Consider the following 112834-nt stretch of genomic DNA (forward strand, 5'->3'; position numbering starts at 1 on the left):
TCCCAGGTTCTCCTGACTGTGCAGCTCAGATCCCCCTCTGCTGTAGTGGGGCCTCAGACATCCACCTGGTGTGGTGCCAGAGATGTCTGAGGAGTTAAATCCAGGTGTCCTCTTGGTAAGGAGGGCTGCAGGGCTGACAAGGGCTGACCTTGCAGCCTCAGGTGATCCTGTGCCTTCTTAGATGGCTTCCACCCTTGCAGAAGTGAGATTAATTCGTTGCAAAGAGGAGAAACATCAGAACAGAGGCTGCAGAAGCAGAGAGCTGCCTTGCACAGGAGTGCTTCCTCCTACTCTGTGTTTAAGGGTGGCACTGGGGAGCAAGGATTAAATTATTAAATCAAATCAATTAACTAATTACTGCAAAGCAGTAAGCTGGATAAGGTGATTTGGGTTTGCTTTATGGTGTTGCAAGGCCAATTCCCTGCCCAGCTTCACACAGGAGGCAGGAAAGGCTCTGCTGGAATGGGGCTTGGCCAGGGGAGCCATGCAGAGGATCAGAGCCAGGAGCAGCAGGCAGAGACAGTGACACCTCAGACAGAGTGCAGCAGCATTCCCAGACAGCTCTGCCAAATCCACTGATTTATTTTAATGATTTTTTTTTAGGCTCTGAATGATACTTTGTGTGAATGGAGGTAACCTGCCCAAGCTAGCAGGCTGCAGGAGACTGAGGCCATGTTTTGATTAGCACTGAGATCTCTACAAGCCTAAATCAATTCATTGTGCAACAGTAGGAGAGCCAAAAAAAGTGGTCCTGAGAATTAGTGCTGTTGGGTCAGCCCCCCTGTAGCCAGCTAGGAGCAGAGGAGTGTGGTGCCCTTCAGCCCCTCTGCAGCCAGCTGGGAGCAGAGGAGTGTGGTGCCCTTCAGCCCCTCTGCAGCCCTGCCAAGGGCAGTTCCAGCTTTGGCAGCTCTCTGCTGGGTCAGGCAGCTCAGTTTTTGTGTTGAGTGATTGTAAGGAAACTTCTCTCTCCTTTGGAAGAAGAAAAAGAAATGTTCTTTAGGACCTGGGATTGCCAAAAACCCTTTCCAAAGGCACAAGTCCAGAGCCTGTGAAGCCAAGAGATCAGCATCACCAACACAGCCTTCAGTATTTTTTAATACCATGGTTTGGGAACCAGCTTCTTGCTTTCTCTTGGGGGTGACTCAGACCTCTGTCACTGAAGGCTTGCTGCTGGCAGGAAGAGTCCTCTCCTTTTGCAGTGGCTCTCCTGACTCCTGCTCCTCAGTAGTTTGAACATCTCTGTCATTTTCACCCTCACTGGTCACTTTCCTTCCTTCCTGCTCCTGCTGAAGCAAGCATGAGTGTTACCAATACCTCCAGGATGGAGCCTGACAAATATCTTGGGGAGAACCTGAGCAAAGTCCTTTCACATGGCCCTGCCGTGCAGCATTCTCCAACCACTGTGCTCCTTTGTGGCTTCTCTGTGATGCAGCAGCAGCAGGAGAACCTTTGTCATGTCCTTTGTCATGTCTGGGATGGTGCATGGCAGCACAGGAGAGCTGAGGAGGTCGTCTAAGCTGATTAAATAAAACCAACAAGAGAGGCAGGAGGGCAGGGAGGAGGGGAATTGCTTGCCTGATAGGAGATGTTGGCAAGAGCTGCAGCCAGCCTCCACCAGTCAGGGGCTGGAGTCTCCACAGTGGACTGATGACCTTTGATGTGATAATTGCTGGCGTTCCTGGAACTCCAGATGAGAGCAGGGATAGTAGTGTTAGAGGGAAAAGGGATAAATATTAATGAAGCAGTGGATCTTCATTCAGGAACAGCAAGAGCCCAGCAGTTAAATGCTCCTTTTCAGCCCCTGAAGCAGGACAGCAGCTCAGATTCCTCTAGTATCTGGCCACAGATCCCTCTAGCATCTGCCACAGCTTTCCTACCTCACCCTCTGAGCAGCTGGGCAGTGCTGGATGTCTCTGTGAAGAAGGAATTACTCTCTTGTGGAGAAGTTTTCCTTCTGTGAGGTTTTCCTTCTTTTTGGCAGATAAAATCTGACTTTCACTGTCAAGTTCTGCCCACCCAGGGTAACACCCAGAGAGCTGCAAGGGCATTCATCCTCCATCTGGTGGCCTCAGGAGCTTCACGTCAGGCTGGGCAGGGTGCCACAGGGAAAGTGGAGTACTGTCCTTGTCTTGGTGTGATCCTTGGGAAAGCTCTACCTGGATCCAGGTGAAGCCCCAGTTGCTACTTTTCGCTGCCTTCTTGCACAGAGGTCACCACCATCTGTTTGGCCTTAGAAAAAGAGAGGGAATAAAATGTGCTACAGCTAGAAAATGAGAGGTGACTGTGCTCCAGGTAGTAAACTGCAGGTGACTGTGTGGTGGCTGCTGTGCAGTTCTCTTGCCCTTGCACAAGCTGGGTGAGAAGAAGCAGAACAGGGACAGCACACCCCATTGCTGACCTCTGAGACAACCTTTGCCTTCCTTGCCAAAGGGACTCAGTGTTTTATTGCCCTGGGGAAGTTCCTTTCTTCTGGAGGCAGTTGCAGCTTCATGTAGCAGTGAAAAGGTTTTCAGGAGCAATTGGAACTTCCTGACAGCACTAACCCCTGGCAGTTCCATTTGCTAATGCAAGAGCTGTGCCGTGGAGCATCTCAGCTGCCTGCGCTTCAGACTGAGCCATGAGGGACAAAAGGGATCCCTCTGGAGAAGGACTCCTTTAGCTGCTGATAAACGGCTCAGCTTCACTTGCTTATGTTGAAGGACAGCACACAGCCAGGCATTCACATCAGCTCCTGTGTGATGAGGGTGCAGCGTGAGCAGGGTGAAGCATTCACAGTCCCCAGCCCGTCAGAAACCAGTCGGATCGTTTGTCTTGGTCCAGCTGCACTCTTCACGTTTCCATGGGGCCAGGGGTAGAAGGGGTTTCAGACCTCTCTTCTCTCCTGTATGAGGCTGCATTTCTTTCCCAGCTCCTGGCTGTGTCACTGCCTCTGGTTTATTAACAAACAAGCCCCAAAGGCTGTCTCAATCCCTTTTCATGTCTGCTGGAGGGATGACCACTGCAATAAGAGGGAGGCTTCTCCCCAGGTCAGAGGACTTTGGGCAGCCTCTAAGTACAGCACACCCAGGGTTTTGGTTTTAAATTAACAATTTCTGGTCCTGAGATGAATACAAAAGGCTCAGAAATAATCAGGAATATAAAAATGATGCTTGCAGTCAATCCAGCTCTCTGAAACTCTTCAGCAACTCCTTCACTTTGTGAGGTGAATGCTGTGGAAGGCTTTTGTTTCCCTCAGCTCACTTCTCCCTCTATAAACAGCAACAAAACCTCAGCAAACAGACATTGATGTGTTTGACCTGGCACTGGCCAGCAGCTGACAGTGCTGGGTCCCCAATGTGGGTAAGACATCAATAACCTGATTTCATCTGGTGGGACCTGGCCATGCAGAGAGGAGTCACCCCAGGAACTCCCCCCAAGTGTTCACAGGTGTGTGCTTGGGTGGTGACTGTGGGCCATTAGAGGAGGAGGAGGAGGACAGGGAGATGGAAGGATGAGTGACACAGCAGGCACAAGCCCCCTGTGTTCCTGGGCTGGGGTTCTACCTTGTGCCCCCCCAGGTAATGCAGGGGTTCCAAAGCTGTGGGGATGAGGTGCTGAGGGCTATGGTTCAGTGGTGAGCTGGCAGTGCTGGGGTAAGGGTTGGGCAGGATGGCCTGAGAGGTGTCTTCAGCCAGGAGGGGTCTGTGACTCTGGGGGGGCAGGGGGGGAAAGCTTTCTCAGTTCTCTCAGAAGGAGCTGTGGCAAGCTGTGCCCTTGGGCAGTTCCTGGAGCTGCAAATTGTGCCACTGTTGGTCACCTCTGCCATGGGCTCTGCCAGCTCAGGACCGGTGCTGGGTCACTGAACTGCTGATGTTCTCCTAGTGCTGAGGTGAGCAGGGCAGCAAGGGCAGCTGGCTTAACCTGGAGCTTTGGCCCTCAGATTCCCCCAGACACAGAGCTTGCTCTTCCTATTGGCAAAGCACCTGGGCTCCCATCACTGCTGGGAGCTGTAAAGCCACTTTCTTTACACATTAAAAGCCTCTGCTATCAGCAGAGCCCTTTCAGAGCCTACTGAACATCTAATTATCTTTCTCAGTCTTAATTATTTAGCCAGTGCTAATAACCTGCACCTATCATGACACTCATGTCTAATAAGCATATAAATTTAATTGATTTTTCTCCCCCCTTCCTTTGAAGGCTAACAGGGAATTCTCTCAGGAGGCCAAGGGCATTACAGCTTCCCATGTAGCATCAGGTTTTAATAAGGCTCCTGTTTGGGGCACACATGTGCTTAGGGCTGCCTGGAAACCAAACCAGCCCAGCAAAGGGATTACTTCAGATTACTCTGAAACGTGCATTGTTTGAGATGGCCTCTGGTGACCAGCTTGCATGAATGGCTGCTGCTCCTGGTGGGGCACTCAGCTGGCTCCATTGTACCCAACTCTTTTGTAGGACAAGTACCCTTCTTGGCTGGGCTGCAGAATGGGATCCTAAAGCAGAGTGAATCAGGTGGGGAGAAAGAGCTCTAATGCCAAGCTACTGGGGGCTGTGGCAGCAGCAGGCAGCCCTCTGGCTGGAAAATCCAGGGGAATTTTCTTTTAGAGCTGCCACAGATTTGAAGTTACTATAAAAATACAACTTTTTATTTTCCTCGGTGTTTTTTTTAAACTATATTACAAGCATTAAAATCCAAGCCACAGTTCCCTTTCCTCCCAGACAGACTGGTTCTGATGCTGGGGGAGTCTTTTTAAGGGGTAATTGGAGAGTTTTGCTTCACTCCCATATGGGGTGTTGGAAACTTTTACCCACTAAAAGATCCTTTAGCCTGGGAGGGTTCTAAGGCAGGTTAGAAGATGTGCATCCCACCAGCAGCTCACTGCAGGCTTTGTCCTTCCCTTGTCTGTAACTGCAAACCCTCACATCAGGCTCTGCTGCTCCCTGCCTGCAGATCCCTTCCCTTGTCCTTTGGGCACACCTGGCTGCAGGCACATCCCTGATTGTCTTGAGCAGATGCCTGCAGGTCTGAAGTGTGCTGGAACCCCACCTGGTCCCAGACTGCAGAACCAGATAGGAGTTGCATTCCCTCTGCTCCCTGTAAATCCTCTCCTTTACAGCTGGGATTAGAGGATTAACCTTTAGGAAGAGACGGCAGCTCCTGCTTTCTCCTGACTTGAGCCTGCAGGCTCAACATTCCCACAGGAATCTGCTCTGTGGATTTGGGTGGCTGTGCCTGGAGCTTGAGGCTACAGCACTCACCTGTGCCCCAGGAGAGCTGAGATGACAGAAGAGCAGTGAGGTCCTGGGGGTCTGAGGTGAGCAGGGGAAGGTGCTGGGGGTCTGAGGTGAGCAAGGGAAGGTGCTGAGGGTCTGAGGGGAGCAAGGGAAGCTCATTTCCTCCTGGTGATGGTATCTGAGGGTTGCTTGGTCTGATGGAGGTTTACCCATTTGTTACCAAACAAACCTGTAAGAAGACATTACCCTAGCTGATCCCTGCTGAAGGCAGTCAGACAGCTTCTCTCTTACAAAGCCTTCTGCTTTCTCCCTGTGCTTCTGAGGTATTTTTGTGCCAGTTCCTAGCACTTGTCAGCAAACCTCAAAGATGCAGCAAAGTGTTGGTTTGTGAACTACATCTTAATGATGTAGAACTGTGTCAGGCTTTGGAGGCAGGGAAATCTGAGTGCAGAGAAGGAATCAGGCAGATACTGGCTCAGAAGCAGGAACAGAACAAGTTGCCACTGTAATTACCTGCTTCTTGGCTTAGGGGATAAAAATGGCGCCAGAGAAGAATCTCTTCATGCTCATCCCCCTAGGAAAGCCTTGCCTCAGGTGGCCCTAGCTTGGCAGGGCAAAAGGGTTTCTTAGGACTAACTAATACAGCCCAAAGAGGGTGAAGTTAAGAAGCTGTGTTCATGCTGGAGAACAGGGCTGGGGAGTAGCAGCTGAGGGACCTGGGGCTGTTTAGTGTGGAGAAGAGGAGGCTGAGGGGAGACCTCTTTACTCTCTACAGCTCCCTGAAAGGAGGCTGCAGGGAGGTGAGACTTTTCCCTAGTCTGAGGTGATAGAAGTAGAGGAAGTGACCTCCTGTTGCAGTAGGGGAGGGTTAGGTTGGAGATTAGGGAACATTTCTTTGTTGCAAGAGTGGTCAGGGACTGACACAGGCTGCCCAGGGAGGTGGTGGAGTCCCCATCCTTAGAGGTGTTCAAGAAACCTGTGGCCATGGCACTTGGGACCATGGTTTGGTGGCCATGTGGTGGTGCTGGGTTGATGTTGGACTGGATGATCTCAGAGATCTTTCCCAAACCAAGCAGCTCTGTGGTTCTGTGTTCCTTTGGGTGAGTGCAAGTCCTGCCAGCAGTGGCAGTTTGGAGCTGCTGGGGTTACTCAAAACCCTTGGGCTGCTGTTTGCCCAGCGTGAGCTGCCCTGGGTCAGCAGGAGGTTTGCTGAGCAGCACAGCTGAGGTAGGAAACCAAACACTGAGGCTGACTGCACCCAGCCTTTCACGCTGGGTGAGGTGAGTCAAAGTTTAGCTATTTAAAGATTGGGCATTTAGAGAAATTTTTGTTTCTGCTCTTGCACCAGGAGCTGTGGTGTCTGGCGTCCCTCGGGAGGAGGCTGCCTCCTCCTGTAAGCCCAGTCCTGGGGCTTTTGTCAGCCTTTGTTTGATTTAGAACAAATAGATGGAAGTGGAACTATTTTTAAAAGTCAGTGCAGACTTCCAGCCCCCGTAGCCGAGTGTTGCGTAATCACCAAAACGGCTCTTAACGCCCAGCACCAGCCCCAAGCTGGCGGCAGGAGCAGGGGGCTGCGCTCCTGGGCGCAGAGACAATGACAGACAAGTTCTGCCTGTAGCAGGCACTTGAGCTTTCCTTTTAAAGATGTTCACACTCTGCTGGTGTCATTGCAGCCTGCCAGAGCGAGGAGCAGGAAACTGTGGAGCTCGCAGAGCTTAAAATAAAAGGTGTGTGTGAAAACAGGAGCAGCAGCCTTCTCCTAGCAGGCCAGCACCCAGCCCCAGCCCTCCCTCTCCCCATGGCTTCTTCCCCAGAGAATCAGAGCACTCTGCTCTTACTTCAGCTTGGGCTGGCTGATGGGGCCCTTCTTGTCTTCTGCCTTCTGGCTCGTGCTGCTGGGCTGGCTCTGAGGTGCCAGGTGTGGGTGCAGAGGGCTCCTCCTGAAGGAAGCTACAGCCTCCTTACACCCTGAGCATCCTAGTCCCCATTCAGGCTTCCCCTGGGGCTCATCTCTTGAATGCTCTTGGGCTCTGGGTGCCTTTGTGGTGGCGTTTCACTGGCTGATGTCATCCTGCTTCATTCCCAGTCCCAGAGTAAATCCAGGCAGAGCATGGGTGGCAGGTCAGTGCCCTGCAGGGAGCAGGCATGGCTCTGTGGTTTCATTCCCACCCCTTCTTCCTTGCTCCCAGATTTGCCCTCCCTTCCCTCAGCCGTCAGGGTGGCTTTGCAGAGCCTGATGCCCAAGAAGTTGCAGAGGCAGCCACTGCCCATCACTACCCACCCCTGGCTGCCTATTCCCCCAAGCCAGGGGGGTAGTTTTCAGGGCAGACTGGGCTCTGCAGCACGGGAGCTCAGGCTGTGCGCTGGCACAGGTCCTGCCCAAGCAGGGCTGTGAGTGGCAGGCATGCAGCCGAGGCTCCGGGAGCACCGAGCAAGGCTGGAAGCAAGCAGGGAGCGGTGCCAGGGGTGCTGTGCATTATGGATGAGGCTCTTGGGGCTGGTGCTGAGTGATGGAGGGACAGTGATGCTCTTCACAGTGCTGGGTAAGATCATCTGGGCTGTCAGTCACTGTGACCTGGGCGTGGGATAATGACTTTCCACACAGGGCTCTCGGGTGGATTGCAGTAGCAGCCACGCTCTGCCCTCTGCCTCCCAAGGTTTGGTCCCCCGGGCAGGGCAGTTGCCCTGAAAGAGCTGCACTCTGGCCAGGTGCCATAGGCTGGGATTTGCTCCTGTGCTCAGCATCTCAGACTCACCGTAAATCTGGGAGAAGCACCTGCAGCTCATGGTGAGGGAGCTCTGTCCTTCAGCTGCCGAGGTGCCACCTGGCCCCGCGTGGGCATGGCACTAAATTAAGCAGGGGAGATGAGGGGAATGCAAATTTGTTTTTCTCCTCTTTTCTTTCAGGGCAAAGGAAGAGGATGCAGCATGCAGCTCAGGAGCCACAGGCACAGCACTGAGGTCTCTGACTGACAAGGATTCTGCTTTCTCCTTCTTGCAGGGCTCCTCCTACAGATGTCCTGAGCACGTCTGCAGCCCAGCAACTTCTTCCTGCACCCAGGTAGGGAACGTGGGGAGCAAGCTGCACAAAGAGAAGCGTGGGGTGGAGAGGAGGGAGCACAGGAGGGGAGTATCCGAAGCTGTGCCTCTACAGAAGGCAGGCAGTGGCAGGACTGGCAGCAGAGCTGACTGCAGGCAGTGTGGCTGCTGAGTGACCGAGTTCCTTCTGAGCCAGCAAGAGAGGAAATCTGGCACCCAGCAACACAGCTTTTTCCCCGTGCTAGGTGGTACCTGACTGACCCCCAGAGCTTCAGCCTCTCACTGTGTGACAGGAAGTTCAGTTACTGATTGAGCAGGATTTCTTTTCCTCCCTACAGGTCTTGAAAGCTGCAGCTCAGGTGCTTCTGAATCAGCCTTTTCCCCGACCTATTGCACCTACTATGAAGTCTGCTTGGTTCGCACTGGTGCTGGCCGTGCTGGGTGCCGAGCTGCTCACCAGCCACTGCTCCACCATCAAGTCCCCAAGGTTCAGAGGACGTGTGCAGCAGGAGAGGAAAAACATCAGACCAAACATCATCCTGGTGCTGACAGACGACCAGGATGTGGAGCTGGGTGAGGAGTTGCTGCCATCTGCTTGTGTCCCCGTGGGGCCCTCGGGGCTGGGAAGGGCTCTGAGTGCAGAGGGGGAGCTGGTCCTGGGGCTGTGTCAGAGTATGGGGCAGGTCTGGAGGTAACAGGAGTCATTCAGCAGCATTTGGCACCTTCAGTCACAGGCTGCGGGAGATGCATGCAGGCTGTAATCCTCACCAGAAAAGGGTTCAGGAGCAGACAGAGACAGAACTGGCATCAGAAGCCCTTTGTCACTTTGTGACTTTCTGTGGCACTTGCAGATCTGAGCCTCATGAGGGGAACCTTCCCCTAGGTGTTGTGTAGGCAGATAGCTGCCACATGCAGCTGTCTCACCTGACATGCCCCTGCTCACCACCTGCTCTCGTTTCAGGGCATGGGCTGGGCATTTCCGTGGGTCACCAGAGTCTTCGCAGCCCCTCTGCTGGAAAGCTCTGCTAGAGGTGCAAAAATAGGCTCCTTTTGCTTGCAGGAGCACACAAAGTTTCTGAACACAACCTGGCCACAGCAGCCAGCAGGGATTTTCACATATTTTTTCTCAGGGTGGAAAAAGTTGAAATGCTTGGATGATGTTCCAGGAGGCCTTGGAATGTTTTCCATTAAGTCAGTTAGAAGGATATTAATGGTAGTTATGTATAGAACTGATTTTTTGGGTCACTGGCCAAAGTGAGAATTCAAGGAGAGAAAGAGAATCATTTTAGGTTCCCCCCCTAGCAAATAGTTGAGTTTTCAGGGGTGGGAGGTAAGATCAAAAAGGTGAAAAATTGACAAATCTATTGAAATGCAATCTTGCATTCTTAGTGTCGGGTGCTTTGTGTTCTGTTGTTTGATGAAAGACATGGGTTTGATAAAGGGGTAGTGAATTTCTAAACAAAATGTCATAGGACCCTGAGAAATCAAAATGCTCCTAACAGGACAGCCCAGCAGGTCTGCAGTCACAAGCCTTCAGCCAGGAGGCTAGAGGCAAGCAGTGGAGGAGATCTAAAAGCAGCTCTCTATTTGCTGCTGGCCTTGTTTGCCCTGCTGCAATGATTCACAGCCCTCCAGTCAGAACAGGGCTGACAAGGCAGATCTGGGGGCTGAGAGCTGGGGAGGGGGCTGTGCAGCAGAGCTCCAATCAGGCTGTTGGATCTGAGCACATCTTGGCTCTCCTGTTCCTCACTGGCCAGCCCCTGCTCTCTTTAGCCCTGCTTTGCCCGGTTCTGGCTCTGCCCTCACTGCAGCACTCCCGGCAGGAATCTGCTGCTTCCTGATGGAGATATCCCGACAAGCCCCCCGAGAGGGTAGGGTTGTGTCCTCCTTTCTGTGCTCCTGCTTTCCACGGGGCACCGGGGAAAACAGGTCAGCAGGGCTCTGAACAACGTCGCCAACCTTCTGTCTGCGGTCTTGTGAGTGGTGAAAGAGGAGGAAGGATGTGGTGAGCTGCTTTGTCCCCGTGGAGGGGCTCCTTTCTTTGGGAGCTGCTCAGGATGCTCCTGGTAGGAGGCAGCTGAGCCGTGGCTGGGGCGTTGCATTCCCCCAGGCTGAGTGAAGATGCAGGTTTCCCTTTTCCATAGATCATCCCACAGGAAACAGGAGCCAGCCCCACGGCTCCCTGCTCTCTGTTATTCACACTTCTGCTAATCAATCACGCTGCGGTTTGAAAAGCAAAACCAAACTGCTCTCCATGTGTGAATCAGCCCTTGGCCCTCCAGCCATGCCTGATTAAAGTCTGGAGTTTCCCAAAGGCCAGGGGAAGCTTTGCTCCCTGCCACCAACAGCACAGCTTGGGCTCTGCCACCCCGGGCTGCCAAAGTGCAGTCCCTCAGTGTGGTCTCTTTGCTGTTGTGTCCCCAGCACGAGTGCCTGTGAAAGCTGTTCTGAACAAGTGCTTTGACATATAAGCTTCCAGAGCACCTCAAATCCTGCAGGCTGGTAGGATTTGTCTCCAGAGCATGTAGGAGCACTGACCCAAAGTGCTCAGCTGCAGATGTTGTGCAGTCACCCAAGGGGAAGCTCCAGCAGCCCAGGAGCAGTGGAGTTGGTGCCCAGAGCATGCACCTCATCCTGTCAACCTGCTCTGTCTCTGAGCTCTGCAGGCAGCAGACAGGAGATCAGCAGAGCTGCTGCCTCATCCCACTCCCCAGAGAAAGCTCACAAATTGCTCCACAGCTCCAGCCAGCTCTCAGAACTGCTGTGCTCCTGCATGGGGACAACAGAGAATCACACAACTCTTGTGGGTGGAAGAGACCTTTCAGATAATCCAGTCCAGACCCCAACCCAGCTCTGCCAGGTCACCACCAAACCATGGCCCTCAGCACCAGATCTCCACAGCTTTGGAACCCTTCCAGGCATGGGGACTCCAGCACTGCCCTGGGCAGGCTGGGCCAGGCCTTGGTGACCCTTTGTGGGAAGAAACTGTCCTCATGTCCAACGTAAATATCTATGGGAAAGACACATCAGAGAGAATTCCATTTTTCTGTGCCCTTGTCCCCAGCCTGAGCCAGTGAAATGCAGATCAGGCACCCACTGAGCACAGCACTGGGCAAAGAGGTAAGAGCAACAGCTGGATATGTCCCAGCAGGCACAGCGGGCACAGCTGGCCTGGCTTCCGTCCTCACCATGACTGAAAGCATGGGGGGCTGTGATGAGATCTGAGGGAGTCCATGGCCTTCCTGGGGCTGTGTGTAGTTCAGATGGAGACATAGTGGCTCTAGCTGCCCCCTTCTAGAGATGGCCTCCTGTGGTGCACCTGCATGGAGTCCATGGCAACTCTGAGATGTGCTGTGAACCCTTGGCTACCAAACCTATGCCTGTGTGGGAACAGACTGACAAGGGACGCTGAGTTTCTTGCCTGGCTAAACTTGATAACTTCTGTGCCCAAAGTGGCTGTTCCTGGCTGCTGGGTTCCCCTCAGGTGCTCCCCAGTTGGCTGTGCAGAGTGAGTATCCTGCTGCCAGGCAGCCCCAGCTCTGTGCCCTGCAGACTGTGTGCCAGATGGCAGAGCTGAGGCTGTGAGCAGAGCTAACAGCAAAGCATTAGAACTTCACTCAGCAGGTTTTATCTCCTGCTTGTGTTTTGTTTTCCAAATGAGGAAGTCCCACCTGCTTTGAAGTGCTTATTTCAGGATTTCCAGAGGGGCTAAATCCATTACTGGGGTCAGTAAGTGCATAGCTGGGGGGAGGATCCTGAGCAGCAGGTTTGCAGGAGGAAACAGAGCAGAGAAAGGCTCCAGCAGCTTGTGGTGTGTGAAGCACAGAGGTAGGAAGGCTCACACCAGCTCTGCTGCATCCGTGGACCTTTCTTTAACCAAACAATATTGATGCCAAAGGTTTCATCTTCAGCACTGACTGCCTAGCCCCAAAGCGAAGCATTAGTAGCTGTAACTGTGAGGTCTCAGTGCTCAGAGCTGAAGCTGAGGCTCCTTGGCAGGTGTGTGGGTCACAGCCTTGTGCCCATTGGGTTCATTCATTTATTTTTTTCTTAACTGGTTTTCCAGTGACCCAAACGAGCCCAGGACAATCTCTCAGTGTATCAGCAGCAACAGGGGGTTCAGATTCAGAGCCCTGACTGGAGATGAGGAGGCTCAGGGGAGACCTTATTGCTCTCTACAACTGCCTGAAGGGAGGTTGTAGCCAGGTGGGGGGTTGGTCTCTTCTCCCACGCAACAAGCAGCAGAACAAGAGGACAGTCTCAAGCTGTGCAGGGGGAAGTTTAGGCTTGATCTTAGAAAGAAGTTCTTCAGAGAAAGAGAGGTTGGCCATTGGGATGTGCTGCCCAGGGACGTGGTGGTGCCAACATCCCTAGAGGTGTTTAAGAAAAGCCTGGATGAGGCACTTAGTGCCATGGTCTGGTTGATTAGATAGGGTTGGGTGATTGGTTGGATTTGATGATCTTGGAGGTCTCTTCCAACCTGGTTGATTCTCTGATTCTGCCAGCCGTGCAAAGCTGATTGTGGAAGGAGAAAAAAAAAAAAAAAAGAGAGAGAACTAGAACTGCAGCCCCCTTTGTGCCCCCAGGCTGGGCGAGCAGCAGCACTGACAGGCTGGTTTCTGGGGCTCCTCTGGCAGGGTCCCTGCAGGTGATGAACAAGACCAGGCGGCTGATGGAGGGCGGAGGAGCCTCCTTCGTCAATGCCTTCGTGACGACGCCCATGTGCTGCCCCTCGCGCTCCTCCATGCTGACCGGCAAGTACGTGCACAACCACAACACCTACACCAACAACGAGAACTGCTCCTCCCCGTCCTGGCAGGCCGCCCACGAGCCGCGCACCTTCGCCGTCTACCTCAACAACACCGGCTACAGGACCGGTAAGGGGCATGCGGGGAAGGGGCACCCAGCAGCTCTCCCACATCTCCATTGGAGCTCGCTCGCTGGGCGGCAGGGCTTGGATAGGACCTCTGGAGGTTGTCCAGACCTACGAAGGTCCCTTCCATTCCTGACCATTCCTTTATTCTCTGATTCTACAGCTGACACTCAACAGTGGGTCTCAAACTGCTGCCTAAAATGAAGCCTGGGGTTTGTGCCAGGGGATGCTGAGGTTGGAGATCAGGAAAAACATTTTCTTTTTCAGTCATTGGAACAGGCTGCCCAGGGTGGTGGTGGAGTCACCATCCCTGGAGGGGTTCAAGAAACTTGTGGCCTTGGCACCTGGGGACATGGTTTGATGGCCATGGCAGTGCTGGGTTGACAGTTGGACTGGATGATCTTGGAGGGCTTTTCCAACCCAAACGATTCCATGATTTTATATACACTTGCCCCAAACTGGGTTTGCAGAGCAGAGTTTTGGTGTTGTGGACAGGGAGGGTACTACTGCCTGCTGGTCCCAGTCTAATGGCCATGGAAAGAAGCTCACCGGTATCTGAGAAGAGTGTCTTCACCTTCAGATGTCCCAGGTGGGCCATAAGCTGTTGGGCAGTTACACCTAGTGCAAACCAGGAGCATTTTAGTGGCATTGTGGGTCTGGACTGGCAGTTGCAGCCGTGGTTACGGTCAGCATTACGACCTGCTTGTGGACAGTTATGGAAGAAGATGCCAGGACCAGGCTGGGGATTGGTGCCAGAGACCTCACAGGAGAGAGGTGCCCATGCTGGGAGAGAGCAGGGGTGAATGGTACAATTGAAGGTCTGCCACAGGGCCAGATCCCATTTGCATTTTCTGCAAAGGAGCAGAAAGTTGCCTTTAGGAAGGATTGTTCTGCTGGGCACCAATAAGACCTGATAGTTTCCTTGTAAATTCCCAGTGGTTTTCCATAGTCAGGAGATCTCTTTCCTGTTTACAAAGAGCTCTTCTTATTCCCCTCGCCCATGCCTCAGCCCCATGTGAAACCCAATTCATCCCTCCATCACCTAGCCCACAAGGTCCAGCCCAGAGACACCTTAGGCTCCAGCCTGGCTTCCCCTGCTCGAGGTCCAGGAGTTGTGTGAGGTCATCAGGGGCCAACTGGTGCAAAAGCATCCTTCAGCCACAAAGAGTCCTCTTGACTGGTGTGTCAGTGTGAGCTGAAATTCCCCCCCCACCAACAAGTAACCAGGCTAGCTCAGTCTGGAAGCAAATGAAGGCTGTATTTACAAGCAGAGTCTAAAATCTACAATGAAATGCAATGAATATGTACAAATATACAAAATTCACAACATTCACAAATATATACAATCAACAGAAAAAGCACAACCAATCTCCCTTTGCTTCCCCCCAAGGGGACCCTCCCAAAGGGGCCTCTCTCTCTCCCAGGAGCTTCCCCCCAGACCCCCCTGGACAGAGAAGCAGAGTTAGTTAAGCAGAAAGTTGTTAACTTAGCTGCCAAGGTCAGTGTGTTATCTTCAGCCAGAAGAGAAGAAGAAACAGCAGCCAGACAGCCCAGCAACTGCCCCCACTGCCGAACGCAGAATGTGCAGAGTGCCCACTTTGTTTTGGGTAATAGTTCTTAAACATTTCTATCTATCCAATGGAAGTGTTTAGAACAATCAGTATTTTGCTTTTTTACACCCAATAGTGACTTATTTACATTCTTTCACTTTCTCTGTTCTGAACTTTGCAAGGAAAAAAAAAAAAGACAGTTTCAAACCATCACAACTGGGCCACGAGGCACAGAGCCCCGTGCCAGCCTGCTCCCCATGCTGTCACCAGCAGCAGAGGGGTTGGTGTCTGTCAGCAGCTGAGGCACAGGAACAAGCTGCTCTCAAAGCAGAGCAGGAGAGAGCCTCCACTCTGGTTGTCCTGCTGCTCTCCATGCTGCTGGATCCAACAGCTTGCACTTTGCCTGGCTGCGATCTCCTCCTCTCCACATAGGGAGCTCCCTCACTCCTTTGCCTTCTCTACCTGCATCTGTGGCTCTAGGGAGCTTCTGCATCTTAAGAAAATCCAGGCAAATATTGAATTTCTGTGGGCCTGGGACTGGCTCTGAAACAGGCACCTGGAAGCTCAGTCTCTGCTAAGCTGGGGTCAGAGGGGTTTCTGAGCTCAACGCTGATAAGCCTGAATTAAGGGTCAGCAGCAAGGCTTTGGGGAGAGAGACAGGGAGAGAATTGACCATCACTGCTAGAAAAGGTGCTGAATTCACCCCAAAGCAGGACCTTTGTCTAGTGGCTCAGGAGTTCTTCCTGCTTGATCTATGGCTGCTTCACCTGTTCTTGAAGTGTTCAGTATCATCTTGGTGTGGAGCACAAAAGGGCCCTGTCCCCAGCCCTCACTGCCCTCTGCTCTGGGTCTGTCTGCTCACTGCCTGCTGCTCAGGAGGCACAGGGAGTGTGCAGACTCAGCCCTATGAAGTGGAAGGGGAAAAGACATCAAAAGAAAAAGGAAAGGAAAAATATCCCTGCCCAAAAGCAGACAGAGAGAGCCTCAGTCCTAAAGCTATCAGGGGCAAGAAGGGGGAAAAGGGACTGGAAATGACTGAAAATGCTGGCATGGAGCTGATTCTGACCAGGGCACGTTGTCTGACCCTGCAATAACACAGCCCCCAGGAACTGATCCCTGTAGGGTGAAGCTACCCTCTAATTACTCACGGTTATTTTTCCAAGTGGCAGCCCAGCTAACAGCAGATCCTGTAGCATGTTTTTCAAGGACACTGTTGCCTCATTAATAAGTCACCAAAGGTCCCCTGACCAACTCCTAATCTGCACTTCACAGCTAGAAACTGAGATGACTCCCAAAATCCTGGGAGCCAAGAACAGCTGGGAGTGAAAAGGGGGAGGGACTGGTGAGACACTGGCACAGGCTGCCCAGATTGGTGGTGGAGTCCCCATCCCTGGAGGTGTTTAAAGGACGCATGGCTGTGGTGCTAGGGATGTAGTTTGGGGGCAGTGGCTCAGCAGTGGAGGGGCTGTGAGCTCTGGATGAGCTGTTGGGCTTGATGATCTCAAAGGTCTCTCCAGCCACAACAGTTCCACAGTTCTGCATCTACTAAGTCTGATGCTAAATCATGTCCCTTAGATGCCAGGGTCAGAGATTTTAACTGGTCCTTGGCTGGTTGTTGTCTGTCCTTTCACTCATCCCTGGGGTACTGCTGATGTGGGGTGGGCAGGCAATGTGCTTCCTCTGGAGACTAAGCCCAAGGGTATCTTGGGCACAGCACCAGAGGACAGCTCACTGCCATCACACACTGCTTGTGATCTGCAGCACTCCACTGACCTCATTTGTGTCCTGCCTCATGCACCCTTGACAAACAGGGAAGGTGACAGGGCAGGGTCCAGGGCTGGGAAGCAGTGAGCAGGGAAGGGGTGGTGGTTTCCAGAGTGCTTTCACAGAAAGTGAGGAGCCCAAGCATCCAGGTTCTTCTTTACCTGGTGTAAAAGGGACTGGAGCATCAAAGGTAGCTTAAGAATTTTAGGTAGTTGAAACTATGCCTTGCTCTTCGGAAGCCAGCTGCACTTGCAGTCAGACTAAGAACTGTATAAATAAAAGTGAAAGATTCTGAATGTATTCAGATGTCCCACAAAAAGAGAAATGTAGAAGAGGGAGAGGGCTGCAGAGGGTAGCAGGCAGGATTTGCTAGTTCTGTGGTGTCATGTGAAGTGAGACTTTGCTTTGGTTCCCAGCCAGGCCCTCATCAAAACCCACAGCATGTTTGCCTACTTGTGCTTAAAACAGAAATCTGTGCTATTAAACATCATAGAAACCCTGCTCCAGAGCCTTTTAGCAAGTTCACACATCCCAGTGCTCCAGTTAGGCAAATCTGGGCAGAACTTTCTCTCTGCTGCTATTTCATCCCTCCTGTGCTTGTGGCCAAGAGATGATTTGTACCTCCAGAGCAGCATCCTGATTTTGGAGGGTGAACTGCCCTGGTTTCAGAAGATAGCAGTTCTGTCACGTGGCACATGCCAGCCCCTGCAGCAGCAAGGATGGGGGTCCTGGATCCCCTCTGCAGAGCTCCTGTGCTCCTAAGCTGTGTCCTGAATGTCACACAGCTGCTGCCCAGCTCCTGGCAGCGCTTTGCTGGCTGGGGTAGAGGATGTGGGCTGGCTGCTGCAGGCTCCTGTCTGGGCCACGGTGACTAAAGCTTCCTGCAGCACCTCCTTAGACAGGTTTGGGGTTGGTTTGAATCGCATCAACAAGTGATGAGAATGCAGAACAGCCTTTGATCCAGGGAGAGCAGAGATGTCCCAGCAGTAGATGTAGGCAAATCCATTCCTGGTGACAGGAGTTGGGGCCTCGTTCCATGGGGCAGTGGTTGTAAATGTGGGCCACAGATGGTTGTAGAAAATACTGAGGGGGAAGCACTGGGAGTTGTGGGAATCTGAGTCACTTTCAGCTATTTGTATTTACATGTTCCACAGCACTTTAACAGATCACAATCCTCTGCTTAATGAACCTAAGCAAGACACCCACTGTGATGCCCTGCTGGTCCCTACTGGCCCCATGGCCACCACTGTGCTTTCCTTTCACCCTGTTATTTGAGAGAGAGTTATTTGGGTTGGAATATCCCTCCAAGATCATCCAGTCCAACCAGCAACCCAGCACCGCCATGGCCACTAAACCATGTCCCCAGGTGCCATGGCCACACAATTCTTTGACGCCTCCAGGGATGGGGATTCCACCACCTCCCTGGGCAGCCTGTTCCAATCCCTGACCACTCTTGCAGTGAAGAAATTGTTCAGAGTCTCCAACCTAACCTTCCCCTGTCTCCGTTCAGAGATTGAAGACTCCACTGCTGGTGCTGGGCTCTAGTTCTGACTCACTTGCCCCATCCTGGACTCAGTGGTGCTCAGAAAACGCCAGGCTGAAAGGGCTGACCCCTGGTGTTTCCCTCCCTCTGCCTAACTGCTCACATCCTCCTGAGCCCCTGACCAGCAGACACTGGTGGCTGAAGCAGTCTGGTTAATGGGATCCATTATGAGAACTCCCACCACCTCTGGGACCCCTGACATAGGAGCTGCTTTCCTCTGCAGCAGGGAAACTCCTGTTCCTGCAGACTGTCACTCAGGGAGCTGCTCAGACCCTGACAGCTCCCAGATGGCTGTGATGATAAAACTCTAACTCACTGCAGCATAGAACTGAACAGTTCAGGCTGTCACTCTGCAGCCTCATCACATGCACCAAAAGGTGAGGTTCAGGGGGCCAAAGGGGAGCCAACATAACATTATTGAAGCTGGGAAATTAAATCACCTACAGCAAGGAAATTCCAGGTTGGATTGGCCCCTGCCAGCTCCAAACCTCCCTTTCCTGTCCTCAATGCAGTTTTATCTGCTCTGGTTCCTGTGCCCCAGGTCATTTCATCTCTGCTTTTGCTGTGATGCCCTTCTCTCAGCAGGGTCTGGCAGTCAGGAGAGGAGAAGGGGAGGCAAGGCTGAAACTGGGAGGTTCTCAGGTCCATAAAGGGGCACCCCATAGGAACATGAAACTGAGGAGCTGTAGCAAGTTCTCCTGTTCATCTATGCCACAGGTTTTCAGATCTTGGCTGTTCTGAGGCAGGGTTTCACAGCCACCTCTGGGCTTTGCAAGGGCACCACATTAAAACCCAGAGACACCAGAGCTGCTGAGGGAGAAGTTCACCCACGGGTTTGAAATGGGCAAAGCCCTTCTTTTCCCCTGGCTTTTTCCTTGGCAATGCTGCAGCCTGAGCCAGCTGGGATGGAAACTCAGCAGCAGTGCCTGAAGCTTGGCCGGGCTGCACTCGGCAGAGGCCAGGTCTCAGCATTAGTCCTGACTGTGGCTGGGGCCATCAAACCACCCTGTCTGATACCTTGTTCTGTGCCATTCACAGCTCAAGGGGCTCTGATCTTTGTGAGAGGCAGGCTGGCAGCAGAATCCTGCAGAGCACCTGGAGGTGTCCCTTGGCCATGCAGTAGCAGCTGCTGGTGGGTGTGGGGTGGCATTGCAGGCTGACCTTGGGGCTCCCCTGCAGCCACAGCCTGTCCTTGGTTTCGCCTGGCTCAGCTCTGCTTCCTCTCCCTCATCGCTTTCCCATCTTCTCTTCTGTTGTTTCTCCCTGACTTCTCCTCTCCTTGGCTTCCCTTCCCTTCCCTCCACTCCCCTCCAGCTTTTACCTTTGCACTTTCCCTGGCCAGCTGAGAGTTAAACCCAGTCTGGCTGCCTCAGAGGAGCAAACTGGTTTCTCTTCCAGGATGCAATGGTGCTGGGCTCTTTCCCTCCTACGGTCACCCTCTTCACCCCAACATTCTTGACTTTTGGTTGGCCTCAGGAGACAAAAGGAGAGAGGCTAGGCTGGTTTCTTGGTGGCTGTGGGAGGATGAGCTGGAATCCTGGCCTGCTGGCTGTAGGACTTGGTTGTGTGTCACATTCCATGTGGTGCAGGGCAGTAACATGATCTGTGCCTGCAGCCTCTGGGTACTGACATGTGGCCATTCTGGCATCGATTGCACCATGGTTACCTTGCCTCAAGCAAGTCTTAATTATCAACATTGGGATTTTTCCACTGGTTTTCCCAGGAAGTTCACCATGCCCACATCAGTCAGACCTGAACTATTTCAGCCCTTCCCCAAATGTACTTCCTTGGTCAGCCTGAACGTGTCTAGGTTGAGTGTGAGGTTCTTCAGAGTGACTTCATCTCCTCCCAGAAAACAAGGACAGAGGTTTGCCCTCTGTCCTGAAGCCCAGCTGGAGAAGCAATGGTGGGCAGCAGGTGTCCTTGCCTCCTCCTCAGGGTGCCTCTCTGTCTGAGTACCAGCACTGCTCTGGCTGCTGGGGACAGGGCTGGCAGAGCTGCTGCCACAAGTGACCTTCAGGAGCTTGTAAACCTCAAGAAGTGAACTCCAACCATGGAGTTACTCAAACACCCCAGTAGCTTACTGGGACTGAGCTGGAGCTGATAAACCCTTACAGCCCCCCAGCTGCAGGCCAGGTCAGATGTTTGCCAGGTGGTGGAAAAGCAGGGCAGAGTCATCCCAGTGGGCTGCTGATCAAAGCCAAAGCCATACACAACAGCTAAACAGCTTCCATACCCATCTGGGCCTGGAAGCAGCAGGGCTGTGTGTGCCAGGAGACCATGCCAGCACTAATCCTCCTCCCCAAGCCAGCTGGCAGGGTTTTGGTGTCTGTAGCTTTGGCACAAGCAATCCACAGTTCCAGGGAGCTGGGAGCTCACTGCCCTGTGGGATGGTTTTGCCTTTCACTTCCTTCCAGAAGAACTGGCAGCAGCACCTGCAAACCCTCCTGGGCTGGCTGGCAAAGGCTGAAAGTTCCATCAGTGGGTCCTGATTTGTCACCTGGACCCTTGCTCTGGCAGGCCAGGCAGAGCTGCCAGACCTTCAGGTCGAGTTGTGCCTTTGAGATCTCGTGGCAGCAAAGCAGGGTGGGGATCCCACTTGCTCTACACAGCCAGTGAGATGCAGATCTGGGCTTTCCACAGTGCTTATTGAACCAGCAAAACAACAACCAGCTTGCAAGTCCAAACTTTGAAAAGCCAAAGCTTTGCCATGCTCCAAAACATCACAGGGCTTGCTGAAGGCAAAGGAGCTTCTCAGGTGTCTCCTAGGCACTGATTTTTTTATTCCATCTCCAAGTGCAAACCAGGAGGAGCAAACTCCTTCTATCTAAACAAACCCCTAACAATATTTCATGTGAGCAATGGATTTCAAAAGATTAAGAAGAAAACCTGAAGTCGGAAAGGCTTCCAGCTCTGACAGAACCTCTGGAAGCAGCTCCTTTGTGCTGCAAACCCCTCAGAGGGGTCTCAGAGGAGCATTGGGCAAGGCAGCTCCGGCTCACTCGGACGCTTTTTTCTCCATCCATGCCTGCTTTTGGCTAAGACCGCAGGCTTGGCTTGCAGAGCCTCCTGCGTGTGTGATTTTTGTTGTTGTTTTTTTCCTTGACAGCTTTCTTTGGGAAATACCTCAATGAGTACAACGGCAGCTACATCCCCCCCGGGTGGAGGGAGTGGGTGGGGCTGGTGAAGAACTCTCGCTTCTACAACTACACCATTTCCCGCAACGGCCACAAGGAGAAGCACGGCTTCGACTATGCCAAGGTATGCCCCAGGCACACCAGTGCCACCTCAGTAAGCCAGACGCAGATTAGCTTCTGGTTAACCAGAGAAGTAAGTAATTAACCCACTGGAGCTCAGAAACTGAGATGTCATTTTCCCTCCAGGGCACTGCAGAGTAGTTTCCACGGGGGGAGTATTAATGGTGTGATGGAATAAAGCTCCCTCAGCGGAGCCTGGTGATTCCTCCCTCCCTCTCTGCTAGAAAGTGGTGGGTTGGTGGCAGAAGCAAGCAGTAATGAAAGGCTTTTCCCCTTGCTCTGCTGAGCTTGGAAGCTAGCTGGGTGTTGTTGGGTGTTACCCACAGAGGAAGCCTGGTGCTGTGTCCCAGTGCACACACAGTGCTGTGTGCCGCTGGGGTCAGGCTCCCGTCATGACCATGAGGACAAGCAGAACAGGGTCCTTGAGGAGCTTCAGGGCTCCTGGCAAAGTTGGGACAGTGTGCCAAGGTGACCTGCCCACCATAATGAGGGTTCTGGAGAAGGCTGAGACAGGGCTCAGGGCTCAGACAGAAGGCAGGATCTGGCATTTCCTCCGCCCATGGCTCACAGATGATACAGATGTTGCAGCTGTGGTTGCTGACCCTTGTAATGAGATTTTGCTGGAAGCTCAGGCTGCCTGTTTCTGATTTCCCCACCAGCAGAAATTACACAAAGCTGCTTGTGTATTTATCTAGGGGAAAAACAAAGGAAATCAGGAATATTGGTTATTGTGCATTCCTTACCCATCCTGCCTGTGCAGCTGCAGCAAAGAGGGCACTGGGGGGAGTGCAGTTGCTCTGGGACTGCAGCCATGCAGGCATTCCACCTGAACAGCCACAAACCCAGGAATTCTCCCAGTCCTGGTGCCCTGTGCTCCCTTTGGAGCCCAAAGCATTACTTGCTGTCTCTTCCATGCCTTGCAGGGACTGCAGCAGCCAGGCTGTGCTGTGAGCTCTGGGTGTGCTGTAGGAGAGGGGACAGGAGCAGGCAAGCACAGAGGTCACAGCTGGTTGCCTTGTCCCAGCACTGACATGCAGCACAGACCTTGTCCCTCAGGCTCTGCTTTTGCAGCTGTCCAGGGCCTTCTGCCCACAACATATGATTAGTCATGCCTGGAAGTGCCTGAAATGCCAAACTTTGTCTGGGTGCTCGCAGTGAAGCTCTCCCCAGACCTCCAGGCCAGCAGGGAGCCCTCCAAGAGGTGGCAGGTGGTTTAATTTAAGTGTTCTTTTTTTTTTTTTTTTTTTTTTTTTTTTAATCTTATCTTTCTCTGGGTTCCATTTCCTCCCTTCCCCTTGTAGCTTCCAACTGCCACCTTGGCTGTGGGTTCAGCCAGGTTGTTAGTGAGTCACAGCCTTCACCTCAGCAGCTGCACTGCTTAAAGTTGCACAATGAAAGGAGCGGAGCCTGCAGGAATTCTACTGCTCCCTGCCTTCCTTTGCAGCTCCTCTAATAAAGGAGTTTGCACCCTGCTACTTCTGGCAGCTTCCTTCACTTTGTTCAGGTACCATAGCATGGTCTAAACAAAGAGCATGCAGGAAAGGTTATAGCAAACAGAAACCCCATGGAAGAGGCTGAGTCCTGGCAGCAAGGAGCAAGTGCTTACCGGTGAGATCAGGACAGTCTGTGTCTGACATCTTACTTAGCAACCCTGCTGCAGACCCTGGTATTCACCTTTGCTGCATCTCCTGTTGTCTCTGGTTTGCAAAATGCTGTCTCCTGTCGTGTGGCATCACTTGCTTCAGCAGGTGATTCCTGCTGGGTCTGCTGCTCTGAGCCCCCAACCCCTTGGGGGTGAGATTTCCCTTCCTTTAGCGTGAGGGCTTGCCAGCAGCATCATGACAGGGTGGGGGGTGATCTAATTAATTAATCATGCACTTTCTAACTTCTGCTTTGTCTTAATCATATATTCCAGGACTACTTCACAGACTTAATCACTAATGAGAGCATTAATTACTTCAGGATGTCTAAGAAGATATACCCCCACAGACCCATCATGATGGTCATCAGCCACGCTGCGCCCCACGGCCCTGAGGACTCAGCCCCACAGTTCTCCCAGCTCTACCCCAATGCTTCCCAGCACATGTAAGTCAGACCCCACCCTGCCAGAGCTGCTCCTCCAGCTGCTGCTTGGGGCAGTTTGTCTGCAGATGTTGCAGGAGCAGAGAACTCAAGTGGAAGAAGCTCACAGTGAGTGGTGAACATTTGCTTGTTAGTCTCGGTGTGGAGAAGAGCAGCCTGAGGGGGATCTGAACAATGCTGATCGATACTCACAGAGTGGGTGTCAGGAGGATGGGGCCAGGCTTTGTTCAATGGTGCTCAGTGACAGGACAAGGGGTGAGAAGCACAAACTGGAACATCAGAAGCTCCATCTGAACATGAGGAGGAACTTCTGTAATTTAAAGGTGCTGGAGCCCTGGAGCAGGCTGCCTAGATAGGTGATGGAGTCTCCATCTTTGTAGACATTCCAGACCCACCTGGATGTATTCCTGTGTGACCTTCTTCGGCTGCTTCTGCCTTGGCAGGTGGGGGGGACCTCTCCAGAGGTCCCTTCCAACCCCTGCCATTCTGTGATTCTGTCTTTCTTTGGCCATGCTTGCTCCTTTTGGAGGAGAGAATGACATCTGTGACCATGACTAAAGCAGGGAAGCTCTTTTCTTCCTGGGAAGTTGTGGGAGATTAAAAGGTCAGCATTTGGCTGTGTAAGGGCAGCTCCTGACAATACCCTGAAAATATGTAGGCATAGGTCAGGATCTGCAGGCAGGGTATTGCTTCCTTGCCTGCCTCTCAGCAAAGAGCTTCCTGGGCTTCAAGCAGCGGAGGACACTGAGAGCAGACCCAGCCTCCTGGGGCTTGTGAGGGCTCCAGGTCTGTTCAGGTACAGGCAGAGTCCCCAGGCTGCCACCAGACTGCATTTCTAAACAGGCTTCCTCTTTACAACAAACCCCAGAGTCCTGCATTCTGTCCTAGAACTGAAACCAGCTCCAGATGAAAATCTGAGAAGTCCTGGGTTCCACACCTGACTCAACCTTGACTATTCAGGGCCCTGTCCCTCAAAGGGAGGTGTGATGGAAGCTTTCTCTTGCCCTTCTGTCTGCCACAGACACCTAGGCCACTCTTCATTTCTGCTTGCACAAAGCCTTTGCAGCTCTTTCCACAGGGAACACACCTTAATGAAATATTTTTCCTGGGTTGTTCATTGATCTGGCCTCTGAAAATGAGGAGGGATCAGCTCCATCACACAGCAGGAAAGCTCCTTGGGCTCCAGATTGCATCTTGGGCACTGCAGCAGCCCCCAGGCAGGGATGCTCAGTGCAGTTAGGTTAAGTGCAAGGAGTAGCAGTTACTGCATAAACTGATCCCTAGCTGGGGCCAGCCAGAGATTCACTGCTCCTGGCACATGGTTAAACATTAGTGAGTTGGTACTCAGCTGAGCCTCTGCTTGTCTTCTGGTGGTGTTGGATCCTTGGCAACCTTCTTGCACAGAGTTTTCTCTCCAGTGACCTCAAGAGCTCCTGGCTGGGTTGTTGTGGTTCCTTTTGCACTCACTGACTGCATGTGTTAGAGTTCAGTCTGCAGACTGAGGAATGAGACAAGCTGAAGATAAACTGCCAATTTGGGTGGCTGAGGCCTCCAAACAACTGATTTCTCCAGCAACACGCTCCACAAGATAGCAGAGGTTGGGTTCCCACAGCAATATTTGGCGCCCCCAACGAAAACAGCACAAGAACAATAAACCCTCTCCTGCCAAGAGCTGTGTAACTTGAATGTTTAACCCTTAGGTTTTCTTCCTTGGTGGTCAAGGCCCATTTGACTCTCCTCCTTCCTGACCTTGGGTGACAGCCACCTGACCTTGGGTTCTGTTTTTAGAGATGTAGTTGCTGGATCAAGTTTCTGTGACGCCTGCCTCCAACAGCCATGGGAAATGGGGTCAGGAGCTGCTTGCTGGCTTTACAAACCCAGCTGCAAGGTTATGCCTACAAACCAGGGATTAGGAGAGCCTGTCAGCCACATGTGAGGAGAAGCTGGGGCTGAAAGGACAACAGCTGAAGCTGACCTTACCTTGTTTGATGTTTCCTTGCTGCCACTTGACTGAAATATCACCTTCAGAAATTTAAGCAACCCAGGAACCAAAAGTTTGTGCAGAAGAGTTTTATCCACTTGCATTTAGGAAGAGGAGAGCAGCTAAGGCAGGAGATGCTCCAGCCCAGGGAGAGTCCTGCCCCCAGATGTGCTGCTGCTTGATCTCATTTCCCCAGTTCTCAATGTGGAAAGAAGAAAATCAAAGCAATGCAGACCCAAAGTCCCTAAGATTTATGACAATCCCAAAGGAAGCTGAGGAACCATCGCTGGCTCAGCCCTGTGCTCAGCACAGACCTGCAGCAAGGGCAGGAGGAGCCTTAAGGGACAAGGAGGGTGAGGATGTGATCAGTGGTTAATGGTTAGTTGGCAGTAACCCTCCCACCCGCTCCAGCTGAAGGCATCACACAGACCATATGGGAGCAGCTGACACTTTATTGGGTTTAAGTGTCCCTTCTCCCTCCCACTCTCCCACCTCTCCTCTCCTGGCAACCTATCCTGATCCTGGCACACGAACCTATTTCTGGGAGTTTATGCTGGCTTTGTCCCCATCAAGAGTGATCTGTTCCCTGCAAACAAACCATCCTGGGTCATGTCTCCATCTGTGCCATGGCAGGGAATGGGGCTGGAGAGAATGTGCTGGATGAAAACAGTGGCCAGGTGAAGGACATCCCTTGCTGGGGAGCAGGGCTGCTGGAGCTTTGGATGTGCTGGTGTTACATGTGGAGCTATGGCACATGTGGGCATGGCTCTCTAGGTGTCCCTGGCAGCTGTTGCAGAAGAATCTTATTCCATCAGACAGCTGAGCAGGAAAAGTGACTCCAAGAAGGCAGTGTTCACCCCAGAATTCAGCTCTGTTTCACTAGTTTGGGGAGTTTTTAACCCAGGAAGAGGGCAGATGGATGTGAGGGCAGCAGCAGGTCCCTAGCCTGGCAAGCAGTGGCACTCTCCTGGCTTCTGTGAGGCACAGCACAGAGGTTACTCAGGGAGCACAGGCAGGCTGTCACTCCTCCTCTGCTCCACATTCCTCCATCAGCCCCTGGCACTGCATTTGTCACAGAAGGTCCTGCTCCCTGAATTGCCTAGGTGGAGAACTGTGCTCACTTCCTGCCTGCTGCATTTCTCACCCCCAAAAATTCAAAGTGCATTTGGAAAGTGTCGGTGAAAGGCTTCAACCTCTCTGCTCAAGCCCTGAGTGCTGCTCTCAGTGGTGATCAGTTATGTGGAGGAGGCTTCTGAGAGTGGCCTGGGAAGAGGGGAGTGGAGCCTGCCCCAGCAGCTGGCTCTCCTTCCTGGCACAGGGGCAGCCTGTCACAACCACCCCAGCCTTCCATGCTGGGGGCATCTGGGAGCCTGCTGGAGCAAGGCTGGGAAAATGCTGCTCAGCCAAAGCCCAGCTCCTCATGGGGAAGCTTCCTGCCTGACAGACTTGCCAAGGAAACAGAGGGAGGCTTGCACTGGACATGTCCTTCTCTGACAACCTGCCCAGTGCCTGATAGGTGACCAGAACTCCTCAGAGCTATTCCCTCAAGGTTCAGGGCTCCCTTGATCCACCTGTCAGATCTGCTGGCCAGCCAACAACCATCAGGACTGTGCTCCTGGGCTCAATTCTGCTCTTTCTAGGCAAAGCCTGGATTCTGGAAGCCTTCGAGAAGGATCCTGCTCATATGTAGCTGAAACCAATGTGGGACAGGGGTTTTGCCTGGCTTCCCTTCCCTACCTGCTTGTCATGTCTCCTGGGTGTGAGCAGAGGATGGATGGACAGCTGCTGCACCCTGCATGGCTCTGGCCTCCCTCATCTCCCTGCTTGTCTGTGGGGGCTGCACCTTTCAGATGAGCAGTTTCAGTGATCATTTTGTGGCATGTTCCAAGTATCATGCCGGGTCTGGCAGTGGTCTTTGGGCTGATTAGAAAGCTCAGAGAGCAAGTTAAAAAGTGTTGAGGATGGGATGTGCCAAGCAATGAAGCTTGGAAACCACTGAAAGTGATGCCTGTTGGCATTAGAAACAGCAGTGAGCTGGGATTTGACTTCTGGCTGGTCCTGTCTCAGGGGAGTCTCCTTCCTCTGATGCCTGTGGTGTGACTTTTCAGACTCTTGCTCTTCCTCTCAGCACTCCCAGCTATAACTATGCCCCCAACATGGACAAGCACTGGATCATGCAGTACACGGGGCCCATGCTGCCCATCCACATGGAGTTCACAAACGTCCTGCAGCGCAAGCGGCTCCAGACTCTGATGTCTGTGGATGACTCCATGGAGAGGGTGAGTTCAAGAAGCTGCTGTGGTTATCATCATAACAAAATTAGCTACACCGAATTAATTGCTCCTTTGCCTTCACCAGCCACAGCCCAGGGACAGCCCAGGGCTACAGAGAGTGACTCAGCACATCCCCAGCAGAAATGAGTTCTGGCTCCTTGCTTGCTCCTGTGAGCCACTGAGGGAATCAGCTGCTGGGCCTGCCCCAAAGCCTGGCACTGGCAGGAGCTGCATCACCTGCAGGCACACATGGGCAGCACAGGTGCACACACCACAGCCCCTCAGGTGTCAGCCTGCTGGTGTCTGCAGAGCTTGGCCCTGCAGCCTCAGCTCATGAGGGTAACCTGAGCCATGAGCTGGGAGGTGCACTTTGCATGGCTTTTTATTCCAGAATCAGGCAGCATGACCAAAGATCTTCCCCCAGAGAGACTTCTTTAAACTTTAATAAAAATTTACAGCCTTTTCCCAAGGCCATGGCTGCAAGCAATGAGAAAGCTGTGGCCTAACACAGTAAATCAAAGCTGAGCACCACTTGCCCCAGAGCTGCAGCTTCCTTCCCAAGCTGCATTTGGGTGCACGCTGGACATCCTAGTTCAGCAACAGCAGTGCTACCAAGCTGTCCTGTTCCAGTTTTCTGCACCTATTTAATTCTTCTCCTATCTGTCAAATCTGAAACTGAATGTGTTGATTGTTTTAGCAGCATAGTAAAGACAAGATGTGAAGATGTCCATCCCCAGAGCAGCCTCACTGAGGTCCTCTTGAGTTCTGTGGCTGGCAGGGGGTGAAATGTTGGCTCCCTGTGGCTGTGCACAAAGCTCCTTTTCCTGCCTTTCAGTGTGGGTGTTCTCCTCTGCTGTGTTGCAGTTACACCAGATGCTTGCAGAGATGGGAGAGCTGGACAACACCTACATCATTTACACTGCTGACCATGGCTACCACATCGGGCAGTTCGGGCTGGTCAAGGGCAAGTCCATGCCCTATGACTTCGATATTCGAGTGCCCTTCTTCATCCGTGGCCCCAGCGTGGAGCCAGGATCAGTGTGAGTCCCCCCTGGCTCTGGCACAGCGGCTGGACCTAAACTAGAACATTTCCAAGAGCATGCAATGGTCACCTTGTCCAGCTTCATGCAATAATAGATTCATAGAATGGTTTGGGTTGGAAAAACCCTCTGAGATCGGAGTCCCATCAACCCAACACCACCATGGCCACCAAACCATGTCCCCAGGTGCCATGGTTTCTTGTACACCTCCAGGGATGGGGACTCCACTAGCTCCCTGGGCAGCCTGTTCATCTCAGAGAGGCTGCCCCATTATTGCAGAGCCATGAGTCTTACCAAGAGCTTTCTTTTTCCATGCCATGAGTTATAGTGCAGATGAAGGAACTGTACAGCCTGTAGTCCTGCAGGGTAGAGCTTTGGAATTTGATTTTAAAATGGGGGTGCTCACCTTCTGGTTGAGCAGGATGGATGGGGTCATGTCAGTGAGATAAGGGCAGTGTGGCTACTGCAGCTCCTTGTTTCGTTGTGCCCAGCCCTCGGTGGTGACAATCCCCAGTGCTGGCCTGCTGGTCCCAGCTGGAGACTTCAAAGGGCATTTTCTAAACTTAGCACTCGTGTGGAGCTTTCCATCTTCAAAGCCCTGACAACCATCAATTGCCACTCCATTCCCAAGAGAATGTGGAGACCTCCACATGGAGCACATGACAACTGTGACCTTTTCTGTTGTATTGCAGAGTGCCTCAGATAGTTCTCAACATTGACCTTGCTCCAACAATTCTGGATATAGCAGGGCTTGACACACCCCCAGATATGGATGGCAAATCTGTCCTGAAGCTTCTGGACTTGGAGAGACCAGGGAACAGGTGGGTCCCTGCATGGTGGGGGGGTTAGGCAGTTCAGAAGCAAGCAGTAAATGAACACCTGAGCAGGAAAAGAGATCCTGAGAGGGGAGTGGTGCTGTACCAATGAGCACAGCATGGGTGTGGGAGGAGGCTCTGCATGAGGTGTGCTGGGGTAGAGCTGCTTGCTAAGGGGTGAACTGGAAGGAGCAGCAGTGCTGCAGAGGGGCCTGCAGTGACTCTGGCTGCTCTGCTTTCAGGTTCCGCACAAACAAGAAGCCCAAAGTCTGGCGCGACACATTTCTGGTGGAGAGAGGGTAAGTGCCAGAGGGAAGCCTGGGCAGAGCCTGCCTGCTGGGCACCTGGGACATGCTTTCCTCCCTGCTGCCTCCCCTTGCTTGCTATGGTCAGCAAAGCAGTACATTCTGCAAGCAAACCTGACTCCTGTCCCAGTTCCCCACCCCTGGCTCTACAGGCTGCTGTGCTCTGCAGACACCTGAGCGCCTGCTTTGGTGCTGACTCTTCAGGCCTGTGCCTCCCCTGGCTCCCACACTGCCCCTGTGCCCACCCATGACAGCCTCTGGCTCCTGTGCTTACCAGACCTCTGCTTCAGCCCCAGCCATGCACAGCTCTCTTGCCCACTGATGCTGTGCTTCCCATCACACACAGTTCCAGCTAAGTCTTGTGTGCACAGGAGATTGCTGCCTGGGGCTGCCCCACTGTCCCTGGCACCTCTTCACTCCCTCTCACCTTGCCAGTCACTGCTGTCAGCATTTTCTCTGGGTAAAGATTTTTCAGTAGGTTCCTCACAGCTCTTTACGGCTTGACAGAGCATGGGAACCTTGTGTGATGTAGGACACAAGGGTCCATGGGCAGCACAGCTGTAAGATCTGGGATGTCAGAAGATGTCAGATGATAGAAGACACAAGGTTAGGGAAGGTGACAGAATGCCAGGCTGAAAGGGACCTCAAAGATCATCAGGTCCAACCTTTCCTGGGAAAAGCACAGTCTGGATAAGAAGGCTCAGCACTCTGACCAGACCAATCTTTAAAGTGTCCAGGGTTGGGTTCTCCACCACTTCCCCGGGGAGATGATTTCAATGGCTGATTGTCCTCATTGGGAGAAATCTTCCCATGTCTAATCAGAATCTCCCCAGGGGTAGCTTGTGCCCAGTGCTCCTCACCTTGCCCATGAGCCTCTTTGTGAGGAGAGTCTCCACCTACTGGACCATGGTGAGAAGGTCTCCAAGCTATCACAGGAATTTTCTGGCCTCCTGATTGCCTAGGACATCAAATCTTCCAGCAGCTTTGCTTTTCCCATGAAATTCCTTATCTCCAGAGTTTAGCAGAATGTGTCTAAAATACTGAACTTTCATTTTTATACAGCAAGCTCTTACGCAAGAAGGAGGAGGGCAGCAAAAGCACTCAGCAGTCCAACCAGCTGCCAAAATACGAGAGGGTGAAAGAGCTGTGCCAACAAGCCAGGTACCAGACAGCCTGTGAGCAACCAGGACAGGTAAGCCACCAGCAGCCTGCTCAGAGCTGGCTTTGCCCTGCTCCTCTGGGGATGTGTTTAGTCTGGATGCTCCTGATTTATGGAACATTTCTGGCTGGGCTGTTGGGGGGTTTGTGCAGGTTTGCAGTGGTTTCATTCAGGCTCATGTCTGCCTGGCATGTGAGGGGTGTTGAGAAGAATGAGTGTGTTTAGCCCCTGAGATGTTTCCCCTCTCAGTTTGTTATGTAAGGGACTGATGAGTTTCTAAATCAATTTGCTTGCCTTGGTTCACAACCGAGCAGCAGGGGTGGGAACAGCTGCTGAGACACCTTTGCTTCTCTGGCTCTCAGAAGTGGCAGTGCACAGAGGATGCTTCTGGAAAGCTTCGAATCCACAAGTGCAAGGTGCCAGGGGACGTCCTGGCCATCAGGAAGAGGACCCGCAGCGTCCACTCGCGGGGCTACAGCAGCAAGGACAAGGACTGCAGCTGTGGGGACAGCGATTACCGCAGTAGCAGGGCCCAGAGGAAGAGCCAAAGACAGTTCCTGAAGAATCCCAGTGCTCAGAGTAAGTCACCACCCTCCTCAGGCAAGGAGCAGGGCAAGTGGCCAGCAGCGGGTCCACTAAGCACACCCCTAATCGGTTCCGCTTAATTGCCTCGGTAACAGCCCCACTGTGATAGCACAGGATACCCCGGTGAGCGGCAGGCAGGGTGAGGGGCAGGCTCTGTCCCAGAGCTGGTGCTCTGGCGATGCTCTGGTGACACCTACCGCGGTGCCCAGGCATGGCAAGGCGGTGGCACTGCTCTGGGCTGAGGTGGCCGGGATGGGGGCCTCTTGGCGAGGTGGACACGGATCTCACTGTCCGCTGATGGCCCGTGGACGGCCGGGGCAGGGGCTGCTCCCGGACCGAGCCTCTGCTCTGCTGGGACCCGGCCCGGGACAGCAAGGTGGCAGCGGCCTCTGGTGGGGCTGCAGGGGAGGCACCGGAGGGCTCGGGGCAGGTTTAGGGTTGTTCCTGCACTAGGATGCTGGTGTACTGCACTCTCTCAGGCACTTGATGAATGAGTGACAACACCAGAGGTGGTTAACATGCCAGGAACTGTGCCCCATCTGACCCTATAAATCTCCCTGCAGGATTTTGTTGAGGACTAATCTGGTTACAGAGCAGACAGCTGCTTTCAGCTGGGTTGCTCTTCAGGATGGATGTCTTCATGAACTGGACTGGGCAGCCCGTCTCCACCTGACAGCAGGCAGGCAATGGAAATTTCCTGCTACTCAGGACTGTGGGCCCTGGCGTACCAAAAAACATCACTAAATACTTCTCTATAAAGCCACAGGGAGAAATGAAGCTGGTTTTAGAGAGGACTCTTGCTCTTTGGGTGTGGTGTGTGGTGTTGCTGGCCATGTACTGATGTAGATGTACTGCAGCTGGCAGTGTTCCTTGCTCTGCCCAGGGTACAAGCCTCGCTTCGTGCACACACGCCAGACCCGCTCGCTGTCAGTGGAGTTCGAGGGGCAGATCTACGACATCAGCCTGGAGGAGGAAGAACTGCAGGTGCTGAGGGCCAGGAGCATCACCAAGCGTCACAGTGCGGCCAGGGATGGAGCAGAGGAAGCTGGGGGTGCTGCGGGTGACAGGATGGTGGCTGATGGCACCGAGGCTGTAGGTCACCCCAGCTCCGTCCGCGTGACACACAAGTACGGCTGCCTTGGCTGGGGGCTCCCTCCTTTCCTCACTGCAGTCTCCCTCTCCACCTTTCCAATGGCTCTGTAGTCCCTACGTGTCAGAACTCAAAGCCATCACTGCAAATTTCAGATGCTCCTGGGCTGTGTGTGTCAGTGAGCAGAATCCTCCCCTGTAGTGGGGTCAACTCCAATGGGCAATGTGGAGCTCTGGAATCTGGAGGGGGTTCCCTCTCAGTCACCTCCTTGGCCTTTTGCTGGGTGGTTTTTCCCTCTTGGTAGAGCCTTTTTCACACCCTGCTGTGAACAGCTTTGTCATTGCTCCTCTCTGTAACCAGCTGGCTTCTGTTCAACCATTTGTTTGAACTCTTTTCTCTTAGATTCTTACTGATCTTCACTGATTCCATTGATCTTTAGCCCATCAGCTGAATGTTCTGGTCTGCACTGGTTTCATACCTGGAAGCTGAGTTCCATTCCTGTTGGCAAGAGGAAGAGGTTTCTCAGCAGCTGGTGGTTAGATAAGAGATGGCAACTTTGGTTAACCAGAGCCTTTCTATTCTGAACAGATCTTTATTCCAGGGTCAGTTCCATTCCTGATTGGATTAAGGATCTCCAGGATGGCATTGCCAGGGCATTTCTGCTCAGCAGGCCCAGGTCATCTGTCATGGAGGAGAAGACCTTGTACATTAACAAAGAATTGATCAGCAATGTGTGAAGAAACAGATATGGGCAGGCAGCTGGGAAACCACTGACTTTGTTCTCCCTGTTTGTTAACCTCCTGGCTGCAGATGTTTTATCCTTCCCAACGACACCATCCACTGTGAGAGGGAGCTGTACCAGTCTGCCAGAGCCTGGAAGGACCACAAGGCTTACATCGACAAGGAGGTGAGAGGAAGCTGACCCCGACAGAAGCCTTTGCACCGCTGCCTTCTCAGAGAACCATTAATGCTTGGAAATGTTCTCTGCAGATTGAAGCTCTCCAGGACAAAATTAAGAACCTGAGGGAGGTTAGAGGACACCTCAAAAGGAGAAAACCAGACGAATGTGATTGCAGCAAGCAGAGGTAAGAGAAGTGGCACCCAGCCCAGACTGCTGCACACACTGTTGGGGCTTGCACGTTTCCTAAGGCCTTTTGAAATGGAGAAGAAAGACCAGAAGCTTTGCTGGTACTTCTGCCCACTGTGGGTACTCATTTCAGTCAGAACCCTTTGAAGAGTAGAAGCTTCTAGGAGCAGCAATATTCACCTTTTAAGATTGATTTGTTTGTATTTGACTAATATCTGCCCCAGCTGTGGTGTTGCCATCAGCCAGCACAGGGTCTCTCACAAATTCTTTCACTGCAGTGACCATTGCAGGTCATTCTCTGCGGTCCCTGAAGAAACCCTCACAGGTTGCATGTTTCTGCTTTGCTTCTGTGTTCAAAATAGTTTCATCAGATGCTAATTCCTCATCGTTTCCCCTGTAGCTACTACAACAAGGAGAAAGGTGTAAAGGCCCAAGAGAAGCTCAAGAGCCATCTTCATCCTTTCAAGTAAGATTGCTACTGTCCCCTCAGGCTCTCAGCTGGCTTTTTGGGGGCTGGAGGATTATACTCTTGGATGCCCAGGTGTTTTTTGTGGAGAGGGGAAGGGAGGAGGGGAGGGAAGCAAAAGATCCCATGGAACTGGCTCTGACAGGGAACTTCCAGCAGCTTTGGACAGGCTTGTGAAGCTTTATGGATAATAATTTTAAACCCATTGATAGACAATAGATTAAATGAATCGTTTCAGCAGCTGATTGATCTCATGATTGTTAAAATGCCCCAGGTGAACCTAAATGTAGGAGGACATCATTTCCCATGCTGGCTGGAAATGGGAAATGCCATTTCCATGCCCACCTTCTCCTGCCAGGTGGGGTGGGAGCTGAGCAAGCAGAAGGGCATCTTGGGGTCCCCTCCTCATCAGAATGGCAGAAACTGTGGAGATGCCAGTGCTGCTGTGAGCCCTGCCCAGCCCAGCCCCCTCTCTGAACAGGGAAGCAGCACAGGAGGTGGATGGCAAAGTGCAGCTGTTCAAGGAGAACCGCAGAAGGAAGAAGGAGAGGAAGGGGAAGAAGCGGCAGAAGAAGGGCGACGAGTGCAGCCTGCCTGGGCTGACCTGCTTCACCCACGACAACAACCACTGGCAGACAGCCCCCTTCTGGAACTGTGAGTTTTGTGCCCACCTGCTGTGCCACACAGCCCCAGGCCATGCCTTCAGAGCCTGGTGCTGAAGAGCTGGCCCCTGGTGCTGCTGGTGCTCTGCAGTGGGAAGGAGACCACCAGCTGAGAGCTGGGGATTGGTCCATAGCTTGTGCAGATGAAGTGACCCTGACAGGCTGAGTGCTAAACTCTGAAACCAGAGGGAACTGCCTCTGAAACAGGCTCTGGTAAACAGCCACTGAGACTCCTGCCAGCTCTTGGAGATGGCCAGAGAGGTGGCAGGGCTTTATACTGCGTTTCTGCTTCTAAAGGATGAGTTTCTTCTTCCAGCTGCCATGAGCTTTCTGGGGACTTGACCTTTGATGTTGTCAGGGACTTCAGCACATTGAAGGTCTATTTTAGCTATACCTTTTTGCTTTCAAATTTGTACCACCAATGACTTCCTGTGAAGAAATTGCAGACACTCCCTTACAAATTCTTGCCATTAGTCCCATTCTTTCCTCAGCTGTTGGTAAGCATCACCTTAACAGCATTTATTTTGTGTTAGATGAGACCCTAACACTTCAAATTGATTTTTACTTTTTAATTGATGCAAGTTTCAGCAGCAGAGACACACCTGCTGTTTTCCACTGCAACCCACAAGGCTGTTTCTCTGCTTGCAGTGGGCTCCTTCTGTGCCTGCACAAGCTCCAACAACAACACTTACTGGTGCCTGAGGACAGTCAACGACACCCACAACTTCCTTTTCTGTGAGTTTGCCACAGGCTTCTTGGAGTATTTTGACATGAACACTGATCCCTATCAGGTAAAGCCCCTTCCCTGCCACAGAATGCAGCTCACCACCCCCCAGGTGTCTTGCTGTCTGCTAACAGAAGCCCTTCTCCCCTGCCCAGCTGACCAACACGGTGCACACGGTGGAGCGTGGCATCCTGAACCAGCTGCACCTGCAGCTGATGGAGCTGAGGAGCTGCCAGGGTTACAAGCAGTGCAACCCCAGGCCCAAGGGACTGGAAACAGGTACAGCAAAAATACTCTTTCCATGTTATGTGGAGTTGATTTTTTTTTTTTTTCCAATCTGGGACAAGTCTGGAAGGATGCACAGCCACCAGCCTGCACACCACACAGCCAGGAAGCTTCTCCATCAGCTCACGCAGGTTGCTCTGGACAGAGCCCAATGGCAGACTGCAGGAAGGTGGCCCTGTGAGTGGCACTAAGCTGTCCCCAGCAGATGCAGATCTTCCACAGCCATCATCTTTTTCTCTTGCAGGGTTTATTGGGTTAGTTTTCACTCCTGGTAGCAGGGCAGGTGATAGATCTTGTGTTCATCCCCATTTCTGCCTGTCCACCTGGACAATCTCAGGCTCTGCACCACACTGAGACTGAATTTGCCAACTCTTACCCCTCTGGCTCCAAGCAAAGCTGTTTGGTTTCATCCTTGCAGCAGGCTCTGAGCAGAGAAACAGCTGCTGTTCATACTTCCTAACTCTGCAAGTCACTGCTTTTAAACTTGGTTGGTTGGAGATTGTCCTTTTTTTCACAGGAACTTTCCCTCCTGCATCATTTGTGGTGCTGCACCTCTGTGTCCCTGCTCAGCTACAGATGAGTCTCTCTTTCACCACCTCTGATGGGTTCACCCCTTTAGGAAAAGGGTGGGGTTCAGTTTCTTTGTGCAAGACCTGCAGGAGATCTCTGTTGGCCTACAGCTCTATCTTTATGTAACCCAGTCCATTTCTTTCTAGGAGTTAGCTGCTGTGCATGGAACACTTCATTGTGAATGATTTTGCCAGTTCTAAACACTAACAAAAGTTACTCTTTGTATTTTCCTATATCAGGAAATAAAGATGGAGGAAGCTATGACCCACACAGGTATCCACACTTTTTTATTCTCCTCAGCAGCGTCTTTCCAAATAATTGCATGACCCAGCCCTTTCCAACTAATGTCCATGTCCTGCCCTGCTGCCCACCTCACAGCTCTCCATGCATGCTCTAACACCTCAACACCAGCGTGGCCACTGGGGTTAGCTCCACCATCCTGCACTTAACGTAGTGAGGCCTCACACAGCTCATCCTCCATGCCTGTGTCTCTGAGATGTGCACACTGGGAAAGCCACACACAGAGTCACTGCTTCAGGATTGTTGTCCTGCTGTTGGGTTGATCTGGAACAGGCTGGCTTGGGCAGGGGGTTTTCTGGTTTCTTTAGGAAGTGTCTGCAGCTGCTTTTGAAACATGAACCAAATGTGCTCAGAGAGCTTCCTGAGGTATCCAGAGAGCCTAATCATGGAATGGTTTGGGCTGGAAGGGACCTTAAGGTTGTTCTAGGAAGAGCATCCCCTGCTGTGGGCAGGGAGACCTCCTGCTAGACCAGGTTGACTTTGACCACTGCCAGGCTTGGGGCCTCCACAGCTTCTCTGAGCAATCTGTTCCAGCACCTCACCACTTTGTGGGAAACAATTTCTCATTGAATCAGACCTATTTTGCTCTTTTTCACCCAGTGCAAGGATACAGCAGAAGGCAGGGAGGTTCTTGCCGTGTGCTGAGCAGGAGCTGTGAGCATCCCAGGGTCCCTGGTGTCACCAGAGGTGTGGTCAGCTCACCCTCTGGACCACGGTGCTGCCAAGTGAGCTGGAGGCTGCTCTGCTTTCCTCTGAAGCTGGCACTGACCACTGGGCCTTGTTCTGTCTCTCCACAGAGGACAGTTATGGGACGGATGGGAAGGTTAAGCTTCCCGGAGCCACCGGCAACAGGAACTGGCACGGCCTGGAGGCGTTGTACAGTGTGAACCGGAGCGGCCCCGGGCACAGCCCCGGGCACGGGCACAGGCCTAGCCTGGCTGCCTGGACTCATGACCTGAAGGATGTAGATAGGATGTTTGCACTGCTGCATGGTGACGACCAGAGAACCACCGCAGGAGAGGCCTCCTGGGAGATGACTTCTGCTGAGGGCCCAAGCGGGCAGCCCGCGGGGGAGCCTGGGATGCCAGCTGGACCCATGGGGCTGGCCTCCAGTGGGGGCACCTCCAGCCAGAGCAGGAAACTGGAACTGCACAACAATAGTGCTGAGAGCTATGGCATGGGAGCTGTGCTCTGGAGGGACAATCCCCACACTGGGACAGGGGCAGGGGAGCTGGACTGGGAACGCTTGCAGCTGGACTTCAGCGGGAACGGGCTGCTGGAGCTGGAGTCCCGGCACAGCTTCATGCTGCAACCCATCAGTGTTCCTCAGGACAGTGACACCTGGGGGGATGTATTTGAAGACCAAATGTATCTTCCTGTGAAGTCTGATGAAGCCCTTGTTCACCAGGCTGTGAACACTTCCATGAGGGATCCATCCCTCAGCACCCAGAAACCAGGAACCTTCTTGGCAGACAGAGAGCACAGTCCTGCAGGGGAAGCTTCCCAGATCTCACCTGCAGAAGGCAGCGCCTTGGCTCCGCTCTCCTTGGACTAGCTCAAGCTCTAAACCCTTCCATGTCTTCTCCTTTTGCTCCTTAGCAAGCTAACAAAGGTCCTGGTGATAGCTGGCATCCCATGTTCCTTGCAGCCAAGGTTTGAGCCCAGCTCAGGGTTCGGCTGTGTGCAGATGTTCTGTTCACACACAGAGCCCCTCCCCACTGGGCACCAAAGCTCCAGCCAGGAGTGGACTGGGACAGAAACTTCCACAGGTAGCAGCACAGGCTCTGAAACTCAGCTCTGCTTCCTTTGAGAGGCTGCTCAAACCATCCTAGCACCACTGAATGTCTCTTTCCACCCAATCCACCTGCAGAATGTCTTTTCCATAACTTATTTTAACCACTGGAAGTCCCCAATGCCAGGTGTGGGAGGAGAATGCACTTTTGAAGCCCAATAGCCCAGAGCTCACTGGTCGCTCTCACACCTTCAGTCCTCTGAGCCTGCTCACAGGCTCCTGTCACTGTGAAACCAGAGACTGGGAAGAGTTATCAGCCTGGAGTGTTGCGACAGACACATTGGGTGCTGTCTGAGCAAAACCATTGCATCTTTTGGTTGCTTTAATTGGTGCCCAATTAAAGGGTGTGACCAACAACCACAGGCTGTAGGAGCTCTTGAAGTTGGATCCTTTCCCTGCAATTGATATTTTCTGTAGCAAGAATCCAGCAGGGGTGTTGATGATCTTTCGTTTGCTCATGCAGGTAGAGAGATTCCCATCAGCAATGTTCTTCTCACCACAGCTGGGCTGTATCCCCAAGCCACACCTTGAAAGCATCATTATCATGCTGAAAGCCAAGCTCCCTCTGGACGGGCACTAAAGGGAATGACAAAATCCTGCCAGTGTTACCTTACTTTGGCTACAAAAGGCACCTGAAGTAAAACCCAGATCATTTTTGTTGTTGTATCAAAACTCTCTCTTCAATTTGCCCAGCCATTAACTGCTACAAGGTGTGATACAAAGATGACACTGAAAAATCTGTATTGCTCCACCTTCCTCCTCTTCCCTTACTGCTTGCTGAACCTCCAAACAGCTGCAGAGACAACCCCCCCACACCCCCCCCGAGACAGCTGCAACTCCAGTGCCCCACTCCTGGGGGATTCCTGCTGCCACAGGGCACTCAGTGCAGCATTTCTGGCTCCACAGGCACTGCAAGCTCAACTTCCAGCATGGAGGTTGTGCTTTAAGCTAAAATGTCTTTATAAAGGAGATTCTTTCAGTAGGAGTTTACTGATTTGGAGAAGCAGCCTCCTGCTGGACTCTCTACCTGTGCTGTAGGTCCTGGCTCTCTCTGTGTGCCAGGGGTGACTGACAGACAAGCCTATTTATGGGGGTGAGTGATGCTCTGTGTGCAGAGGGGTGCAGTCTCCAGGATACAAACTGTGTTTTTAAACCTTGTACAGTATTTCCCTGATACTTTTATAGAACAATTCTGGATTCAGGAAAGTCTAGAAGCAATATTTCTTGAAATAAAAAGTGTTTTACTCTACCTGCTTCAGAGCAGTGCAGACGACTCCTGTGTCCTGCTGCCGCCAGCAGTGGGCAATGGAACAGTGCCCTACCCGCTGCCAGGCCTGAATTGCCCCTGGGGATGCTCAGTAATACCTGGGCTTGAGCCACATGCTGACTTAACTCCCACTAATTAATTATTCTGATCCCCTCCCCCTGAAAGCTCCCCCATGGAGCTGCCAGGCACAAAGGCTGATGCAAGCCCCTGCTCAGCCTCTCTCCCTGCCCTCGGAGCTCTTCAGCAGCTCATTTCTGCGTGGTCCCATCAACCCCCAGTAGGATGCAGTGGTCACCAAGTCCAGGGCAAGGAGTTGGCTGTGCCAGCTCCAAGGCCCAAGCCCTCTTCTCGTGCTCCAGGCTGCAGAGCAGCCCCCTGCCCCCACTCTGTCCCCTCTTAGGAAGCACACAGCCAGGATATGCAATCACTTTATTTCCAAAGGTCAAGTATTCCAGAGTTGGCTTTGGGAACAGCTGCTCACCAGAGCTGCTGCCACCAGGCTCCATTCACTGAGGACTTACACAGCTGGAAAATTAGCCTGAGCTCTGCTGAGAAACAACCACCACTGAGAGTGTCCCACCCAGGAGCCTGCAGAGTGCAACAAGCAGGGCACAGCCCCACAGGGCTGCTGGCAGCATGGCACAGCCCCCCAGGCTGGCACACCCCACACCTTCACACTCTGCCCCTTTCTCATTAAGGAGGTTTGTAAGAGCTGCACCCTTGGGGGTGCCCTCACTGCTCACCCTGTTTGGGACAGATCTGCCTGCAGGCAAGGGCAAAACCTCCCCCCAGGGGGGCAGGAAGGGCTCTGAGGAGAGCCTCCACTCAGCCCTGGCCTAACTCCACAATTCCTTTTTTTTTTTTTTGAACAAAACTCAATTTAGGATCATTCTGCACATTTGTTTTGAACTTTCCCTTCATGTTTTCAAGTATGGAGTTTGTTGAAGAGGTAGAACTCCTGCCCTCCTTCTTGAGTTGGAGGTGGACCTCTTGGTGCTACTGAGGGCACAGACACCTCCTCTGCACGAGCAGTCCAGCCATAGCACAACCAGGAATTACCTTACAGAATCCAAAAGTTTTGTCTTCGTATTTCAAACCCAAACCCCTCTGTTTAAACCTAAACATTCCTATTTCAGATGTGAATCCTCAATTTCATTCCAAGACTGCCTGGTTAAGGTGTCCCAGAAGATAGCCTCATGTTTCTTGCCATTGACCCCCAACCTCTGGGGAGTCCAGAACTGTGCTACAGCAGGAGCAGATCTCTGTGGCCTGGGCCAAATCCTGCCCTGCCCCCTGGAAGGACTTTCCCTCAGCACAGCTTGGCAGGGAGTTGCCTGGCAGGACCTGCAAGCACTGTGCTGGAGCAGCCCAGGCTCTGAGCACAAAGCCAGCCCTGGCACACCTCCAGCACCTGGGGTATGCCATGGTGAACACATCACCAACACTTCAGTACCCATTAGCACCACAGTGCTGTTCAGTCACTTGTCCCAGGATCATGGAGCTGGCTCACCCTGCCTCGAGGTGAGCAATGCTTTGGATGCTTTTTGTAGCCCTTCATGAATTCCACAGGTTTTCACTGATACAGGACAAGGTTGTGACAACTGAGACAGAAAAGTGAAGACAGTACAGGATACAGGAGGGACAAGGCAGGATGGGGCTGGGCTAAGCAAACACCTGTCTCATGGTGCTTGGAACCAAGAGAGGTTTGGGGCTACTTTGGACTTGCAGAGCTGTGTGTGTCTGAATGGCTGCACTGAACAGAGCATTTGCTGAGCTGAAGGACTGGAGGGAAGCTGCTAAAAGCTGCAGCTCCCTGTGGCTGTGGGACACGGATGGTGTTTGCTGTCCTCCTCTGGTGTGTTTTCATGGAAGGGACATGGGAAATGCCCTTCCTGCAGCTCAGGTGGCCCTCAAGCCTTCAGCCACATCATGACATGGCTTAGTGATGCTCAAAGAACACTCACACAAGCCCTGGCCATGCCTGGCCCCCACATTGCCACTCTCTACCACGTTTACACAGAACCCCTCTGTTATTTGCAAACCAAGATGGTACAGGGAGGAAAGGAAGCTCTAATGCTACACCAGAGAACAAATCTACCACCACCATCCCAATTGTCCAGCTTCTAAGCACTCTAAAAGATAAAAATGTCTCTGACCTCAAGTCCCAGCCATGGAGAACAGGAGGTGTGTAGATACAGGCCTAGCTCTGTGGGACAAACACTGCCCAAAGCAATGCCAACCACAGCCCAGGTACACCTCATGTTTGAAAGCACCACAGATGAGTGGTTCAGCTGGGGGCATCCAGCCCCTGCAGCACAGCATCTCCCCTGCTGTTAGAGAAGCCATAGGAAGAGACAAGTCTGGCTAGGAAACACCTTGGCTTTGCTCTCTGAAAGCAGTGGTGGTGCCCAGAGTATAAAAGGTCAACAAGCACCTGACAGCACCTGGTTCACACACACCTGCTAAAGACATCACTGTCCAAGCCAAGGTACTGGCCCAGTTCTTCAGCCCCACCAGGGGACTGGTGAAGCTGGGAATCTGGCTCCAGGAGAGCAGTAAGACACTTTGGACCTGTTTATGATCAGCCAGATGTCAACAGAACACTACACAGAGCTGTGGTGTTACACAGAACACACAGTAAGGCAGCAGGGATTGAGGTCTTTGGGGGTGACCCCACCAGGACAGCCCAGCAGGGGCTGGCCCCTCCCAGCCATGCTGCAAGCCATGTGAGACCTGAGCCTCCAGGTCCACGTTCTGTGGGAGGGTACAGTGTGAGCAGTCTCCTGGATTCAAGGTCAGGAAGTTGTCCTCATAATGCAGCTCTTCAGCCAGAAAATCTCCCACCAGTGAGTGCAGCAAGAGCCAGAACAGCTCCTGAGCCTGCCCAAAAGGCTCTGAGTCTGAATGGTGCTTCCATGCAATATTTGATCAGCTCAAGTAGGATAAATCAAGAGCTAAACCAGGACTAACTCTGCTCAGAACCCTGTCCAACTTCTGCTCTTTCTCATTTATTTTCATACAAGCTCTCCACCTGGCAAAACCCAAACCTGACAGTCAGAGTCCTCTCAGCAGACTGCTTTTAGTTTCCTAAACCTCTAAGGTTTTCCCTGCAGGGTATAAGACAGCCTTGACTTCCCAGTGTCCATCTGAAGCCATGCCCTGCCCTTGGAGACATCAAGAGCAGCTCACAAGCATGGCACTACAAAGCCTCCAGAGCCAGAAAGGAGATGCCAAGCACACCTCCTGGGGAAACAACACTGCAAGAGTTTGAACTAGAAACAGGAGAAACAGAAGCAGGAGGGGCTGAGGTTCCGAGCCAGCACCTCTTGCCCAGCTGCCTCCAGTGCTGGGGAGCACAGCCTGTCACCCATTTCTGATGAACAGGGCTCTGAAGATGCTGAGGGGCCTGGAACATCTCTGTAAGATGCAACGGCTGAGAGCCCTGAGGCTGTTGAGCCTGAAGAAGAGCAGCCCCAGAGGGGATCTGAGCAATGCCCAGCAAGAGATAAAAGGGTGGGGGGGCAAGAGGATGGGGCCAGACTCTTCTCAGTGGTGCCCAGCAACAGGACAAGGGGTAACAGGCACAAACTGGATCCCAGGAGGTTCCATCTGAAGATGAGGAAAAACCTCTTTCCAGAGCCCTGGAGCAGGCTGCCCAATGAGGTTGTGTCATCTCCTCTGGAGAGCTTCCAGACCCCCCTGTCCATTGTGCTCCTGGGCAAGCTGCTGCAGGTGCCCTGCTGGAGCAGGGGCTTGGACTGGATGATCTCCAGAGGTCCCTTCCAGTAAAGCTCTACCTGGTTGTGTCAGTCTTCAGAGATAGTAGGGGTTTGGTGCTAGTGACACCCAAGTGACACTGCAGGAACAGGCCCCTGTCTGCCCTGGGGTGAGGGAGTGCAGCTGTGGGCTGGCTCTGAAGTGTATCACCCCAGGCATGGTGCTTGACCAGCCCCTGCATGTTGTGACGCAGGACCACATCCACCCAGCACCCACTGACAGGATGAGGGCATCACAACTCAGCCTTTGTTACCTGATGCACAACCTCTGTATGGCTTTACAGGTGACTGGCAGCACTTTGCTCCTGGTCTTCTCTGCCACGCTGAAGGCTGAGGACAGCCCCTGCCCGACTGGAGTGCAGCAATGCCCCTAAAAGCAAACCTTGGCCTGGCTCTGCTGCACAAACCATCCCCACCAGTTGCATAGTTGAAATATGTTGTGCTTTGTAGCAGAACTCACAGTAACTCCCCAGGTCTGGAGAGCAGGACCTGCAGGAGTGAAGCTGAGGATGCACTGAAGCCTTTCTGTGCCACCTGGACTCCAAGGACACCAGTTCTTGTCACTCCTCCACTGGCTCCTGCCCACCCTCACACTGGCACCGGATGGGCACATTGCAACAGTGACAAACAGGACTCCTCAAACGCCTCCCTGGGACGGCAGGAAGGAGAAGTGAGGTCGGTGTGAGGTGTGCAGCCCTCGGGAACAGGCCAGGGTGGTTGCAGGAAGCTCTGTTGGTTTCACCACCTCAGGAAAGGAACTGAAGGCACAGGTGTTTGACAGGGCACCGCAGTGGGCAACCAACCCAACCCACCAGGGCACCACCCAGCCAGGCCTAGATATCAGCAGTGACCTCTTCCCAGGGGGTCTCACGGGAGGAATTTATTGCTTCTGCCAAGGGTCCGGGGTAGGTGTGTGCCACGCAGCTGGCTCCTGGCGCCGCGCTGGGCTCCGCTCGGCAGCTGAAGGTGGGGCAGGATCGAGTCCGTGCGTAGCTGTGCTGGGGTCCAGCCTGCCCAACCAGCTCGCTCACAGTGCTCAGCGGCGAAGCCCCCCAGCACCTCCTCTGCAGCTGCTCCTCCCTGCACTTCAGGGAGTACCAGGCCAGGAAGATGAAGAAGAACCCCACGAACTTGAGGGCAGCTGCCAGCCCAAAGTAGACGAAGCGGAAGGAGGTGACGTCGTACTCCCAGCAGGAGCCCTGCACGCCGCAGTCCTGCTGCCACAGCATGCACGTGGTGTCAATGACAGCCCCAAAGTAAATGGGAGTGGGAATGTAGGCTGCAAGCAACACAGCAACAGAAAGGATACCTGTTACACACAGGGGAAACTGCAGCAGCTGCAGGCCTCAGCCAGCAGAGCAAGCTGAGAGCTCCTGAGGGCTCTGCTGCTGCTCCCACATGAGACGTACAAGGTGGGAATGCTCAGGCAGTCCTCACACCACTGCTACTGATCCCAGGCAGGAACTGGAGAAGCCAGGCAAGGAGGACAATGCAGCAGTACTTTACAACAGGCACTGCTCCAACTGCCTGTCCCCAGTCAGTGCTTCCTGACCACTGAGTCCCCCAGAAGCAAACCCAGCACTGCTCTTGGGATGATAGGAGAGGAACAGAACACAACATCCCATCCAGAGCACTGCTCCATGGGCTGGGAAAGTGGGGGGCTGCTGCTTTAGACTAAGGAGAAAAAGGCCCAGAGACCCCAAAGTGTTTCTATCCCTGAAGACGGATGGAGCAGTGAGAGAACTAAAACTGAGCAGATCTTCCTCAGACATAGACTTCAAGGGCTGCTGAAAACACAGCCAGCCCCTGGAGCCCTCCTGCTTTCCCCAGGAACAAGACACCTTGGAGACAGGTCAGCAATGTCCTGCCTCAAAGACACCTTCTGGGTGCAGCTGCATGGGCTCCTCCTCTTGCTCTCTTACAACAGCCCTTGCTGGCTCCAGACATGTCCAGAGATGTGGTTAAGGCCCCAAACCTGAAGACATTCAGAGTCAGACCTGATGTGGCCCTATGCAGCCTGCTCTAGTTGGAGGTGTCCCTGCTGACTGCCGGGGGGGGTGGACAAGATGCCCTTGGAGGGTCCCTTCCAACCCAATGCCACCTGTGACTCTGTCAGCAGCTCAGAGCATTGTGGAATAAAGACTTCGGCAGGTCCTCTTTTTGCTTTGCAACATTTGAAATGAGACACTAAGGTACAACTGCTTCTGGTTTTAAAAACGCACCCGGCTGGAAGAAATTAAAATCTGCTCCCCAAACAAACATTCTTAAAAAATATTTAGTAACCAGTTCTAAGTACAGTTAGAAAGTGTGAAATGTCTCTCTCTGGGATAAAAATGCTGCTCTACAAGGGCAGCAACAACAAAACCAGACAAACATGTCCTTAGCTGCACCACTCCCAGATACTGCTGCTTTCTTATTCTCACTGCCTTGGCCAGGCAGTCAGCTGCACGTTTGTGGGGTGCTGGCACCCCTGGGGCACACCTGAGCCACACACAGAGAGTGACAGAGACTTACCCAGAGTCCGCAGCAGGACAAACTGCATCCCCAGGGCAAAGGGTCGCTCCCCGTCCTCCACAGACCTGCTGGGACAGAGACCTCCTCTGAAGGGTCACCATAGAGCCACCAGGGCATGTCTTGCTTCTGCCTCCTGGACCCTTCCTGAGCTACAAAAGTGTCTGAATTCCTTCCACTGAGCTTCTGGTGGCTCCTACTGCCAGGAACAGCCACAGTCAGCCCCCCGTGTCCCTGTCTGAGCAACAGCTCCAGCTCAACTCTCTACTTGCCAGCAGCCTGAAGAACCTGATCCAAACCCAGAGGAGATCTGGAGAATCCACCTGAAGTGCTGATGGCTTCCCAATGCAGTTTCCTGTTACTTCACACAATGTCTCACTTTGTTTCCTTAATTGTTCAAATCAATTAACAGAGAATTCAGCTGCTGTGCTGCTCTCTGTCCCTACAGGACCACAGTGACACCACCACCCCTGAAGGAGCTTCTACCTTCTTGTGAAGGGAAAAAGGGTAGACCCAAACCCAGGCAGGAGGCTAAGGAAAAGCAAAGGATTGTTGATGATTTCTTCATTTGAGAATCCAAACCACTGCTCTGAGGAAGCTGAAAACCCCTTCTGGAGTCCTGTCCTTAGCTGGTGCTTCACTTGTTCTCCCTGCAGTACCCGGGAAGCACTGGGCCCTTCAGGGCTCCTGGGGTCACTATGTTCAGGGTGATTGAAATTAAAGCGCCTTGAGGTCCCCTCCAAGCCAAACCCCTCCCTGACTCTGTGGCACAGTGCAGACCCAAGCCGGCTGCAGCCCACCCAGGGCAGCCCTATGCTGCAGGGCACATCAGCACCGCCCCAGCAGCTCCCGGGCACCACCTCACCTGAGTGTGACGATGATGGCGGAGGGCTGGGCGCAGGCGGTGATGAGGGTGACGATGAAGAGGAAGATGAGGAAGGGGATGAGGGTGTTGCAGGTGCGGTGGCACTTGCCCGAGGTGGCGTAGCCGTGGTGGTTCAGGTAGGTCTGGAGGATGACGAGGCGCAGCTGGCTGCGCGGCCCTGCGCCCGGCGCGATCACCTGCCGGCTCTGCACGCAGCCGCACTCCGTGTAGTTGCGCACCTGGGGGGCACCAGCGGAGCCCTGCTCAGCACAGGCACAGCCTGGCACCGTGGCACACCCCGACGGGGCCCTAAGCAACCTGATCACGACTGCAGTGGGCTGGGCAAGGTGACCTCCCCTGTGGGGACAGGCTGGGAGAGTTGGGGCTGTTCAGCCTGGAGAAGAGAAGGCTCCAGGGAGACCTCAGAGCAGCCTTCCAGTACCTGAAGGGGCTCCAGGAGAGCTGAGGAGGGGCTTTGAACAAGAGCTGGGAATGCCACAACAAGGGGCAATAGATTTGAGCTGGAAAAGGGAAGATTGAGACTGGAGATGAGGAAGAAATTCATTCCAGTGAGGGTGAGGAGACACTGGAAGAGGTTGCTCAGGGAGGCTGTGGATGTCCCCTCCCTGGAGGTGTTCAAGGCCAGGTTGGATGAGACCGTGAGCAACCTGGGCTGGTGGGAGGTGTCCCTGTCCATGGAGCTGGGGTTGGAACTGGATGAGCTTTAAGGTCCCTTCCAACCCAATCTATGATCTGTGACCAGCCCTGAGTCCTTCTCAGCCAGGAAACTCCTGCCTGCAGTTTCAGCACCCCCAGGAGCAGCAGGCAGTGTGTGAGGAGCTTACCCCAGCACTGTGGTTGCCACCATTGATGCAGCCAGCCAGGCAGGGGTTGAAGTAGGTGATGCCATCTGAGCCACAGACGGGCTCGTACTCGTGAATCCTGCAGCCACAGTTCACATTGCAGCTCCCAGTCAGGTTCCTGTGGGCCACGGCAAGAGTGGGGCTGGGGAAAGGAAAAGAACAGGCTGACGCAGCAAGCCCAGGCTTCCTGCTGGTACAGCAAGCACAGATGTCCTGCCCCTGCAGTCAGTAAGATTCAGCTGCAAGTTTGCTAAGCACTTGCTGGGACAACACCCAGAATTCATCTGGCAAACTGCAACTGCTCCAGCACAGTGCTGGCAAGGCCAACCAGGAGAGCACCTTCATTAGATGTGACTCATTATGAAAGGGACTCCATTTCCTAACATCTCTTGTTCTAAACCCAGTTCTCCTCTCCAGGCATGCTTGGTGTACAGGAGGGAGCAAGGAAGGGGAAGCTATAGGGTGAGATTTATTGCCTGGAGCTTCTAGAGCTGTGACCTGATACATCAGACCCCAGGACCAGGTGAAGCCTCCTTGTGCTGGCAGGCAAAGCACATAGAATGGCAAGGACAGGCAGCCCCTCTCCCCAGGAAGCTATAGGACAAGGGAAATTCAGTTCAGAAGAAAGAGAAAACCAGTGCCTGGCTGTATTTTGGTAGCAGCTACACAAGGAACTGGCTTGCACCTGGTTCTATTCCTATTTATTTAGATCACTCCAGTAAGCTACAGGACAAAGGAAAGAGAGGAAATGAGATAACCTCAACAACACACAGCTTCTACAGCCTTTATGCTGGGCTGTAACACACACAGGATTCTCTTGAGTGCAATGGTTTGGGTGGGTGTGGAGGGACACTGGACAGCAGAGATCTGCAGGCAGCTGGAGTGGCAGCAATGATGCAATTCTTGTGTGGCTGTCAGACAAGGAACCCTCTCACAGCCTGGGCTGGAGCCCTTCTGTGTTGTTGTTGTTCTGATCCAATTACTCACTGCCTTCAAGCCAAGGGATCCAACTGGATGCTTAGACTGGCAGAGACACAGGGCCCAGGGCATTTGTTTGTGTCACAGCACTCACCACATTCCCACCCGGACCTGTGGCTGCTTCAGAACATTGGCCACCAGCATTTTGTACATTTCTGCATCAGGCTGACTCCAAAGAGCTGGATTTGCCCCAGCTGACCCCAAGGCACTTACCCAGTGGTGTAAGGGATGTTTATCCCTCCCAGATTAATGCTTTCGCATCCAACAATGAAGAGGGTTGAGAAGCAGAGCAGGGACACCCCACTGCAGATCATGGCCAGCTTGGCAGACTCCCTCGCACCCAGTTTCAGCTTTTTGATGATGTAGCCACCTAGGACAATCCCAACTCCAGCGCTGGGGACAATGACCACACCTGCCAGGGAGAGAACAGAGCAAGGGTCACACAGGAGCCGTAGAGGGCTGCCAAACACAGGTACAGGCTTCATTCCCTCACTGGATGCAGTGAGAGCTGCACTAAGCTCTCCATTGTCCCCCTCTCTGCATCAGACTCTGCAGACATCTGGAGTGCTGTCAAAGAACTCATGAAAGCCTCCTTATGATGTTACCAGCAGCCAAAGCACCATGAGAGAGCCATTGTGCTTGCATGCAGAACATGGCTTTATGTTTGCTTTGGACTGGGGAGCAGAATCACAGATTGCTTAACCACTGGGAACTTGGAGGAGCCCAGCTCTGGACACGAACCTTCCTCTCCCTGCTCTTGGGATTAATGCCAAACAAGTACAAGCACTGCCCTTGGACAGGAGCCCTGCTGCTTGCCTCTCCAGGAGCCCACGTGTTTGGGGCTCTGAGCACCTTGCTCTAGTTGCAGGGGGGGTGGCCCAGATGGCCCTTCCAACCCCCAAAATTCCATGATTCTGCAGCTCAGGAGCTCCCCTGACTAGACCAGATGGTGGTGTGCTCAGTGTCAATAAGTAAGGAGAGAGGCAGCAGCCTGGAGGGGAGAGATAACTGCAGGGTGTGACAGAGACAACTCGGCACTGGGGGAAAGCAGAGACTGGGATATTTTAAAGATGAAAGAGGAAACTCACAGAAAATAAAACAGCTTTAGAAGATCTTCTAAGGCACACAAGTTGCAGCACTGCCTATGGGTTTCTAGCTTGGATTTGTTGCTTTTTCCCTCTGAAGACCATTACCATCTTATCAAAGCCTGGGCTGGTGCACAGCCCTCCACAAGAAGTGTGCTCCCACCTTACTGAGCACACACAGCAAGCATCAGAGAACAGCCTGAGGAGCAAGGCAGATGCACAAAGCTGGATCCTCTCATGTCCCAACAAGCACCTTCCTGGCTCGTCCCTACACTGATTCCTTTCACTGATCAGAGAACACCCTAGGAGGTTGTGCTCTGTGGCAGTGCCTTACCAGTGTAGATGCTGGCATTGGAAGCTGGGATGCCAAACTGGGACTCGATGAACTTGGGGATGAAGGTAATAAAAGCTGTGACAATGGCACTCTCGGCTGTGTATGACAAGCTGACAAAAAGGAATGTCATGTTGCTTAGGATCCTGACAGCTGCTCTTGGGAGCTCTACAAAATGACAGAAATGACAGACAAATGTTACAAATAATGAGGCAAAAGCAAACAGAAGCAGAGCAAACCCCTTCCCTTTGTGATGGGCTGGCAGTGAGGGCTCGCTGGCACCCAGCTGCACTTGCCCAGTGGAAGGGAGAGAGCGTGTTGGGATCCCAGCTGGGATAATGCTGCTACAGAGAACCAAAAGGCTTTAATTAAACAATTTTCTGCATGATTTTAAAGCACTCAGCAGATACAGCCAAAGCAGACTGCAACATGTCAGTGACACCAATGAACCTCAGCACCCTGCAGACAGCTCATTGCGAGTCCTGAGAATGGACAAAGCCAGCAACCAAAACTGATAGCACATTCTTAACCTCAGTGGGAAAAGCATTCCTAGATGTTGGAATTACCCTCAAAGCAAATATGGAAACCCCATGAAGTCAGCACAGGGGTTATAAAAGCCACATCAGTACCTTTCAGTCAGCTCTGCAGGGGGTTCTCTCTGCTCAGGTTCACAATGCATCCCTCCCCTGCATGGGGCTGAACTGGGGCTGCCTCCTTACAAACCTGCCCAGCGGACCTCACTGCCTTCCCTTCTCCCAATAAACTACATCCAGTTTGCTCCCTCCTGTGATCTACTCGATGTTTAACACTTTGACACCTGCTTCAGAAGCACTCTGTCTCTCACGGTTCTCACCTGCAATATAAATAAGACTGAATTTTGAGCCCTTGCATCTCAACACAAGAAGCAGCCAAGGCAGAGCTGCATTTTTAACTGATCTCAGCCCAACCACATGCCAGGGCTCAGGTCCCTGAAGCTGGAGGCTACTTGCAGATGGTGCCAGTCTGGGTTTATTTCTTCAGCCTATGATGGCAGCCACTGCAGGAAGAAGGATCTCCTCCTTCTCCTGTCTTGCCTCTGACTCCTTTATCTATTCATCTAGAAACTAACTTACATGAAATTAGGACAGGGTACAAACCAAACCACCTTCCTCAGTCAGTTTACTCCAGGGTACCTGAACCCTCAAGCAGAATTCCTACCAGTGATGCTTCAGAAGAGCACTTCAGCTGATGAAGGGCAGCTTACAGCCAGCCTGACAACTGCAGACTGAGGGGCACAAACATGTCTGGTAGCAGAGGTCCTGTCACCACAGGAAGCAGGGAACCTGTTTGTTACCTGCACGTCCAACCCTTCAGCAGTGTCAGTGAATGGGTGCCCAGCACCCTCCACTGCATCCTGTCACAACCATCTACTGAAATCCTGACAGCACAACAGCACATTAAACAAAGGATGGCACAACTCTGCCCCTGTCACCCACAGACAACCCCAGGCCAGCCTGTACAGCAGGTTTTCAAGCTTTCCAAGCCACAAACCAACCCCACCTTTAACATTCCTCCCAAAGCCCATGGAGGCAGGCACTGCGCCATCTGCTTGCATCCTGCTGCTGCTCTTCTCTTTCATCACCTCATCATCGCTCGAAGCAGCCTCAGAGTTCAGCTTCTTCTTCTTCTTCCTGTGTTGAGGAGGGAGCTTTTTGGGGAAGGTGAACATGGGAAAGATGACGAGGAGCATCGCAATGGCACAGAGCAAAAAGCCACTCCACCTAGCACCAGGAGACAGCAGCAGAGAGAAGCCAAGGTTAACATGGCATAAAACTCCAGAGGGATCACTGCAGGCTGGGCTAGCTAGAAAGGGTCTTTAGGAGGCATTACAAGGCCCCAAAGCCCCTAGCTAGCAGATGTCTCTCTTGGTTTGTCTATGGATAGAAGCCTGTATTCAGAACCCACCAAATCTGCTGAAACAGTGCCAGCTTTGAGCCTTTCTGGTAGCTACTCAGCAGCAGCCGCTGAAAGCAGTCACTCTCTGGAGCAGACAGGGCCGCTTGCTCCAGAAACAAACCCATTTGATCTCATCTGGGTAATGCAAAGATGCTGTGAGCTGCGTTTTTAGATGAAGACAAACTGACCTGCAGGCTCTGTGTGTGTGGTAAATGGTGACACAGACACCAACCCAAGAGCATTTCTGTTAGGCTGGGGGAAGTTTTTGTGGGGCAAATCTGAGCAACCGGAAGTTGTGCCTAGTTCTGACATTATGTAAAGAGAAAATCCTCTCTTCATTCACTTTAGCTGATAAGGTACAGGGATTAAAGCCCAGCCTTTGAGGAGGATTAGTCAGCACTCTCAGGCAGAGAATTCATCAGCAGGCAGTGGAAATGGAGCAACATCCCTCTCAGATCTCAGAGGCAGAAGCTGATCAAAGGAACAATCTGTGGCACTAACGTGCAGCAATGTGAAACACCCACTCAGCAGCACAGGAGATGAGGCTGTGATGCAGCACAGGATGGAATCCAAACCCAAAGACCCTACAGCAGACATCTCCTGCAGCTGGAGATGTCACCAGTGCAGCACTGGATGCAATTAATCTGCGCTGTCTACGCCTCACATCCTGCTGGAGATAAATCAAAGAACTGGAAAACAGACAAAAGATAATATAAAAAAACTCCAAAGACACCTACAAGGGAAAAGAGAGGTCAGAGGAGCATTTGTATTCATTAAAACCCTTGATTTTCTTCTAAAGTCAAAGGAAATATGCAGGAGAACACCTCAGAGGCATCTGCACCAGCCTTGGGACCTCAAATAAAAGCAATTAAAGGTAAGGAAGAAGCAGACAGTGCTGGAGGAATTCCTTTAAACTGCTTGCATGGAATGCTGATGAAAGACTCTACAGGAAGATCCAGGAATTGAACAGCCTCAGCTGAGAAAAGTGTCAGCAAAAGAGAATTGGATTCAAAGCAGCTGAGAGAGCTCCAAGGGCCACTCCACAATTAAGGAGGTCCCTGTACAGCATGTGAGCAGCCCTCAGACAGCAGCGTGATGGATGGCTGCTAGCAGACACCCCTAGAGCCACCACATCTGAACACAGAGCAGCTCTAAGCCCTGGTGGGCTGGCAGAGACCCGTGCCTGCCATTTAGCCTCCAGCACCCCCAGAAAGCCCAAGTGTGCAAAGCCCAGCAGCACAAACCCTGTGGAACTCAGGAACGACCCAGAGAAGAAATAACCCTGAGCCATAACCACTCTGGTCACCAGGTGCCACAAGCCACCTGTCCTGCATGCATGCAGCACACCTCTGCCAGAGCAGCTTTGCTACCAGCTCTCCTGGCTGGTGTACTCACTGTGTGCTCTGTAATCAGTACCCCCAATAATAATGGGATTTTTCCAGAGCATCCCTGACAGCTACAGTAAGGGAAAGATGGAAATGAGAGACACTGACTCCCTGCAAAGGAGACAAGGCTGAGGAATCTCCAAGCACAGCTGCCCAGTAACTGCACTCTACTGTACAAAGCTTGTTAGCTGAAGTGAGTGCTAGACTCCTATTACATTTCAGGCTGTTAGATTACAGAAATAAAAATAACTCTGGCTACATGGTACTGCCCTGCAAGGAGAAAACGTCCCAGAGCAGAGATTGCAGTGCAAGGGAAGTCTGCACTTGCAAGCAGGCAGCAAATGAGCAGCAAGGGACAAAGGACCAGCCCTCACACATCAGAGGCTTCATTTGAAGGATAAAGCCTCAGGAAGAGGAAAGAGAATGAGGCACAGATGCTATGAGCACCACCAGAATTGATGAGAAGCTATCATGGGTTGTGAACCACATTTCCAGAGCCCAGGGAGCAGGGTGTGCTTCTCTTCACAAATGGGGGAGGGAAACAATGAAAGACCAGGACCTAGAAACTCTTGAGGGAAAACCAAACTCTGCAGATTTAATCAACAAATGGCAAAAGGAAACAAGACTGGGAAGGCCATGTTCTGACCCCATCTCCCTCTCCTGGGCCTGGCTAAATGAAGTCTGTCATTTCTCACCAGGGCAGCAGAGCTGTTTCATGATGCCTGCTCTGGAGTAAACCCAGAAGGGACCAAACTCCAAGCCCTGGTCCCTTGGTCCCAAGCAGGGATCACTCACAGCCCTTGGTCCTTACCAGTTGCCAATGAAGCGGGGATCACTCTGGTCAATATAAACAGTTGTCCTAGGATCCACATAGAACCCAATGAGAAGTCCTCCCAGCAGGTACCCAGCCGCAGGCCCCAGGGCTCCCATCACGTACATGATGGCTGAGGAAACAGAAGGGCAGTTGTGCATCAGTAAAATCAATGTTTCACTACTTACTTGAAAACCCAAAAAGTAAAGGATGCTTCTTGAACCCTGAAGCTTCAGAGGCCTTTCTGTGCAACCTTCAAGCACAGCAGCTTCTGCATAGCTGAGGAATTGATCAGCAACATCAGCAAAACCCACACACAGCTACTCGCACACACAGCTACCCCCACACACAGCTACCCCCACACAGGGGTGTTCTTTCCTGCCAGATGTGGCTGGCCCTGGGGAGCCAGCAGCTGGACACCTCTCCAGGGTACAGAACAGGCTATGCTCTCAGCTATCCCCTGTTCCTCTCATGCCCCAGCACCATGATGGGGTAGCATGGGATAAGTAGGCATAACACAGCTTCCACCTTTCTCAGAGGTGTTTACCTCACCCTCCCCAAATTCACCCACACAGAAGACACCCAAAACCCCTCGGCTTTAAGCAGGCTTTTGAGCCAGAGGACACAAACCTGACTGGAGCTGGGAGCAGAAGCCAGGCAGACTTCTCCATGGCTTTTCAGTCAGGAATCAGTTCACTTCCTTCTCTGCCCCCTGAGCACACAAGCAGCCTATCTATAAGGGCTTTAGGAGTTCCTTTAATGTGGTTTATTTGCTCAGGAAAAAAACAATGCTCTGAGCATTACTGCAGCTCAGATAACAACCTACAGAGCAAATCTCTAAATCATTTCCTTTCAACATCTATTAGTGTTACCTAGGCTGCAGGAGGCTCTCAGATCCAGTGCTCCACTCCAACAACAAACAAAGCAGCACCACCACTGCAGTGGCCTCCCTTGATCTTTAGATGGAGTAAATTTGTCACTGTTTTCACAGGCAGACCCTAGGAGACAGCTGGAGAGAGAAGCTGAACCCAAGCACCATTCCAGCTGCCTGCCACGCAAACCAAACCTACTGGTCCAGCTGAACACTCCAGGAGAAAACACTGATGGCTGACACAAGTCTGCCTGGGGAGTTGGCAGTGCCAGGGGAGGAGCAGGATCCCTTTGCTCTTCTCTTACAGACTGCTACTAAGCTATCATTTATATCAGATCATCACAGCCAAGATGCCCCATGGCTGTGTTCTGCTCATACCCTGCAGTGGTACAGTATCTGCTGAGGGACTCCTGCTCCCTTCCGAGTTTCAAGGGCAGATCTGACTCCATCGCTATCCCAAACCAGAACCCCTGAGCCTGGGAAAGCACAAGGAAGCAGCAGACACAACCCAGCTCTTTGCTGAAGGAGGAGGCTGGCTGCTGGCAGCCAAAGGACTTTTCTGCAGCTTCACTCTTCCTTTGTCCCACAGCAAGACAAGAGAACAAAGAGTAAAGGGGGAAATTACTTCAATGATGTTCTCTCAGAATTAATTTCCTTTCAAAGACTGGTTTCTGCCTAGGAGGCAGAGGTTAATCACTGCAAATGCTGGTGATGGCTGCTCTCTAAGAGGTCACTCAGAAGGACAAGCACAGAGCATTTCTTTTTGTTTGCTGGGGAAATGGCACTCCCATTGCCATCTTCCAGCTGAAACAAGAGGAATCACAGCTCATTACTCAGATCTGACTGAAAATCTGCCTGTAAGCAGAAGCACGTTATTGCAGTGATTTGCAGCTGACCCTGTTAGCTCTGCTAGCAGCTAGCATGCTGCTAAAGCAGCTCTGGTCCTGCATCCCAGAAGGCTGCAATAAGCCTCAAAAAAATAACAGGGATACTAAATCCCAGTTGGAGTGAAATGCAGAGCTCTGGAGCTGTACTGGAACCATACTGGAAGTATTATTACAGGTCAGAGGGTCTGAAGAACATTTCCAGCCATGTGTGAGAGTTATAAATAGCAGAGGCTATTTGTTCTGGCCACAGGGCAGCACCACCTCATGAAACCCTCTGAAGTCTCCAAATCTGCTCTTCCTTCTCTTAGGAACAAACCCCTGGGCATTTTCACACACCACTGCCCACCACAAAATGTTCTTAATGGCTCTAATCACAGCTTCTAATAGAATTAGGGCAGGCGAGGGAACATCACCTAGAAGGGAACAGTGCTCAGCCAGGCCTTCGACAGCCAGGTCTTAGATCTCAGATCAATACAACCCAAGAAGCCCTGCAGGGAGCCCGGGCCATGACAAGCCTGCCCAGGGACCACACAGCCATAGCATCAGTAAAGCAGGAGAAGCTTCTCTCCATCCCTGTGGCTTGACCAAAGGCCAGCAGCACTGTGAGCTCCAAGCCCTGACTTGGATTCACTGAACTGAAAGACTCCAGGGGTTCAACACCTTTAATTGAAGAGCTAGGGAAAGGATTATCTTCTCCTGGTGTAGACATCCTAAGCCTGTGGAGACAGGTCAGCAAGGAATGCCCCAGCACCTCCTTGTCTCCCCATAGTGAGGGAGCTAATGGGTGCTCCATGGAGACACAGATTGTCCCCAAAGGACCCTGGCACTCAAAGTGGTCCTGTGAAACAGAACAGAGCAGATGTTGGTCCCTGAAGAGGTCCTGCTCAACCAGCCAGACTAAGGAATGTGAACTGCCAGAGACATTCAGAATGCTGGGGATGGAGAGTCACAGAGAGGAGGGAATTTGGCTCTGGGAGAAACCAGAAGGAAGGAAATTCATTCATGCTTTGCTCTGGACCACAGAGCCCACTTGGTAGTGCCAGCTGGCGCTATAAACACAAGGGATGGCTCAGACAGTCCCAGGCAGGGTCCTGAAAGCAACCAATGTTTGTGTCACAGGGAAAAGCAAACATTGCCATGGAACATGGGAACAGGAAACTGCAAATATTTGAGTCTGACATTAAGTGCTGTGGGTTAGGTCAAGTTGAAAACAACAACTTTTCACTGCTAACCTCTGCTCCTACACAGAGGTCACAACAATACAAGGCAAGAGAAATATTCTAACCTCCTCCAAAATAAATCATCTCTTCTACAAGAAAAAAAAAAAAAAAATCAATCCACCTCTCCCAAAATGAGGAGTTAATTGAATCATAATTTGCCAGAGCAAATCCATCTGAACATCTTGATCAGAGCTGCTGAATGGCTCGGCTTAAACACCAAGGGCAGCACTGAAGCAGTAATTACTCACTCATTACCCTTCCAAAAGGGTCTCCTTAATGGTAACATTTAATTACATTTGGATTCCCTTTGGAGGCAGGAATTGCCCCTGTGAGCTCCACTGGCAGCTCCTGCCCTGGCAGATATGGGAACTGCTCATGCAAGAGGGATTATCACTGACCTGAGTGCTGGCATGTCCCCAGGGCAGGGATCCTTCCAAGATCTCCCCAAACACCACGTACCAAAACTACAACATTCAGACTGGACTCTGGTTACTCTCACTGAGGAGGAGATTTAAGTACTCTGCTGATATGGGGGGAAGTTGGCCAATATCTGTTTATTTAGTCTGCATTTTTGCTAAATAAAGCCTGCTCTTTCTGTTCCTCTCCCATGTGAGCAGAATTAGCCCTGACAGCTCTGCGTCCCAGCTCCTCAGATTAGCACATTATTAAGCATATTGTTGCTCTCCAGCACTAAAGAAGCCTTCACATTTAGCAGGCAGGCAGGAGAAAGGTGGTGGCTTGAGGCTGGGTACAGATGACTGCCAGCCAGCTCCAGGCACACTCTGGGAGCGGGAAATTTCCCGGCAGGATCATTAACTCTGCTCTGTTCTGAGGGCTGGGGCAGACTCCCTGTCCCCCAGTGGAGCATCTGAAGCTGCTTGGTTCTGCACGGCTGGAGCTCTGCATGGCTGGAGCTTTGCAGAGAGGACTCGACACAGATGCCAGAGCACATGAGCAGAGCAGCCCTTTCTGGCCCAGCAAAGCATGAAATGATCCCACGAGTTCCCTCTTCCTCTCCAACACAACAGACCTTGCAACAGCAGTGGTCATCCTTCACACAGGAAAATGCCACCAGACAAGCAACCTCTTCACCTTCCCGCCCTGGCCATGCTGCCTCCAGACACCCCCAGAGTCCTTACCAAGGGAAGGGCCAGAGCTGGCCCGTGCCTTCTGCACTGATGTTGGCTGAGAGTTTGGCAGAGGTAGCCTCAGAATGGGCCAGGGAAACTCCTGGGTACAACCAGGGGCACCCCTCTGCCAGGCTGACTCTGAAAGCACCAACTGGATGATCTTTAAGGTCCCTTCCAACCCAAACCCTTCCACAACTATGAAAACCCAGGGGCAGGTACTGATGCCAGAACATAAACTGCTCAGCCAGGCTTGGGCGATAAACTGTTAGGCACCAGAGAAAATAAAATCCATTTCCTGACAGACACTGCTGACTCCACCAATCCAGTGCCCTGCTTTATAGCATCTCCGTCCATCTGCATCCCTTCCCACAGGGAGCATGGGTTTGGTTACAGGCATTGGGAAGATTCAGCTGGAGGGTTACCCTCATGCACACCATCTGCAAACTATCACAGCTTCCCCCCAGAGTACCACAAGCGAGTTGTGAGCTGAAACTTGAGCCTTCTGTTTGCAAAGAAAATTAAATCCGAGCCCTAAATCCCACAGAAACTCCACTGGGCAGTCCCCTAGGCTCAGGCTCCCTGGAAAATCCTCCCCTCAGCTCCAAAACTGCTCTGACAGAGATTGACAGGGAGGTCCTCAGAGAACGATGCTGGAGCTGTTTGGAGGAACCACGAGTGCCGGTGTCACCAGTCAGCTCTGCTGCTGTCGGAGCTCTTCCAAGTCTCATGAAAATCCATTTGGCATCTTTCCACCCCATGGGATTTTACCGCATGTCAGAAATGTCACCACACATGGGTGGACCCTTAACTCCTGACCTAATCCAGCACACAGGCAATCTCCAAACAGAAGTGAAAAGTCTGAAACAGCCTCTTGCAGCTCCCCAAACTGGCTGTGCTTACATCTCAAACTGGATTCTCCTGGTGCTGTTGCAGTGAATCACCACAGAGCACCCTCCATTGCTGCCTGCTGCTGAAACCCACCAGGGACACATTTACAAAACAGCCAAGCAGGAAAGGCTGAAGCCACAGAGCAGGAATTCCAGGGGCAGCAAATGGAACAATCTCTCCTCTCTATCCCCCTGGAGTTTCAGTATGCCTTGAACAGTGTCTGGGATGAAAGCTGGAGTGAGAGCAGTTACTGAGAGTGTAGTCTTCACACCTAACAGGACATCACTTGCATCTTCCACCCAAGAAGTTGAAATGAAAAGTAAGAATTGAGAACTGAAGAGTGAAAATGCACCTCAGAATGTCAGCTGTGCAAACAACCACAGAATCATGGAGCTGTTTTGCTTGAAAAGGACCTCTAAGAGTCCAACCAGTGACCCAACACCACCATGGCTACTAAACCATGACCCCAAGCACCATGACCACATATTTCTTGAACACCTCCAAGGACAGAGTCTCCACCACCTCCCTGGGCAGCCTGTGCCAGTGCCTTACCAAGTAAGCATCCCCTGATGGCTGCAGAGCTTTCCATCCAAAGCTCAGGTTAGTAAACACCTGCTCCAAAGCTGATTTCACAATGGAAAGGAAATCCTGCTTTGTTCTACCCCAGTTGGTTTGGCAACTTGAGAAATGCTTAACAAAAGGCAGCAGCTGTTGTTGTTTCAGATGCCTTGGGTACGTTTCGTACCAGAATGCCAGAGGTTTGTGGTCTGCTTGATGATGGCCAAGCTCTGCAGCTCTGACCTGCTCCTGTCCCACACCAGAGGCACACACCTGTCTGCAGTGGGGAGAGAAGGTGCCACACTTGGCTGTGATTTGGGAACTTTTTGGGAAAGCTTTTCTGACCCCAGCATTCATTAGACACCGGGCTGGAGACCCACAAGAGCCAAGCATAGCAGCCTGCCCTAGCTCTGGCCTCCAGCCCTTCCCTGTGCTCTGGCCATGCTGGTGCAGAGGAGTTGATTGCTCCTCTCCTCCACACACACTTCTGCCTGCACAGCTGCCAGCTCCACGTGTTCCAGCAGGGGTGAGCAGCAGACAGCAGCTCTGACTGCTTCAGATCTTCTCAGGGTGCCTCATTCCACAGCTGACAGGTCTGATGCAGGCTGAGGGATCTCAGTTTGTCTGCAGCTGAATTTTCCCTCTTAGGAAACAAGCTGTATTATGAAACTGCAGATCTCTGTGGCCCTTCTAAAGCAAGAGCATCAATTAGAAAGATGAACAGGAAGGTCCTGATTGCAGCTGTCACTGCAGTGTGAGACATGAACATCTGGAGCTGGAGAGGAGGGGATGGTTAGCATAAGGCTTAAGCAGCACTGACGGAGCTCCACACGAGGATGTTTATCAGAGCCCCAGCTCTGAACTGCTGACACTGACTTGTGCTCTATTATTGCTTGCTTCACAATCCCACCTAAGAGGATTACTGTCTGCTCTGGCACTGTGTAACAGCAGCCTTCAGCACATCCCAGGGCTGCACAGAGCCTGCCTCCCACCATCACACCCACACCTATCTTCTCCAGGTCTCCCACAGGAGACAACCACCAGCTGGCAGCTTCCCAAGCTCCACACCAGCTGCGACTCAGGAAAACAAGGGTGGGAAGCAAGCAAGTCCAGAAGTGCTTTGCTTTCAGCCTCAGAGCAGTGCAGTGCAGCTTCAGTTCAGGGCTGATGAATTCTTTCTGTGGGATTATTGCTGTATTCTTTTTCAGCAGACAGAAATAACCAGGCTGCTCCTCAAGCTCCATGTCCTGATTCAGTAGAAAAGCAGCAGACAGCAGCAGTCCTGGGAGCATCCAGGGACTCTGACACAGTCACGGGGGTTATGCTGCCATCTCTTCTAAAGCTGTGCCACTAATTCTAATGTCTCCAGACAGGCCACACAAGCTGGGATTAATCCAGCACAAGAAGAGTTGCTTAGGCAGGCAGTTGTCCTTCAGAGGAACCCTAACACCCACCTTACTCCAGCAAGCAAGGGAAGCTCACCACGGTCCATGTGTCCTGCCAGGCACAGCTCAGCCCAAAGCAGCTGGATCACAGTGAAGATCCCATCTGCTAGTGCAAACCTCATGGCTACCAAACCCTTCCACCACCAGTCAGCAGCCCCCTCTCAGTGGTCTGGACCAGTTACATCTTCTCATCCTACAAGAAAGTGGCCAACCTCGACCCAACCATCAGCAGATGCTGAAGGGAAGCTAACAACAAACGTGTCTGGTCCCAGGCAGCAAACCTTTACCTTAGCCAAACATCTCTGCTTACCCAAAAGGCTAACAGCTACTCCTATACTACAGGGCAGGACCTCTCCAGGCTGTATCAGCTCACCCATCCCAGCGCTGCAGTGCTGAGCTCAGAGCCTCTTCACTCCCCTTGGCTAACAGAACTGTGCCTCAGGTACACAGAACTCACAGACTGCTGCTATCTGGGTTTGGAACAGGAGGCTGATCACTGAAGCTCTGTGCACCCCAGAAGGTCACACTCCATTAAACCTCCTTCTCACTCACTGGGATAAAGTAACAAATGGAAAGGTAAATTCCAACCACAAATGCCAAAGTGCTTTGTTAGTTTTCAAACTGCAGGGATCCACGAACAGCCACGGGGAGCATGCTGAACAAAGCACCAAATACTGGGCTGGGAGGAAGAAAAGCGTGGGAGAAGCCAAACTGCTCTGTCCTCTCCACCTCCAAAACTCCCCAGCCTTGCCAGGGGCTTTCCTGGGCTCCACAGCCACTTACTGCAGCATCTTCAGCCCTTCCCATGGACCCACCTGGAAATGGCCCCACCAGATGCCTCTTGGCTCAAATGCCCCCATCCACTGCCAGTTCCAAACTGTACCCCTCCTTCCCCTCTCCCGGCTTTTCCTCAGCTGATAAATCCACCTGAGCAGCATCCTCAGGGTGTCCTGCTCCTGAGCTTCACATGGTTCTGAGCTCTGAGGCCAGGGGCTGGCTCCTCAGGGGCCTCTGACAGGAAAGGTGCTGTTGGCAGCTGTCTTTCAGCAAAATCCACTCAGTCAGCAGCTCAGCTGAACACAGCAACTGCTCTAAGCTCAGGGACAGCCCAACACACAGACACCTCTCACACACCACTGCCTTTAGGGATTTCAGAGGGAGAATAGGTCTTGCTTGATACACTCCAAGTAATTATGGGTTGGCAGCCCCCACGGCATGCTCCCAGCTATTTCCCTGCCTGCTCTGCTTTATCTACATAAATACATTACTCAAAATGACTTCTGGGGAGGTCAGGTATGCAGGTATTAATCCAACCAGGGGCTAAGGAAAAGGCAAGTGGGGATCAAGATGTACATGAGAGCACTTGACTGCAGGAGCACCTGAAGTGCCTACATGACACCTGAAGTCAACCATTGTGAACCTAGCTGTGCTAAACACTGGGCTGAGCTACAACTGGAGCCTGAAACAGCTCAGAAGGCAGCAGAAGATACACTCAGCTAATCCATGAATTATCTGAAATGCTCTGGCTCTAGAGGATAGCTTAATTAATCCAGAAAGGAAAGGACACAACCACAGGACAATCCACCCAGGATCTGCTTTTTAGCACTTAGAAGCAGATGATTGAAAGCAGGCAGATAAATATGGAAAACAGCTGCTAATTTATAAAAGCTGGTCAAAACAGCTGAAGAGCTGGGAGCTTGTCTCAGAGCAGCAGTGAGACACTCCTGAGGCTTTCATTCTAACCCTGTAAGCATCAAAGACAAAAGGCACAGAGGGTAATGGTCAGACTGAGGTCCTGCTGCACATGGTGCCATGCAAGGAAAGAATTAACATCCAGGTATGCAGGGGGAGAAAGGGAGCCCCCAAAACAACATCCCAGAAAGCTAGGGAAACAAGAGCAAGCTGCTGGAAAGAAGGTGCACAGAAATGGGGAGGAGAATCCAAAGGGACAGCACAGGAGTGTGCCATGAGCACTGCTCTGGTACTTCCCTGGCACAGCTCATGTTTACTTCCTTGAATGATGCTCATATGCCCTGCTCAGACTCCAGGAGCACACACACAGGCCCTGCCTGCAGCTCCTCCAGGCTCCCCACAGGGTGTAAGGCATACCAGAGCACAGTGTTGTCACCTGGCTGCCAGGAGAGCTGTTCAGCTCCAGGAGAGCTGGAGCCTCCAAGTAGGAGTGTCAAGGCTGTGGCACTCAAGTGGCTAGGCTGTGCCCAATCTCCTCTCTGCCCAGCTGACAGCAAACTCCCTGTGGCAGAGAAAAGGGCAGAGCAGAGCCAGCTCTGCCAGCCCTCCTGTGAACACCATGCAGCGTGTGTGAACCTCTGGCCTTGTGGCAGCAGAGCAGATGCCCAAAGTCCAGCTGCTCAGCAGGACACATCCCAGACTCCTCTGTGCTGCCAGGTGCTGCTGGGTCCTTTCCCATCATGGGAAATGTCGTGGTTTCTCCTGGGCACTTGGAAGGAGCTGGGGTATGGATCTAGCTAAGTCATGAGAAATTGGCTTGTGTGTACCCCACAAAGCTGTCTGCTGTGGTCACTTTGCCAGCTCCAGCCCAGAGAGCCCAGCTGAGCCATGGTGGAAGCACCATGGAAGCATGGACAGCAGCACACAGGAGGCCAGCAGAGCTGGCTCCTGAGCAGAGCCCTCACTGCAAGAGGACTGAAAGTCCATGTGGCACCATCCATGTCTAATCCATACCTGGGGCTAACCTACAGCAGCTGCTCCATCACCCAGTAGAGAAGGTGAGCAGGAAAAGGAGAGAAGACCCCCAGGTTGGATTAAAAAGAGAGCATGAGGCTGAAGAGGCTAATATGATGGAGTTCTTTTTCTGCTCTTTTATGATCCATGGATGAAATCCCTTCACCTTCTCTAAAAATCCACATTTTCAGGTGCTGGCCCTCAGGACAGAACAGCAGGTCAAGCCTCATTCCCAGAACTACCTGCACAGCTGAGAACCTGCCTTTGAATGATGGGGAGAGGAACCAGGCTCTGCTGCTGAGTGCATGAGCACTGTCACAGCCATTCAGTGCTCCCAGGGGGGACACCCGAGCACAGGGGAAGGGAAAGTGCAGGAAGCACAAAGCATCTCTGCTCCACCTGCAACAGGAGCTGTTCCAGTGCCCCTCACTCAGCAGCAGGGGCCCCAGCAGGCAGCTAGAGTTTCCAGCCTAGGGTAATCAGACACTGCCCCCCAGGCCCTGGGCTCCTGGCAAGGTAGGAACAAGCTGTTACTTAAAAGCCACTTTCAGGTCTAAGTTTCCAAGGCTCTCTGGAGACCACGGCAGGTTCGGACACTTCTCTGCCCAAACCAGCCCTGCAGCTGAGCTCAGAGAAGAAAGGAGCTGCTCTCCAAGAACACCATTCCCCAGATGAACAGGGGCAAGAGGCACTCCAGCCTCAGAAGCCACTGTTCTTTTACATAGGAAACACAGCAAGGAAAGAAAAATTCTCCTACCCTAACCTACCCAGCCTACAGCATTCTGGAAACTGAAACAAAACATCCTTAGCACTACAACTAATTCACCCATCACTCACTGCTGGGGGTCCTGAATGAGAAAATATTTTCTTTAATGAAGATGTTTCTGTAACACCTACCCTTGCCTTTCTGAGTGAATTTAACAGTAAATTCCTTCTTCACTGTGACAGCCACTTGCAAAAGAAGCAAAATATTTAATGAACATTCAATCATTCAGGCACAGTGCCACTAATGAAACTTCCCTTTCAGCTCATTTTAAGGAACTGAATTTCAAATCCATGATACAATCCCAAGATAAACTCACAGTGGAGACAAACTATTGGATCCCTGCAAAAGCCCCACAGTGCTTCAGGTGCTGGCATTTGCCATGGAGCAGACATACCATAAGGAGTACAGAGCGAGAATTCTGCAGTCCATTCAACTGAACTCAGTTGAATGGCCATTAATTTAATTAATGAATTAACTGAAAGGAGAACCCCCACACACTAGGCAGCTGATGACAGACATGCTGTGGTACAGCTGAGCACAAAAGGGAGAGACTTCAGGAGAGGACAAGCTTTTGCAGCGGCTGTGTAACTTCCAGTTCGGATTACATGTGGTTAAGGGAGCTGCTGCTTCTATTTCCCAGGCACCTGCTACAATCAGGACCTGCTTCCAAGCCTGATGTCAGACATTCTCTCATAGTCAGCTCCAGGGCATCAAAGCACCACCAGGCCCACGGGGCAGGAGGCCCTGAAGGTGCTTTGCCTCCACAAGGAAGAAGCATCTGCAGCACTGAGAGCTTGCCCAGCACCATGAGGGCAGCCCGCCTCCCTGACTGCCACCCTTGTCCCACCAAAAACCACAGACATACCACCTTGGCAGCTGGCACCCAGCCACCCTGACAGATGGGTTTCAGTGCAGGCAGCCAAGAGACTACGTATAAGCATCAAATATGTTTTTGAGAGCAGGACTTCCAGCCAGGAATGCTGAAACAGCTGTCTGGGCTGAGCCTGCCTGCCTGCACTTTAAGAGGATATGCTATGGCCACTCCAGCCCTGAGCTGGATTAACTGGGAAGAGAAGAAAGCAGCTCCCACAGCCACAGACAGCAAGTTTTGCACAACCAGGATTAGTGATACTTGGGGAGGGCCCTTTACTGACCTACTAGCAGTGGGAACACTTGTGGGAGTGAAGAGCTCTTCAGTTCTGCTGCCTGGTAAAAGTTCTGCCACATGCATAAAAGTCCCCCCCTCTGAACACATCTTTGTGTCTTTGCACATCTTTAATTTGGCCAAAAGCCACAAAATGCAGCGGGATTAGGAGTAAACACCTTGGTGACCTTCCACCTTGTGTCCGAGCATGGGGATTCTGCAGACAAACTGTGCTCCCTCAGACACATCCCTTCGACACCAGGCTTCCTCTTCTCCAACCTCCCACTCCCAAGGCCCACTCCAAGACTTTTTGTTACCTTGTGCCTGCATGCACACATTTTACATTGTGACATCATCTGCATAGCTTGCCCCAGAAATCAAACCACACTGCCTCGAGAAGCCTTTGCACAGCACCAGATGTGGGGTGGCTGATCTGCAGAGCCAAGCCCTGGCCACCTCCATCCCACCCCTGTGCCCAGCTATGCTGCCACAAATCCCTCTCCTCCTCGAGGACATAAAACATTCCAAACCACTGAGAAGCTCCAAGAAAACGTTTGCTCACACCAGAGTCCCAAGCAATGCTCCTTTTTTCCCCACCCAACTCACATTTTACTCCTGCCCCTCAGCAAGTCTTTGGGCCAAGTCTAAAGAGAGGCAAACACCCAAAGCTGAGCAAGTGAAGTCTCCTCAAGAGTTCACACTACTTAAAAATGTCAACACCACCAATTCCAGCAGCAAGCAACATCACTTCTGGCCTGGGATAACTCCTGGGCTGCAAGGAGCCAAAGGGACATCCTGCTCTGTGTTTAAACACACTTTGTGTTCGTTCATTTTCTTCTCCCTGTGGACACAGATCAGATCAGGAGCATCCCTTTTTCCTGTCCCCACCTCATCTCTACTCTTCTGGATCACCACACATGACCTTGAGCTCTGCCAGGGTACTCCTGGGACAGATCAAAGCTGCGTTCAGTGCCTGGCAGGTGCAGGGTCCCAGTTAGCCCTCCAGCAGCTGCTGGTGTCTTTTACCTTTGTCAGCTTCAGGGATGATCTCTGCCACAATTAAAAGCTACCTGAGTCACTTGATTGCCATTTCCCCTGCTAGAAGCAGCCTGTGGCTGGCATCATGCCTCCTGCCCAGCGAGGATTTCGAACCGCTGACCTTGGTTACCCCCTTGGTGAAGCCGCCTTCCTCCTCTCCTCCCTCTTCCTCTTCTTCTCTCACCTTCATATAGAAAATGTCCCTGCCCACAGCTGGGTGGCTAGAACTAGATGATCTTTGGTGTCCCCTCCAACCCAAACCGCTCAGTGATTCTGTGATCCATCTCTTTAACCCTTCATCCCTCACCCACACCCTCTCCAGCTCCTGTTTCCCATGGGTTTTATGAAACCATCTCTTTGCAGCAGTTTCAGCCTCCTCTCTATTGCTGTAATCAGCAAGTCCTGACCTCAGGAACCAGATCTTTGCTCTTCCATGCTGCCAATTAAGTTGATTCTAGTTTAATCTAAATTTCCAGATCGCTTAACCTTTCTTACAGGGGAGGAAGAGATGGAAAAGGTTTTGCCAAATACTTCCTCAGGCAGGTTGGCAACACTGTGAGAACAGCAGAAACCCCCCTGGTAATGCCTCTCCTCCTCCCAAAAACCAACCTCAGGCTTTCTCAAGACACCTCAGGCAGCCTCCTCATGGCTTTAAAACGGTTCAGGGGACAAAGTGCTAAAAATTATGTTAAAAGGAATAACAATAGTGAGCTGGATCACTACTGTTTAACCCATTAGCTGCAGACCCATCCCAAGTGCACCACTTCACACACATCTGTCTGACACGGAACGATTACCTGCACGGTTAGCAACAACCCAAAATGACCTGCAAACGGTGACACTGAGCACTCCAACGCCCCTGGCAGCCCACCGAGTCCCTCTCTCTGTTTGCAAAGACTCTGCAGGACTGGGCAGGACTCACTCCTCACAGAACGATCTAGGACGGATGCAAAGCCAGAGCGCAACCGATCTTCTCCCGTCTCACACAAACCATCACAAGCACACAGCGTTCACCAGCACCTTCCAACTCCAAAGCACCTGGCTACCTCAAAAGCCTTTCTCCCACCACCAGAACACCCAACCATACCCACCCAAAGCCAACTGCCACATCAGACCCCCACTTTATTGTGTCCCTTGAGCTTTCCCGTGCCCCTTAACCGAGCTCTTAACCCTGAAGCTTCACTTGCTGCTTCATCAACGACTTGCTAACTCTGTGAGTTGCCAGATGACCGATCAATGCTGGCCAGCATTCTTTGCTAGCTAAAGTTAACTGAAGGCTGCAGAAGTGAAGTGAAGCACACCGAAGTCTCTCAAAGTGCTTATCAAGCATTAACACTATGGACAGAGCCTCGAGGCTCAAGGCATGATGACTAAAATTGAAAGACGCTGAGCTTCCGTATTGGCAAACAACCTGAAAGGGGCAGGGCGCAGTGTCACACTGCTCTCTGAAAGCCCCCGGCTACTGCCAAGCCGTGAGCAGGGTCAGAACCCGACCTTCCCGGCACAGCGCTTCCACACAGCCATCTCCGTGTCACTGTCACTGCCACCACAAAGAATCTTCGCACCGCAAAGTACGGCACCTTGGCAACTTCCAAAGTTCACTCAGGGAGGCGAGCTCAGCACAGTCGTTCAAAAGCAGCAGTGCTGCAACACCTGTAACGGCTCCCTCCAAGAGCACTGAGCCTACGAAGCGCCCTGGCACACCTTACCTAGGTAGAGCGAGGCGTTCTCCTTCTTGACGTTATCATCCAGGTAGGTTGGTCCCAGGGTATAGATGGGTGTGGAGCCCATGCCAATGAGGATCTGGGCACAAATGAATAAAGCTACGTAGAGAGAGTGGTCGTTGCCGCCCGAGTCCTTGAGGCAGCCCGGCGAGTCCCACTGCTCCTTGGCGCTGCCGTTGCCCGTCATGCACAAGCCCTCGTTGCTGACCGAGGAGTTCAGCTCCTGGATCTGGTACGGCGGGGAGATGAAGTGAGGTAAGGAGAAAAGCGCTGCCCCCAGGGCGATGAAGAACCCCCCCACAGCCAGCCAGAGCGGCCTGCGCCCGCGGCCCCCGAAGTAGCTGATGAACACCACGACCACCACGCTGCCGATGTCGAAGCAGCTGACCAGCAGCCCCGATTCCGAGCTCTTCAGGCTGTATCTGCGCTCGATGGTGGTGATGACGCTGCTCAGGTAGCCGGAGACCATCAAGGACTGGATGAAGGTCAGGAAGCACATGCACACCAAGAAAAACCGCGAGTCTGCCAGAACGGCTCGCAGGTAGGGGCCGCCCGGGGGGCCCGGCAGCAGCAGCGGCGGCAGCACCGGGGACACTCCTCGGCTGGGTTCAGTCCCCCGCGGGAAGCTCCCGCTGCCGGCGGCAGGGGGCCGGGCAGCTCCGGAGGCGGCGGTTCCGCGGCTCCGATCGTGCCCGGGAACCGGTGCCGCGGCGGGGCCCGGCCGGGCGCAGCCACAGCCTTCCCCTGCGGCCGGCAGGGGGGAGCCGAGCGCAGCCCTGCGGCCCCCCAGCGCCTCCGGCCGCTCCCGGGTCCCCTCCGCCGAGGCCATGCTGGCTCCGGCCGCGGCCTCAGAGCAGCCCGGCCGGCTCCATCGCCGCCGTGCGTCGAGCGCGCTGAGGGGCCCGGCGTGAGCAGAGCATAGCCGGGAGGGGAAGAGGGCGGGAGGAGGACAGGGGGTGGCCCTAGCCGCAGCCGCACGTGTCCGTTTGTAGCTCCATCTTCCTCAGGCTCGCCGACAAGAGGTGGCTGGGGCGGCCCCGCCGGCTCCGGCTCCCCGCCGCCGCTTCATACCCACGGCGCCGCGCTTGGCAGCCGCCCGCCAGGAACCCGCCGCTGCCGCCGCTCGCATCCTCCTCCTGCCGCGCCACTGACAGAGCTCCGGGGGTGCTGCCGATCTGCGGGGCGGAGAGAAGTACAGGAGGTCAGCGGAGCCGGCCCCTGCACTGCCTTACCCCGCCCCAGGGGTCCACGCGGAGCTCCAGGCACGGGACCCGGGGCCGCGTCTCCGGGGACGGTACTGCGGCTCGGCATGAGCCAGAGCTGGGCACAGCCTCCGGGGTCCTCGGCCCCTGCGCGACCCTTTCCTCCGGCAGCCCAAGGTCGCCGCGCCGAGCTTTTTATTTTCCAGCCTAAAAATAAACGCGCTGCGTTAAACACCGCGGCTGCGGCAGGGCGGCCCAGGCACCGGGCGGGGAGACGGGGACCGAGCCGGTGCCAGAGCACCCCCAGAGCCCGCACCCCGGGACTGCCCCAAGGCCCGCTGAGCTGTACCCAGCCCGGCAACTCAACTCGCCTTTGTCCCCTTTTGTCTCGCCGCTGCCGCTCGCTCCGTACGCAGGGACGGGCGGCGACGGCTCCTCCGACCCCCGAAGGTGGGCAGCGGGCAAGGCGGGAGCACCCCGGGCCGCTTCGGGCCCCCTCCTCCCACCGGCGAGGGAAGACAGGGCTACTCACCGTGCCGGCGTCCGAGCCCCGGAGCCCGCCGGGCCCTGTGCCCGCGCCCTGTCCCGGCCCCCCCCGAGCGGACCGCAGCGCAGGCGCGACCGCTGCCTCCCGCTGCCGACACCGGGACCGGCTCCGGGGCCCCCAGTGCCTCAACAAGCGGCGATCAACCAGGCTATACCCTCCAGTAATTCCCCAGAGCCCCTCCGGGAGGCTGTGGGGAGCGCCCAGTTCCTTGTCTCTCCCGGGAGCTGCGGGCACGGCTGCTAGCTCCGGGGATGCTCGGGATGTCGCGGTGCCTGCTCTGGGGGAAGGTGAAACACTCGAAGGCTGAGACCTCTTAACAGCGTCTGCGGGAAAGTGACAAGAACGAACTGGGCGGGGGGGGGGAGGGGTTTTTTTGGTTTGTTTTTTTTAGGCCACCGGCTGATCCGGTTTGCCCACGGTCCTGTCTCCAGCGCAAACCCCAGCCAGAAATGAGAAACATGCACAAAACTTGGGAAAGTAGTTTGGGGGTTGCACCACAGTTTCTTCGTAATCCCTTCTCTCACTCTGTGTAGTGTCTCAAAATCACTGCCTTCTTCCTCTCAAGTTTTAAAGCCCTAGTACCAAGAACAGTCTAGTCCTGAAAATGATGCCATTTGTTGAGGGTTGATGGAGGAGGTGTTCCCCTTTTCACCCTGAATTTTGCCACAAAATAATGCCAGGGAATACAGCAGAGCAGGATATTCTACATATCCCAGAGCAGATGGTGCTTTTCTGGCAGGATGGAGGAGTTACCCTTTGATTTGTTTCACCTCCTTTAAAACAAAAAAAGCAAAGAGCTCAACAGTGTTTAAAGCTGACTCACTACAATTGTTTGTTTATTCATAACCCTGATCAATAAGATTATATCAGAGAATACCATTTTCCATTTGTATCCAGCTCCTGGTTTATTCCTCTTTGTGCTTGCTTGGCACTCAAACAGCTCAGACAATACAGTCAAAACAATCCTTTTTTTACCCACCCCTCCCCACCCCTTGTTTTTCACCATGTTTCTCCTATTGATAAAGAAGCCCAGGTTTAGTGTCTGGCCAGGCCTGTAGTTAGTCTTCCACTCAGACAGGTCTTCAAGTATCCTTGAAAAACTCATCTCAATGATTCTTTCTACATAAGGTTCCTAACACTGTTCCTTGTCATCACACAGCTTGGTCCGGTTGGACCAGATGATCACTGGCATTCTATGGTTCTCTTCTTATTCTCCTCCTCCTGGACACAGATCTCTTTGTGCCAGCTCTGGCACTCTGCTCAGCCCTGCTTCAGCTCACTGAGGTGGCAGGTAACCAGTCTGAGGGAAATAAGCATTTTTTTCTGTTTTATAATCTGAATCACTTCAAAGATGGAAGAGGAGAGGTCTGTGGAGCAAGAGGGTGAGAAGATAACCCAAGTTCTTAACTCAGCCACCTTGCTGAGCCATCACAGAGAACGCAGGCATCATCCAGCTGTTGGGCACCAACCCAGTGAATTTCAGTAGTTCCACTGCACTTCAACTGCTGTATGAACCAACAACTGCAGTTTGTAACCTTCCCCAGTTTGGGACCTTGTCCTATAACCAGGATTCCTCACCTCTCATGAGGCCACAGAACAAGAGTAGATATCAAGGAAGCCTCCTTCAGCCCCATGGGGCAACATAAGGGTGCAGCACTTGCAGCCTTCACTGCAGCTGCAGACAACACAGCCCACAAGCAAGTACAGTTTCAGTTCCATCTGCAGTGGCACACCTGCCAAGAGATAAAATTGTCCTCTGGAATAGGTAAAGGTGCCTCCAGCTGCCAAAATGCCCAAGTCCCCTGCTTGCTTCTGGCTCTGAACACTTCAGTAGTGGCTTGGTGAGCAAAGAGAAGATTTGCATTTTGAGTATGAGCATCCAATGCCCAGTGATGAATGGGAAATCAATGCTGTTTTCTTCTGATAGGTTGATTACAGAAGGTGCAATGATGGTGCCCAAGTTCACAATAAAATGTAAACGTATCAGACTTACTATGCAAGCTCCCTGCTTTTAAAGGCTCACCATAGTGAATTTAAAATACACAGTGTCCCTCAAGCACAAAGCAATCAGCTGGTGGTGCAGAACAGTCTGTGGATGGCCAAAGAACATAGTTCCCTCTTGGTTAGATGAAGGACATGTGCTAACATCCTGCTTTGGGGTTATCTGTGCTAGCAAAAGACATCTAGCCATGACTAGTGTGAGACAGCAGGCCCTTCATCTTAAATGCCCACCCCAGTTCCCAGCTGACAATCCTCTTCCACCACGGACTGCTCCTGCCACAGTGCTGAGCACCTGTATGATGTTCTTGGCTGCTGGGCTTTGAGGGACATGACTTCTTGGCAGAGATATGGCAACTGTCAGTGGAGAAGAATAGCAGTACCTGAAACTCAGGCTGGCTTGGACTCAGAAGAGAAGATAAAAGATCATCAAAGGAACCATCTTCTTAGGGTTACTTTGGTTGAGCTGGATTTAGGGCTTTACAGGTACTTGCTAGTCCAGGGATCTGCTGTGGTGCCCATGGACCATGTGGTGCCCCAGCATGGTCTGTTCCAGGCCACAACGAGAGAGAAGAACTCAGATAGAGTGTCTGAGCTGATGGCTCTACATTTCCTTCAGTATCTCACATTTCCAGCCAGGTTTCCACTAGAAGCTATGCCACAAATACAATAAATCAAGACACTTGTCTTCCATCCCCTTTTCCCTCACACTGCTGCCATTTTGGGGCAGCATCTGCTCTTCATTCCCAGCTCAGTATTAATAAAGCAATAAGCAAAACAGGATGTGCATTAGGAGGCTAACGGGCTTTAGGACCTCCTGGAGCACGAGCACTGGGAAGCATAAGGCCAAAGGACAAGTAATATCTCTCCTCAGGGAGCCTCGCCAAGCTAGTGTCCTAATGAACTCCCGAGGGGAAGAGAGCAGCTCATTATTGTTACGTGGGATGTCAGAGAGAGCACTTTGAACAACAGATTCTAAACTGAAGAGCTCATTTAGTACAAGAAATGAGCTTAACCACACTCAGATACCATTCAGATAAATCCACCCTAACGTTTGTTGGTCTCCAGAGAAGAGCAGAGCTACAGCTTCACGAGCAAAATCAAGAGAGCAGGGAAGTGAGAGGCAGAGAGCAGGACCAGAACCAAAGAAGAAAGAAAGAAATCATTGTTAAGCTTAGGAGTGACTGCTACCAGCATTAAGCTGTACACATCAGAGAAGAAAGGGCTTCCTTTTCTCCCTGAGCTCACACGTCTAGGTCATTGTCTGCCTTGGACCCTGCCAGCCTGGCCAGGCCAGTGAGAGTGCTGGCTTCAGCTTTAGGTAGCTGCAACCCTTGTGCTCAGAAGCAGACCTGCCTGCTCCAGCTTCACTGTGCTTGTCTGAGAAAGCCAGGCAGGCAGCTGGCCACATCTAGCCCATTCCTGGGGCTAACCTACAGCAGCTGCTCCATCACCCAGCAGAGAAGGGGAGCAGGAAAAAGGAGAAGAGCCCCCTGGATTGGACTGAATGAAACAGCCAAACTCACCCCAATATCAACCAGCCAAAGTTATCCTCAGCCCAAGGAACACACAGCAGGTACAGCAACAGGAAAGCAGCCTCAGGAACAGGATGGGGACAGAACCTCCAGGAATGGGGAAAAGCAGGAAGAGCTCCTGTGCTCAAGCTCCCCCTTTATACTGAGGGTGATGTTTATGGGATGGGATTCACCTGAAGCCAACTCAGCTCAGCTGCCCTGGCTGACTTTCTAGGCCATTTCATTCTTTGTATTCACACTTTTTCCCCAAAAGTTCCAGTTCCTCTACTACATCCTGCTTATAAAGTGATGAAAGCACTCACCCAAAACTGTGGCAGTATCCTTGGAACCCAGGCCCAAAGCCATGGCCACAGACTGGAGCAGATTTCCTTCTCACTCACTCACAGAGATCCAATTTCTCAGCATCTGCTGCTGTATTTCAATGTCACTTTCAGCAGCCTTTTGGCAGGGTTTCTGTACTCCTGCAGAAGCTAATGCAGCTCCACTTGATTAATGTACTTGTCGGGACCTTATCCAGCCCTGAACATCCTCCTCTACACCCACACCTTCAGCTGTGCTGCTTTGAAGTGTAAAGTGACAACATTGAAATCCTTTGCTGTAACAGTTTGAATCTAATCTCTTTGCCCACAGCCAAAACCAAAATTTCCTGTTAAAGTAAAACCTTTGCTCTTGTTTTTCCCTCACCTGCTCAGGGGGAAAGCGCTGGCAAAAGCACAGAGCATCAGCACCACAATGGAAGGAACATGGAAGAAGGCCACTGGGTGAAATCCTCTTGGCAAGAAAGTAAGCACAGAGGGAGACGAAAGTGCCTGAGAATCCCTGGGTCATCACCCCCTGATCCCAGACACCAACACACAACAGGCTCTTAGCCTGCTGTGGGCACAGTGTGGCCACTGCCTGCAACCTCACAACATCTCTAGCACCATCAAACAGCAAGCAAGGCAAAGATCAATTCCCTTGCCAGCTTCTAAGTAAATCTGCACTGTGCCTAGGGGCAGACATGTCACCTACAGCTTTCTGGAAGGTGCCAGTGACTGAAGGGGTGCCCCAAGGTGCCACCCTGGCCAGTCACCTCAGGTGGGAGCCTGCAATGTGCCACTGGTACCTGCACACAGAGGCAAGGGAAAGTATAGGGAAAGGGAGCAAATGCTGAAATGGGGAGGACTGTGCTCTAAGCCAAGTCCATAAGGACTGCTCCCTACCTCTGGAGTGGTACAGCCATTTCAAAGCTCTGGGGCTGCTACACTCTTAAACCAAGTTCTCCACCTGGAATATGAAAAACAGGCACAAATGCAGTGTTGGATTTGTGATCTTCTCCGAAACATTACCCTGCAAAACACAGAGATACAAAAGCCAGGAAAGCAGCTGCACCAATGCACCAATGCTGACAACAGATTTAGGCCAGATATGAGAGCAGGGTCTGTTGGTTTTTAGGAGGAATGTTTTGCCCAGGAAGGAAGATTTTGCAGCCTTAGGGTCCCTACACAAATGAAACTTTCAGATCTCTTAGAGGAATGTATGCAAAATTGTCCTGGAGTTATGTATTTATTAAGTCTGAGAACAGCAGCAAAGGAAATGCTCTAAGAGGAACCATGTGCTGAAGCATTATTCACCTTTCATCCTTGAGAGCATGCTTTTGATGTGGGCACTCTGAAGGCTTATTTCAGCAAGCAGTAGCCTCTGCAGCTGCTGAACTGAGAAAGTTTTCAGGCATGAAACCCAAGGAAGAATTTAAACCACTGCAGCCTCCCATTCTGTGTTCATGACCACTGCACTAATGGCCTGAGCTCTCACCTGAGCTCCAGGACAAAGCAACTCTCCTGGGATCAGGAAAATGCCACTGAGTTTATTCCACCCACAGGACCAAGATCAGCTGTGCAGCTTGAGCATCATCAAGGCTGTCACAGTAGTCTTGAAGTCACAGAGGACATCACTGGGACTGCTGCTTCCACTGCCAGCAGGAACAAATGTTGAGTTTCTTCTTGTCTTCACTGCTCCTCAGAAACCTTCAGGTCCTCAGGGTCAGAGTCTGTGTTTGCACAAGGAATGCTGCACTTTCCAAGTGTCATCTCACCTGTGATGAGTGGCATCAACTGATTTCACATAGCTATGGCTATGCAGAATTAATCCTAAAGAGTCTCGAAAGGAAACCCTGCCAAGAATGGAGCTCACAAGGCAGATTTTCACTTGAGTGTTTGCAGCCTGTTGCTGTTGCCCCTGCAGCTGTTATTTTGCCTTTCACGCTGTGACATTGCTGGATCTGGGTCTGAAATGTCAGAAAATGGGCTCCCTACCCATCACCTAAAGGAAGAGCTGCCTCCAGCCTGAGCACAAGATAAAGCAAGCACTGCTTCAAGGGCAGTGTCAGCAGGCTTCTTGGAGTGTGAAAAATCTCCTTCAGAAGAACAAATGCCACTCAACAGAGTGAAGGAGACCAGTCAGCCCCAATAAGCCCCAGTATTCCTGAGGTCCACACAGAGCACATGCAGCTAGCCATGCACAAAGGAGGCTGAGGATCCAGGGGAGCTGTGTGAAGCAACTGGAGAAGGCAGCCCCAGATACGGCAGCACTTCCAGCTGTCTCCTCATTTGGTGTGAGCCCAGTGCTCACTCTGAGGGCAGAGGTTCTGCATCCTGGGCCTTCAGACACAACTCACACTACCTGCAGCTGCAAATGCATCCCCAAGCTGCACTGCCACCATTGACAGTTTGTCTCCTGAACATTTCCTACTTCCCCACACATAAGAAGGGAGGATAAGAGAAGTCCCCAGCTCTCAAATGCTCATTTTTGGAAGACCAAGAAGGGTTCTGGAGCAGAGCACAGGACAGTACGCCCATCACTCACCATTTCAGTGACAATGTGAAACCTCAGCTTTCAAATGCCAAGGTCATTTGTGGTATTTCTATTTTGAGTAAAACAGCTCCTGCTGTTTCCATGGTTTCACCTGAAATATGCACAGAGCCTCATTGTTAGGAAACTTGAAACCCAACCATTCTAATAGCAAAATAGACCTCATCTTCTGCAGGCACTTCATCTGAATCCAGACACAAAGCAGGCTGGATTTACCCTGGGTGGGTTTATGGAACTCCATGCTGTGCCTGGGAACAAGAACAGATGTTGGCATTATCCAATTTGCTCTTCTCCTGGGCATATTGCACCATTACAGCTTCAATTATTTCTGCAACATGGGTTGCTCCTGCAGCAGGATCAGCTCTGCTGTCTGCTGCGCAGAAGGAAATATCAGCTTCCTTAAAATAAACAATTGAGAACACAGAGCAGCTCCCAGCCCTGCTGAAAATGCAAAAGCCAACAGTGTTCTTCAGAGAGGGCTTTTCCAAGGCTGTGTGCTCACCAACAGCTCCCCAGCTGCTGAATCTTGCAGAGCACAGAGGCAGTTTCCCATGATTTCTGTTACTACTTAATAACTATTAATCAGTTACAGAATGCTGGAAGGGGATTGAAGGATGACTCAGATGGAGAAGGCAAGGAAGAGCTTAATGAACTTTAAAAAACTCCAAATGCAAAATCAAGCCATGACCCCAGAGGAGAGAAGATTTCCATATTAAGGCCTCCAGTTCTGCTGGGGTGGGGTTGGCAGTGGCTGTGCTCCTCTGTGCAGTGTCATTGGCACAAACACTGCCTTTTGTCACCAAAATGAGGTTACAGAGATGCAGCTCCACTGATTCAGACAAAGTGGGAGCAGACACAGCGTGGCAAGGAAGACATCTCATTAGATGGACACTTCCACAACCCAGTTCTAGCAGACTCTAGAATATCAAGTGCTGAGCCAGGTCTTTATTTACCTTGGGTCCGTCCTTCCTTTATGTCTTTGGAAGCCTCTCCCTTAGCAGGCTGCCATCAGCTGAAGCTGCCAGCATCCACATGACAGCCTGTGGTGGCTTTCTCGTTGCTAGATACTCTTTTTGCTGCCATAGGAGCCATGGGAAATATAAGTACAGGGAGAGGAAATGCCCTTTGATCTCTGATCAGCTCTGGCCTCGTGGTGAGGAAAGCCTCTTCACGTTGCCCTTATTGGGTCAAGAGGTGTCAGGAGCAGTGAGTGAGACCAGCTCTGCTGACTGCAGCTATCTGACATGGGACCACCCACACCAGGTTCAGGGAGCAGGCTCCACAATCAGCAGAGTGGTTTGGCTCTGGACAGGTCCCACCTTGAACAGTTCCTTGTTCGGTGGAGGAGCAGAGCTCTGAGGCAGGCAGGACCAGGTCTCCTCCTGAAATCCGCTGCTAAATAAAATAAGAGAATTCCTCATATGTTTTCTTGTCATGCACTCCTCGTCCCTGGGGGCATCCTGCTTGTCTGGGTTGTTTTGTTGGGTTTTCTTCCCTGTTAAGAAATCATCTCTTTGATTTACTTTTTCAGTGAAACATCAGGTTGCTTCTCAGATCTCAAAGCCATCAACCCCATAAGATGAGGACAGCCCTCAGCATGGTTCTGCACTGCACTGCTGTCTTGAATCAGCAACACTGTTAACAAACCCCAGAAATATGCTGCACATGTAAGTGCAAAAGTCCAAAAGCACCTGGAGCTGGCAGGACCCAGTCAGAGTGAGGCTCAAATGCCCAATGGGAGCTTGTCCCCTGTGCTGTGCTATCTTTGGCTAAATCCTGCAAGCCCTGTAGCCCTGGCTCAGGCACTTTCCAGCCAGATCCTCCATCAGTGTGAAGAGTTTGGCCTCCCCATGAAAGCTGGCTGACCCTGCTCCAGCCTGACCCCACCAAGCCATCCAGCACAGGCAGGAGCAGCAGGAGGTGCTGTTGCTATTTAGCAGCTGATCTGTTCAGGGAAGATGGCCCAAGTGTGATGAAGAGATTAAAAATAAGCTCAGAGATCTGGGTGCTTGGCCACTGCTCCCTGTCCCTGTTACCTAAAGGGCTAACCTCTGATTTAATCAGAGGCACCAGCCTGGGATCCCTGCCCTTACATAACAAAGCACCTTGGGAGAGAATTAAAAAGAAAGAAAAAAACCTGCCCTTTTCCCCCAGACATGAATTATTCACATTACTGATTACAGCAGGGCCTGCACAGCATATGCTGACCTGCAGTTGTTGCAGGCAGATAAGGCCAGGGGCTAGGTGACACCGACCGCTCTGCAGGAATATTTGGGGTCCCTCTAGCTCTCATTCCTCACTGCTCCAGTGACATCTCTTCTCTTTTCTGAAGTCTGCTCTGTCCAGACTGGTTTTGTTATTTTCATAGCCAGGCAGTCTGCCATCTCACCAGACAGTTGAAAGTGGTTTAGCTTCTATTTTTTCTCTGCCCTTAAATGAGGTTTGATTGTGGTTTTTTTTTTTTAACTCACATCTGCCACTAAAAACCCAAAAGGCAAAGGCCACAGTTCAGTGCAGGGGATTTATCTTAAATTCTGGAAGGTTTGCTTGATTAACTTTTGCAGAACACACAGGGTGCTGGGGAATGAAGTTGTTCCTTGTATCTGTGGCATCAGCACTGCAGCAGCCTCAGTCCCACACCTCTGAACTCAGCCCTGACCTGATCTACATCACTGCTTCACGTGGGCTGTGTGTCTGGAGGTCCAGGAGCAGGCAAAGGCTGAGATTCCCTGAGAACAAACTCAGTTGGCAAAGGAATTAACCTGTTGATAAATGCATCTTGCCCATGCTGAGTGTGCAGAGCTTCATTCATTTAAGGAGCAGAGGCTTCAATCTAGATACTGACACTGCTTGGGAAGGGAGCAGCGAACAGCAGAAGCAGCAGATGAAGCAGGGATCCAAAAGGATCAGCTGCCAGGACAGCATTTTAAATGGTTTGGGGGGGGGGGGTTCTGGGAGGGAGAAGAGTGAACCAGGATGGAATCTCTCAGTCATTTGCAGGAGTTGATACAAGGAAATACTCTTTTCCTCTCCAAGTATTGCTCACTGTGGGTCACTGGGAAACCTGTGGCACCTTAAGAGCATTCCCAGGGTAGGAGCAATCAGACATCGGGGCAGAGGTTTATGGAATCTCACATTTGCAGGGAGGGGCACAAACATGAGACATGATGGTCCCCAGGTCTTTGTCAAGGCATTCCCAGCAAACGGCTCCTTTTTAAGTGCCATGTGTGCTCCTCAGCCTGAAGAGCTTTACCCATTTGGTGATCCCAGGTCTAAACCCAGCCTCCTCCAACCCTGGAAATACAGCATACTGGTGATTCCTAGCAAGACCACTTCCTGCACTTCTAGAAATTCTCCTGCTGAAGCAGCAAAGACACAGGGCTGGGTTTGAAAACAGCACTTTGGGGACTACAGGCACACAATGCTTGAAAGAGCAAGTGGTGTGCAGGGCATTGCTGGGCTGCATGTGCCAGACATGGGTGGGAGTGTGGATGAGACCTCTTTGTACATGGAGACCTCCACAAGTTGGGACCCATGGCTGGGCTGGGCTGCTGGGAGCTCAGCTCCCTCCCATGCCTGCCTCTGCTTCCCTCCCCTTCCAGAAAGCGAGTCTGGAACATTTCTCACTCTGAAACTGTATTTAGGCACCACAGTGCCAGTCCAGGAATCCACCTGGCTTAGTGTGCAGACCTTGGTCAGTCAAGTTGCATCTTCCAAGTGGGTGAAGGAGAGGTGGGAAATGTCCTCTCCTGCGGCCCTGGCAGCTAGGCAGTAGCTGTGAGCTGTGCTTGTTTGGTGAGTTCTGACAGTGACAGGGCACCAGCAGTACTGGGGTTGCTCTCCTTCACCCATAAACATCTAGTGGTAAAATCTCCTTAAATTCTTGAGAGTCCAAAGCAGGGGAATGCCTTCTCCAAGAGATGACTCTGATAAACTCCTAACAGAGGTACTTAGAATAAAGTCCTGTTCCTCTACAGCAGACAAAACCACTGTAAAACTGCCAGAGAGCCAGGGGAAAGTGAAAGTGACCACAGCACCTCCCAACAACAAGCAAAGCCTGAGACTGTGGGAGCCATCAGCCTGCCCTTGTCAGCCAGACTGCATTGCTAGCAAAGCTCTTGCTAAACAGTGTCACGTTTGTTTTGGTAGCTGTTACTAGTGCTGGGTCATGTGTTGTGTGTGCAAAATTCCTTCTGAAGAGAAATTTCCTTTGAAAAGTGATGAAAAGGCAAGATGGGTTTGGATGTGGCATAATGAACAAGCAAAAAGTAGAGGAGGAGAAGGCTGGGTACCAGCCCTGTTGAGATGCTGTCTGTGGCCATAGCTGAGGGGTTTGTAGACCCTCCCTTCACATATCAAAGCCAGCACACAAATATTCTGCAGTCTCTGAAGGGCAACAGAAGAGACACAAGGCAGAGTAATGATCAGTTCAGAAATCTATTCTACATTGAAGTGGATTTAAGGCTGAAAGCACTTGTCAATAATTCAAGGGTAAAACACATTAAGGGGCTACTGTAATTATCCAGAGCTCAGGCAACACGAACTGGGAATCAAGGGAAGGTTATAAACAACCCAGCCAGGCAGGCACTGGGATTTGCTGGTCACTGTACAGTGCTGTGGCAGGGCCAAGGCTGGCTGCCTGCCTGCCACGGTGGTGCCTGCTCTGCCTACACAGATGTTGGTTGTTTTAAATGTAAAATGCATTTAAATGTTATTTGCTGGCCCTGGTGCCTCTCTAGCCAGAGGCAGTTGTCCCTTCCAGGGAAGCAGCACAGTGACTGTCAGAGCACACCTGAGGTGATGCTCCCACCCTTGCAAACAGCAATGTGACCCGGAGCAGGAAAGATGCAGCTGAAGGAGCCTGGCTGAGGGTGCTGGGCACAGGAGGGCAGGGCTGGAAGGCAGTTCAGGGTGCAGCTGCCATCCCTTCCCTAGCTTGACCCAGACTGCATCGAGCTGCTCCAGCACAGCCTCGGAGGTGCTGCTACTGAAGAGCAATCTCGTTTAGAGCTGGCATCATCAGCAGCAGAGCAAAAGGCAAACAAACCAAATCACTGCTAATTACTTGTTAATTGTTAAAGCCTGCCGCGGTATGAAACGCCCAAAAGACCATTGCTGCTTCGACTCTTGATAAGAGCAGTGCCTGCTGGACAGCCTTTCCTTTTAGCAGTGCTCCAAAGGAGAGCACTGTAAAGGTGGGAATGAGCCCATTTGCCTTATCAAGGCAGGCAAAGCTAAGCCGGGACCCTGCTAGCTGCAGACGTGGGGGTGCTGGGGATGCCCAAGGGCTGGTTCCACAGCCAGCAGACCAGGTGGGAAGTGAAGCAGCCCTGGCTATGCCTCGGTAACCAGATTTGTGCAGACGCGTGTACCAAGTGTCCATCTTAACTGAACTGTGCTGTCCAGGTCAGACACTGCAGCTCCTGTGCATGAGCCCTGGATGACAGAGCTCATCCCCTCAGCAGCAATCCCTTAATGCCCTCCCTCGGCACCAGGCACTGCCTTCACACCAGTTCCCCAGCTGCCCTGCCTGGCTAGGAGGAGGCAGACAGCTCATCCATCTGGACACCATCTGCCTCAGCAGAGCACTGAGTCATGCTGGCGAGGGCTGGAGCCACCATGGGCAGGCTGTGATGGGAAGAACCCACACATGCCAGGAAAATCCCTCTGTAATCCCTGCAAGGACACCACAGACTACATCTCCCCTGTAACGGTGGAGATACAGAGTCGGGGCACCTGCAGGGTCTCTTTCCATGCTGGAGCTGACACAAACAACCCTGGGCTTTGTGTGGGCACCATCTGCACCTCTGCCAGACAGCAGGCTGGACACTGTGAAGGAAGTCCTTCTCTGCCTCACAGCCTCACAGAAGGGGAATGTGTCCATTGGACAGACTGGAAAAGCCACAGCCAGCACCTTCTGTGGTTCCCAAGGAGGGGAGGATGTGGCAACTGCTTAGTGACAGCCTCCAGGTTGGGACACAGAGAGCAGGAGCAGCACAAACATCTGCTTATGAAGTGATTCTGTGTGAGCCTTTGTGGAGTCAAAAAGCAAGGGGAAAGGATAAACTGGGAAGCATGAGGACGTTGTGGCACCTTCCTCTTTGCAGCCTGCACTTCATTGTGCATCAGGTGTGCAAGAGGCACGTGGAAAGGGCTTCCAGCAGCACATCTGAGCTGACTGCATTAAGGAAAATGAAAGGTTCTCAAAGGATCTTTGTAAAGCTTGTTTGCGTTAAACATAAAACCTCTGTGAGCTGTTCAAGGGCAGCAAGGAGGTGGCAGACAGAGCTGGTCAATAACCACCATGACAAACCAGTATTTGGAAATGTTATTAATCACTTAAATCAGCATTAAAAAACAGCTTTGCAGCAACACTTCCTGCCTCTGGAAACATTCATGAGGAAGGAACTTAAAGTGCAATGCACTGTCTGCTGGACTGCAACCAGGGCTCTGCTGCTCTGGCACAGGAACCAGTGGAGTTTTGCCAGTGCTTTTTACAGGCTTTGTAGTCCCTGCAAGAAGGGTCCCCTTGGCATGGAGAGGACAAACCCTGTGGGATTTCAGCTGCAGCTCAATGAAAACTATTATTGGTGCAGGATCTTAGCTCACCTCAGACAGATGATGAGTCTTGGCCACTCCATCCCCCCAGCCAAGTAGCTCACAAAGGCCTTGGTGGCAGCAGGGCATCATTTGTCTGTGAGAGGCAGGAGCATAAAAGTCTCCCGGCAGCATTTTCATGGCACTGGCAGAAGAAAACCTTGGTGTGGTCCTTCTCTAGGAGAGGGCTTCCTTCCCCAGGTACCCACAGAACAGGTGTGAGCTGTGGTGGGCTCTGCTGCATTTTGGGAGCAGCCTCCAAGTGGGTTGTGCATACTAAATGCGATCAAAGAGCACAAAGTGACCTCAGCTGTCAACAATTAGATCAGGGCTGTTGGACAGTGTAGATGTCGCTGTCTCAAGACTGAGTTTGACTCTGGCTATGAAGACAAATCTCCAGAGTGCAGGGTGCTGTGCTGCTCTTTCTTTGGCTGTCACTCAGGCTTTTGCAGCTTGGCAACGGGGTCCGGTTCGGAGGCTGCCGTCACCCTTCCTACCCTTTCTGACAGGAGCAGGACTTACCCGGATTGCTTTAAACTCAACCCGAAACGCCATGTCGCGCTTGCCCAGCAGAGGGCAGTGTTATGCCACCCAAAGCACCCGGGGGTCCCCTTAACCCCTTCCAGCCCCGATCCCCGGCCGTGAAATAAAGAGGGGAGAGCGCCTGATGCCACCACGCGGCATTTCCACTCCTTGTTCCCACTCTGTTGTATTTTGCTGCTTTATGGAGTTGAGGATCAGGCCCCAGTAGAGGCCTGCTCACCTGGAGGCCTCTTGGCCTGCCAAAGCTGCCACTTGAAGGTCTCAGGTGCAATGATTTATCCTCAGGAAACAAGGGTTAAATTCAAGCAGAAGTGCAAATGTAGCTGAAGAAAGGTGGAAACAGGCAAATTAATTTCTTTCAGGCACTTGAAGGTTCAGAGAAGGGCAAGCAGCTGCCAAGAGAAGTTCAACCCTCCCAGGGCTGCACTGGCACTGCAGACCTGCAATGTGTGTGCAGCCAGCACCAGGTCCCCTCCATCCTCCTCACCTCTGCCTTCGGCCTCAGGTCACTGCCTTGGCTGGCTCCAAACTGCTAGGAGCTTGCAGCTCATGGCTGGCCCAGGGCTCTAGCCCAGCAACACCAGGACACCATGGCTGGCCAGCCAGATCCACAGGGACCTGTGTGAGTTGGTGGTTCAATATTTTCAGGGTTGTAAAAGACAAAAAGAACATTTTCTGTTGAGTTCAAATGGCTCCTTACCACTGCCAACTGCTAATTGCTCTTCTTTTGGTTGCAGGAACCTACATAGAATTATAGAATCAGATACTTGTTTGGGTTGGTAGAAGCTCTTTAAGATCATTGAGTCCAACCATCAGCCCAACACCACCATGGCCCAAAGTGCCATGGCCACACCTTTCTTGAACACCTCCAGGGATGGAGACTCCACCACCTCCCTGGGTAGCCTGTTCCAGTGCTTGTGAGGAAATTTTTCCTAATATCGAACCTGAACCTCCCCTGGCACCACTTGAGGCCCTTTCCTCTAGTCCTGTCACTTGTATGTTAGAAGAGACTGATTGCCACCAGACAGACCAAACCCCAGTTCATGACAGGCCCTGGTGTGGTGCTTGGGGAGGTGCTCTTTGCAGTCACACAGAGCCATTGCCCAGCCCCTGTGGTCAGACCACTTGACCTTCATCTTCTTCAGCCACCCCAGCTGGGAAGTGCTGGCTGCATGGCTGTGCCTCCCCAAGCAAAGGATGTTTCCCTTCTCCTTCCCTGCATTTCTGGTTTCCTAAAGTGTCCTGCAGAGCCCTCTGCCAGCCGTGGCTGACATTTCCTGAACCTTTTACATCCTTGGAGTGTGAGAGCCGAGGCAGTATTAGCTTTCCTCTCCTGGATTCTGAGGGCACTTCAGGCTTGTGTTTTAGCTAATCATTTTCTGGCCCATTAATCGGGCAGATAATTTTTCTCAGCAGAGGCTGAAAGGCCGTTTAGCATCTCCAGCATGAGGAGGAGCTGAACAAGGCTGCATTTGCAGCCTGAAGGATCAACTCTTGTCTGCAGTTTTGACAGCCAACAAGTGAGCCAGCCTCTGGCATCCGCTGCTGGAGATCTCAGCAGAAGCAGCAGGGTTTGGGTTACTGTAGCATGGCCTCCAAAGCCATGGCTGAAACCTCTGCCAGGATAAAACAGCATGAGACCCTCCAGGGGGCCAGCCTCATGCTCCCATGGAACTCAGAGAAAGTTCCCATAGGCTAAGTAGTAAAATTGGTGCTCCCAAAGAAAAGTCTGCACTGGCCAAGGAATGGTGTGGTGCCAACACAGCAGCAGCCAAAGCAGGAGCCATTGAACATCCTCACAGCTGCCTGCATGCTTTCATCTTTCTGCCCAATCCAAAGACGATTTTCTTAATCCTCTCTCTTTGCCTCCCTCTAGCTTTGCCCCCCAAGCCCCTGCAGCTGACTGTTTGCAGCTCACTGCACTGACTTCTGGCTTCCTTCTTCTCCTCCTGCACTTATCTTGTCCATTTGCATTGAAAGGTCTCTGGGACAAGGGCCACTCACATATTGTGTTTTCTCAGCACCTTCAGGCCAGCTCTGTTCCTGAACTGATTTCTAAGGTGCTAATCTACTCACTATAAGGAGCTCCAGAGGATCTTAACCTACAGCACTTCCAAAATAGATTACAGTCACTTACTGCTGGATTTGAGACCATGAGCAGTGCTCATGGGCATATCTTGATGGAATCCAGTCTTTTGGGGGGTTGCTTTTTATTTTGCACTGGACACAGAGCACTGAAGCCCTTGCAGGATTCTTTCTGTGGTGAAATGAACTCCTCTCTGCTGCTCACCAAGCACATCAGCAATGCTTGTGTGCACCTTCTCAACAATTAACTGTGGAGCTGGTTTGTTGGTGATGAATGAAGCCTTTCTGCTACTGTGGCAGCCAGGGCAAGGAATGCTGATCCCCACATCAGACCACTGCAGCAGTTGAACTTGGCCTCTGCAGGATGATCGATGCTTATCTCAACCCAGCTCCCAAACCCAGGCTTGCCTGGCTCATTTTTCCCAACCTGTAAGTGGCAAAGCAAACACCCACCAGAGCCTGGTGCACCAGAAGCCAGTGACAGCCTCATAAAGTACAGTCCATTGCTATGGATGCAAAATTCCATCCCAGGCTTTTCCATCTTTGGTTTCATCATTAAAAACTACGCAATAAAGATCTCTGCATACTCTGATTCACTCTTTGTGTTTCAAGCACATTCCAATTATTGCATTTCTCTGTTATTGTTCCATCATGACCCCTAGAGCTAGACTCCTAAACCTGTAACCAAAGATCTGCCTCCTGCTGGATGCCAGCAAAGATTTGAGGGCTTGCAGATAAGAAAATTGTGCGAGGCTGGGCTGCACACAGGCTTGGTGGGGAAATCATTTGTGTTGTGTCCTTGTTTGAATTTCCATATTTACTTAATAAAAGGTTCGTTTGCAGCCCATATTTACACAAATCCATCAAGGAGGCCGCAGTTAGACACAGGATGTAGCTGGCAGCAGACAATAGCACAGCGGGGTTAAGGCATTGGGCTGCAGCTCAAGGGTTTTGTTAGGAAGATCTGATAAGTGCTCAGACCTTTTGCTGAAATAAAGACCCTGACAAGAGTGGGAATTCAGGAGGGTAATCACACTTAATGCAGGCTGTTTAGAGCAATTAGAGGTGATTGGCAGCGTCTTAAAGCCCTGAAATAGAAGCGAAATAAAAACTGAACTGACCTCGATGGGATCGCAGCCTCAGCGCCAGTTTCAGGCTCATGCATTTTAGCCACTGGTTTAATGCACCTGAGGGGAGGAAGGGCTGGTGGTCCTGGGAACTTCCTTCACCATGGAGGCATCCGCGTGAAGGGCAATCCTGTCAGCAGACAGTTCAAACACAGAGTTTGTACTTGCCAAGGGATAAACCTCTCTTCCCTCGTGTCCAGGAGGTGTTTGGCAGTGAATGGATCAGGAATGGAACAGGAAGGCAGGGAGACAGTGACAGATAATCCAGTCACAGAGTGGGCTGGGGAGGGGTCCTAATGCAGACCCAGATTTGTGAGGGCTCCTTTCCAACCAGCTGTGGGTTTGTGCCTATAAATAAACACAGAAGGAGATGCTTAAATCACTGGATGCAGCACCCTGATTTAAACCCATGCAGACATCCTGAAGTCACTGAAATGAGGCTGACTTCTCACATCCCAAGGATTTAGCTCAGAGCTGCAAGCGGAGTTTGCTAATGTAGGAGTCACCAGGGCAGTCACAGGGACCTGTTGCTGTGACAGAATGGAGTCCCAGATCTGCCATCACTAGATGTGGAGCAGCAGCCTGTCCTGGGGAGAAGAGCAGCTCAGAGTGATGAAGCTGTGCTTAGCCGGGCAGAGGTAGCATCATTTGAGCTGCTGGAGAAGCAGCTTCACTCTCAGCTTTGTTTTCATTTTTAAAGCACTAGCTGGAGGCAGGGGCTTGTGGCTACCGAGGATGTTAGTTAATTAAAAAAAGTTAAGTTATCATCCTCTCCCTTGCCATGGGGAGCACACAGCCAGAGGATAATGAGTTTTATTAACTCTCATAACGTCAGCGTTGATTGCATCCAAATATTGAATCCATTATTCGTCAGTCCCCAATGATCCACCTGGAGACTGGAGAAGCAAATGGATCAAGGATTAATTGATCGGTGCAGGGTCCTCCCCTCCCTGTCACAACTGGGCTGCTAGGCTGTGCAGAGTGGAGAGGTTTGGGGATGGGGTCGCTTCTGCACAGCCCCTGCCCACCCAGCACCCTAGTGCTGCTGCACCCCAGCAATATTACTGCAGCCTTCCAGCTGCTGCTACAAAAGGCCTGCCCTCAAGTGGGAATCGTTGAGGAATTTTCCAACAAGTTTTGTGGGTTTTGTTCTGTTTTGGTTTTTAAGCCTCATGCTAATTTCTGCATCTGGACACATTAACCGGGAATGTGTTCCCCTCCAGGAAACCCTCACCAGGGAAGGACTCTGCAGCACAGGAATTTGGAGAGACATCTCCTGCCCAGAGCGAGGAATAGATCAGTGATTAGAACACTTGGCTGGGGCGGTGAAGGCCTATTTTTCCTCTGCCCCAGGTTTGTACTAGCCCTGGGCTACTGCAGAAGGAAGAGAATTTTCCTCAGGCTTCTCCAAGGGCTTTCCACCTGAGATAAACAAACCCTTGGCACTAGCGAATATGTTGAGTCAGCTCAGCACTTCAGACAGAACGGTTTGGGTTGGAAGGGATCTTAAAAGATCATCCAGATCCAACCCCTGATATGAAGAACTGAAGACACCACGATACCAACAGCAAGCAGTGAAATACATGAGTATAAAAATGACTTTTTTTTTTTTTTTTTTTTTTTTTTTTTTTTTTTTTTTTGGCAATTATCCTCCAGCACCAGTGAGGTGCAGGCAGCACTGCAGCTGGCAGCATTTTGAACTGTTGGGACACAGTGCAAGCCTCAGTTCCTCTAAAATCCTGACAGCAGAGAAACTCAGGTTTCAAGAGCATCTCCCCATGCTGCCAAGAACTGAGCCATGTGATTAGCAAGTCCCTGGAGTATCTTAAACACAAACCTTTAGGAGCTCATTTCCAAACCTCATTTGGCCATTTTCACCAACAGCTGCAGTTTAAGGTTGGCAACATGAACAGAAGGTGCTCAAGGGCAGCTTTGGAATCCAGCTGGTTGGGTTCATCCAGCTGATAGATCCCCAAGAGCAATGGTGAAGTCTGACCTGCAGTGATGGGCCCAGGATGTTACAACTCCACATCACAGGAAAGTAGGTGACGGCCTGGTGCAAGATGTCCTCCTTCTGTTCACCCATTCTGGTTTCTACTCCGTGGTGCTGCTCTGATCTCATGGGCACATCTTCTGCTCCAGACTGGAAAACTGACCTGATTTATTAAAGAAGTGAAAAAAAGGTTACAAAATACTAATAACCAAAGCACCCCTAGTCCAGCACCATGGGTGCTGGCAGCAGCAGGAGTACTGTGGAAGGCAGGATAAAGGAGGGTCATGCAGTCAGTGCAACAAAGTTGGGGCTTGATTATTCTTGAGAAGCTCAGCAAAGCTCCCACTGGACTGGCAGCAAAGCAGCCTCTCCTTGAAGGAGGTGGTGGTGCTGGATACCAATCCCCAGAGCCATCTGCAAGCTGCTTATATTCCAGAGCAGGGGAATCCTTGTGGATAGGCTTGTTCTGTTCAGATGGATAGAGGCAGGTTAAAGGGTCTGGAGATAAATAATAAATGAGTGACAGCTCAAGACCACAATTAGGCCAATCTTAATAAGCATCAGTTCCAAAGGATGAGGGATTCATGCTTAGGAGTGACCACTACAAAATAAATGTCCTGCTGTGGGCTGAGTGGCCAGAGGGGACAGAGTCCCTTGGAGCTGCAGCTGATAAAAAAGGCTCCCACCTTAAGGATATAGATGGGGAAACCAACAGTGAAGGTCAGGAGACCAGCTCAGCCTCTCAGCACATCAGGCAGGAGTTTGTTTCCTGTGCTCACAGAAGACACCACAGGCAGTCACAAGACATCTGCAGACATCCTTCTGCCTTGCACTGCCCCAGCAGCAGCCCTCCAGCCTCATCCACAGGGAGGAACCAGAGCCTTTGTCCACCCTCCAGTCACACAACCCTAACCTCCAGCAGGGATCTCCCAAGCATCACTGGCTCTGCCCTGCTGGGACCCCATTCTCAACCCAGAGGTGGGGAGCCCCCTCCTGGGGCCTTTCAAAATCTAACAATAGGGACTACCCTAAACTTGGTTCCAGCTCTACTGCCTGGGTCTTCTCAGGGCAGCTGAAGCAGCCTGTAAAACACAGCACAGACAAAGCAAACCCAGTGAGTTGTTAGACCCTGATTGCTTGTTTCCCTTCTCCCCTCTTGGTGCTGTTTATTTGATCACTGTTCTGAGTGGCGCAACACCCCCTGATGGGCCTGGCCCCTGCTGAGCACATGAGCTCATCTGCCTCCTAATCCCATCTCCTGTCAAACCCAGCACTGGCAAACCACAGCGTTCCAGGTGGGTGGAAGCTCCTCAGTTCCACACTGCTCACTGCTCTTGCACCTCTGCTGGAGGACAGCAGCCTCAGGGATAAGGTGTGGCAATGTCCAAGCCTATAGTAGGAGATCAGGGCAGGACAAATGGCGACTGGCAAGAATCAGAACTTTGGCACGGGATAACAAGAGAGTGACAATGTCAGGGGAGACGTTCAGAATGGAGACATGAATCAATCAGTCAGGGCTGACTTCATGCCCTGAACCAGCCTGATGTTTCCAGTAAAGCAACACCTAGACTGGTACTGGATGCCAGCAAGCTGCTGTTCAGCTCTCGTGGCTAGCTGGCACCCACCATGAGTCCCATCAGTGGCCATGACCATGCAAGACATTGAGTTCTATGCTTAGATCAGTGGTGGTTATTTCTTGTGTGCTGTCTGCACTGTTGTTAACCTGGAACCAAGGAGCTGCAAAGTACAGTCAGGAAGGTAATCACAAAGGCTTCTTAATAGAACCACTGAGGGGTTTTGTGGAACTCAAATTCCTTACAGCAAAGCAATGTAGTAGAGGTTTGAACTTCAGTCTTCCAAGGCAAGCACTCAGTCCCACAAAATACTTTCATATCCACCAGTTTTGCCTTCACAGACATGGCTTTTATTTTAAATCAGCTCTGTAAACCATGGTGCTTCATTCTGCATCCAGCAACCTGGGGCTAACAGTCTCAGGCAGTAAGAGATGGTGCTGCAGACCTCAGTACCACACATGCAGCTCCCAGGAGCAGAGGCAACTGTGTTCCCCTCCCCCACCCCCTTTTGCCCCAGACTGAATGCCTCTCTGGTTGATAAACTCATCCAGCTTCATTTACTGATAGGAAGCTGAGCACCACACCTGGACCCTTTGGTCTGATTTATACCAGCAAAGTGCACAGAAACAAATGGAGCTTCTCTATCTCACTCCTGCCCTCCCCTTGCCTGCCGTTACTCCAGAGCAGGTATCCTTTAATTACCTTCTGCAGGGCCTGAGAGCTTTGATGACTTGATTAAGTCTTGCAGTGCAGTTCCAGTCCCTACCCATCTGATTAATTAGCCCAAACCTTATTAACTTCTTAATTCCAATCAATACTGCATTGATGCTGAACTGTGCAAGGGCAAACTAAGGATAGCTGTTTTGTGAAGACAGAGCCAGGCACTGCTGCCTGCAGCACACAACAATCTGCCCCCAGGGACAGAACTGTGCAGGGGGGCTCTGTTGCCTCCTGGAGCACTTTAACCACCTCTGCAAGACAGCTTGCTGAGTTTCCTCAAACTGAATTTTCTCAGTGGAGTTTCCCAAACCAGAGGCACCTTGGTGTCAACTCTGGGCCAAGGGGCCCCTTCCCAAGCACTGAGCTGCTGCTGCTGGAGGGTGGTGCCCCGGGTGTAAGGGTTGTGTTTTCCTCCTGTACAGAATACTGATGGACTGGGGAAGGTTTTGCAGAGCCCTGCCCTCTGTTGCACACCCAGCCTGTGCAGAGGCAGGAAGAGCCAGCTGGTGGATTTCACTTTGTGTTAATGATGACAAAGAAGACGTTTTGATGCTGAAGGGTTACTGCAGCAGCTGCCAGCACAGCATGGCCAAAGCAGCACCCAGCTGCGGCACCCATCTTCGGCACCCAGCTGCACAGGTGGCATGGCCAAGGGGTGCCCACCAGGGATCCCCATTAAATGCCACCCTTGTCTCTTCTGACCACATGTGCAGCTTTTTTCTGCCCATCAATGTCTGCGTTTCAAAACAATGTCTAGCACCAAGCACCTCCATTATGCTTCCCACAGCCCACTGGCAACAAACCACAACTCTCTGTGCAGTACATTGTCTGGAGGTAGCTGGCAATAAGGACTGTTAATGGTGCTGAGGATCAGTTGCTCTGGAGGGTCTCCAGAGCCTTTCATAGCCATCCCGCCCACCTTTGTGTGCGGTGTCACCATGGGGAGGGACTTTTCCTTCTTAGGGAACAGCCATTAGAGAGGCTGCTTCCAGGCAGATCCCGTGGTGGAGTGTTTGGAAAACAAAGCATGGCCAGGAGTGAGCTCTTCTCACCTTTGGTCATGGGATTGATAAGGAGTCAGGGGCTCTTCCGGGGCTCCACAGTAAGTGCTGAAAATAATCTTCATTAATGCTGCAAAAGCATCTTCACTCCTGAACTATTAGGACTTCTCTGAAGTTTCAGCTCTAAATCCCTGGCCTGGCAGCAGCAGGGTAAATTCCCTAGCACAGAGTTTAAGGACTCCAGAAATGCCTTGCTGTCCTGTATTCATGTCTCAGGGTCTTGCTCCCATTTAAGGTTTACATTTTCAGTGAAGGTTTACATCATCAACCAGTGTTTGTTATCGTTGGCTCCCAGCTACCTCTCACAGCTTCCTAAAGGTGTGAAATCACAGCTGCCATGTGCCAGCCTCACCCCAGTACAGAAGAGCTAAAGTCCTACTCACACTCAGTGAGAGTGCAGTGGTTGCAGCAAACAGGAAGGCAGCCCTTGAGAGCTGCAGAAGAAAGGCAAAGGATGAGCTCCTAGCTTCAAGCTTCCCCTTTTTTACTAAGGGTGATGTTTATGGGATGGGATTCACCTGGAGCCAGCTGAGGTCACTGCCCTGGCTGACTGCAAACTGCTAAGGGCCTGCAGCCCATGGCTGGCCCAGGCTCTGTCCCACAGCACTAGGACACTCTACAATCCTGAGTGAGTGCCGAGTCCAGCGCTATGCTAGAGGTGTGCAGTAAATCGTCTTTACTGGTGCTGGTCTTTGCTGAGGAAGTAGAGTCTGCTTTTCCCCTTGCATTAACACAGCCCTTCCAGAGGCACCCCACAATCCCTTGGTTCCCAGCCTCTCTTAGGACATCAGCAGAACCCAAGCTGTAGCTGGGGACAGCAATGGGTTTGTGAAATATGACACTGCTCATTTGTTGTCATTCTGATTCACACTGCCCTGGAAGGGACTTATGAGGTGCTTAACATCACAGTCTTGTGCTATCACCCTGGTTTCATGGTTGTCCTTTCTCCCCATCCCCAAGGGTGCTGGAGGAGTAAGGTGAGTGCAAGGCCTCAGCACCCACAGCTCATAGGGAAGGACACAGCTCTCCAGACACCTCTGGCTTGCTGCACTTCAGCTGTGCTCAGGGTCAACCAAGAACTTCAGGCAGCCAATGCCCAACACCTGTTGAGTGTCCAACCTATCTCACTTGCTGATTTCCACTGCCCCATCTCCCTGCTGTCCTCTGGAACATGCTCTTTGCTTTGACCTGTCCCTGCTCCTCTCCTCCTCACTGCCGTTCCTCCTCACCCTCTGTCACTCTCCTGACCTTTGCCTTGTCCTGATAAGATACTTACAGACTCCAGCCTCATTCCCACAGATACTCAGGTAGCAACTGATACCTTCCCCCGTCCCTTTTTTCATTACCTGTTCCTCTTCCTCTCCCATCACTGCCACCCTGCTCAGAAACACATAAGCCAGATAAGCCTCAGGGGACACAGAAAGCACTGGAGGAGCCATCAGCTCCTGCTACCAAGCCTTCACCTAGGCCAAGTGCTAGGTGCACAGCCAGCTGCAGCAAGAGGAGAGGACAAAGCAGGCTAGGGCAGGAGTGCAGGACCTGCCATTCCTGCCCAGAGGCACTGCTCTGGGAGGAGCTGCTCATCCTCTGCTTCCCTTTGTGCAGGCACTGATCTGCAGGATGCTTTGTCCCACCAGGAGCCTGTTGGCCACCTCTGCTGGCACTGGGCCATATTGCCTTCCAGGAGCCATGCCCTCAAGGACTGTGGGGTGAGGCTCTTCCTAATCATTGTCTGGGCACATGCCTGACACCAGGAGTGGCTTTATCTGAGCTGCTATGCATTCCGCTGTTGATGCAACCAGAGCTGCCAGCACCAGTGACCAGAGAAGGCTTTTAGCTCATGTGGAAGGTTTCTGTCTCTCATTTGTAACCAGCAAAGGAAGGCTTTCAGGGCCTTCCCATTGCCCCCCAGGCCAGAGGAGTCAGGATTGCAGGAATCACAACATGGGGCTGAGTCGGCCAGCCCAGACATTCTCCTGGGCACCCCTGGACTGTCTAACAAGTAGAGTCGTTACCAAGAGTAATCAGTAAAATGAGATATTCCTACACTGTCTTTGCTCCTATCACAACCTGTCTATCCCATTCCAAACCATGTAACCCTGCTCCTGCAGTAGCTGCTGAAATCCTTCCCTCCAGTTCCTTGGGACTGCAGGCACAGCCTCAGTCCAACCTCTCATACCATCACTTTAAGGTGGAGAACCTGCTGGTCAAGTATGGGACCTCCAGCCTCTGCTAAAGCCTCCTCATTCTTCTGCTGTGCCTGAGGTAGGGGCAGAAACCCAGCACAACAAAGCCCAGCACAGCGGGAGAAGACCTAGTTCTATATGAAACAAAGGGGGAAAGAAAGTCTTCAGTTTATTTTTCCTATATTCCTTCCTCCCAGTGTGTGGAAATGTTGGTCTAAGGAGCATCTAAAGGATGTGAGTTAAGGAATTCTGAAGGGAGCTGCGGTGAGAAGGGTGCCAGCCTCAGCACAATGCAGGTTTCAGGGTAGGATCCATCTTGCTCAGCACCATTAACAAATGGACTGCAGTCTAGAATGGACACGAAATTCCCCCAGATCCCAGGGGCCTGAGCTACAGCTTTCACTTGAGGATAATAATGGAATATTCCTAACCAGGCTGAGTTTGCTAAAACAAACCCAGCTCAAGGTCACACCTCTCAGGACAGGAGATGTTCAATAGAATCCCTGAGGAGGGCAGATGTGGTCCATGCAGATGTACTCACAGTTGTCAATCACACATGGGCTGAGAGCTGAGGTGCACTGGGGGTGTCTTTGTGTTCAGAGGCATTTAAAACATCAAGAAATCAATTTCTGGTAAGAAGCCTTCACACAAGGAAGAGCAAATGTTCTCCCCAGCTCTTTGGGTCTCTTTTTGAATCTTTTACTTGCAGACACTGTGGTTAAATGCATCAGGGGCCTTGGGACAGTCCATCGATGAGGAGCAGCCAAGGACATCCGTGGCTGTGAAAAGCCAGTACCAAGGCAAGGAAAAACAACCCCAACCTGAACATCACCACCAGGTGACTTTTAAAGAGACCACAAAGAGCTCCTCCTCACTCCTCCTGGGGGCTTCTGCAGGAATTCCTTAAAACTTGCCCTTTTTGTTCTCTGTTGGGATTTCCCACAGCAGGAAAAGCACTGCCCTACCTCACATGCCTCAAGCTCTGCTTGTCACATTTCCATGTCCAAAATACCTAAAGCAGTACACAAGAAGGGTGAGCAGCTGGTGACTGCTGCGTTCTGGGATAGAAGCCCAGAGAAGGATCTGAGCCCTCTGCCCCAGGCTGTTCTCTTCTGGTCACTCAAGCAAGAGGTTTCACAATGGGTGCTGCTCACTTATCTGCCTTTCCATCAGGTCCATGGCATATGAGGGGAGTAGCTACTGAGTGCTGGGGAGGAAGTAAGAAAGAGGTGTGACAGGCCAGGAGGATTTCAACACAGAGATTAGGATTGGGGGTAGTTTGTTTGAGAGTTTGTGTGTTTTGTGTTTGGTTTTCTCAAGAACTGGCCAGCCAAGGAGTGAATTCAAGCAGCAGCAATGCTGTAGCAGGCAGTGGGGCTTCACTGGAGCAATGCAGACATCTGGCCTTCTCCCAAAGACCTTCTGAGCCTAGATCTTCTCCCATATGTGTGCTAATGATAATCTGGAAAGTTTAAGTAGGTACAAAGTTGTGTCCATTTGTTCAGCGTTTAAAATAACAAAAGGGCTTCATCTCCTGGGAGAAAGTCAGCACAAAAGGGAGCTCAGCCATGCAGGAGAAGGAAATTCCAGATACACCTAAAGCCTATAACAATAAACTTCAATGAAGAGGGGGAGAAACAGCCACAGCAACCTGTCCGGGCTGTAGTGAAGAGCTGCTGGAACCCAGCTGCAGTGAGGAGACACCCTCCCCACCTCCAACAGAGGAATCGCAGGGTGGGTTCCTGAGCATGGTCTCAGTGGCACACATAGAGTGACCCAGGGAAACTGGCAAAATGGCATTAGGAAGACACAGGCAGCAGGACAAGGTCCTGTCAGGGACAGCACAGCAAAGTGGTCAAGAGGGACACTTGCTTGCTTTGGGCTGGGCCAAGGAAGCAAACACAGAACTGTGCTGTCTGCTGCTCAGGGCTCTGAGATGTGCAACAGCTCAGCTGCACTTCTGTTGGGGTTTGGTTTTCATTTGGAAAAACAAGAATTGATATCCTTCTCTGTCTTTACAAAACCTCTGAAGAGCTAAAGACAAAAATCTAAGAGCTAAGTTTGTGACAGTGTCCATCAGCCTTGCTCCCTCTCAGACCATCTTTCAGCAGAGGAACCACAAACAGAAGGTCACCAAAATAGCTCCATCACCTCCCTCAGTTGCAGTCCAAAAAAGAAAGGCTTGGAAGAGATCAACTTGCCCTACACAGCTGGGAGCCAGAGGTGCTGCCCAGAGCAGCCCAGCCCACCCAGAAGCTTCAGGACTGGGGCCATTGTGCTGCAAAGGAGCCATTGTGGTGAAATCAAAAGGGATGGCTGCAAATACCTTTACATGTCAATTCTGGTGTCAGAACAGAGCAGGTCAAGCAGGGCTGACCCTCAGAGCAGGTTAAACTCCTGAGGGGTGGAGATAATCTCCCAGCAGGAAGGGAGGAAAGTGCTGGGCCAAGATGCTTTCACACTCCCCATGACCAGCTTTAGGCTACAGAGCTGACTATTACCACAGTCATTGTCATTAGTATCTTGAAATCTGCTGCCTGCATTCAGGCATCTATCAGGAACCCCATTAGTGCCGGCAATAAGCCCCAAGAAGGAGGGGAGGAAACTCCTCCACCGATAAATGAAGGTTCCTGTTGACTCCATTCCCATCAGCTGTGTTAATTCCAAAGTGATGTTTATTGGTAAATCAGATTTCCCCCATCACCAGCTGGACGAGTCTCCTGCCAGAGGTTTGGTGGGGGAGGGTTATTACCACACACAGCTACGAACATTTGGGATCTACTGGACAGGGGGGAGCTGAACATCACCTGCTCCTGCATGGAAAATGTGTGCCCCAAAGGTAGCACTGCCCCTGTGTCCTGGGTGCTTTCCTGATAGATGCTCTGACAGGACTCAACCATCTGCAGCTGAAGCCCCTCGGATTAAACTCCAGCAGGTTAAACTCATGCAGAGTTCCTAATGACCACAAGAACTCCACTCCAGCCTTGGGTGTGAGAACTATTTATGAGGCTGACCCTTTAATTACTCTCTCGTGTAGAAATCTCTGATAATGTGTCTCTGATAGCTTGACAAATATGGACCTACAGAGCACGGATCAATAGCCAGAGTCACACCACAAAGCAGCTCCCCCGAGTGCAAGTGCTGAGATGTATTGGCAGCAAAGCTCTTCAGAGGACTCACCCCTTCAGCTGGGCACCATCAGCTCTGCCCTACTGCAGAAGGGGCCAGGGAACATAAAACAGCACACAAGGGATGCTGAATATCCAGATAAAGGCTGGAAAGGGAAGGAACCCCTGTCCCACTAGGGCCTGTGGATGCCATGGCTGGCAGCAGGACAAGAAGAGCTGCTGCCATCTGCCATGGCTGTAAAGTCTTCTGCTCACCCTTTCTGTTCAGACAGGGCTGACATTTGTTCCAAGCCAGTGAAATCCTGCTGCGAGGAGGATGAGTCCCAAAGACACTGATTGCAGAGAAAGTAAAGATACAATTTAAGATATTTTATAGTAATTTTGATTTCCTTATCACTACTAGGAATGATCCATCTACCAGACAGATAATTAAAGACAAATCTCACAGACCAGAGCACACCATGGATTTTGGGGTGAGGTTTTAAATGCTTCCAGCCACTTCAGTTTTCCTTCTCTCCTGAATTCCCCCCAATTAAAGTATTTTCTCTCGTTCAGAAGAGCAATTCTTCCCCTTTAGCACTCCCATGGAACCTGTCTGCCACAGAAACATCCAGGCCAAAACAGTCCCCAGGAGACAAAATCAATCAAAGCCATAAAAGAGGAATGCTTTTATCATGCAGATCCTGCTGCTCATGCCTCACAGTTGCAAACCCAACAGCAGCTGAACAGGGTTGGACAGACCCTCTGGAGAAGGTCTTGGCAGTTACTCCACCAGGAGCCAACACAGCTTTGTAATTTGGATACTACAGTTGTTACAAACCCAACCTATGAGAGCAGGGCACCTTGACATGGTGAGGACAGCATCACAGTGGGGTAGGAAGACAAAAGGGGCTTAAACTCCTTAATCCAGGCACCTTCCCCAAGCAGAGCTGAACTCAGAGAGGTTTCCTTCAAGGCTGCCTCCCTGAACTCTCTCCTTGATGGAAAGAAACTCAAAACTACCAGACAGGCTCCCTCTCTCCATCCCTTCTTCTGCAGAGCTCCACATTAGACTCAACACAGCCTTGGGAAGGGTTCTGGGGGGACAGTAAAAGAGCCCAGATCTCAAATAAGAAGATGGCTCTTTTCCAGGGATTTTCCCTTTTGCTGATGTGTTTTTCATGCTAGGTTTTGGTTGGTGTGCCCTGAGTAACCGTGCCTGGGATTCCTCCAGCTCTGAGAGTAAGTGGAAAGGCTTAGAGAGGGGTGGGGTACTTAGAAGTGGTAATTTAGTGATAAATACAGTAATAGCCATCAAGGTTTCATACCACCCTTGCCCACAGGTCCATCCAAGTCAAGACAAAAAAATTATTTTGAGTAGCAAAGGCCTGGATCAGCCTCATTACACTGTGCAAGGACCCCCAGCAGACTCCTGCCTCAGCTCTTCAGAGCCATGGTGTGATGCCTTCTCTTACTGCCCGCATGGAGATGGGAGGAAGCCCTGGAGAAGGCAGCTCTAGACACATCAGGAAAGCTACAAGCATTGCTGTCCTGTAGGGCAGGATGCATCTCAGCATTGCACATGGCACAGAGGAGAAAGCCCCCAGTCCCACTAGTGCTCACTGCTCCTGCCTTGCCCATCGCCAGCAGCAGTGAAAGCAGGATGCTGCCAGCTGATGGCTGTGTTGGTGGGAAACAGCCACACATCAGGCTGGGGGGAGGTTCAAGAAAGCAAATGGATTCTCCTTGAGTTGGTAACTTGGGGCTTCACATCCTGGAAAAAAAAAAAAAAAAAGATGAAAACATATTCTACTCTTCAGTAAAGAATGGTTTGAGTCTGCTGTGAAACTGATACTGCAGCAGCACAGGGTCCTGCCTGCTGCCTGCCTGCTCCATAATTGCCCTGCACTAGGGACTGGGGTCTGCTGCTCATTTGCTCCAGTGCAGATTGCTATTGAGTGAGCCCCTTAATGGGGGTCCCATGCCTCCTGGGAGCCCAGAGCTTGCAGCAGAGCTGCCTTGCCCTCCACCCTGACAGCCATTAGAGAATCAATGCAGGTAATCCCTCAGCTGGGGGGCTGCTGGGGAGTCACTTGTAGGAAAGTGAGACTTCTCCAGGGAGCAGCTGGCCACCACATCCCCACCACACCAGGCAGCATCCTCCAGCCCACGCAGAGGGAACACCACTGACCGCATGGGCCAAAGGCTGGACTGAGCCTTCCTCCTTAGGGAGGGATCTCCACATCTTGACTGCACTCCAGGGATTATATAGGAATTGCTTTTGTTGGGTATTTAGCCCAGGGATCCATCCCTTTCCTTAACAGACCAAGGATGTTTCTCTGCCACTGCATTTCTGTCAGTGACTAAAGTGTCTCCTCCTGGTTCTGCTCCAGACCCTGTAGTCAGGAGGAGAAGCTGCTGGTCCCCTTAAAAATGAGGTGAAAAAAGAGGGAAGGAAGGGAGCAAAGCCCACATCTGCCAACAACCCTCCTGTACCTGAGGACCTGCACTTTGTCAGAGCTCCCCTGCTGAATGACCTCTTTTAACAGACAGTTTGGCACTAATCAATATTTGTCTGTGGCATCATCTCCAACTTACTCAGCTCCTTACTGTTCCTTGCCTTCACTCAGTAGTTAACCACCTCCCTCTCCCCAGGTCCCCTGAGGAGCACAGAGGGATGGGGACCAGAGGTTTGAAAAGGGAAGATGCAGAAGATGGCAGAGGCAGCAGATGTCAGGGGCCAGGGTTTTTGTTCCCCAGCACTGGCCAATCTGAGCTCTGGAACCACGTTTTTTTGTCTCACCATTGTCATTCAGCACCCAGGGGCTTTGCAGTCTCACATTGCTCATCTTCTCCCCCTGCCCCAAGAAAACAGCCCTGATTGCCCTCACTCTCTGGTTTCTGTTTAGGTCACTTTCTGTTTAAAAATCTAAAAACCCTGAAACAGTAAATGCAAAGCACTTCAAATCAGCTGGGGTCTTACTGGCTGGTTCCTTCCAGGAACTCCCTGCCACTCCCCTTGGCAGGGCCAATTTTAACCCTAGTCAGGGTACAGAGGATCCAGAGTGCTGTCAGGTCCATCTTTTCCATCCCTTTGCCCTGGGTAGTGCAGCAAGGATGAGAACATCCCCAGGAAGGAGACCCCAGATGGGTGGGTGCAGAAGCACCTCCTGCTCTGAACCTAACCCCTCCTAGGCCCTGCCTGGGAAGGACAGCAGTGTGCTTGCCCTGGCAGCACCACTCTGGTCATGCAGAAGCAAACCTGCTGTGGGCTGGCCAGTCTCAGCCTGGTCCCCACCCTGCTGTGAGGGTGCTTCTGGCTAAGTGCCACCCCACTGCCCCCAGCCCAGCAGGGACTAATGTTCAGAAGGGGAAGGACCTTGCCATGGGGCAGCTCAATGCCTTCTCAGTGCTCAGTCCAGATCCATCATCTTGCTTGCCAGCGGGAATGATCTCAATCCAGACCTGAATGGACTGGGCTGTTGGGGTACTTAGAGCCTAATCCATCAAGGCACTGGGTGCCTTTGACTCCTGATGCAGCCAGCTGCTACCCAGGAGGACAAGAACCCCCAATAGAGGACAGTGACTGTAATGACACAGAAAATACCCTTCATCTCCTTGCTGGTATCTCAAACACACATCTCCAGTATACCAAGCAGGAAATAACCCACAGCCCAGCAGCAGATGCTCCAACTTCCAGTAATTTATTGCCACCCTTTCTAGGAACCTCGATGAAAACGTCTTTAATAACATGGCCACAAACTACAGAAGCTGGAGTAGCTCGATAACCCCAACAGGCAGGGTTACCCACACAGCTCACAGTGCCTCCAGAGCTGTTTCTAGTCACAACCCTTCACTACCAGGTAGTCAATGTCACCAAACCCCAGGTTTCTTATGGGACAGACTTCACATCTTTTGGCCAGAGTTCTCCATGCTTGGGGGAAAACAGTGCCATAGGGACAGGCAGCTGGGACTAAGGCTCAGTTCCTCCTGTAGGCAGGAGCAGACAATTCTCTGCTTGGGGGTCCCACCCATTTAGAGCTCACCAGTTCAGCCCCCCAGTGTGTACAGCACCCAGACTGATGCATGGCAGGAATCTTAGACATCAAAACAAGCAAATAAAAGCTCACTTACTGCAGACACTACCCAGTGCTGGGCCTCAGCATTTTACTTACAAGTACATCTATAAATGCATTTTTAAATACTTTGGCTATAGAAGCAATGAGGAGAGAGCAACTTCAGGTACAGTAAAGCACAGGGAATTAGTGCAAATCAAATTATTTACAGACACAGTAGCTGTGTGACAGAACTCAATGTGCAGGTAACTTCTAGCCCTGCACTGAGTCTAAAGAGGGTAAAGGTTGGCACAAAAACCACTTTTATCTCCAATATTCACGTGCAAAGACCTTGTCAGTCCCTAGGGGATGTAGGGTATCAGAACATCATCATCCCAGCCCAAGGAGCCCCCCATTTATTGCACATCACCCTTGTCCTAGGAGCTGGATGAAGCACCCCTAATGCTGGTCCAACAGTCAGCAGCTGACATTCAAAGAGAGCATCTCTAAAGCCCTGCAGGCCAAGGGGAAGCAGACCCCAGAGCTGGTCACACACCTAAGGCAAGCAAACACAGCCTTGGGGAACTGCACTTGATAACAGCATCCCTCACACAGGTTTGGCAGGTGCTGCAGCAGGCAGCCCACAGCCATGGCCCTTCAGAGCCACAATCACTCCTCAGTAGCACCTGTGCACAGCAGGCTGAGAGGTGACAATCCTGTGTCCCTTGTGGCATGGCCTGCCCTGGGTGCTCCTGCTCTGACAGGGGGCTTGGACTGCATGATCTCAAGAGGTCCCTTCCAACCCCTGCCCCACTGTGATTCCCTTCTGTGGAATTTACAGCTTGGGAGTGGGAGGGGAAGGTGGGGTAGCACCTGTTGAACTTCACCCCAGCATAAGCTAATGCCAGGCCCCTGCACTCAGTAGCCAGAGGCTGGAGACAGTGCAGAAATAGCCACGGTAGCTGTCACCTCCCGGTTCACACAGAGCCATGCCAGAAGACGGCACAGGGCCAGTAGTTACTGCTTGGTGCCATGGCAGGGACAGGGCAGCTCCCCTGGGCTGCAGTTACTGTGCAGTGTGGCGGGGCAGGGCAGCTCCTTGGGGCCGCGGTCCCGGCCGTGCACGCGCCGCTCGTGGCTGCGGTGTGCGGCGTGCGAGGCGAAGGCCCTGCCACAGTGCTTGCACTTGAAGGGCTTCTCCCCGGAGTGCTGCCGGATGTGTGTGCGCAGGATGCTGGACGCTGTGAACGCCTGCAAGGGGAGAGGGCTGAGGTCAGAGTGCTGCTTGCGCATCCACAGCCTCAGGCTTGGCTAGCTCAGACCCCGCCAGAAGCAGGGCACCAAAAACATCCTTATGTAACTCGAAAACCACTTCGCAGCAACGAGGAGCCAGCAGCAACCACTCAGCTATACAGAGTTAGATGAAGCTCAGAGAGTGGTTTCTGACCAGAGGCACCAGGAAATATCTTCTACTGTCAAAGGAGAGGTCACTGCTGGTCCAGTCAGCTCTGCAGTGCCTTTGTTTGGGAGATTCCATGCAGGTTCATTTCCAGAGTCAAACCCTTTCATGCTGGGGCTTGGATCCAGCTGCCATAACCCATCCCTGCATGCATTTCCCCTCTCCACCACTCTGCTCTCCTCAGTGAGTTCCAGACTGTTATGACCTTAATGCTCAGAGGTTCAACTGACCACGAATGCAGAAGCCCACCCAGTGCAGCACCCATAGGCTGCAAAGCCAATTCCCCACAGCACAAGATGCCAGCCTGGCTGAGCCAGCTGTGCCCAATCACTGAACCTGCTTATTATTTATTAGTCTGGCCAGCCAGCCAAAATCTCCAAGGTGGCAGTGCTGCTGCATCCCATGGACACCACACAGCACCTGGAGCCCTATGGATGTCCATCCAGCAGCAGCTGAGCACCCACTGAGCTTGGTGCTGCGCAGCTCTGATGTTCTTTCAAAGGCATCCTCCTTGCCCAGCTGCACTTCTGTGTCCCCACCAATTCCAGGCAAGCTAGCACAGCCCTGTCTTGCACGTGCAACTTGTGGAGCCAGCCCGCTCAGTGCCCCCCAGAACTGGTGTGACAACGCAAAAAAACCCAGCTTCCTGGTGAAAAGGGGAATACTGAGAACGCTGGACCTCACTGAGTGCCCTGTATGGACCCAAAATGCCTTCAAAGCTTCCCTAGACATTGTCCCAGCAGCAGCTCTGTGCTGGGACAAAGCACAAATTCCATGTTGGATAGCGCACGGGCACCGAGACCAGACCCTACTCACCCTATCTGCACCCAGAACACTCCCCCTGGGGATCAGCCTGAACTGCAAACACCCTCTCCCAAGGCAGGCAGGAGGCAGAGCCAGGGCCGGGCTGTACCTTGTTGCAGTAGACACATTTGTAGGGGCGCTCCCCAGAGTGGACCCGCATGTGCTTGTTCAGGCTGGAGGACTGGGAGAAGCTCTTCCCACACACTGAGCACTAGGGGGAAACAGGGATAAAGGTGAAAGGGAGCACAAAAGAGCAGAGCTAGGACCAGAAATCAGGTGTGCAGGGGGTGCCTGTCTGTGCTTTTCTCCACACATTTGTGCACTCCGGTGCATGAAGACAGCTAGGTCTGCACCACGCCCTTGTTCTGCATGCAAACAGCAGAGCTCCCAGCAGCAACTGTGTGAAACAGTCAGGATTTGACTCTGGTTTAACTTCTTCATTTAAAAAAAAAAAAAAAAGAAATCAACACAAATTTGAAGCTTTTGTAAGTGGTTAGAATAGTTTCATTAAAAATCATCACCCTTCAGAAGAGGAATAGCCAACAGTGTCAGTCAGCAAGGTCTAAAAACATCTGTAAAATCACTTCACAAAAGTTAACCTAGCTTCAGCTGCTGCTTTTATTTTTGCTCAAAAGAGCTTCCTAAATCAAAAGTCCTCAGGAGATCTCTTGAAGTAAATCTTTCAGAAGTTCAAAATAAACTCAGCTGTGGCTAATTTGAAAAATGGGATTTTTGTTGTTTAACTGATGCATTTTGCACCTTTGCATTGAGGTTATTCTGATATAATGCAACATATTCCCAACAAGTTTATCCTCTGCTGTTCTGAAGTATTTCATTCACATGAAAAGGAAAAAAAAAAAAAAAGAAGAGGAAAAAAAAGGTGAAGTGGGAAGTTTCATGGTATTGAATACCCCATACTTAATAGAAAAACGGCTTTCATCTGTTCCTAAATCCATGCAACATTCTGGCACTGTAAAATCACTGCTTCCGTTTAAAAATGGTAAAAGTTAAATTCCCACTGCTGCAGGACAATCTATACAGTGGATCTCTGGAGGATTTTTTTTTTTGACTGATTTAGCAGTGTCATTACCAGCACTGGTACTTGCCCTTGCCAAGCCTTCAGGAGGAGTCAGATTTCCTTCTCCAAGGGCTCCCACAGAAAAACAGAGCTACAGAGGTGTTTGGTAGGGATGGGGAAAGTACCTCGGCAGAGCCCCACTGCTTCCATCAGCTGAAAATCTGCCCCACGCTGAACAAAAACCTTTTATCTCATTTTGTCCCACAGGCATCTGTCTGTCAGCAATCAGGCTGAAGAGGGGACTGAGGGATGCAGGAGATCTGCTCTCCTAGTGCTGGGCAAGTGGAGCACCTTCAGACAAGTGAGCCCCCACTGTGCAGGGGAAGTAGCAAAACCTGCACAACAACGTCTGAAATTCCTGGGAGAAGTGTGGCTTCATTTCAAACTTGCTGAGACCATGACAGTTTGGGCACATGTGTATAGGAGTTGATATAAATCCAATATTTATTCCACTAAGCTGCCGAAGAAGATAAACTTTCCCATACCGTGCCAGCAGTTTGCTGCCAGCATCTCAGCTCAGCCAAAACACCTCTTTAATGAGCCCCCTCCAGCCAGTCAGTGCAGAGAGACCTCGGCTCAGGCTCACCTTGTGAGGTCTGTGCTTCTCATGGACGTGGAGAATGTGGATCCTCAGCCTGTTCCTCTTCTCGAAGGAGCGGCTGCAGAGGTGACAAGGGAATTTGCGGTCCCCCTGGTCCACGCAGCGAGTGTACTTGAGATGCTTATCCCTGTAGGACTTGTAAGAAAAGACCTTCCCGCAGCGCTCGCACTTGAAGCTCTCCCCGGCCTCTGTAAGGCAGAATGGACCGTGCCACCCCTCGCGTCAGAAAGGAAGGTGCCACCTCCTTTCACACCACGGCCACGGGGGCTCACCTCGGACTTGTTTGCTGGTTAGAGCTCCTCCCCAACAGGGGGATTTAAGTCTCCGGGGTGTTAATGGCGTCTGGCAACATCGTTAAAATACACCTCGAGTAAAAGGCGCTTGGAGTCTAACAGGGAAGAGCAAACTGGAGCCCATAGCCTGATAAAATCCCTGGTTTTCGCTCCCGACCTCAAAACCACCGCTGCAGCCCCGGGAGCAGGAAGCGAATGTGCACAGAGCCAGCGCGAAGCCCGCACAGGAGCGGCCCCCGCGGCGATGATTTCTTGGCCGCTAATTTTACCTCTGGTCCCCAACAGGAAAAATAAATCTGCGCATCTTCCCGTTCTCAGAAGGCTGCCCAACAACCCACAGGTATTTGGCTTGCTTTTGCATTGCAAACGGCTGCTGACCGCTGGGGTTAGGGAAAACACAGAAAGCCTTCCAAACGTTGACAGATTTTTCTGCCTTTAATAAAAGTAACTTGGGCTGAAGCCTTGGAAAGAGACAAACCATTTCCCAGCCTCCGAACCGGGCTCCTTGAGACAACACCCACGAGTATCCCCACGCAGATTTTCATGCTAATTTGCCTCTTCTCCCTTATCGTGCACCCATCCCGCAGCCGCTCCGCCTTCCCCGGCGCTGGGCACAAATCCCTTCTCTCCGCACCGAGTTTTTCTGACCTCTGGCTCTTTGTAGCCTTACAAACGGAATTTCCCCTAGAAAAAGCGCGTTTGGGGGTTCCCCTGCCGCGAACACCGGCATCGCCGCTTCGGGACGGCCCCAGCCCGCCCTAGTTACCCGGAGGGTTAATGCCACCAAAATATCATTAAGTCACCAGGGAAAGATGGGGCCAAAACGAGAATAGCTCCCCCCAAACTCTTTTCCTCCTCAAACAGGGTCCCCCAGCTGCAGAGCCGGGGCAGACTCAGCCCAGCCCCACCAGATGTTTTGCAACCCAAGACGTGCTCGTTGAGCTCCCCAGAACAGCGACCCGGGGACTGCGGATGCATCTCCCTGCAGACAGACCCGCGGTGCCCAGGGCAAGCCGCTTTTTGGGGTGCTGGGAGCCAGAGGAGAGGGAGGGCGAGCACCGCTACCCCGGAGGTCCGTTCACAAGGTCGGACACCAGCACCCAGGGACGGGGGAGGGTCCGAATTGACACCGCCGAGAAGAGGTTGATAGCCGAGTGCTTTACCTCCCTTCGTGCCTGCCCAGCTCCGTCATTGGGCGCAGGCTCACCTTCGGGGTGCTGCGGAGGTCTCTTGCCCTCTGTCAAGCTCTTCAGGCTGACCGGGATGCCCAGGAACTGCACGTAGCAGTCACCGTACCACACGAGCAGCTCCTGCTTGGGCAGGATGTCCTTGCAGCTCTCGTAGAAGATCTGCCCCTGGCACTGGATAGCCGTCAGGTTCTGCTCCTCAGGGAAGCGGGCGCAGTTCACCAGCGACATCCAATTGCCGGAGGTGCCTTTCCCGTCGATGAAGTGGCTCAGGCGGCCGTATTCAAAGATCTGGAGAGCAGAGAGGACCGGGTCAGGTCGGACTAAGCCCACTACCCTCACCGGCCCGACCCCAGCCCCGTTTCGGGCGTGCCCGGCGGTGCCTCCGCTACCTCCCACATCAGCGAGTTATCGTCGTAAGTCTTGATCTCGCTGGTGTTCACCACCCTGCCCTGGAAAGGGCCGAAGCGGACTCCTTTGGGGATGGGGTCCGTGCAGAACACGCCGAGCTGAGACACGTCCCCATAGGCCACCCGCAGCACCGAGAGCCCTACAGGGGTACAAGGCGGGGGGCTCGGCAGGGCCGGAGTGGACAAGGGGAGGGGTGGGGGAGCCAGGACCAGATCCCTACCTTCGGGCAGTTGCAGTGCGTCCCTGTCGAGCAACGGGCAGGAGGAGTCCGCAGCACCTGCCAAAGAGGGGACCCCGTCTTCAGCCCGACCCCATCGAAGCAGCAGGACCTGGGGAGAGGGTCCTGCCCTCCCCCCAACCCTCATTGCCTCCTGGCCCTTCCCCAGAGTGGCCTTATGGTGACGGAAAGCCACGGGAAAGGGGTGCCCGGTTGCCGCGGCACCACCTGCATCGCCGCTTCGGTGACCGTACCCGAACCCCACCCGGTGCCAGTCCAACCCCTTACCCGGGCTGTCGGGGGACAGGCGGAGCCCCGAGATGGCGTGCAGGCTGCCGGCCGGCTGGCTGCGGAGTGTCCCGTAGAGTACGGCCTGGAGCTGCTCCTCGCTGAAGCGGTACCGGCCGGGCTCTTCCGGGCTGCGGGCAGCCCGGCGCGGGGAGGTCGGGCAGAGCAGCGGTACCGAGTCCAGGACCCCCACACCGAGGGGCGAGTCCTCCGCGGGTGGGTCGTGGTTCGACGGCCTGGCGTAGAGGGGCGGGGGGGGGCGGGGGAAGAGCTCAGATGGGGGCTGATGGGGCGGCTGCATCAGGAGAGAAAGAGCCCTGCTGAAGGTGGTCAGCGGTGGAGAAGGGGGGAGCAGCCCTCCCAGGGACTTCGGGAGTTGGAAGAAGTCGGGGAACACCTCGAAGTACGGAGCGGGAGACAGGAAGGAAGAGCAGAAGGCAGCGAAGTTGGCGGGGCTCACCCCGGGCACGTCCCCGCCATCCCCAAGGCACGTCTCGCCGGGCAGGGACAGAGCCATGGCAGATGAAGGGCGGGAGGCGAGGGGCAGGCACCCAGGAGCTGCCAGTGCAGGGTCAGGATAAAGCCGCCGATCGCTGCCCGGCGCCGTCAGGGGAAACGAAGCAGCCGCCGCCCTCAGGGGTATATGGGCTGGGGGGGGGAGTGGGGCTGCTCCGGCTGGCGACCCTACCCCGGGGCGGAGCCGCGGCCACGCCTAGAGCAGCACCTCGGCTCGTCTAGGCCGGAGGGACACCTCCCTCCCCGCTGCCAGCAGCACTTCCCGACCACCCCTTCCTCGCCGCCAGCCCCATTTTCCTTTTCCTACGGGCAGGGTGCGGGAGGGATGCTCCCCATGCCGCCCAGCAGCACCCACCGACCCTGTGCAGCGTCTCAAGGCTGCAGAGGTGGGCTCGGTGCCGGTGCCTGCTCTTAGCCCATGTCCGGAGCTAACCTACAGCAGCTGCTTCATCACTCAACAAACTCTCCTCAGCCGAGGAGGGGAACAGGAAAAGGAGAGGAGCCCCCCCCAGGTGGGACTAGAAATGGATTGAATGAAACAGCCAAACTCACCCCAGTATCAACCAGCCAAAGTTATCTTCAGCCCAGGGAACACACAACAGGTACAGCAACAGGAAAGCAGCCTCGAGAGCTGAATGAGGACAGAACGTCCAGGAATGGGGAAAAGCAGGAGCTCCTGTGCTCAAGCTCTCCCTTTATACTGAGGGTGATGTTTATGAGATGGGATTCACCTGAAGCCAACTCAGCTCAGCTGCCCTGGCTGGCTCCAAATTGCTAAGGGCCTGCAGCTGTGTCCCACAGCACCAGGACACACAGAAAAGCAAAAAGCTCCTCTGAAGCTCCCTTGGCCTGCACACCCAGCAGCAGGCTCTTAGCTACTGTAGGTTTCACAGGCATTTCAGAGATGATTTTCTTTACCTTGAGGCTGCCTGGCAGGACACTGGGCTCTACTGGGGTTCCCCAGGCTCCATGAGGTCCTGACCTGTGCCAGGACCTGCCCAGAACGAGACCAAGAGAAGACATCTGTCCTTTGCCCCCTGCAGACATGCTGGGTGATCCCCTTCTGCAGCCTTCTCAAGCGTGCCTTAGACAGTTCCTTAAACAGCCTGAATTTGATGTTCTCAGGCTTGCTTATTTATTTATTTCCTGTGTTGTTCCAGGATTCATGCTGCATTGCTTTAGGCAACAGTTCCAGGCAGGGATTTATTGACACAGCAGCATACAAGTACCAATCAGGTTTCCAGCAATATGCCTGTGAGCTCTGACTGCACCAAGTCTCAACCACCCCCAGAAATCCCAGGTAGCCTGGAACGCTCTGGCCATGGCGAGGGCTCACAACAGCAGGGAAAGTGGCTTGTGGAGGAGGCATTCTCAGATTGGAGATTTGGGGGAGACGAAGACAAAAGGTGTAAGCTTTAAGCTCCCACCATTAGTTCAGCTGTGGCTGTAGACAGAAATAGGAGTATTTTCTTTCTCCCAGGGCAGCTGATGGCAGAAAGCCAGGGAGAAGGGAAGGGCTGGAGGCACTGCTGTCACTGTGCTGCAGACTCCTCAGAGGCTGAAGGTGCCCTGTCCCATTTGATGCCCACCCAATCCTGACTGTGGACAAGCAGTGCTAACACTGAGCTGTCTTCCCAGCAGGCCACAACGAGCATGGAATGCACAAATCCCTGCACACAGACACAGTCCCCACACCTGCTGATTCACCACCCTCTGGAGCTGCCCCTTAGATCCTTCTGTCACCCAGTGAAGAGACAAAAGAAACATGTCCAGCTCTCTAAAGCCATGTAAAACCCGAAGGCATTAAAATTTATTAAATGATGCAATAACAACAGAATTTTTTATTTACAATAGCATTATTTAACATCAAATAAGCAAATAGCATCAGCAAAGCAATATTAACTTGCATAAATGTATTTAAAATTTCTCTGAATAAAGCTACCTTTGCATAAACTGCTCACACTAGAAATACAAACATCAATGCAGGTGAACAAGGTGATGCCCAGAGTCAACTCCATCTGAAAATAAATCACAACCTGAAACACCATCAGCTTTCTCCTGAAGAACCATAGTTTATATATTGCTTAATTTTACCCTTGTATAATCTTTTCATATACACACATCTCAGATGCAACTTCACGAGGAACTGTACAAAATAAACCCCACAAATGACATAAAGGGAAAACAAAAACAAACCAAACCAATTAACTGACAGTAAATGTTTGAAGAAAGGTCTCCATCATCTCCATCACCAATGCAAGGAGAAGCGGTGATGCACTGAGTCCAAAATTGTACACAAGTCACTATACAAATATAATACATCAGACAGCTAGGTAGGAATATACAAGACTTAAAAACAGATCTAAGGCATTATGCTAGATTTTAGCATTTTGAGGTTCTTGCACATAGCTTTTACCTGTAGTAAGAAACTTAAAAGAGTTTGTTTTAGTCTACAAAGAAACACCAGGGAGAAAGTCCTAATTAAAATCAAAGCCACTACAGTAAATTTTCTGTTGTGCAGAGAATGCTTTTGCTCTTAGGCAGCAAACTACCATACAAATACTAGAAAATTTTTAAATTCACACCAACAATTAATGGCTTAAGTTGCATTTCAAAACTGATTGTGTATCTTTGGGTTCTGCAAGTGGAGCTGTGCCACCCTTTTCATCTGTTCAGCCCACAGGAATTCCACTTTAAACAACGGCTACAAAAACGTAGAAACGACAAAAACGTTGCTGCTGCTCCAGACAGCCCCCAGGGGCTGCCGACGTGGGGCGGGACTGGGAAGGTCCAGCACAAATTCACTCACTGCAGCAGTGCAGCTCACTGCACCTCCAGCCCAGCAGACACTCAGGGGCCCTGACCCTGCCTGGAGGCCTCGGCTCATGTCATGCACCTTTCACATTTTAATGCACGTAGAACACTGAGGAACTGCTCTGCTCAACGAACTCCAAGTGCTTCCTCTGACTGGTTTACTGTATATAGGATGAAAAATACTGACAACAAAGAGACCTGATTTGGCTTTGTTTCTAGAGTGATCAATATGATCAGAAGATTCCTTCACTCGCTTCTCCTCTCGTTGGCTGTAGGACAACCGCGCTGAGCTCCCCGGAGCCACAGGGGTCAGAACAACCTCCTGCCTCAGAGCGGCCATGGGTGAGGAGCCACAGCCTACAGGTGAGCAGGGCCTGCAGGTCTGTCGTAAGGTGGGACAGATCCAAACTACTCTGTCCCCTGTGACAAAGAATCATCTGGCTGCAGAGGTTATGGTTAGGAACCAAAAGCAATGGGACAGGAACACAATGATTCAGAATCTTCTTCAGAATTCCCTCAAGCAGACACATCTCTCTTGGCAGCTCTGGAACGCAGACATCACTGTGGCACTGAGGCTGCAGAGGACAAAGCCACTCTGGTTTACCATCAGTGGGTAAGAGATGGCTCAGCTAAGTGATTCTGTTTGGTAACAGTGGTGGCAGCTGAGAATCACAGTGGCTCTGCCCTCCTTGGGGACAAACACCTCTCCATCTCCTGGGCTTCCTACAGAAACAGCCTCTTCTGAACCACCTTTACTATCCTTTGCTCAGCCTTCATGCAGCAGAGCTGTTTTATCTGCACCCCACCTGCAAACCAAAGCAACAGAACAGACCTTCCCCTCCCGGGAAGCACGCTGAGATGTAAAATGCACCACGTTTCCCAGGACATCCTGATAGCTGTGCTCGGCTTGGAGAGTTTGTGGATTGGGGGCCAGCGGAAAGAAAAGAGAGGTCAAACTCATCAATTTCTTTGTATTCCAAGTCCTCAGAAACTGATGTTGGCTTAGCAGAAGGTTAGGAGGTTGTTCCGACCACAGCAGGCAAGAAGAGCCAGCCCAGGCCCAGCAGCAGCCATCTCAGCAGCGACTTTGCTAAGGTCTGTAGGAAAGGCTATAAATATACAAAACCCAAGGACTGGTTCCTACAGAGGCTGCATATCACATGGGTTAGGTAAATGACATTAAGAGCAGAATCACAAAGTTTAGAAAATGAGAAGTCTCAAGCCTACAAATTAGGTCTAATCAAGGCATTGTGATCCTTTACAAAACACTCTTCCAGGAGACACGCACAGCTACGAAGATATCTAATTTAATACTGAAGTACCTCATCTGGATTCAACTTCACAACATG

General features: G+C 52.1%; 3 protein-coding genes across 6 annotated transcripts; 1 reads left to right on the forward strand and 2 right to left on the reverse strand.

Annotated features, from left to right (window-relative positions):
• Positions 1–8651: 8651 nt before the first annotated feature.
• SULF1 (sulfatase 1) lies at positions 8652–38216 on the forward strand. Of its 4 annotated transcripts, XM_054394642.1 has the most exons (19): positions 8652–8823; positions 12888–13127; positions 21090–21241; positions 23153–23322; positions 27429–27579; positions 28438–28613; positions 29306–29434; positions 29671–29727; positions 30796–30925; positions 31255–31471; positions 32361–32604; positions 33378–33474; positions 33558–33652; positions 34055–34120; positions 34602–34774; positions 35431–35573; positions 35662–35785; positions 36601–36634; positions 37459–37489. In XM_054394642.1, exons 1-19 carry the CDS (start codon positions 8652–8654, stop codon positions 37487–37489), a joined length of 2601 nt encoding a protein of 866 aa, XP_054250617.1. The 4 variants fall into 4 exon arrangements, with proteins under 4 accessions (XP_054250617.1, XP_054250616.1, XP_054250618.1 ...); XM_054394641.1 differs by lacking the exon at positions 36601–36634 and having other exon boundaries at positions 37459–38216; XM_054394643.1 differs by lacking the exon at positions 29671–29727.
• Positions 38217–44329: 6113 nt separating this feature from the next.
• SLCO5A1 (solute carrier organic anion transporter family member 5A1) lies at positions 44330–69466 on the reverse strand. The gene is made up of 9 exons (XM_054394656.1): positions 68623–69466; positions 54261–54393; positions 51669–51889; positions 50133–50297; positions 48927–49125; positions 47718–47877; positions 46873–47111; positions 46011–46075; positions 44330–44775 (listed from the first exon to the last, which is right to left on the reverse strand). Exons 1-9 carry the CDS (start codon positions 69464–69466, stop codon positions 44330–44332), a joined length of 2472 nt encoding a protein of 823 aa, XP_054250631.1.
• Positions 69467–89333: 19867 nt separating this feature from the next.
• PRDM14 (PR/SET domain 14) lies at positions 89334–108672 on the reverse strand. The gene is made up of 8 exons (XM_054394658.1): positions 108156–108672; positions 107871–107927; positions 107632–107789; positions 107260–107530; positions 105745–105947; positions 104190–104291; positions 102888–103068; positions 89334–89371 (listed from the first exon to the last, which is right to left on the reverse strand). Exons 1-8 carry the CDS (start codon positions 108670–108672, stop codon positions 89334–89336), a joined length of 1527 nt encoding a protein of 508 aa, XP_054250633.1.
• Positions 108673–112834: the final 4162 nt, after the last annotated feature.

The sequence above is a fragment of the Indicator indicator genome, chromosome 31 (genome assembly GCF_027791375.1).
Source record: "Indicator indicator isolate 239-I01 chromosome 31, UM_Iind_1.1, whole genome shotgun sequence".
Classification (NCBI taxonomy): Eukaryota; Metazoa; Chordata; class Aves; order Piciformes; family Indicatoridae; genus Indicator; species Indicator indicator.

Excerpts from the sequence above, each read along its gene's own strand:
- SULF1 (XM_054394641.1), top strand. The coding sequence starts at position 8,652 with ATGAAGTCTGCTTGGTTCGCACTGGTGCTGGCCGTGCTGGGTGCCGAG. Across the intron at positions 28,614-29,305 it reads AGCGTGGAGCCAGGATCAGT|AGTGCCTCAGATAGTTCTCA; the intron begins GTGAGTCCCCCC and ends GTTGTATTGCAG. Across the intron at positions 35,786-37,458 it reads GCCCAAGGGACTGGAAACAG|AGGACAGTTATGGGACGGAT; the intron begins GTACAGCAAAAA and ends GTCTCTCCACAG.
- SLCO5A1 (XM_054394656.1), bottom strand. The coding sequence starts at position 69,466 with ATGGCCTCGGCGGAGGGGACCCGGGAGCGGCCGGAGGCGCTGGGGGGC. Across the intron at positions 51,890-54,260 it reads CCCCGCTTCATTGGCAACTG|GTGGAGTGGCTTTTTGCTCT; the intron begins GTAAGGACCAAG and ends TCCTGGTGCTAG. Across the intron at positions 44,776-46,010 it reads TGTCCTGCTGCGGACTCTGG|CCTACATTCCCACTCCCATT; the intron begins GTAAGTCTCTGT and ends TGTTGCTTGCAG.
- PRDM14 (XM_054394658.1), bottom strand. The coding sequence starts at position 108,672 with ATGGCTCTGTCCCTGCCCGGCGAGACGTGCCTTGGGGATGGCGGGGAC. Across the intron at positions 107,790-107,870 it reads CGCACTGCAACTGCCCGAAG|GGCTCTCGGTGCTGCGGGTG; the intron begins GTAGGGATCTGG and ends GTACCCCTGTAG. Across the intron at positions 103,069-104,189 it reads AATGTGTCTACTGCAACAAG|GCGTTCACAGCGTCCAGCAT; the intron begins GTACAGCCCGGC and ends CTCCCCTTGCAG.